Source organism: Capricornis sumatraensis, chromosome 16 (assembly GCF_032405125.1).
Source record: "Capricornis sumatraensis isolate serow.1 chromosome 16, serow.2, whole genome shotgun sequence".
Classification (NCBI taxonomy): Eukaryota; Metazoa; Chordata; class Mammalia; order Artiodactyla; family Bovidae; genus Capricornis; species Capricornis sumatraensis.
In genome coordinates this window covers 17,108,777-17,252,955 of record NC_091084.1, presented here as the reverse complement: position 1 = coordinate 17,252,955, position 144,179 = coordinate 17,108,777, and the positions used below count along the sequence as shown (strand labels likewise).

At 41.0% G+C, this 144,179-nt stretch overlaps 1 protein-coding gene across 4 annotated transcripts; it reads right to left on the bottom strand.

The window, feature by feature from the left end:
- Window positions 1-33,324: 33,324 nt before the first annotated feature.
- Window positions 33,325-108,142, bottom strand: SESN3 (sestrin 3). Of its 4 annotated transcripts, XM_068988809.1 has the most exons (10): window positions 108,065-108,142; window positions 54,644-54,709; window positions 51,070-51,267; window positions 49,452-49,634; window positions 46,590-46,826; window positions 45,817-45,991; window positions 39,657-39,775; window positions 38,641-38,831; window positions 35,697-35,841; window positions 33,325-33,411 (listed from the first exon to the last, which is right to left on the bottom strand). In XM_068988809.1, the coding sequence occupies exons 1-10, from the start codon at window positions 108,140-108,142 to the stop codon at window positions 33,325-33,327; spliced, it is 1,479 nt and encodes a 492-aa protein (XP_068844910.1). The 4 variants fall into 4 exon arrangements, with proteins under 4 accessions (XP_068844910.1, XP_068844913.1, XP_068844912.1 ...); XM_068988812.1 differs by lacking the exons at window positions 54,644-54,709; window positions 108,065-108,142 and adding an exon at window positions 42,146-42,158 and having other exon boundaries at window positions 39,657-39,732; window positions 46,653-46,826; window positions 51,070-51,204; XM_068988811.1 differs by lacking the exons at window positions 54,644-54,709; window positions 108,065-108,142 and adding an exon at window positions 41,566-41,574 and having other exon boundaries at window positions 39,657-39,767; window positions 45,854-45,991; window positions 51,070-51,192.
- Between the last annotated feature and the right edge of the window lie 36,037 nt (window positions 108,143-144,179).

Genomic DNA, 144,179 nt, shown 5'->3' with positions numbered 1-144,179 from the left:
GGTCAGAGGTCAAGGGGGAAGAGGAGAAATGAGACAACTTGAGGGAAATAGGACTGGTTTATCGAATATATGTTATCTCATTTAATCCTTATTGTTGCTATTTAGTCGCTAAATTGCGTCTGGCTCTTTTGCAACCCAATGACCTATGGCCAGCCGGCTCTTCTGTCCGTGGGATTTCCCAGGCATGAATACTGGAGTGGGTTGCTATTTCCTTCTCCAGGGCATCTTCCTGATCCAGGGATTGAACCCAGGGAACTGCATTGGCAGGTAGCTTCTTTACCACTGAGCCACCAGGGAAGCTCTTAATCCTTATTACAACCATGAGATCTACTCTTTTTTAAAACATTGTTGGTGGAGTATAGTTGCTTTACAAACTCTGGGAGATAGCGGAGGACAGAGGAGACTGGGTGCTACAGTCCATGGGCCGCAAAGAGTCAGACACAACTTAGCAACTGAACAGCAAACAGCTCTTTCCTCTGAACAGCAAAGTGACTCAGTTGCACACATACATATATCACTCTTTTTAAGATGATTTTCCCATAGAGGCCATTACAGAACGTGGCCTGTGCTATACAGTAGGTCTTTATTAGTTGTCTACTTTATACTAACATATAATAGCGTGAGTACCTGTCAGTCACAATTTCCCAATTTACCCCTCTCCTCACTTTCCCCCTGGGTAACCATAAGTCTGTTTTCTACATTTGTGACTATTTCTGTTTTGTAAATAAGTTCACTTGTACCATTTTTTTTTTAGATTCCACATATAAAGTGATATCATATGGTATTTGTTTTTCTCTGTCTTACTTCACTTAATATGATAATCTCTAGGCCCATCCATGTCACTGTAAATGGCATCATTTCATTCTTGTTTATGGCTGAGTAATTTTCCATTGTATATATGTACCATATCTTCTTTATCCATTCCATTGTAGATGGACATTTAGGTTGCTTCCATGTCCTGGCTGTTGTAAATAATGCTGCAGTGAATACTGGCGTGCATGAACCTTTTTGAATTATTATTTTCTCTGGATGTATGCTCAAGAGTGTGATTGCTGGATCATGTGTGTGTGTGTGTGTGTGTGTGTGTGTGTGTGTGTTAGTTGCTCAGTCGTGCCTGACTCTTTGCAACCCCATGAGCTGTAGCCCGCAAGGCTCCTCTGTCCATGGGATTCTCCAGGCAAGAAGAGTGGAGTGGGTTGCCATTTCCTTCTCCTTCTGGATCATATGGTAGTTCTATTCTTAGTTTTTAAAGGAACCTCCATACTGTTCTCCACAGTAGCTGCACAATTTTACGTCCCCACCAACAGTGTAGAAAGGTTCCCTTTTCTCCACATTCTCTCTGGCATTTAATAGTTATAGAATTTTTGAAGATGGTCATTCCAACATGTGTGAGGTGATGCTTCATTGTAGTTTTGATTTGCATTTTTCTGATAAGAAGTAACATTGAGCATCTTTTCATGTGTTTTTGGCCATCTGTCTTCTTTAGAGAAATGTCTCCTTAGATCTGCCTGGTTTTGGATTGCGCTGTTTGTTTCATTGACATGGAGCTGCATGAGCTATTTGTATATTTTTGAGATTAATCACTTGTGAGTCACTTTGCTTGCAAATATTTTCTCCTATTCTATGGGTTGTCTTCATTTTGTTTATGATTTCCTTTGCTGTCCAGAAACTTTTAAGTTTAATTAGGTCCTATTTATTTATTTTTGTTTTTATCTTCATTAGTCTAGGAGGTGGATCAAAAATGATATTGCTGTGATTTATGTCCGAGTGTTCTGCCTATGTTTTCTTCTAAGAGTTTTGTGGTGTCTGGCCTTAATTTAGATCTTTGAACTACTAATTACAAACTTTTCAAAGGAGGAAATTGGGATTCAAAAGGACTAATTGAGATCTCATACATGTGGGAAGAAACAGAGAGAGGAGAAAAGAGTGAAAGGAGGAAGCAAGGGAAGAGACTGGAGTTGGGCACGTTGATCAGAAAAAGGGACAATTTTCAAAATGTTGCCAAAACATACTCATGCTGCCAAAACACCACGCTTCCTGCCTGTGCATCCAAACTGGGAAGCCGAGAAGGAAGTAAATCCTTGAAGCCCAGACTTCATTCTGCCTTCTTTCTCTGCAAGTAAGCCAATCCTGCTCGTGGTGCCCGGAGACCTCTGATGGCCTGTCTTTCCAGAGATTCTAAACATGTCATCACAGAAATCAGTTTTGGCTTCAGTTCTAATTGAATTTTCAACAATGAAATGAACACTTTCTGTAGGATAGGAACGTTCAAAAGATTTCATTTCATGTTTATTTCATTTACCCTGCACAGTAATGCGTGCGTGCTCAGTCGTGTCTGACTCTTTGTGACCCCATGGAGTGACTGTATCCCACCAGCCAGGCTCCTCCGTCCAGGGGGTTTTCCAGGCTAGAGCACTGGAGTGAGTTGCCGTTTCCTCCTCTAGGGGATCTTCCCGTTTCAGGAATCAAACTTGCATCTCTTGCATTGGCAGGCAGATTCTTCACCACTGTACCATCTGGGAAGCCCAATAACCCTGCCAAAATAAAGAATTATTTCCATTTTTGTAGAAGATGAATCCGAAACTCTGAGAGGTTGAGTAACTGATCCAAGATCACACAGCTTGTGTCAGAATCAGAATTCTAAGCCAGGTGTTTGCCTACACACTCTTTTTACTTCCTCATCCTGCTTCAAAGTTACTGAGGTCTATGAATCCCACATATATCACTCTGGCCTTACTTTTGGTTGATCCACACATTCAGGGTCCATCAGGTGGGTGCACATATTGCATGAATCAGTGACCCAATATTGAGCATTTTATTCTTACTTGGCAGATTTAATTTTTCTTTTTTGGGTGGGAGGGGGTGACTGTTGGTGCCCAGATAGCATACTGGCTTCCCTCAAATAAATTAAGCTTCCCATCTGTACTGAATCATTTGGCAAGAAGTGCTCCATAGCCAGTGCAAATATAAGAAGAGTGCAGGAAAGGGTGTGGCGGGGGGGAGACCTGGGAGAAGAAGTTTTAAATGTGTGGAGCCATGAAAGCTTCCCAGGTGGCGCAAGCGGTAAAGAATCTGCCTGCCATTGCAAGGAGGCTCAAGAGACTCTGGTTCGATCCCAGGGTGGGGAAGATCCCGTGGAGGAGGAAATGGCAACCCACTCCAGTACTTTTGCCTGGTGAATCCCATGAACAGTGGAGCTTGACAGGCTACAGTCCATAGGGTTGCAGAGAGTCAAACATGACTGACCCAACTTCGCATGCACGCGTGAGTGAAAACATCTCATCTTCACCTCCCACTAAAAACCAGCACTCCCACATCACTGTTTGCCCAAGGAACCATTCTTTCTCTACTTTGAGTCTGTAGTTCCTTAGCAGCCCCACAGCCAGCATCCCTGCCCCATGCCTTTGGCAGTCATCTGGGGCCTGGGAACAACTCTATCCTGTGTGGACACCTGTGGGTGCCGCCCAGAGTTCCTGAAAGGAGGATGGATGGTTAACCATGGCCCCCAGCTCTTGGGGGGCTCTGCCCTTCTGCAAGCCGGCTGGGAGGAACCGGGGGCTCCTGGGTCCCGGCAGTGCACTGAGAGATGGGAGTAAGCATTGGGAGAGGGCGGACAAGTCAGAGCTGGAGGGGAAAGGACCATTCTGGAAGCACACCTGAGAAAAAGGAAGTGTCCTCTCAGAACCCAAGGAGAAGACAGAGGGCCCCCAAACAGTCATACTGTGACCAGTGCTGCCAGGCAATCAAGGAGGTGGGCAAAGGAGGGGGTGGAGAGATATTATTTCTAGGGCAGATGGAAGAGCTCTGACAATCAAATGCCACGGTCAGTGTCAAAATGGCATTCATCTTCAACCCTTGGTGGTGAAAAAAAAAAAAGTATATATAGTTTCTCTGAAACAGCACTGAGTTTGAGATCCCCTGTGGTTCAAGTGGTAAAGAATCTGCCTGCCAAACAGGAGATGAGGGAGACCCGGGCCGGGTCCGTGGATCCGGAAGATCCCCTGGAGAAGGGAATTGTTACCCACTTCGCTGTTCTTAAGCCCAAAGGGTTAGGAAAGATGCTTGGCTTTCTTCCCAGGTCCAGACCTCGAGGAGGAGCCAGGCTTGCGAAGGTTTTTGGAATTCTCTAAGGGGAGGGCCCTGGGTGTGGAGGGCAGTTTCTGCTAGAGGCGCTACAAAGAGGCTTTGTTCCAGGAGGACGCGCTGGGGTGGGCCTGGGAGAGGGCAGGTTTGGTCCCGCCCAGGAGCAAACACTGTGGCCAGCCTCCAACAATAGTTTTGTTAAAAATCAGGAATGCAGGAACGTGCCAGAGACCGTTTATTTTCCTCTGGGGTGGAACAGAGGGAAAGCCGCTCCCTTTCTTGAGCGGGACCAAGTGTTGTCCCTGCTTGCTGGCACAGTGCCAGTTCCCAGGTCTCCAGGGAGGAGGCCAGGTGACCACCCACCCCTTCCCTTCGGAGATGGCCTATCTTTCCCAGCCGTGATCATTTTCTCTGGCGCTAGAAAGAGACGCTCAGACTCCCAGGCCCGAAACCCGGATAAACAGCCCACATGGCTGCGTGGGTGTTCAGGCTTGGCTGACTCTTTGCGACCCCATGGACTGTAGGTCGCCAGGCTCTTCTGTCCATAGAATGTTCCGGGCAAGAATATTGGAGTGGGTTGCCATTCTCTTTTCCAGGGGATCTTCCTGACTCAGGGATGGAACCCCCGTCTCCTGCATTGGCTGGCGGATGCTTTACCACTGGGCCACCTGGGAAGCCACTCTAACCCAACTCTAGTATTGAAAGATGGAGCGGTGGTTGGTCCCCAGACCAGGCAATCCTGCAGATGCTCCCAGAGACACAGACGCACACGCACACACAGACACACACACACATAGACACACACACACACACACACACACACACACAGAGACACAAACAGACACAGACACACAGACACACACAGACACACACAGACACAGACACACAGACGCAGACACACAGACACACACACAGACACACACAGACACACACAGGCACACACACAGATACACACACACAGACACACACACACAAACACACTCTTTCTCTCTCTCTGTGGGAAACCCCGCGCCCCCTTGTGGTGCAAAGAGCTTCTCCGCTCGAAGGAGGACTCCTGGATTCACGCCCAGGTCTCCGTCTGGGGGTCCTCCGCTGTCTCCAGGCGCCTCTTCCATGGTCGGGGCTCGAAGTAGAAGGGGACTGAGGTTTGAGAGACTCTTCCCTGGGATCGCTGTCCCCCGCGCCCGCCTCCAGGTGGCTCTCTCAGCCAGGGCAGGGGACCGAGTTGTAAGGCGACAGCCCCAGTTTGGAATCCCATCCCAGGCGGCCTCCCTGGTGGCTCAGACCGTAAAGTATCTTCCCTGCAAAGAGGGAGAAGCGCGTTTGATGCCTGGGTCGGGAAGATCCTTTGGACAAGGGAATGGCGAGCCACGGCAGTATTCTCGTCTGGAGCATCCCAAGGGCAGAGGTGCCTGGTGGGCTACAGTCCATGGAATTAAGGAACGATCAACACTTTCAGCGTTAACACGAGCTTTCAGCGTTAACACGAGTCAGGAACCCTTTCGGTTTCCCTGTGACACGCTGGGTGTCCTAGCGCCGCCGGCTGCTCCCGCCACCTCCGCCACCCACCCGCTGCTTGCGTCTCGTTAGGAGGATGAGCTCAAAGAAGTAGATCGAGTGAAGCTGGGATAGCCAGGTTCCCTCCCGGTGGCTGGATAGGGTCTTTCCTCCCTTCCCAAGGCTGGGAGCCTTTGGGCCTCAGAGAGCAGCTTCAGACTCTCCTCGGAAAGTTGCGCTCGCATCCGTCCAGTTCTGCGTGAACCTCGGGGCCTCCCTGGACCCGCTGACGACCAGGGTGGGGAGAAAGAGCAGACCTGGAGGGCACTCCCGTTGCCAGAGCGCGCTGCCAGAGCGCGCTGCCCGACCCCGGGCGCCACTGTGGCTCCGACGGTAAAATGTATGCCTACAATGTGGGAGACCTGGGTTCGATCCCTGGGTCGGGAAGATTCCCTGGACGAAGGCATGGCAACCCACCCCAGTATTCTTGCCTGGAGAATCCCCATGGACGGAGGAGCCTGGCGGGCTATAGTCCATGGGGTCGCAAAGAATCAGACACGACTGAGCGACTTGACATTCACATTCATTCATTCGCTCTCATTGGCTCCTATGGGGGCGGCCTCGGCCCGGGACCCGCCTGGAAAGGCCGCGCGGCGCTCCGCGAGCGGAGCATCCTTTATTCCCCGACGCCGGGAAAGGGAGGCAGCGCCCACACCGGTGAGTCCGCTTGTAGGTGCGGCTCCTAGGGAAACCCGCGGGGAGGCGGGAGCCGACGAAATTGCTGGAAGACGGTGAGCCCAGAGCGGTGAAGCCGGATGAATCCCAAGTATGGGGACAGACGGCTCAGATCCTCCGCTAACCCATCTGTCCCCACGTGACCAGATCTCCTGTGAGCCCCGTGAGGCGTGTCCTTAGCGAGACCCGTGTCCCCTTCACCCCTCTTCTCTGTGCTGCACCCAAGCTGAAAGACCTGCACTCTGGTTACCGTGTAGTCTGTCCCTCCTGCACGCGATCTGGTGGACTGATTTCACAGGGTCACCGGCAGAGGGCAACCTCATTCCAAGTTCTTGAGGACACCCAGCCCTGTCTCTATTCTCCACCGACCCACGAGGTGGGACTTCCATCTTGCCTGTTTACAGCCGTCCTCATCCGGGTCTCTCAGAAATTGCCCCGAGCCGGCCTTCCTCACCTGCAGTAAGGCCGAGAGGAGAGGGTCCCAGCGCGTCTGTGTCTCTAGCACAGAATGTGCCATCTGTCCAGATAACTGTGCTTGTATTCTTCCCCTTGCCACTTGTTTTTCGGTTTCCTTGGTGGCTCAGAGGGTTTAAAAAAATCTGCCTGCAATGCCGGAGACCCAGGTTGTATCCCTGAGTGGAGAAGAACCCCTGGAGAGCGGAAATGGCTACCCACTCTAGTATTCTGGAGAATACCAGGGACAGAGGAGCCTGGCGGGCTGCAGTCCATGGGGTCACAAAGAGTTGGAAACAACTGAGCGACTGACACTGAGACCTGTTTCTGTTTGAAGGAGCCACAGAATCGCCAGCCAAAGGAAAGCAGGCCTGGGAAGGCAGGGAGTGTGGCGGGGTGTGCTTGGGTGTGGGCAGAGAGACAGAGGACGACGGCTGGTTAGCCGCTGACAGAAGGTGAGCCAAGGCTGTTCCTGCTTTCTGACGTCCCCTGAGTTTCCAGTTTTGTTGGTGTGTAGTAGCCACTGCTCTGCCCCAGGCACTCACATGCACACTGTCTTCCTTAGTGGAACAAGCTCTGGGCTTGGAGCTGTGAGATCTTAACTGGATTCTGGATCTTTCTCTCCCTATGAATTTCCTTCTAGAGGAGCACCTCTTATTTATTGCACTCCCCACTATGCAGTTAAGCACATCAGTTTATCCATTCAAGACATATTTCTGTGTGCCAACGTATGTCCCCTTGGCGAGCTTGTAGTCAGACAATAAGCAATAAATACAATAACTATACTGTGTGTGTTAGAAGGGGGCCGGTTGTACAGAGTTTTGCAGACATTTTATGAGCTTTAATGTGAAAGAAGTGGGGAGCCATTCGATCATTTTGCTCAGCAGGTAGGTACTTATTTGTCACAAGGATTGCCCTTGGCTGTGAATAGGGAGGAACAACAAAATGGGGACCATGGTGATGGTCTGGGGAGCTTCTTTAGGGCCAGGGGTGAAGAGAAGTGCTCAGATTCTGCATGTGGTTTTCACGGTAGGAGAAAAAAGATTCCTGCCCTCCTGTGTTTGATCCCTGGGTGAAGAAGATCCCCTGGAGGAGGGCATGGCAACGCATTGCAGTATTCTTGCCTGGAGAATCCCATGGACAGAGGAGCCTGGTGGGCTACAGTCCCTAAGGTCACTAAGAGTCAGAAATGACTGAAGCAACTTAGCATGCCCTCCTGTGAGATGTGAGGGAAATTGGAGATGACTCCGTGCAGCTGGAAGGATAGAGCTGCTGCTGGGACTTGAAGAATGTGGAGAAAAGGGAGAGTAGAGCTCAATTTTGGACATATTCAGGGTGCGGTGTCAATTAGAAAAGCGAGCAGAAAGGTTGGCTAGGTAGACACGCATGTCTCAGGAAGGCTGGGCTGGGGATAGAAATGGGGGGAGTGTCAGGATGCATGCACGCCGTGCTGAAAGCCCTAAGGCTGGAGAGATGAGTGTGAGGATGAGTGGGGTGCAGGAGTCCACACCCAGAGCCTGGGCCACCATTGCATACATCACAGGGGAACCTGTTAGTGCTTGGCCCCAAGTCCCATGAACCCCCCTGAATAGTGGCTCAGGCATAAATCTGCTCAGAGAGCATCCGTTAAATGGACAAGCCTAGCCTCTCTGACCAGAGAAGGCAATGGCAACCCACTCCAGTACTCTTGCCTGGAAAATCCCATGGATGGAGGAGCCTGGTGGGCTGCAGTCCATGGGGTCTCGAAGAGTCAGACATGACTGAGTGACTTTACTTTCACTTTTCACTTTCATGCCTTGGAGGAGGACATGGCAACCCACTTCAGTATTCTTGCCTGGAGAATCCCAGGGACAGTGGAGCCTGGTGGGCTGCCGTCTACGGGGTCGCACAGAGTCAGACACGACTGAAGTGACTTAGCAGCAGCAGCAGCAGCCTCTCTGACTCTTGCCATCACCCCTCAAATGAACATAAACCTGGGACCTACTTCGTAGGGTTGTCCTTGAAAAGTTAAATGAGGTAATGAAAGGGAAAATGCCTTACAGGTAGTAGGCACTCCATTGTATTTTAAAGATACAGGTTTGAGGACCTCATCATCTCTCTTTTGTAACTCAGGTTTGTATGAACTTTACAGTTTATATCTCTTGATGGTGCCTTCACAATTATTAATAATTCCTGATGCGTGCATGGTAAACACTGTTACTGTCATTTTATGGATGAGGAATGTAGGTTTGGGAAGGTAGTGATTTCCTGAAGGCTCACCTCTGATAGTGACTCCAGCGGCTAGTGTATCTGGGCATGTCTGCAGGCACTGGGTTGACGATCTTGCTTGCATCTTGCAACAACACTCTGAGGTGGGTATTTTGCCCTCTTTTGCAAATAAGAACACTGAAGCCTGAAGAGGATGGTGTACTTAGTCAAGGCCACGAGGTGAGTGGGTGGCAGAGCCAGGTCATGAAGCAGACCTCCCGGTCCCTGCCTTGAATGATCTGTTCGCATCCTCCGAGGTCCTTTTCGTGGTTGGCATCCTAGACTCTGTCCAGAGCAGGGCCTCGCCGTGGGCAGCAAGAGTGGCCATCTCCTGGCTTTGGCGTTGGCCAGATCCTCTTTCCTCACACTCTCCTACCAAGCCTGCTGCAGGATGTGAAAGTTCATTCACTTCTTGGGAATGTTCTAGAGCAAGCTAGGGCAAAGCATTTTGCGTCATTGCTCCCTCTCTGAAAAGTTCTTTCCCTTCTTGATGTGTGGTCTTTGGAATTCTGGGGAGCTCCTGGGTGTTTTTCCAAATCCAGCTGTACTGTGACGCCTCTCTGCTTGTACCGGACAGAGGTAGTCACTGCTTGGTTCCCATGACACTTTGTTCACACCTGTGTCCCAACAGTGAGGAGTCTTCTGTGCATTTGACTGATACCACCATAAGATTGTGATCTTATTTTTTTTTTTTAGGAGAACTTATTTTTTCATGACTTTGTATCTGATGTGGTCTTTGCTTCTAAAACACATAAATGAATGAGTGACTTTCAATAGTCACCATCGAAATGATTTTCTGAATATCAAATACTGTTTCAGAGATGAGGAAATAGACTCACAGAAGTGACTGCCCAAAGCTATTCAGCTAATTAAATATTGGAGCTTGAGCGCCAGAGAGGTGATGAGGTTGTGTCTTGTGAAATCTCTTGACAACTGGTGAAGCCCCAAGGTTCCACACCACCCTTGCTTTCTCTTTGTGATGCCATCCAGGGTCCTTGAACTCTTTCCCAAATGATCCTGCAGGTGGCAATAGAAGCTAAGGAAAGGTGCAGTGTCCTGGCCCGAGCTGGTTTGGAGGTGTATGTAAGGAAGGCAGAGTTTTCTACAGGTGGAGCAAAGTGACCTGAAGAAATCCAAGCAAGAAAGAACATCCTATGGCCCATTGTGTGGAACTCAGCAGCTGTTTAGACACTTTCAGGGATAGCACTGGTCCTAACGTGGAGAAACGTGCAACATGAAGAAACGGAAAAGGCAACAGAAATAAAAAAGACATCAAATAACAAAGTGAAACCTTATGTTTAGATGGAAAAGCCTCAGAATCCACCCCCAAGTCACAGAAAGTGGGACAGTGAGGGCCAGTTTCCGGACCACTATGCCTTGTTATCTGCAGAGCAGGTTTCTGTCTGCTGGGTGAACTCAGAGGAACCAGGTGTAGGTTCGGGGACATTTGACGTGACCCAGAGGCTGTTTGGTCATGGGCTGATAGCCACCTGGACCATCAGAGGTTCTGGCTTGTGAGTCTGTGTCCCCATCTCTGGTCTTGTACACATTTACCTAAGGCTCACTAAACAGCAAAGGAAAGGTCATCGGTTTTGCCAGGACAGGGAACTCTGAGTCCTACAGTACCCAGACAGAAGAGTGGTTGGAGGGAGATGGAACAAAGGGACATTTGCCCTATATTCAGAATAGCTGGGAGCTTCCCAGGTAGCTCAGTGGTAAAGAATCTGCCTGCCAATGCAGGAGCTGCAGGAGACACAGGTTCAATCCCTGGGTTGAGAAGGTCCCCTGGAGGATGAAATGGCAACCCACTCCAGTATTCTTGCCTGGAGAATTCCATGGACAGTGGAGCCTAGCAGGCTACAGTTCATGGGGTTGTGAAGAGGCAACCACAACTGAGCAACTGAGCGACTGAGCACGCATGCATGCAAAGTAACTGGAGAAGGGGACTGCACGGAAGTGGCGTGGCTGGAGCAGTGGTATATGTGGGGAAGAACGGGGCTGAGGCTTTTGTGATAACAACTCCTGTTTGGGCAGCACTTGCAAGGCACTTCCATGATCTCTTTACTTCTCTCCACACACCAGGAGGTGGTAATGGGGAAACTGAGGCTGGGAGCATCTCGTCTACCTGTCTGCTCACCATGGAGCTATAGTATCAGTTGTGTTTCTGTGATGGATTATTCTCTGCTTTGGCTCCACATCTTTAACCAGGCTACATGATCTGCTCCTTCTTTTTTCAGAACATCTCTCATCTCCAATCTCGCCATCTGCTCTCGTATAGGAGCTATTATTATCTGACTCTTTCTGGGACTGTTCAGCCTCTGCATTTGGTCTCATCCTTTCTTTCTCCCTGTTAGTTTGATATATGCCATAGGAGTAGGGTTGCCAGATTAAGCAAAAAACAAAAAACAAACAAGAAAAAAGGGGATGCTCAGTTCAGTTTGAAATTAAGAAAATTAATTTTTATTGTAGGGACATATTAAAATGTTTCTATTTATCTGAAGCTCAAATTGAACTGGGTGTCTACATTTTATCTGGCAACTCTGCATGCAGGTGACTGTCCTGAACACCATTTCTATCATTCTGAAAATGTCCAGTTTCCCAGGAATCCATAGGGCGGGGGCCACAAGTGTCTATGGGGCCTGGGCAGGGAATGTCAGTGTCTGCACTGGGCGATGAGTAGGAAGAATGGTTGTGGTGCTGAGCTGAAAACTGAAGAGCGGATGTTCTCCTACTCCAGACTTTCAAATTCAGAGTTTTGTAATATCATTAAATATTTTAAATAAAACATTAAAGGGAAAAGCAAGCCAGCATGCACACAGCACATGACGGTCGGAATCTGGCTTCTTCTCGAAGCCCAGGCTGGGCTGAACCACCGAGTTGGCCTTGGTGGCCCCCGATCACATGTTCCACCCTCCCCTTCCTCCTTCCTCTCCATCCCCCCACCTCCCCATCAGCTCCTTCTCACTCATCACATACCCCTGGCCGTCAACCTGCCAGCCCCACTGGTCACTCAGATCCCCAGTGATCTTTCTCTTTCCAAGGTCCAAGTGCTCTTCTCCTCCCAGGAACACTGCTTGCGATTGTATCCAGAGCCCAAAGGAGGCCAGGGAGTGACTTTGAGAGGCCCCCTACCATATATCAAGACCTTTGCATACAGATCTTTGCTTCTGTTTGGTCTCCTGTCCTTTGTAGGATGGTGAATCGCTTGAGAACCGCAACCCCGTGACATCCAACTCTGATTTCCGTATTGCATTTTGATGTAAATATGTGCTCAGAGTACACTGAGCAATGGGGTCAGGAAGGTACAAACTCGTGACCTCAGTAACTGCAGGCTGGAGGCAAGGTCCCAGTGCCTCGCCACCCCCGCATTTCCTCACCACATCCCCCTCTCAATTCTAGTTTCAAGCATTTTTCTAATTTGAGGCTTGCCCAAGTTGAAGCCTTGGCTCACACATCTATCTTTTACAGAGATGATAAGGACCTGAGTTGGAAAGATATTGATTCTCTTTTTGCCCTCTGTCCAAAAAAGGTTAGTTTTATTAGGAAATTAACCAGAGCATCTTAAAGACCTTCTCTTGTGCACAGTGAACTGAGTCAGACTTGGGGCTTTGAGAGGAATGTCGTTTCATCTTGACAAAGCCCCAGCTTTTTATTTCTAAGAAGGAAAAGGTCCTGAGGAACATGGGTGACTTGGGGCAAAGGGCCAGTTGGCCCCAGGCATGATCTGCTTCCAATGGGAAAAGAACAAGAATCTTGGAAACACCTGATTTAGGCTTGGAAAAAGAAAAAAGGCACAAGCACTGGCTGGGCAACCTTCCAGCCTTCCTAGCTCCAAAGATTTCTCAAATGTTTTTTCCTTGGGACTCCTGGCCTCCCCCCCCGCCCGTGCTGGCTGAGAGGTGCGGAGCTGGGCTGGGGACCCAGGCTGCCGCTTGGGCATGCCTTTGTAGCCAGTGGCGCCTTCTTCATGAGCTCCCTCTTAAGACTTGCTCTGGGACCTGCCCTGACAGGGAACTTTCTGGAAGCCTGGTTGCCTTTGAATTCTATTATTACTCTTTTTTAATATATGCTTTTTAAAATTAGAATATAATTTATTTACAATGTTGTTGTGTTTTTTCTGTACAACAATGTGAATTCTCTTCCTTTCAACAGGAAAATATCTCATGACAAAGACTATGTCTCTGTTTTACCATTAGGCTTCAGACCTCTCCATGGGGGAAAAATAGCTGTTTTTTTTTAAGTTCAATAAACTTGAAGAAGCTCATTATTATTCATCAACTTCAAAGAGACTGTCCTGGGCCCCTTGGACAGGACTCAGAGCTGTTTCCTAATCACGGGCAGAAAGAAAAGGAGACCAGGACACATGGGTGAGTTTTCCTGGATTAGTGGTTTTTCCTAAAAGAGTCTCTGGTTTGCTGTCTGGGGGTGGGGGGAGGTGGGAAGGGGGCATTTGCATGTGCCTTTGTGCCAGCTGCTGCTGGGACCCGGGGTCGCTGAAATGCACGAGGCGCAATCCCTGGCTCTCCTTGCCCACTGGAGGAGATGGGCTTGTGGGGAGAGGCGGGATAGTGCAGTGGTTACTGGTGCTGGCTCTGTGTCGGAAGGCCTGTGCCCTGGCTTGGCTGTTGCTGGGCTGTGTGGCATTGGGCAAGTTAGCTTTTCTGGGCCTTAAGTTTTGCATCCTAAAATGGGGTTCATTGCAATACCTACATCCGTTGAATGAGCTCAAATAAAGTGCTTCCACCCAGTGCGTGGTCCTCCTGTTTATTATGATCATTCAGAGGGTGGGGAGGAAGTGTGTGGGAGCATGGAGGAGCGTGCAGCTGACTGGAGGTGGCAGGGGTGGCTTCAAAGAGCAGGTGACATTTGAACTGCACCCGGAAAGGTGAGGAGGCGTTCGGTAGACCAAGGTGGTACTGGCTGAACCTAGGGAGAGGGGAGCGTGGTCAGAGCGTGAACTGGCTGGAAGGAGGGCCAGGGGGGCCAGGGGGGCTGTAGCTGAGGACTTGTATCTGGCCTGGGGAGGGAGTGAAAATCACAAAAGGAGTCTGGAAATGCGAGGTCAGGCTGAATTGGGAAAGGCCTCCAGGTCCATTCGTTTGGTCATTAAGTCCCTGTGACCACATGTGATGTATTTGAAGTGCTCAATAAATATTAGCATTGTCGTTATTATGATGTTTTTCAAGTCTTCTACAGATATCATCTCACTGAATTCTCACAGTTCGGTTCAGTTCAGTTCAGTTCAGTTGCTCAGTCATGTCTAACTCTTTGCGACTCCATGAATTGCAGCACGCCAGGCCTCCCTGTCCATCACCATCTCCCGGAGTTCCCTCAAACTCACGTCCATTGAGTCGGTGATGTCCTCCAGGCATCTTCTCCTCTGTCATCCCCTTCTCCTCCTGCCCCCAATCCCTCCCAGCATCAGAGTCTTTTCCAATGAGTCAACTCTTCGCATGAGGTGGCCAAAGTACTGGAGTTTCAGCTTTAGCATCATCCCTTCCAAAGAACACCCAGGCTGATCTCCTTCAGAATGGACTGGTTGGATCTCCTTGCAGTCCAAGGGACTCTCAAGAGTCTTCTCCAACACCACAGTTCAAAAGCATCAATTCTTCGGCGCTCAGCCTTCTTCACAGTCCAACTCTCACATCCATACATGATCACAGGAAAAACCATAGCCTTAACTAGACGGACCTTAGTCGGCAAAGTTATGTCTCTGCTTTTCAATGTGCTATCTAGGTTGGTCATAACTTTCCTTCCAAGGAGTAAGCGTCTCTTAATTTCATGGTTGCAGTCACCATCTGCAGTGATTTTGGAGCCCAAAAAGATAAAGTCTGACACTGTTTCCACTGTTTCCCCATCTATTTGCCATAAAGTGATGGGACCAGATGCCATGATCTTCATTTTCTGAATGTTGAGCTTTAAGCCAACTTTTTCACTCTCCACTTTCACTTTCATCAAGAGGCTGTTTAGCTCCTCTTCACTTTCTGCCATAAGGGTGGTGTCATCTGCATATCTGAGGTTATTGATATTTCTCCCAGCAATCTTGATTCCAGCTTGTGCTTCTTCCAGCCCAGCGTTTCTCATGATGTACTCTGCATATAAGTTAAATAAGCAGGGTGACAATATATAGCCTTGACGTACTCCTTTTCCTATTTGGAACCAGTCTGTTGTTCCATGTCCAGTTCTAACTGTTACTTCCTGACCTGCAAAGTAGGTTCTATCATCCCCATTCTATAAAACCAAGAAGGAAGGCAGAAGAAAGTTTCAGAACCTGCCCAGCATCTCTGAACCTGCAGAGTGGAGCCAGTGGGTGGTGGAGCTGGATTTTGAACTTGAGTTTGTCTGACCCCAGAGTCTAAGCTCTTTCCCATGACTTTGTGCTTTCTCATAGTGCTTAAGGAGGATGCCTTCAAACAGGGCTTCCCATGTGTGTAGTTAATGGGACTGTTTATGAATGACTGGGGCTTCCCAGGTAGTGCAGTGGTAAAGAATCTGCCTGCCAATGCAGGAGGCGCAAGAGACATGGGTTGGATCCCTGGGTTGGGAAGATCCCTTGGAGTAGGAAATGGCAACCCACTCCAATATTCTTGCCTGGAGAATCCCATGGACAGAGAAACCTGGCGGGCTGCAGTCCATGGGGTGGCAAAGAATAGGGCATGATTGAGCGCACACACATACACACACGAATAATACTACACGGTTTACTTTGTAAGAAATTTAATTAAAAAGATCCAATAGAGGAGTCTGACGGGGCCTTGAGAGAATAAATGCACCCTTCAGTTGGGGTGTCTTTCAAACAGTCTTCTCAGGCAGGGAACTCTTGGGCTGTATCCTCAAGGCCAGGCCCCAAGGCCCTGCCATCTAACCTCTAATGCCTGCAGCACAAAAGTCACCATGGCAACCCTAGTTAGCATTTCTTTGCAGACTGCTTGGCAGGGCTGCGTGGTACCTGACACCCTCTGGGGCACTCAGCTTTGAGCAAGGGCTTGGCTCCCTTAGGGGCCAGTGCAGGCCAGGTAATCAGGTCTCCAGGCTCAGACAAGAGCCCAAACATCTTCTGATTGGCCCAGGGCCTGTGACAGCTTCTCTCCCACCCATTCATGGCTGGCCAGGCCTTTGTGTCTCCCGTTCTTTGGGGAGACTCACTGGGTGAGGACACTTAGTCCCTGGGCCCCCAGCAACCTCAGGGAAGATGCTGGGGAGGAAAGAACATTCTCTAGTGGGGAAGCACGTGGCAGGCACCCAGGAATTCCCCTTCCTCTAACACCTCCCTCGTCATTGTTCCCTGGTGCCACCAATGCCAAGGCTTTAGGATATCACAGAGAAACCGGTGACCTTGGCCGTGGGACAGCTGCCCCAAATCAACATCCTGTGCAAATGAGCTAACCTGCATAAATGTCACCTCCTCTGAGAACCCTGCCAGACCACAATTCACTCTTGTTCCTTGTCTTTCCCTTGACAACGTTTATTGCGATTTCTAGGCTACGATACTAAGATTTTCTTGCTTACTATTCCCTGACCCTGCTCCTGACTGTAAACATCTTGAGGGCAGGGAGCTCCTGTTTTATCATCTGTTGCCCGCTGGTGGCATTGAGAGAGAACAGGCTTTGCAGGCGTGTGGGTCCAGTCTCTGGCAGCTCCTGCCCCACCTCCTTCCCTGGCCTTCTCCTCATGTTGGCATCGACTGTTGTGTTTCTCAAGATGGGCTCTTCTTCTGCATAGCCTTTCTGGAAAGCAATTCGGCAATGAAGAGCATTAGAGTGGTTTTGCCTTCTGGTCGAGAAGTTCCATTTCAGGAATTTCCACTTCAGGAGATATTTGTATCTGGAGTTTATGGTAGGGGATTCATTTTCACTGTGGGGAAACTGTCTCTGACACAGATTCTTCTGGAGGCCTTTGGATTAGCTGCTTTGTTAACATGCAGTCTTCTTTGGTTTCTCTGTCATATACTGAACATCCGGGGGGGTGAAGACAAGGTGGATTTAACACTGTGTAGCTCTGTGTACTCTTGCCTGCAAAATCCCATGGACAGAGGAGCCTGGTGGGCTGCCGTCTATGGGGTCGCAGAGTCGGACACGACTGAAGCAACTTAGCAGCAGCAGCAGCAGCAGCAACTCTTTGTATAAAGTTGTCCAAGGGAGGGGGTGTCCCCAAAGATAGATGGTTCTTGAAAGGAGCCTCTTGTGGTGCAGAGTGCATAAAAGTTGTGTGGGGAGCTTGTAAAAAGAGACATTGTATTGGCCCCTTACCTCCCATTCTGATTCAGTAAGTTTGGGTGGTTTCCAGGAACATCTGTTTTTAAGAAGCTTCCCTGTAAATTTCAGCGCACAGGGATGTGATTTGAACACCATTCTTCACACTTGTATTCCTCCAGAGTCCATTTCATTTTTAAAATTCCCCTAGGCCTTATTTTCATGGGACTGTTTTATGTCATACAGGATCTGTGCATTCAATAAATACTGAAATACCAGACAAGCATTCTTACCACAAAGTTAGAGAGAGAAGAGTTAATTATGAAAGACACCACATAACTTGTATACCACACTTTCAAGGGTACACACTGCATACAGAGACAGAGACATCTAGAATGACTTCAGTCTGCAAAACTTGCTCTGCTCACAAGCAAGCGTGGGCACGGGCCTTCTTTTCCTGGGGTCATGTGAACTGATTGTATGTTTCCATGTTCACCACCCATCTCAGCACTTCTAAGACTCTGCTATAAAAAGTGATTTTAGAAGGAGCTGGAAATTCTTTTTTCTCTCTCTCTATTCTGGCTCCCTTCTCTCTATTCTGTCTGGAGGTCAGAAATCAGGCTGCAGTTCTTTCCACTGTTAGGAAGAGGTCTACTTGGTGGGAGGGGTTATTAATTTCACTGGTTCTCAAAATGTGCTGGACGTTGGAATGACCAGGAGAACTTTTCAAAACCAAATGTCTTGCATGCACCTCAGACTAACTCCACTAGAATCTTGGGGTAGGATTGGGGTTCTCAGAGATCAGTGTCTTTAAAGTCCTCATGTGATTCTAAGTGCAATGTGGTTGAGAACTACTAATTTGGCCTAAACTTCACTTGAGGTAGAAATCGAAGTAGTGCAGGAAACTTTATTGAAAAGCCTGGAGAAAAACATTTCTTTTCCTTGTACCTTATTTATGATTATTTTCTGTGTCCACGTGTCTTCCTGTCGATTGGTTTGCTTTTTTTTCTTTTCACAGACTTCAGTTATTACCCTGTTGTATCACCCTGTGGAATTCTCAGGTGGTGCTAGTGGTAAAGAACCCGCCTGCCAATGCAGGAGACCTAAGGGGCATGGGTTTGATACCTGGGTTGGGAAGATCCCCTAGAGGAGGGCACGGTAAGTCGCTCCAATATTCCTGCCTGGAGAATCCTATGACGGAGGAGCCTGGCGGGCTATGGTCCATGGGGCCGCACAAAGTTGGACACCACTGAAGTGATTTAGCATGCACGAATGCATGACTCTGTATTGTAGCTTCATTCCATTCAGAACTGGAACGCTCATTTTGTAACCAAACCATTTTCCCCTCAAAGTCTGAGCATGTGGCTTTCCTGTTACCACGGATGCTTTTTAAAAATGGAGATTCCTGGTCTCTGCCCCATATTCATTAAATCAGAATTTCTGGGGATGGTTCCATGAACCTGAATTTTTAGCAAGTTCTTCAGTGATTCTTGCTTCCCTGGTGGCTCAGATGTTAAAGCGTCTGTCTGCAATGCAGGAGACCCGGGTTCAATTCCTGGGTTGGGAAGATCCCCTGGAGAAGGCAATGGCAGCCCACTCCAGTATTCTTGCCTGGAAAATCCTGTGGACAGCGGAGCCTCATAGGCTACTGTCCATGGGGTCGCAGTAGGATACGACTGCATGACTTCACTTTCACTTTCAGTGATTCTTATAGTCTAGAGTTTGGGTATTTTGGCCCTAACCTCACCAGCCCAGTTATGAGTACAGTCATACTTTGGATCCAAAATATTGAGGATGAAGTCTTAAGAACAAGCTTAACAGGAATGCTATACATTTCACCCTGTGAAAATGGACATTCTGAGGACAAGGATGAACAAAGTGCTGATTATTAAGTTACCAATGACATTGATTTTAGAGATTTGTAAGTGGAAACCCCTATGACTGTTTTCAAGGCTGCCCTTCATCGACTGTGATATAAGAAGAAATTTCCCGATCTAGTTTCTCTGAGGATGAAGAGCTAGCTGCCTCCAGCACTGGCGTTCTATCAGTTATCTATTGCCACAGACAAGCTGTGCGACATACAATCGCAAAACCTCAATGGCTCACAATACATACTGGGCTCTCCTCATGAGCCTGTGGGTTGGTGGGGTGATTTTGCTGACCTTAACTGGGCTGGGTGAGGCGTCACCCCCAAGTCAGGAGTCAGCTGTCAGGCTACCATCCAGGCTAAAACACTTAACTGATCATGGGTGAAAAGATCCTGATGCTGGCAAAGATTGAGGGCAGGAGGAGAAGGGGATGACAGAGAATGAGATGGTTGGATGGCATCACCGACTCAGTGGACGTGAGTTTGAGTAAATTCCAGGAGCTGGTGATGGATAGGGAAGCCTGGCGTGCTGCAGTCCACAGGGTCTCAAAGAGTCGGACACAATTTAGCGACTGAACTGAACTGACTGAATCTTGGGTGAGCTTTTTCACATCTTAGCTAGAACCACTGCGGCAATTCAGCTTGCTCCAAGTGGCTCAACCTCTGAGAGAGTAGAAACGTGCAAGGCCTCTTAGAACCTGTGTCTGTGACTTGTACATTGCACCTCTGCCACACTGTTGGTCAGCTCAGCCATCGAAGGAGCCCATGTTCAAGAAGGAGGAGAAACAGACCCTCCCTTTGGACAAGTGAAGTTGTCAACTCACGTTCCAAAGCATGTGGCTATAGGGAGGACATCTGTTGGTGCCATTTATGTAAACACGTCGATTACTGAATCTTTTTCTCCTTAGGTATCACATGGTTAGAAAGCACCAAGCTCTGAAGGGTCTTACATTGGTTCTAGACATCAGGAGTGTCTGTGTGCACACAGGTGGGAGGGTACGCCAACCTGCATGCCAACAGTTTGCTTCGACTGTCTTAGGCTTTACCAGTCATGGCCTGGAGTACATCACTGAGGGGGACGTGCAAAAGCATTCAAGAAATTACTCAAGGCATTCAGAAAACATCCCAAAGAAGGCATCACAGTCACCTGGCAGATGCTCTTTCTATGCGTGTGTGCATGCTCAGTCACTTTAGTCATGTCTGAGTCTGTGTGCCCCTGTGCACTGTAGCCTGCCAGGCTCCTCTGTCCCTGGGACTCTCCAGGCAAGAATACTGGGGTGGGTCACCATGCCCTCCTCCAGGGGATCTTCCCGACCCAGGGATTGAACCTGCATCTCCTGCTCTGCAGGTGGATTTTTCACCACTAAGCCACAAGGGAGGCCCTTCTGTTTCTACACTGCCCTGAAATTCTAGTCGGGCTCTGGTTGCCAAGGAGATGCTATTATTTCAAAATAAGGGACAACTCCATGCCAGTGCTAAAGACCCATGGAAAATGGTTTCCATCTCCTTTTCCAAATGAATAAATACAAGTTCTTTAGCCTGACCGTTCAGACCCTGCACAGTGTGACCAAATTACAGCTTCCAAATCCATCTTCTAATGTGGATCCTGCACATGCACACTCCACACTGCAGTGGACTCTTGGCCCTCTGTCCTCCCTTCTAAAGGTGTAGCTCCTCCATCACTGCAAATCCAAATCTTGGCAATTCTACCAGCACCTGTTTCAACACTGGCTGCTTGAAAAACCATCACTATTAACAGCTAACAAAAATGCATGATTCTCCCAAGTAAATGGCAACCCACTGGGGTATTCTTGCCTGGAGAATCCCAGGGACAGGGGAGCCTGGTGGGTCAGTCCATGGGGTTGCAAGTTGGACATGACTTAGTGACTCACTCACACACACATCTCTTTATTTGGCATAGAGGGAAAAGACGAATGGTTAAAGCCAGACAAATCTGAGGATAGTTGTACCGTCCATTTGTTTGGCCTCAGACAAGTTGCTTCATTTTGCTCCACGTCTATTTTCATCTCTCTAAAATGGGGAAGATACCCACTTTCAAGGGGATTAGGATAAAATAATGTATTTAAAGTTCTTAATGTTTAGATAGGATACATGATAACTTGATAAATGATGGCTCTTTTTATACCACATTACAAGTTATTATCTTCTTCTTTCCTATGTTGTCTCATGTTGCCTCTCTTACCCACACTTCCCCCCCTTTTAACGACAAGGGCCATATCTTCCTTCTTATTCCTGTTATCCACATGTATAGATGAACCATAAGATCTGGTGATTTGTTCATGGCTAAATAGTTTGCTGTGGTGGAGCTGAGATTTGAATTTATTCTAGGACCTGCCACCTAAACCCCTGCACTGCATTGCCTTATCTTGGTATGGACGTCTGGGAAGCAAACCCTGAGATTAAAGTTGATTTGAGCTTGAGGGGCAGGAGTGGAGGACAGGGGGAGTAAAGTAGGAAAAGGAGGAAAGAGTGGACTGGTACTCAGTTCCACCAGGTTCTCTGAGTCTCTGAACTGAGATCCAGCAGATGGAAAGAAGCAAACAGTCACCCCTGGTCTTCAGTTAATCACTGCGCAGGGGTTGACTGCTAACTCCTTACCCTTGTGGTTGAATGCGATCAGCATGGAGGTGCCGGAGAAGACTCTTGAGAGTCCCTTGGCTCTTGAGAGTCCCTTGGAAACCAAGGAGATCAAACCAGTCACTCCCAAAGGAAATCAACCCTGAATATTCACTGGAAGGACTGATGCCAAAGCTGAAGCTCCAGCACTTTGGCCACCTGATGGTAAGATTCGGCTCCTTGGAAAAGACTGTGATGCTGGGAAAGATTGAGGGCAGGAAGAGAAGGGGATGACAGAGGATGAGATGGTTGGATGGCATCACCGACTCAATGGACATGGGTTTGACAAGCTCCAGGAGATAGTGAAGGACAGGGAAGCCTGGAGTGCTGTAGTCCACGGGGTCACAAGAGTCGAACATGACTGAGAATCTGAATGACAACAACAAGGTCCTTCTGGTACCCTGGCACAAGAACTCAGAGCAGCCCCAGGGCAGGAAGCCAGACCTAAGAGGTGCTTTCCCACTGTCTCTGGGAAAACCTGGCCCCAGCCTGTGTGAAGCTGGTGGCCACAGCATGGGGCAGGAGGGGGTTAGCAATGGGCCACAGCCATGGTGAAATGGTTGGTGTGTGAAGTGGCTGGTGTGTCTGAAGCAGTTGGCACTAATGCCTCAGCAAATAAAGGAAATAGTCAATGGGTGGTAAAAGTGTAAGTAGGAGTCTTCCTGAGTTTTATGTTGATATGAGGATGAAGGGTTCGTTTATGTTTATTTTAGAAGGAGGCTAGTGCAAGAGGGATTATTAAGCATTCTTGTCTCAGATCCCTTTAAAGAATTCTATCAGTTCAGTTCAGTTCAGTCGCTCAGTTGTGTCCGACTCTTTGCGACCCCATGAATCGCAGCACGCCAGGCCTCCCTGTCCATCACCAACTCCCGGAGTTCACTCAGATTCACGTCCATCGAGTCAGTGATGCCATCCAGCCATCTCCTCCTCTGTCGTCCCCTTCTTGTCCTGCCGCCAACCCCTCCCAGCATCAAAGTCTTTTCCAATGAGTCAACTCTTCGCATGAGGTGGCCAAAGTACTGGAGCTTCAGCTTTAGCATCATTCCTTCCAAAGAAATCCCAGGGCTAGTCTCCTTCAGAATGGACTGGTTGGATCTCCTTGCAGTCCAAGGGACTCTCAAGAGTCTTCTCCAACACTACACTTCAAAAGCATCAATTCTTCGGCGCTCTGCCTTCTTCACAGTCCAACTCTCACATCCATACATGACCACAGGAAAAACCATAGTCTTGACTAGACGGACCTTAGTCGGCAAAGTAATGTCTCTGCTTTTGAATATGCTATCTAGGTTGGTCATAACTTTTCTTTCAAGGAGTAAGTGTCTTTTAATTTCATGGCTGCAGTCACCACCTGCAGTGATTTTGGAGCCCCCCAAAGTAAAGTCTGACACTGTTTCCACTGTTTCCCCATCTATTTGCCATAAAGTGATGGGACCAGATGCCATGATCTTCGTTTTCTGAATGTTGAGCTTTAAGCCAACTTTTTCACTCTCCTCTATAGGTGAAATGAAATAAAAGTGTTCTATGGAAGGGTGTGGACTCACCTGTGTTTTGAAACATGTCAAGTATGTGAGATTATGGGAGAAGAGACATTTTTCTGAGACCGACCTCCTTTTCAATTCACAGAAAATTACCTGAGTTAGAAACTATGGCTTTGGATTGGTAACTTCCACCACATAGAAAGGTCCTAAAAAAAAAAAAAAAAGGCAATACAGTTTTAAACTTTTCTGGGTCTTTAAGAAAAGAGTCAGTTGTTCTTTGCAACTGCATGAACTGTAGCTCACAAGTCTTCTCTGTCCATGGAATTCTCCAGGCAAGAATCCTGGAGTGGTAGTCATTCCCTTCTCCAGGGGATCGTCTTGACCCAGGGATCGCAGCTGGGTCTCCTACACTGCAGGTAGATTCTTTACCATCTGAGCCCCCAGGGAAGCCCAAGTCTTCTTCAGGATCAGGCTTATTGTCTCTTGGGAAAAACTTCCAAACTTTAAACTGACAGGTGAACCTCCCCCCTAAGATATCATGTTTTAAATCAAAAGGCTTATTCACGACTGGAGGGAGGGGGGGGGGAATAAAATCTATTTTTTTAAATTAAAAAAAAGTTGCAAGTTAGCCAGAAAAGTAAATTATCTAAACTTTTGTTTGGGAGCTTGAACTATTCTTTAATTTTTCAAGAAGGATGTCATGTTGCAAGCATAGTCATTTATATCATTAACCAAGAAACTTAGGCTGGATTAAGGTAGTGAAGTTCAGTGTAAAAGTGGTGTCAGAAAGACGGAATTCAGATCCTCACTGTGCTGATTCTAAGGCACCAACTCTTGGGCAAAGCTCTCAAGACTGTTTCTTCTTGTGTAAAATATTGTCAGTTCTTTACAAAGTTATTATGAGGATTTAATGAGACCGTATATGTGAGACCAAGTACACACATAAGGGGTTTCATTTCACTTTTAAAAATGGCCAAAGTTATTAATCAGTTCCTAGGGAACTAGGGTCAAAAAGCTGGATCTTGAATTGAGGAAGAAGTGGAAGTTTAGCTGTTGACTGAGTGTGGTCTGACGTGCCCTGTCCTTTATCTCCCTTGCTACTACTGCTGCTCTTTGCTCGCCAAGTCATGTCTGACTCTTTGTGACCCCATGGACGGTAGCCCACCAGTCTCCTCTGTCCATGGGATTTCCCAGGCAAGAATACTGGAGTGGGTTGCCATTTCCTTCTCTGTTATCTCCCCTAGAGGTCACATGTTATTGAAAACCACAGACTCTAATCAGCAAGAAGCTGGTTTCTGCTGATCTCCCAGTACAGCTGAGGGCTTCCCAGGTGACACTAGTGGTAAAGAATCCACTTGCCAATGCAGGAGCAGCAGAAGATGCGGGTTCCATCCTGGGTCAGGAAAATCCCCTAGAGGAGGGCACAGCCACCCACCTCAGTCTTCTTGCCCAGAGAATCCTGTGGATGGAGAAGCCTGGTGGGCTACAGCCTATGGGGTCACAAAGAGCTGGACACGGCTGAAACAACTTAGCACGCATGTGTGCAGTATAGCTGGACATATGGCACAAAGGGAGAGTTCTTGCCTTTGCTATGAGTTTTTGTGTAATTAGTGAGCTAAGAGAAATAGAAAGTTAAGGCTCTCCTTGGAATACCTTGCACAAAATACTTTGCACATCCCCTCTAGCTTTCCCAAAGACTACCTTACATTTCTACTTGACAGTCTCACTATCACCTCATTACACATGTATACTCACCCCTGCCTCCCAAAGTCTCCTTCCTAACTCTTTATTTCAATTAGCAACAGCAATATTCTCTGGGTTTTCTCAGGCATTCAATCAGACTCATCACTGTACTGCTTATTTCAAATCCCTTCTTACACATCACCCAATCTCAAGCAACTATCTCAAGAAGGCAGTTATCTCCCTCAGATTGTGGTACAAAAATCATGGATCCTAGAAATCAAGTTACTTAAGACCACAAAGCTTAAGTGAAAAAGAATAAGCTTTGAATTCAAGCTCTAACCCCAGGTTCAATGCCCCTTTCCCCATTTTACCTTACTATTTTTGGTTAATAAGAGATAATAGTGAAATTAATTTTCCTATTGCTGAGATCACAATGGACAGTTTCAAAGGTAATAATAACTCTATTTTGCACAATTTACACTATTCCATTAATGCAATATTAAGTGGTTATAATAAATGTCATAAGAAAACTGTGGGTCAGGAAGAAATAAGAGGGAAAATGACTCTTACAACAATGCTGATGAATGCATATCCAATAATTAACAAAACCTACACAAGAATGCTTCTTGAATATTCAATTAAATATATATATAAAAGTAAACAGTCAGTGTTCAGTTTTGCCAATTTTATTGAACCAATAAAATTCCTACTAATAACAATGAAATAAATTTCTGCAAGTATAAATGTGATACAGTTTAACAAAACCCATTGTTCTGTACCTATAAATAGATTTTCAAAATGTCATAAAAAGTGCAGTTATGAATTGTTAACATGTTAATACACAGTTGCTTTATTTCAAATGTGTTTGCCTTGACTCACCAACGGTTCCTTCTGTAGCTGTTCAAATAATATTACCCATCCCTCCAAAAAAAAAAAAAAAAGAGGCATTAAAGCACTAGAATATTACACATAAACTGATCCATTGAGGTCAGCTTTAGTCAGAATTGTAAAATCAGCAACATTAAGAAAAATAAAACCTAGTTATACATACAAAAAGCTTTCATGGGTTCTATACTCTTCTTAACTGCTGACTCATGTGGAGGGCATAATATTTGAAAAGGCTTATATGGTTAACTAACTTAGACTACATCTACAGCAGGGTCTGATTTGCCAGAACAAGTTTAAAGTGGCTGTTTATCAAGTTTGCTGTCTTCAGAATTGAAGCTATAAATGTAAGATCGCCATTTGACACTGAAAATTGTGTGAATCCTAAATTGCATCAATGATCTATTTGATAAAAGCTTATTCTAATTGAAAACCTTATATAGTAAGAGACTGATAGATATATAGCAGTCTTAAAGATCACGTCATCCGCCTCACATTAGTCCAAAGTCACGTGCTTCGTAAAAAAGAAAAAAATTACAGTAACAAAGCACAGGACTACAAAGGCAAAACATCACAGCTTCTGATTACATGGAATAAAAAGTACCAAGGAACGCAAAAAGATAATTCTGTATTAATACTGATGAATTAAAGAACTATAACAGACATTTCACAGCATGCTACATATATCACTCACAACTTAAGGATAAAATGATGTCTAAAATTGAAAGATAAGAAGTTGGCAATCTGATTTCATGTGCAATTCAGCTACAAAGTCTTAATATATACATTCATGATGTAGCTGCCCTGCAAAATCAGGTTCTTTTTTAAAAAGAGAGATTTCAAGTTCAAATCCTATTTCATAAGCTAAAGGATACATCCAGTTCTTCCATGACCAGGAAAGTTATTTTCAGGGTTGAAGGAGCTAATCCAAGCAGCAAGGCCATGTTCCACGCTGACCTGACAGGGTTCTGTGTAACCTTGCTCCAACTGTGCATGTGGCTGTGAGTATTCTATCAGCATGGAGAAGACGCCAAACTGGCTTGCGGTTTGCTTTCTGTGTCTATCTTATCTGATTGAAAAGAGTAGATGTGAAAGAGAAAAGAGGAAGGGGAAAAAAATGGCATTTTCTTTCCAGGGAAGATATATGGATGTAAAGGGAATATCTGCACTAGGCATAGAGTTAGGATGACTTCCCTTGGTGAACAAGGGTAGCATTTAACGCTTTCCCTTTATTTTAGAGAATCAGTGAAATTCAGGAAGGAGAAAACAAGTCTTAACGTTACAAAGGAAATTTCTTGGGTACCCAACTGATGAATTTCCTTGATCCTACTTTTTGATCCTTCCTTATCAGATTTGGGAATCAGTCGACAACTTGTAAAGATTGATTAACTTAAGAAGGAGATGGATAATCAGTTTCACTCAGTAGGTGTCATAATGCATAAACTTAAGCTAATCAGGATTGATAAACAATACTTTAGCATTAAAGACTAGAGAATCTCTCTCCTTTTGATTTTTTTATGAAGTTAAACTGAGGAATGCAAGAAAATAGACTGCTTTAGCAAATTTATATACCCAAAATTACATTTATCATAGTTAGACTTACTAACATTTGATGTTGTACTATGAGCTGTAAAATAGGGTGTTTGTTTTAATGGCCATTCTGTAGTATGAATTTCATTACTTCAAAGATTTCCACAAGCATTGAAAAGAATCAGGTATTCATCTCCTCACCCCACCCCCCACCCTCATATTCCTTCTTTTTCAATTCTAGACCTCACGGTGGTGCACTCATAATTAATTTAAAGCTAGAAGGAACATTTTATAACATAGGATTTAAGAAAAACTATTCCTTCAGGCTCTATTTATTCAAGTCTCATTTCTTAACTAGGCATATATTCATTCCTGGGCCCTTAAAGGTATTTACTGGACTCTTTTCGAGTTGGGGTGTTCACAAATGGGTGTGGAAGGCAGCCGGATACCACCACAGATCATAATATTTTAATGTGTTCTTTCCAACAGGGTGGGGTTTGTCTTCAGGTCAGACAACTGTCTACAGATGAACACGCCCCGTTAGAAATCCGACAGCGTTCATCTATGGACTGCGCTAAGCAGGCACCAGCCAGACCGGAAGCGCTGTGGCTTCTTCCCCTTCCGTGCGCTCCCTGTTCCTGGATGATACTGCCTGGATATCCTGGAAGTATGCCAGGGGAATAAGGACTATGAAGGAAGTGCATTCCCTTTTCATCTCACAGCTCATTTTCCCCAGCGAGAAACAGGGTAGGAACAGGGGCTACAAGCTTAGTCTAATGAGGGAAGCTTGATCAAACCCTTAGGTAGCCAATTTTGTGGTATTTTATCTATATTATAAATCCAGTGGGCTTCTGTGATCCAATGGGACCACCTAAACGCCGTTTATCATATGTCCTTCTATTGGAAATATGTTTCAAGGCCTAAATGACACCCATAAAACAGATGTCAGAAACACCACCCATGTCTATGCCAGAAATTCCCTGTTCCACTGATTGGTTACAGATTAGTCTGGACTGCTGGAGTTCTTCACTTTACATTCAAATAACGTGGACTAATGCAGGTATTTACTACCTAATATAGATCCAGGTTAGGATGGCATGTCAATCACTTTAAAATCCTGCTAAATGCTAAATTCTGCATGGTAGAAATAGTTTGATTTCTTATCATGTATAAATATAAAGATTCATACTTTGATAGAAGGCAAAACTCTTCTATGATTTATTTAAAATATGGAAGTAGTACTTCTGAACAACAGAGAGTGAATCCATGAAAATGGTTGGATACTCTGAGTTTATAGGCTCTTTGGGGATGAGGTAGAGGAGAGCAAGATATTCTGGCAGCCGGGAGAGGGCAGAACAGTATGGGATGGATGCGATCACACGTGGTGCTACATAATTTCCGGTAGGGGATCAAGGGCAAAGGTGAGCCAAAATATACCTAGATGATTGAAGGATTTCAAGGGAGTTGGGACAAGTTGTATTCCTCATGAATGGAGAAAAAGTAACTGGGAAAAGTAAATGCTGGTGATGATCAGCAGGTGGCTGGTGATGTCTGGTTTGTGAACAGGCGTTCACACCAAGATGGGCCGAGGGGAGGGGAGGAGAGTGAGCATGGTTGAGGCTGAGGCACTTGCGAGGAAGAGCAAGCAGGCAGGAAAGGGTGGGCTGAATGCAGGCAGGAGCTCCCGCAACAGGAAGGGTTCCTTTAGACCGGGTGTGTGATGCTGAGGGCAGCCATGCTAGTAGAGTCATGGTTCATGCGTTCTTTGAAAACTCTCCCTTCCTCACAGGGCTCTGTCTCCACAGGTGGCTCTACCTCTGCGGTCCATTTCACTCCAGCTGTTTCTGTTCTAGGTCTCACCCGAGCAGACACTACTGATGAAGCCAAATTAGCAGGGAAGTAAGTTCCACATGGAGGGGGCACAGAAGTTCTGTTGACTGAGATGGATACATTCATGTTACAGTACTGTTTTAAGGAAAGACTAATTTGATTCTCAGTCTTCAGATGGATATAATCGGGAAACAGAGTTTATGATGATGGCCACCTAGAATAGGTTCTGACTATGAAATTAGGTAACTTAAAACTCAGTCTGAATAGAGGAGCCACATATCTTTCAGCTTCCTGTTAAATTATACTATTAGCAAATTTCATATACTATTTATATAACATTATAGTTGCATAAATTTTCACTCCATGCAAGACCGTCTATTTGCATAAAATAAGAAAAAGTCCCCCTATATAAAGAGTTTAAGGTCTTGCTTTCCAGAGGAATGATTTAGAATTGTCTTTAAAATGCAACATTAAACAAAAATGAAAACCTCATTTTACTAGCACAGTGCAAAAAATTTTCATAACATGCACTGAAATTTATTTTTTTCCCTGATGAACTGCCCTTAGAGTTTAAAAGAATCTTACCACCATATAGGCATGTACTCTGCACAAAAATGGTGAACTATATTTAAAGTACACATTTTTAACTGCTGGTTGATAATTTCATTTTGCTCTAGCATAAAAATTTAAGATTTTGGATTTAAAAACTCTGTAAGGTGGGAAAAAAGTTGCTCAGGAATAATGTTAACTAGGTTTTAGAAGCATTTGAAATCTTTAAGGGACTTTATAGCACAATTAAAATAGGGGCTCTGGTTCAAATATGATTTTGATATAGAGCTGACATTGAGAGTGCTATTCTAAGACAGTCTTGTGTTGTTATTATTTGGGTTTAAAGCTATAATTACAAGCCAAGACCATGCCCCAGATTTCACATTAGCCATCTTTTACTTAAAAGGTACCCCAAATGGGACAAAGGTTCTTCCTGAGACTGAGACAATATCCTTAGCTCAAAAAGGTGAAGAAAGTTACAAGTTGTCCCATCTCAAAAGCCTGCTTTCCTCTAATTATCACGAGTCCATCTGAGGAAGCTGAATCCGAAGGATTTAAGGAGGCACCTGTCTGGCCACTCCCACAGTCAAGGGACTGGGCTCACCATTTAGTTTCAGAGAGAGGAGTATTTGGATTTTCTTAAGGTGATCTGAGAAAACTGAGCATTCTAACTCTAGCGGGAAAACTCGAAATTCCTAAGTAAACAGAGAACCATTTCAAGCATATACATCAATGGATTATTAGACTAATTGGAAAATAATAAGCAACGGAGTTAGAGACTTCACATTCACATGTGCTTTTTGTTTTTTTCACGTACATGTGCACATCTCAGTTTGGCACAATGTGAGCCCAAGGGGTAGGTTAGCAGATCGTATAGTCACATCATGACACCAATTGAACCAGAGAGCTCTTTTAAAAAATATCACATTTTAATATAAAAAGCTATACTATAAATTACTACACAGTAAATTCAATACTCTGAAAAAATACCACCCTGGAAAACCGCATCAGAATTTCAAGTTTGCAGTAGCTGAAGTTCACAGCAAACTCACTGTACAAACGGTATTCACAACCTAGAAGGCTGTGCAGGCTGCATCTTGGCAGGTGCTTTGGCACCTCCAAAGTCAATTTTTCTAGGCTGATTCAGTGAGGTTCATAAATATCTTGTTTTATTTTTATTTATAGTTCCAAGTCAACTGATTTTCCTGATTAGTGATAAGATACATCTATGCTAAGCTAAAAAGAAACTTTGCTAGGAAAGAGATCTAGTAAAGGCACTAATAATATTCCCATAACCCAAACTTCAACTACTTACATTTCTGGGGCAGGGAATGCAAAAACAAAAACTAAGTGGCCATTTTAGTTACTTAAACCTTGTTTCCCCTTTTGGTTTAAAGCTCTTATGATGTTCTATGAGAATTTTTCCTCCTTTTCAATATATAAATTATTTTTCAACCTCTAATACAGGTCACCTGCACAAAAACAAAGGGAAATTAGCTGAAAGAATTCTAGTTAAAACAACCAAATGTCAAGAGTAAAGGGTATCCTCAACTTGAAAGTTCTAAAATTAGGGAAGTCAAATGGACATGCACTTGTCATTCGTATTTTGCCATTCCCCTAAATACTTTCTTTGTAGTTAGTACCTATCTATATAATGTGATATGGAATAACATCAACATATGGTGTATGCAATAAATGAAACAGACTCGATCTGGCATGAGTTCTTTGAATAATCTTTTTAAATAAACCACCCTGTCTTTAGAAGTATTAGCAGTTTTTTTCCTCACATGGAAGATTTCAAACAAGATCCTGGAATCTAAAAATGCAGAACTACCTTATATTCATAGGTGTACAGTCATCTTTCTGTTTTCTTACCTAGAACAAAGCCTAACAGAAAGCAACCTAATGGATTGTACCAGAAAAGAATGATAAATGGAAGGGGAAAATGATTGACGAGAACACTAGCCCACAATTCTTTCATGAGAGGAAAGAAAAAGTTAAGTCCTAGATTACAAGTCTAAAATGCAATCTTTGTGGGAATGCTAACGGAAAAATTTAACTATCCTCTTTACTGTGAAAAAATGGATTTTTTAAAAAAAATTAGCATGTTTGTGTAAAATTCAAGTCACCCTTAGTTAACTAAAAAGTGTTTAAGCAGTGCAGTTGTGTCCTACCAGATAGCTGTGAGCATCTCTTTAGGCACTTTACTGGTTCATTAACATAATACAAATTAAAGCTATAAATGTACAGCGTTGTGCTCTGTGAAGATAGTCTAATCAAGCAACATGAACCAATGCAAAAATGTGACTTTGGGGATGCTTTTTCCTCCCGTAAGACTTGAGATCTTTTTTAAACCAGTTGTCCAAAGAGATTGTTCTGGGAATGGGGATGCTTTGGCATTGTGAAAGGAACATTGTTCAACCCCAGGAAGGCAAAAGCCTTGTGCAATAAAGAACTCTGAACTAAATTTCTTTATAGCTCTGTGGTAAAAGGGCACTTCTGCAGTGACATACATAATAGGGCGAAAGTTTGTTGAGTCTCTCTCTCTCTCTCTCTCTTTTTTTTTTACATATTGCACTCTTGTGTTGTTGTTCAATCACATTAATGCATAGAAACACAATTTTTACCTTTGAATAATCAACTGTTTAACCTATCGTAAGAAAAACCATGGAAAGTAAGTTCTAGAAGCCTAACAGGAAAAAAAATATAGGCATATTAACCTTCCTCTGCTTACTGTAACATAGAAAACACTATGAGAAAAGAAAAATGTGCAAAGAAAATTTTTGGTCAGTTTTGTGTGGGTACATGTTTATATGTGCCAACTAAATGAACTGTAAGCAGTCCTGTGAGCACTGATTACTCTGATGACTGAGAATTACTGTCAGTGATAGAAAGGAGTATGCATAATTCCACCTTGAATATATACATCTGATATGGAAAACAGAAGCTTCTGTTTCAGAAGAGAAAGAAACTAGCTGAATTTGGCATTTCAGTAGCATGCTATAGAATTCATCATGATCAATTTCACATTAAATTATGGACAATGGCTGTATCACATTTCATGTTATCGCCAATAGCAGTAAAAAAAAAAAAAAAAACAAATAAAAAAAATAAACAGTGCCTGACAAATAAACTCCTGGAGACACAGATGCGTGTCCTGTGAGCAGCTTAGTTCAACAGCACATGCTTCTCCTCCACCAGGTGTAGGACACAACCTTAAAATTCTAGAATAGCCAGAGGAGGTCATTCATTGCTGAATTCTGATATCTGGAAAATAATTGCTCGAGTAGATTGTAAGCGCTTTTCCTTATTAAAAAAAAAAAAAAAAAGGAAAGAACAAAAATACACATACAAACCCCAAAGCACTGAAGTTAAGCATTAACAAACCAGGTTCATGATTTATGATCAGTATCCAAAAACCCAACTACAAACAATGCCAAGTAGTGCTCCTCGGTATTATTTTTGCAATTGTTAGTCATGTTAAGCATCAAGGAAAAGAAAACACATCATTGCACATTACAGCCGCCCCCAAAAAACGGCTAAAATTTTGACACTAGAGAATTGAATAATGTTTGATGCTACATCACAAACAGCTTCTGATGTATATCCTATGTGAAAAGGTCTTTACACATATATGATATCTTCCCTGGGTGATGCTTCAGGTCAAATGCCGAGTTATGGCACGAAGAGCATAGAGAAGCTCAGCTTGCATCCGTGCTTCCATTAGAAGTAAGTTGACATGAACCTAGAAATCAAAGTGTTACCAATTTAGTGACCATTATAAACAACTGAAAAAACTTTAATTTATTTCATATATCAGACATTCACAAATGTATTATCACATTAGGTATTATAATTTTACCAGTTTTATAGACACACATACAAACACACATGCCTGTGTATGTTTATGCGTGCACATGATGTAATACTCATAAGAAAACTGTTTATTAAAAACATGTGAGCAGTAAAAATGACCCCCTAGAATCTTAAAAAGCCCAGTAATTTTCTTAGGATAGCTGTAAAGCCAGACAATCCTTTGGGGTATAAAACAAAAATAATTTTTGCAAATTACGGTTCTCCTACAAAAAAATACTTTCTTCCAGATATAAAATTTTATATGGCTGAAAATCAGCCTGTACTTATTCCTTGGAAAGTTCTTAAAAACATGTTTTACTATTTACAGGCATACCTCATTTTATTGAACTTCTGCTTTAACGCAACACGTAGACACTGCTTTTCTTTCTTTTTTCACAAACTGAAGGTTTGCGGCAACCCTGCATTGAGCAAGTCTATTGGCGTCATTTTTCCAACAGCATTTGCTCACTTCTTTGTCACATCTGGTAATTCTCACAACATTTCAAACCCTCCACCACAAAAAAGATTATGACACTGAAGGCTCAAATGATGGTTAGCATTTTTTTTAATCAATAAACTATTTTTTTTATTAAGGTACACATACTGGTTTGTTTTTAAAGACAGGATGCTATTATACACTTAACAGGCTACAATGTATTATAAAGGCAACTTTTACATGCACTGGGAAACCAAAAATTCATGTGGCTTGTTTTATTGTGATATTGACTTTGCTGCAGTGGTCTAGAACCAAACCCAGAATATCTTTGAAGTATGCCTGTACATGGGAGAAACCAAGGTAAAAATCTGAAGCTTAAAGCAATCTGAAATTAGTATCTGGTAGTTTACTGAGTGGTGGCTAAATTTTGGTTATGTGTTTTGTCCAATGTGGTGTGTAAAGTAAAAGTTTAGCACTGGGCTTTGAAGTATTGGATCTGACCCTGATGCTGGGAGATTGAGGGCAAGAGGAGAAGGGGGTGACAGAAGATGAGATGGTCAGATGGCATCACTGACTCAAAGGACATGAATGTGAGCAAACTCTGGGAGATAGTGAAGGACAGGGAAGCCTGGAGTGCCGCAGTCCATGGGGTCGAAAAGAGTCAGACATGACTGAGGGACTGAACAACAACAACTCAGACATGTTTAGCTTGCCTAGAGTCTCTCATATACAGCTGTGAACAAGCACCTGGGGGAATTTTTGAGGGAGATTCATCTCATCTGACAGGTTAAAATAAGCACCCACATATCTTCAAAAGCTTTTACAAGGAAGTATGATATATTTAAATTATTTTGATATCTTTCTACAGGTTAGATATGTCATTGGATCTATTCTCTTGATGAGTAAGGAGAATTTCTAGATACCACTGAGCAAAGGGAGAAACTGTAATGCAAACTGATAAGCAGAGCATACAGCTTTGTCAAGGAGAGATGCTGGAGGTAACTGGGTGTTTATCTGATGTGTGATTGGCTCTAAGACTTCAAGAAAGACTGCTAGGGATCACGGTCATAACACTCTCTATCAAAGTCATATAGTTAATTAGTTAATATTAGGACTCTAAAAAGGTTTTCTTACTCTCAAGCTTAGGAACTGTGGTATAAATGGAAGATTCTTGTATTTAAAGGTCAATAGACTCATGATTTAAGGTCATACTTATACTATACCATTATATTGGTCATTTATTAGGTCTTAAATAATGTTTCCTATGTATTGATATTTCAATCCAAAAAATTCTTCATATAATAATATACTTGGCTCAAAGGTCTGAATTATATTGTCAAATCACTAAATTACCAAATTGGAATGAGAACTATTGTTCTGATAGGTTAACTGTAAAATGGCTAGAGTGAAAAAAATCTCTAAATGGATATGCCTTCTGGGCCAAGATCCAATTTTCAGATCCAATCTTTCAAAGGCCAATGCTAAGCTTTTACTTTATACACCACACTGGGCAAAACACATAACCAAAATTTAGTTACCATTCAATAAATTTTGGTTATATGTTTTGTCCAATGTGGTGTTTTAAAACATTGTAAAAAAACCCCCCAAAAACTGATGGCCAAATGATGCCACGTCCAACTTCTGTGATGGTGCTGATTTATTACTATTTTCACATTTAATTTTTCATAATCATTACTCCTTACATGGAATATATGTCTATGTTAAGTCATGAAACACACCTTTTCTGAGTGTTTGAACTGACGCCAGTAACTATCATACATGCGCTTGGTAGTCCTCTCAGGATAGCAGGTCACTGTCTTAATGTAAACCTTCAGGCTTCGTTCAAGTAATTGATTAACTTCTCCATAATCATAGTCATCATACCTAGAAGCAATATGATAACAAGCTTTAGAATGGCAGAATCAAAATTTCTGATTTCTAAAGTTATACCAAGACACAATAATTATCTAGTAATTAAATGCCAAAAGCTCATTCATTAACTCCTTTAAATAATAAATAGTTGAGTGCCTACTATAAGCCATGTAGTTTCCATGTACTCCTTTAGGCACTGATGAAGCACAAATGAACAAAACAGACAAAAAGCCCTAGTCTCATGGAATTTGAATTCTATTGGAGAAAAAAGAAAAATGAAAAAGAACACCATATAATACATCGACAGTGACAACTGCTGTGGTGATAAAATACAGCTGGGGGCTGGGAGGAGAGTTGTGATTTTAGATAGAATGGGCAGGAAGGCTTCTCTAAGAGACTGACATCTAAGCTAATACTGGGAGGAGGAGAAGGAGCCAGTGTAAAACCCTAAGGGTCTTAGTGAACGTGAAAGTCGCTCAGTCATGTCCGCCTCTTTGTGGCCCCATAAAACCATAGCCTGCCAGGCTCCTCTGTCCCTGGAATTCTCAAGGCAAGAATACTGGAGTGTGTAGTCATTCCCTTTCTCCAGGGGATCTTCCCAACCCAGGGATCAAACCCGGGTCTCCTGCTTGGCAGGCAGTCTTTACTGTCTGAGACACCAGGGAAGCCCCTAGTGTCTCAAGGAAGAGGGAATAATCAATTATGTCTGACGCTACTGAGTAGGCAAAGAAGATATCACGGAGAACTGGTCGAGGCAAGGAGCTATGGAGAGGTGAAGGGCAACCTCAGAAGGAATAGTTTTGTAGTTTTGCTGCTATGCAGGAGTAAAAGCCTGACACTGCAGTCGGTTCACAAGAGAATAGGGGATAAGAAAATGGTGACAGTAGGTATACAAAATGTTTTCAAAGGGATCTGCTGTGCATGAGAGCAGAAGTGTGAGGCAACAGTCAGAGGGAAATTAAGGATGAAGAAAGGATTTTTTTTGCGATGAGAGAAATAAAGGCATGTTTACATATTGATGGGAAAGATCCAATTAAGACAGTAAAGCTAATTATGCCAGAGAGAGAAGGGAGAATTGCTAGAAGAGGGATCTTTAGATGAGAGGAGATGGGATTCTGTGTCCTAGTGCATAGGAGTTTAATAGTTCATTCATAAGATGAGAGAATAACAGCGTAAACGGGCACAGAAATAGCTATGAGAGTAAACATAGCGGTGGGAGCTTGTGGGCTTTTTCTGTATTTTCAGTTTATTTTTAACCCAAACATAATACTTAGTTAAAAGCAAAAAACAACTCAGGGATTTTACATAAGCTTTATTTAGTAGCACCCAGCAGAGAAATATCACCAATTTATTGCCTTAAATATAATATTATTTTGAATATTAATTTATAACATGTATTGAATTAAAACCTATTTGAATTAAAATCTATTAGTGTTTATTTTCTTAATTAGCTTGGTATATTAAGTTTTAAAATGTGATGATTCTTTCTAGAATAGTAAATGGGTAAATAGTGGAGCTACTATTTACCATCATAATGGTATCTTTTAGGTAGAATATTTCACATTAGCTGACTTTTCCAGGAAATTTGGGATTTTTTTTAAGTCAAAGTTTTAGAAACCACTTTGCTTAACAAATAGAATTCTAATTCCATTCCATAAGGGCTTTGTGATACTATATCAGAAAGGATACAGTACAGAGTCAATTGAATATATTCATAACTGGAGATTTTCTCTTTTGGCAGAACTATCTCCATAGATGTCTTCAAAACCCAGCTCAAAAAGGATGTTCTCCAAGAAGAGCTTTCCTGATTAGACCATTCAGTCTTATTCACTCCTTCACTTTCAGTCCTTTCAATTCTAACTTTCTAAATTTAGGTGCCACTAATTTATTCTGACTTATAATTTCATTTCAGTATTCTTACATGAGCTTATGTAAGTTTTATGAAGGCAGACTCTTAGTTTCATTTATGCCCAAATTATACCATACCTTCAAAAACCAACCAACCAACCAACCAGCACTTGCTATAGTTATCTAGCAGGATATCATGGGCTTCTCCTGTGGCTCAGCAGTAAAGAATCTGTCTGCAATGCAGGAGATACAGGAGAAATGGGTTTGATCCCTGGGTCAGGAAGATTCCTTGGATGAGGGCATGGCATCCCACTCCAATATTCTTGCCTGGAGAATCCCATGGACAGAGGAGCCTGGAAACCTGTAGTCCATGGGGTCGCACGCAGGCAGACATTACTGGAGCAACTGAGTACGTCTGCACAATGGCATATCATATATACTTCTGAAAGGTTCAGTTCTTCCAGGAGGGATTCTCAAATGGAGAGTTTTTCTACTGTCCCCAATGATTACTTATGTTTTTTTCCCTCCTTAGTAAAATTTTACTACTGTATTTATATGTGCATATTAAGACTTTTAAATGAAGAAAAATGCTCTTCTATAAAATAGAATTAATTTTTTATAGTCAGGAGTCCACATGTAATTTTCTCCCCAGAAGTATATACTCTTAAACAGGAAAAAGGTAAGACTCCTGTCAGAATTTTCATTTAGAAACATGTACAACTGTCTCTATATGGCTTTCCAGGTGGCGCTAGTAGTAAAGAACCTGCCTGCCAATGCAGGAGACATTAGACACACGGGTTTAATCCCTGGGTTGGGAAGATCCCCAGGAAAAGGGAATGGCAACCCACTCCAGTATTCTTGCCAGGAGAATCCCATGGACAGAGGAGCCTTGGGGTCTCAAAGAGTTGGACACGATTGAAACAACTTAGCATACACATACAACTGTCTCTATGACAACCATACCTGATTCCAAACATACAGTGAACGTAGTTAAATAAAGCTCTGCGCAGCATGGTTGTGTCAACATCCTCATGGGTGGCCATAGTGTTATAGGTGAGATTGTAGACCATGCGGAACTTCTCGTCAAGAAGATGTCCAATATCAGAATAAAGTCTGTTCACCAGGGAGAACCCGTGATTTTCCCAGGTATAGTCCTAAAAGAATAAAATGTATCACAAAATGGTCACTCTCCATTTAAAGTCTATGTTTTTGCGAAGTATAACCACCGAAGCAAGTGGAGATATTTCAGTCTGTAATCCTTTCATGGATTCTAAGTCTGTCACTTTACCAAGATTGCTATACCAACACTTCAGTTTATAGACAGGAGGACCGTGCTGTTTCCTCACTGGGTCCAGGATGAGGCACACTGGTGATAAACTCTGGCTACTTCCTGTGGTCATGTACTATGCAAACTATGCCCTCATCTGGAAGAACCCCAGAAGGCCCTGGAATAGTCCTACATGACTAAACCTACTCAGTGACACGGATGGCTAGCAGATCATGAAACAAGCACAGAGGAGTCTGTCTTTGATCTTGCCTGCACTGTCTTTATGAACCACATCACTACTGTGGTTCTTATCTAGGGATGGGGAACAGGTGGCCCTTCAGCCCATAATTATAGACATATGGCCTTTCTATAAAAATGCCTTCTTATTATAAATGTGAACATGTCACTCAGTTTCTTGCCTGCTTCTCTCCAAAACATGAACATGATACTACTACCATGCAATAATGCAAGTAACCACATAAAGCAGTTTCCTTTTGCCTTCTTGAGGTTGGAGGTAGAGGGGATGATGAAATAATAATCCCATCAACTGGGACATCGAATTAGACAAGGCTAAAAAGTAGGTTAAAAAAGATATTTATAGATTCTATCAAAATGATCAATTAGTTTCTTTGGGAGTCAACTTATTAAACATTTCACAGTTAAAATGACAGTATCCCTTCTCCAATTTCTCTGAATTAAAGGCGTCTCATACCTGAGCTCGGAATGTTGGCAAATGTTCCTCCCCTCGTCTGGCAAAGTCTTCATATCCAAAACCAGGGTCTTCAATATATCGGGAGACATCAGATGTTATAATCATGTCATCCTCAAAATCTAAGGACAATAAGAACAATCTGGTATTAAGGAAACTGTACAGAGTTAGAACAATGAATTAACTGCATTTTCTTCCAATTTTTCACTATAGCTTTTCCAAGGATTTCCACAGTGATAATATTGACTATATGCCTTCCATTCACATAAAATACCTTTTGCTCAAGTTTTGAATATAATTTCATTACTAAATACTGGCAACTGTAACATTTAGCTGTAGCAAAAAAGATCTTCATGACCCAGAAAATCATGATGGTGTGATCACTCATCTAGAGCCAGACATCCTGAAATGTGCAGTCAAGTGGACCTTAGAAAGCATCACTACGAACAAAGCTAGTGGACGTGATGGAATTCCAATTGAGCTGTTTCAAATCCTGAAAATGATGCTGTGAAACTGCTGCACTCAATATGCCAGCAAATTTGGAAAACTCAGCAGTGGCCACAGGACTGGAAAAGGTCAGTTTTCATTCCAATTCCAAAGAAACGCAATGCCAAAGAATGCTCAAATGCACTCATCTCACAATTGCACAATTGCACTCATCTCACATGCTAGTAAAGTAATGCTCAAAATTTTCCAAGCCAGGCTTCAGCAATTCATGAACTGTGAACTTCCAGATGTTCAAGCTGGTTTTAGAAAAAGCAGAGGAACCAGAGATCAAATTGCCAACATCCGCTGGATCATGGAAAAAGCAAGAGAGTTCCAGTAAAACATCTATTTCTGCTTTATTGACTATGCCAAAGCCTTTGACTCTGTGGATCACAATAAACTGTGGAAAATTCTGAGAGATGGGAATACCAGACCATCTGACCTGCCTCTTGAGAAACCTGTATGCAGGTCAGGAAGCAACAGTTAGAACTGGACATGGAACAACAGACTGGTTCCAAATAGGAAAAGGAGTACGTCTACGCTGTATATTGTCACCCTGCTTATTTAACTTATATGCAGAGTACATCATGAGAAACACTGGGCTGGAAGAAGCACAAGCTGGAATCAAGATTGCTGGGAGAAATATCAATAACCTCAGATATGCAGATGACACGACCCTTATGGCAGAAAGTGAAGAAGAACTAAAAAGCCTCTTGATGAAAGTGAAAGAGGAGAGTGAAAAAGTTGGCTTAAAGCTCAACATTCAGAAAACGAAGATCATGGCATCTGGTCTCATCACTTCATGGCAAATAGAGGGGAAACAGTGGAAACAGTGTCAGACTTTATTTTTGGGGGCTCCAAAATCACTGCAGGTGGTGACTGCAGCCATGAAATTAAAAGATGCTTACTCCTTGGAAGAAAAGTTACGATCAACTTAGATAGCATTTTGAAAAGCGGAGACATTACTTTACCAACAAAGGTCTGTCTAGTCAAGGCTATGGCTTTTCCAGTGGTCATGTATGGATGCGAGAGTTGGCCTGTGAAGAAAGCTGAGTGCCGAAAAATTGATGCTTTTGAACTGTGGTGTTGGAGAAGACTCTTGAGAGTCCCTTGGACTGCAAGGAGATCCAATCAGTCCATTCTGAAGGAGATCAGCCCTGGAATTTTTTGGGAAGGAATGATGCTAAAGCTGAAGCTCCAGTACTTTGGCCACCTCATGCGAAGAGTTGACTCATTGGAAAATCTCACTGGGTGGGATTGGGGGCAGGAGGAGAAGGGGACGACAGAGGATGAGATGGCTGGATGGCATTACTGACTCAATGGACGTGAGTCTGAGTGAACTGCGGGAGTTGGTGATGGACAGGGAGGCCTGGCGTGCTCCAATTCATGGGGTTGCAAAGAGTCAGACATGTCTGAGTGACTGAACTGAACTGAACTGATTCAGGAAAAAATTGACTAAATTAAAATATCTAAATATTAGTTTAGCCAAAAAGTTCACTTGGAATTTTCTGTAAGATGTTACAGAAAAATGTAAATAACTTTTTGAACTTTTTGGCTGACCCTATACAAACATTTTTTTTCCTAAATTGACCTTAAGAAGTTAATTTTTTTAAAAAAAGGAGTTAAATTAATATTCTGACAAATCTAAAACTCTAATTTTAATTCTATTTAAACAAATATTTCAAACTCTGGACCGAAAGGAAATAGTACTTTGCATATTATCCACATTGTTCTGCTCCTAGGAGATGGATACAAATAAAATACAGAAAATACTATGTTACAGTAACGGAACATCATTCTAATTTGAAAAGCAAAAAACTAATAAATGCTAGTCAACTCTGTTACCAAGCTATAGAATAGTACCCTTGTAGAAAACTTCAAACGTTTTCTTCAAAAGACTTGAAAAACTATTCTTAGAACCTCTAAATGGAATCTGAAATGCTTTATCATACTGATCAAACCAAGAAACTTGTTATAGGGAAAAATAAGTTTCTATTTCCATTTTAAAACACAGTAAGTCTACGAAAATAACTCAGCCACACAGTGAGTCATTTTTCTTTTATCTTCGTGTGACCAGCAAATTTCGTACTGGGAATGGTGAAGAGTAAAGAATGAAACAATTTATTTCCTAATTTATAAATGATGTAGCCTCTTGTTAAAATCAGAATATAACTTTCCACCAAGGTCTAAGACTTGCTGGTCAAAATTCACTTTAGAAGGCAAAAGTCCTTGCTCAAGCATCCAAGAAGGGAAAGACTGACATTCTAAAATATACTTTCAACAATAAGAAAAGGGCTTCCCCAGCAGCTCAGTGGTGAAGAATCTGCCTGCCAATGAAGGAGGTACAGGTTCGATCCCCAGTCTAAGAGGATCACACACGACATGGAGCAACTGAGCCTGTGTCTCAACTACTGAGCCTGTGCTCGAAAGACTGAGTGCTGTAGTTACTAACGCCCGTGCGCCCAGAGCCCCTGTTCTACCACAAGAAAAGCCACAGAAATGAAGTCTGAGCACTGCAACTAGAGAGTAGCACCACTACAATAGCCAGGACATGGAAGCAACCTAGATGTCCATCAACAGACGCTTAGGCAAAGAAGCTGTAGTATGTACATACAATGGAATATTACTCAGCCATAAAGGAACGAATTTGAGTCAGTGATAGTGAGATAGATGAATCTTTAAAAAATTTTAAAAAGAGAGTAGCCCCCACTCACCACAGCTAGAGAAAAAGCCTGTGCAGCAATGAAGACCCAGTACAGTCAAAAATAAATAAACAAAAATTAAAAGAAATAAAACATTTATGTCCTTCAAGCTCTAGTTGTCTTAGAGAAGCTTTAACAAATCAATGTCTAGGGAATTTCCTGGTGGTCCATTGGTTAGGACTCTGAGCTTCCACTGCAGGGCACCTGAGTTCAATCCCTGGTTAGGGAACTAAGATCTTGCAAGCTGCCCAGCATGGCCAAAAAAAAGATAAATAAATAAATAAATACTGTCTGTGCCATCTTTCACTGCCATTCAGCTCCTAACATTTCAATTTCCACTGCAACTTTTTATTTCTCTGTGAACTATTTGGAAGTATACTGTTTCATTTCTAAACATTTGAGAAACTTTTAGTTATTCCGTACTGATTTCTAGCTTACTTCTGTTATACTCAAAAGTTATACCTTGTAAAGTTTAAATCTCTTAAAATTTGCTGATATTTGCTTTATTAACAGTATATGGTTGATATTAGTAAATTTTCTATGTGCACTTGAAAATAATGGTATAGGTCGCAGTTTGGGATATAGTGTTTTATTTATGTCAGGTAAAGTATGCTAAATAAGTTTACTCTCTTTTTCTGGATTTTGTGTCTACTTACTTTTAGTTATAAAGAGATGTATATTAGAATTTTTCACCCCATGTAACCCCATGGACTGTAGCTGCCAGGCTCCTCTGTCCATGGGATTTCCCAGGCAAGAATATTGGAGTGGGTGGCCATTTCCTTCTCCAGGGGATCTTCCTAATCCAGGAAAAGAACTTCCATCTCTTGCATTGCAGGTGGGTTCTTTACCACTGAGCCACCAAGCAAACCCAAGTTTTTCACACTTACAAAAATTCATGTCTAAAAGTAAATGCATACTACTTTAATACAATGTTTGCATTTTAAAATATTGGCTTCCCTAGAAGGTTTACCCTGTGCTCATTACTTTCCTTTGTCCCACTTGTTTTCTCTGGATGATTTTTTAAAAACAACTCTTGATTTTAACTCCCAAACATATACTGATAACTTCCAAAACTTTATTTTGGGCTTAAAACCCTCTCCTGTTCAACCCTCGCTTTCCAAATGTGCAGATCAGGAGCATGGGCATTACGTGAAGCCATGACTGAAACGTAGCTTCTCAGGTCCTGGCACAGACAGACTGAACACAAAAATATGCATTTCAACAAGATTCCTCAGTGATTCACATGCATATTAAAGTCTGAGGGGCACTTGTAGCTGTTTCCAGACTGGAGGTTTTATAGACATTACAACTCAACATGTCGCAAATATGGCTGGCTACATGATCTTTAAGGCTGGAAAGGTCATCATGATAAGGCCTCTATCTACCTAGTCAGCTTCCTGTTCACAATACCTACCTTATGTGTCACATCCTAACGACGCAGAACCAATTGCTCCTGCACCCACCATCCTGTTTCCTCACCACTGTGTGCTGGCTCAGGCAGGTGTGCTATTTACCAACTCCCCACCCTCTAGCCACTGCCTGACTCTAAGGTTTAGCTCAGAGCCAAGCGGCTAGGGGAGGTCTCTCCCTAGGACCACTTCTGTCCACATCCCTCCCTCTCCATCACTTCACATTCTGCTTCATATTTCATTTCTTTCTCTCCCACTAGCAATGAGAGCCTGCAGAGGGCAGCAATCATGTCTCATTTAGCCTGGAAACATTAGTGCCTACCACTCTGCTGAGACTATGTGGAGTACAATAAATGTCTATAGTATGAACAGCAAAGCAATAACCAAAATGCTTCTTTATATTTGGGATTTCCTGCTGGTCAGAAGTTCTGAGAAATCATTATTAAATATACTCAATTTGGTAGATAAAATCTTTCATAAAAGAAATCACTGGGGAAATGATAAAAGAGGGATCTTGCTCTTCCTGGTAAAATTTCTGAAAGCTATTGGTCAGTGTCATATTTAATATTAACAAACCAGTCATGGCCAAATCAATTACCCTCAGGATTTATGAGTCTGACTAACCTTACGACTAGTCATTTTGAAGCCCTCTTTTAAACCTACGGAGCTCTACTTTAAAAATAAATGTTATGTCGATTGATGACTTGGAAGGGTTTAAGCTTTCAAAGTCTGCTGACTCCATGCTATTTTAATAACATGTACTATGTGGTGTTTAATATCTTTTTAAGTTGTAATTGAAAAGTTCCCCTCCTATTTCAAAGTCTCTCAGAGTATTAGGAAAAGAAATGTACTTTAAAGCAAAGAAGCCTTTTGATACAGAAAAGCCTAACTTTTAATACAGGATGAATTCCTCCAAATTCAACCTAAGAAAATGACCTAAATAATACATTTTTATATAATTCCAAAGGTTTCTGCAAAGAAATCCAAATGCAAGTGCAATGTAACTTTAGTGTAACTTTAGAAATAATCTGGAAAAAAGCAGCATTGTGAGAACAATTCTCCCACATACTCCACACCCACGAAAAAGGAAGAGATATTTCTTACAAATTACATCTATTGAAACAGGATTTTACTTATCATTTAAAAAATCACACAAGTAGGATGGATTAAATACTCTTATCTAACTTTATAAGCAGCTGGTCTGCTCTGAATAATACTTTATCCAGGATAAGAGCATGAACTACATACACAGCTGAAGTACCTCTCAGTTGGATCTGAAATATATTCAAAGATGCAGCAACACAAGAGGGGAAGCAATAGCATCAGCATCAGGTAGAGGAGAACTAAATAAAAGGAACACGATAGAGGAATCATTCCATCACCCATATGGAAAATACTGAAGGTGGTCTGAGGCGGTCAGTCTGGGTTCTAAGAACAACAGGGATCTTCCCGACCCAGGGATGGAACCCGGGTCTTCTGCATTGCAGGCAGATTCTTTATCATCTGAGCTACCAGGGAAGTCAAAGGCAAAGAGAAAAGGCAAAGATAGTGAAATAGAAAAAGCACCTGAATGAGGAAATGAATGAAAAGTATCTCCAGAGACCACAAAAAGACTTTCTTTCTTCTCCTTCTCAAAGCGAGTGGTCATTTCTTCCTGAGATGCCTCTTCATCTTCCCTTTCTTCTTGAAGCCTTTTCATTCTTTCCATTAAGGCCTCTAGCTCACTTAGAGAATCGACAATCTGGAGCCAGAGAAGATAATATTGGGTGTTATTAATATTAAAAGTTGTTCCAGTAAATGTCTCCATCTCCTAATATCATCTTATATGTACAGTGGCACTAGCATAGTCATTAATTTCCTAAGTGGGCTTCCATTAACTCCAAAGAAAATCATATGGCAAAATCAAACATTTTCAGAGGTATGGTGTTTCTGCTTCAGCTATAAACACAGAAAGTTTATAAGAATGGATTTATTTAATCCAGAATTCTACTGGGTTGGCCAAAAAGTTCATTCAGGTTTTCCCATAACAGCTTTCAGAAAAATGCAAACAAACTTTTTGGCCAACCCAATACAACAGAATTTGATATATATTAGATTATATTATCACTTGTTTCTAAAACTGGGGCAGTCTTACAAGCCTTATGATTTGTAATTGCTTTAAGAGCCTCCTTAAGACAATTCAGAACTTCAGCAACAGGTTAAATTTTTAGCGTAATAAAAGATTATACAAAATATTTTAAGCATATAATATCCTATTTAATCAGATAATTTCTCTAGATGTTTTTAATGTAGCAAGTTTAAAGGCAAAGTAGTAGACAAAAACAGTTAAGAAAACAAACCCCGAAGTTGCTGCCTGTAAGGGATGCATTCTCTATGTTGTTGTCATTAGCGAGATCACACACACAGAAGTTGTTGACTGGTATTAGCCTGAATCCATTGGAGATTTCTGGATCTCTTTCTGGATTGATGCCACTACCAAAAACAAAGCTTGCCAAAGCATGATAATGAGCCAGTAGGACCACAGCATGTACCAGTTCAGGCAGAGACCAATTATTTTCTCCAGTTTTGACAAGTTTCTGAAATGAGAAAGCGAATCAAGAATAAAAGTGAAAGTCATAGAACGTTACAAAGCAATTTTATAAAGTATGGAAAAATGTATAAAATTTCATATGTCCATTTATAGTAATAATACTAAAAATTCCATTTAAACTGTTTCATTTATTAAAGATACAGCTTTGGTCAAACAATATTACATTAAACTTATCAAAACTAACAATAGAATTACATTGTAGCTTCTCTGAAATTCCTTGTACATATAATGGAGTTTCTGTTTCCAAAGTACTTTTCTGTATTATGCTATTTTAATAAGGTATTTTAGAGAATCCAAGAACATTGATGCTAGAAGGGACTTTAAAGTTTCTCTAGCAAGACCATTCATTTGAAGGTTTTAAAGGTAGAGACTGTACCTTAAAATAACAAATATTTAATTCAGTAGGTCAACTTTTAATTGTCTTTTAGACATTATTTCTGACAGAAGAAGAACCTACAGCAGATGATAGACACTGTAGAAAACTACCTCACACTTGAAGGGACATTAAAAAAAAATCTGCTCTATTTAAAATGGATGACCAACAAGGTCCTACTGTACAGTACAGGTAACTCTGCTCAATGTTATGCAACAGCCTGGATGGGAGGGAAGTTTAAAGGAGAATGCATATGTGTATATGTATGGCTGAGTCCCTTTGCTATCCACCTGAAACTATCACAACAATGCTAACTGGCTATAATCCAATACAAAATAAAAAGTTGAAAAAAAAAACGAACAAAAACAAAACAAAAATATCAGCGCACTTTTTTAATATGCTATTTTACTGGACCCTCCAGATGAATGGGCTTCCCTGATAGCTCAGTTGGTAAAGAATCCATCTGCAATGCAGGAGACCTGGGTTTGATCCCTGGGTTGGGAAGATCCCCTGGAGAAGGGAACGACTACCCATTCCAGTATTCTGGCCTGGAGAATTCCACAGACTGTATAGTCCATGGGGTCACAAAGTGTTGGACATGACTGAGCAACTTTCACTTTCACTTTTTCCAGATGAATGTTGGAATCATAAGTGAAGCTATTAAACACAATAATCATTACAATTCCAGCTATTAATCCATTCAAGGTTTTCCCCATCAATCTTTATCTAATTAATTTATCTCTCAGTGTGTGTATGGGGATCTGTTCTCAAATCTAAAACTTTCACTTGGCTCACTTCACATCTAAAAACTAAAACCAAAAAACTGCTTTTGCTTTACTCTCCATTATTTAACTACATACAAATTTAATACATTACCAAAAGCTCAGGGGGAAAAAAAGGAAAAATCAATCATATTCAACCACTTTAATGTAACTTTTACATATCTTCTTTTATTTTTCAAAGTATAATTAAATAATCAGAGTATACATCCATTTTTCTCTGCTTTTCAAACTTTTTGAAAAATTTGATTTTCATGAGGCTCTACTGTCTTCAGTTAATTATATTAGGCATGGGCATATTGTAGCCCAGAACTACAGTTCCATTTCCTTACACATTTAAATTGCTTCTAAATTTCTTACTTGCTACTATAAATAGCACCTTTCTGCTATAGCTTTGTTCATGCTTGTTCATATTTTATAAACAAGCCCTAATAGATAATACAAATCTGAGAGTATACAGACTGACAAAAGCTAAGTTTGGTTTAACTGGGCAAACGACTAACAAAATGAGGGAAAAAACAAAACCAAGGACATTTCTAATGCATTAGAAGAAGGGATTTTAAGTACCTAAGGCTTCTACTGATAATGATTTAGCTGATGACTCCTACTAACTGAATAGTGCCAAGCATGGTGCTAAGCATTAATTCAACAACCTGATCCTGGAGGCTTTTCACAGATGCTGCTTTTGAACGGCAAGTGCTCCAGTCAATCACAGTTCTCTTTCTTACCTAAGTTCTAGTCTCTAGAGGCATGTAAGTATATACACATCAGTTGGCAAATCACTTTTATTTGCAAAATCATTTTTAAAAAAATCTTAAAATTATGAAATGTTAGAACTGCAAAAGAGTTTAGAACATTTAATCTAGGCGTCTCATTTATAGAAGGATGAACTACCAAGGCCCACAAAAGTTAACTTACTAAAGGTCACATACTTTGTAGTTAAGAGTTAAAGACTAGAACCTACGTATGTTATTCTCCTAATGCATTTTCTTTGTTCTGCCTACTGCTTGAAAATAGAAATCAACTTTTCTTATAGCTATTTGCTAATTACTGATTACTTAAAAGAGAAGTGGGCTTTCCTGGTAGCTCAGCTGGTTAAGAATCCACCTGCAGTACAGGAGACCCCTGTTCAATTCCTGGGTGGGGAAGATACACTGGAGAAGGGATAGGCTACCCACTCCAGGATTCTGGCCCAGAGAATTCCATGGACTGTATAGTCCATGGGTTCACAAAGAGTTGAACATGACTGAGTGACTTTCACTTACAGAGAAGTATTCATTTATATTTAACTTAAACCCACTGACTTACGTTTTCTACACATTTTAATACACTATTTTTTTATTTCTCAAATTCCTAAATGCAAGTATTTCAAATTAAGTCTTAAGCAAAATACTTAACTGAAAATAACTCTAAGAATCATTAGTAAAATTTCTTTCTCCCCTAAAGAAATACCCGGTACCTGAATGTGCTCTTTTGTGATCAGCCAGGGTCGGTGTGCTAACAGCTTGTTTATTTCATTAAGATTTTTCAGTCTTTGTGGTACATATTGCAAACCATTCAACCATTCAGCAATACCTCCTGTCTTTAAAAATTCATCCACATGCATGTTTATTAAGTAAGAACACTGATGTCTAGCTGCAGCCTACAACACAAAGAAAAGAGTTGGTGGATAAAACAGTCATGGTATGGTCTTATTCTACAATTACTAAGACAGTCATTTACAGTTCATTTTTATAGCTAATAATTCTTTTCTTAGTGAATGCTCTTCCTAAAATTTTCATCACAATGTTGTCATAGATTCTTGAATACGTAAAGCTGATATATAAGTAAATGTCACATGGAGCCAATTACTTCCTCATCCAGAAGTGGTAGGGGTCAATCTAGAACCCATTTTCTATTTATGTGAAGGAAGTATGTCCATTATGGTAAGTGAGATCAACTGTATTCTATTTAAAACACAATAAAATCTCATTAACTTGTACCAATTCAGAATGTATACTATTTTGAGTATTTTTCTTATTCCCTTTGAGATAACTGTGAATCAGCCTTATCTGTGCCCATACTCCTATTGAAATGAAACTGAAGCTCACTGACCCTTTCTTTCCTAGGCAAGCCAGAATCAGCCTTGATAAATTGGTAAATCCATGCAAAACAGACTTTTCACCACTTGTTTCCTCAGGGCTGCTTCTCAGTGAAATAGTACTGTTTTACTCTGTTTGCCACATCTTATTTCTCTCTTCGTCAGTGACCATTCTAAGTTGGCTTTCAGCCTTAGTGTGGCAAAACCTTAAGCTGAGTAATCTTAGTCAAGTTCATCATTTAATAGAACGCAGGATGCAGCCCTTTTTTTTGTTGTTTAAAACTTCAGTGAGAGCATAAACAACTTAAACTCGATAAAAAGTAACTCCTGGCTGGCTTTGATCGCTCTGCCAGCCCAGATGTTCCCCTAACTCCTCCAAATACACTGCACTTGCATCTTCTTGTTTTCTCCAGCAACAGTCCAACTGTAGCACTGTTTCTGCCTTCTTATTCCTGCTGCCCATCGTCCTAATTTATAATTTTCTCCCTCTCAAACATTAACTAGTTAACTAGCTTCGTACCAAGTACTACACTTAGAAGTAGTATACTTTATTTAAGAATTCTTCTCTGACAGAGTCGCCTTTGGTGCTAATACTTTGCTCTTATTTAGCCAAATTAGTGATATTCTTCACGTACAGAATGACTAAATAAAAAGTCATAACCAACCTGTTTTATTTTAATACTGAAAGAAAACTATCAGGAGTAAAGGGAAAATTTGAGGGACACTAGGAAGATTACTTTCGACCCTATAAACATCTTTAATCATGAGATTAAACATGGAAAACTTTACTAATAATTTAATCAGAAACATTCAGTATATTAAGTGGGTTACAACATTCAAAATGTAACGAGTGGACTTGGAATCCAAAAGGTCACGAGCTTCTTGAATTGTTGTTTCCGTGTGATTATCCTTAGCTCTGCACCACAAGTAATACCATCAGGGAGAGGGACTAACTGTGGACAAAGTCACGTGAACACAGGACCGGAAGTGAGCGCACCATGATGGCGATGTAGTGCCGGTGCGGTAGAGGAAGGGGGCCGTCCATGCGCAGCATGTAGAACTGGCTCCTCAGGAAGGACTCCAGGTACTGCGTGTGCAGGCTCATGACCTGGGTGATGTTGTCCAAGCGACCGGATGTAGAGTATTCTTCCACAAGAAAGTTAGTACGTTCATCCACTGTGTTTGCCTGGACAACCTTTCAACCAAGAAACACAAAACAAAATCATGGCTGAGAAGTAAACACACCAGTGGTTTAACACGAATTATTCCACGACTGAAGCCGATGACGGTACTTTTGACATTAACAGATACCGAAATAATGCAGTTGTTCGTACTAGAAACAGAAATGAAAATGAAAGCACTGTTCATTTTTGGCTCTGGGACCACAATTTATTAAACAACAAATGTCAAATTATCAAACATTATACACACAGCTATGAAATTGGAGAAAAGAAGCTTCCATCTGGTTTGCCAGGCACATAAGGGAAAAATTTTCAGGGCCTGCTTGCCTGCTATTGTCACACTGATTCGTGGGGAGGGAAAGCATTTAGAATTTTCTCTCAATAGCCTATGAACACACTTAATGACTGTATCTTAGGACAGACATTTTTCAGTCTGATCCCTTGCTTGTTTTCATTATTCAACACTGAAAAAGCTTTCTGCAGTGTTTTTGAGGGACAAAGAAAAATAGGATAATTTGTAGGAAAGTGTTAATTGAAAAATTAATAGGACACTAGATTCCCATTTTGAACCTATTATATTAATTACTAGAAACAAGATAAGTTATTAAAATGGACGTGCAGCATCTGAGAAAATCAAAAGGACTTTCTCAAAAATAGATTATTTACATACAGGTTTATAAACAATGACAGCTTGGGCGTCATACCAACAATTAGCTTCTGAAGGTGTTAAGAGCTTATTAGCACCCGGTGGAAGGACTTGTTTCACTGAGAATCAATGGACATCAGATGTGTGTTTCTCGGCTTGGTTCCTTATTTATTGGCATTTTAGAATGAGAGTTCTAGCCTTAAGAAGAATTTGTCCCTTATTTTAGATAAGGTAATGGACTCAAGATTAAATGTCAGCTCATACAGCTATTTAATAGCAGAGCCTGGTCTAGAATCTGCTGTTGCTGCTGCTGCTAAGTCACTTCAGTCGTGTCCGACTTTGTGCGACCCCATAGACGGCAGCCCACCAGGCTCCCCCGTCCCTGGGATTCCAGGCAAGAACACTGGAGTGGGTTGCCATTTCCTTCTCCAGTGCATGAAAGTGAAAAGTGAAAGTGAAGTCACTCAGTCATGTCCGACTCTTGGCGACCCCATGGACTGCAGCCCACCAGGCTCCTCCGTCCATGGGATTTTCCAGGCAAGAGTATTGGAGTGGGGTGCCATTGCCTTCTCTGGGTCTAGAATCTAGATCTCCTCAAATCTAGACTCGTGGTCTTTCTAAAGATCCACACTGCTCTTAAGAAGCTCTGTTTACTTTTCAGGGCTGGCCTCACAATCTCTTCTGAAGATAAGTACAAATTATACAAAGGCACTACTGATTGAGGAAAATTTAATCCCAAAGGAAATGTAATGTTTGAAAAGTGTTAATTGTGAGGAAATGTTAATTACAACGGTGTAAAAAAAAGGCAGTTCCACTTTGGCTCACTATAAAACCAAATGTATTTCCATTTGTTCATGTCCTCCCATTTTGTCAACTACAGGGAACCAAGATGACAGTAAAAAATGGAATAGGATCATGATAAACTTTATATAATTAGGGACAGAATATTTGTTGTTTTTGTTTTGTTTTCCAGCAGAAGATTCTTCTGCTTAACTGATGCCTAAAAGACATTCATAGATTCGTATGATGCAACAGAGCCTGAAAACAGCCGTTGCTTCTGCAAACCAGATTGTCTCCAAATACATTCTGTGTAAATGGCAGCATTTCAGGAAGTCTTTATATATGTATTAGGCACTCACTCTGCTAAGAGCAGCCGTGTACTCTATGAGGGAAACAGGACAAGCCCAGCAGTTTCTCTAATGCATGGTCATCACCTAGATCAGCTACAGTCTCTGAGCTACTAAAACATTACAGGTAACTTTGGAGTTTCATGTAAATGGCAAGGTCACTAAAAAGTCAAAATGAACATGATGGAACTGCTGACTCTAGTGCCACCTGACATGTATTATTATTCAAATTCTACTCATTCTTTAAGGGATACCTGAAATATCATAGGTATTCTAAATACATGTTGACTAATTTCTGAACAATATAGGAATAATGCTAGTGCTTTAAGATAAATGATATCTTTTTGCAATCAATAGTAAATCTATATATAACCACGGTTAATATGAGTTAATAACTCCTTGAAGCAGAGAAAAACTCAATTTCAATTAGTGGGCCTTAAATTTTTCTTAGCCCAAGTATAAGTTAAAGGCAGCTAGGAATCTCCAGGTCCTAAACAGTGCCGTGATCTTTCATAGAGATATATACCCACCAAACAGGCATGCAAATTTTCTTATAATATCTTTTGTGTTATTTCACAAACATTCTTTCTGCATTTACCATCTTGACTCCCCCAGCTTCATCAAAAGTGCAGCTTGTAGTGGAGATTCTCTGACATTATGTCTCATCAGAGACTTAGAACCAAATGAAAAGATTAATTACTAGTGATTATTACTTTGCCAACAAAGGTCCATCTAGTCAAGGCTATGGTTTTTCCAGTGGTCATGTATGGATGTGACAGTTGGACTGTGAAGAAAGCTGAGTGCCAAAAGAATTGATGCTTTTGAACTGTGGTGTTGGAGAAGACTCTTGAGAGTCCTTTGGACTGCAAGGAGATCCAACCAGTCCATTCTGAAGGAGATCAGTCTTGGGTGTTCATTGGAAGGACTGATGCTAAAGCTTAAACTCCAATATTTGGGCCACCTCATGCGAAGAGCTGACTCATTGGAAAAGACCCTGATGCTGGGAGGGATTGGGGGCAGGAGGAAAAGGGGATGACAGAGGATGAGATGGCTGGATGGCATCACAGACTCGATGGACATGAGACTGAGTAAACACCGGGAGTTGGTGATGGACAGGGAGGCCTGGTGTACTGTGGTTCATGGGGCTGCAAAGAGTCAGACATGACTGAGCGACTGAATTGAACTGAACTGAATATCATGTTTTCTTCAATAGATTTAGTTGGGAAACTCACTTTTTCATTTTAAAATGTATTTTCTTAACATTTATGTAACCTATAATCACCATGAAACACTGGCCATTTTAAAACCTTAAACCTACATGATAATATCAAGTTTTATTACTTTTAGCAGCTTTGTTCAGAAATATTGCATTTGAAATCAAATATGGTAAAATTTATATTTTTCTAAACTTGCAGTACTGTCTAACTCCAAATAAGATGATTATTACACATACAATCTTTCAAGTGAAGTTGAAAAGAAAATACTTCTGTAGTTTTCTGACAAATAAGAATACGAGCAAAACACATGTTTACTTCCATATTAAAAATGCAAATATTCTTTGACACAATTGAGTTATTTTTAAAATCACTTTATATATATTAAGACAGATTGACTTACTTCCTTCTCTGGAATAAAGGCACTTGGTCCTCTTGTCAAGGGTTGAGATACTCTGATTCTTTTATCCTGTTTTTAAAAGAAAAGTTTTATGTATTAATGATGACTTTCTATGAAAAGTTAAATTGGTATAAATTGCTAAAGTATAAAATAAATGGAATAAGTAAATAGAATTATGTAAAATCAAAGCGCTAGGTCTTGGATTCCACCCCCTCCAGCCCCATAACAAACAACAACAACAACAACAGCAGACAACCTATGATGTCACTGCGTGAACAAGATAACGAGACAGATAAGCTCCTACCGCGGTGCTGGGTGCACAGGCAGGCTCCTCAAATATTATTTCCCTCAGTCATATTCTATAGCACCAGAGATTTTTTAGCCCGTATTTGACATGACTGGAAACCATCAGCCTCCATAATAAAATCATATCTAACAGCATACTAGGACACTGTTGAACCTCAATTTGAAACCTAAAGGAAAAGTTAGATTCTAAGAGTATTACATGCAACCTCCTAAAGCAATGGTCTGATTTCTGTTTTTCTTTCTGAATAAAATAGGAATAAGCATATCTAATATAAACTTCAGAAGCTTTAGGTAAGAAAGGTGTAAAACATGGAGAAGTAGAGGTTAATTTCACCTGAGAAATGGAGACTGTAACAATTTTATTGTTCTATTGCTATTCTACTTAGTATTAATAACTGCCCGATTACCAGTTCATCCTGTGTTCATTTTAACTTTTAAAAATATTGTTTTTGTGTCCCCATTTAAGTACATTCATCTATAAGTCAGAAAAATTCCCATCAGGAACGAAATTCCTCCTCTGTAGGCGTAAGGAAGAACAGGAAGAGTCAGAGGCAGGCTCTCAGGTTTTGAGACCCTTCTTACCAGGAGAAGAGATAGGAGGAACAGCCACTTGATTTTCTATAATAAAAGTAATGTTTGTGAAATAGAAGCCCTCCAAAGTCGTAACATAAAAACAGGGACTCTGCTATGGTTTATGAATATTATAAAGACTGAGTGAGAAACTGAAGAACAGGGGAACAGATGTCTCCTGTTAACATTAAGCTTGCCCTTCTCCCTGCTCCCTTCTTCCCTATCTCTTTCTCCACAAGGTACCTGAATCTTTTTTGTTCCTTACAATCCAAGAGCCTACCAAACACAAAAAGGTATTTGAATTCCTTACTTCATTAGGAAGCAGTCAAGTATTCAACAATCTTTTGAGAACCGAACCAGATACTGTGGTAGCCTCAAGATACAGGGTGAGCAAGATGGACGTGGGCCCTGCCCCTCAGAAGTTTGGCACACAATCTCCAACAATTTTCAGGGTGCTACTGAGATAAATGCATTAAATAATGATCATCTTGAACTGCTTCTGCTTTAGGAAGAACTAATCATCTAGGTTATATTTGTGAAGGGATAGAGATCTCAATCTGCTGGTGAAGTACATTAGAAGATTCCATGTCAAAAGAAACAATTTAGAATTTCTAATATTAGTATTTCTTGCCTGCATCAACCATGATCTGGGTTTACCTAGAAAAATAATTTAGAAGAAAATGACAGACTTCTTCCCCTTGCTAGTCTTAGTAAATTATAGGAAATGAAAATTTGAATACTCTCTATATAACACAGCCTAATGCACCAGTATGGGAAAAGCAATTTCCTTGACAACTGATCACTTCAAATAAACAAAGCAGTTAGAGGAACTGATTATAAGGACAGATCACAGGTTTGAGGGGGAAAATACCAATAGGGAGATAAGTGGAGTCTTTTATATATATTTATTTTAAAAAAATACATGAAATTCAGAGAAAATATGGGGAGAGAAAAGTAAACTAAAAGTGTACAAAGGGACTTTGGAGATAGAGAATGATATGATTTATTTTTAAAAATCATTACTTGATATATTTATCAACTGATTTATCTTTAAAGCTCTGAAATAGTTATTTTGCCTACAAAAATATTTTCTGGATTGGCCAAGGTTTAAATCTGAAATACATTTTCATCACAAGTGGAACTGCATACTACTATACTTAAAGGAATACAACATCTGTTAATTTTAACCTGTTGATAAGCAACTGATAATGATTTCATTTGTGTCAACACTCATTTGTTCATTTATTCAGCAGATATTCACCAAGCATTCACAATGTGCTAAGTACAGCCAAAGAACTGATGCTGGTGAACTGTGGTGTTGGATAAGACTCTTGAGATTCCCTTGGACTCAAGGAGATCCAACCTAAAGGAAATCAGTCCTGAATATTCCTTGGAAGGACTGATGCTGAAGCTGAAACTCCAATACTTTGGCCACCTGATGCAAAGAACTGACTCTTTGGAAAAGATCCTGATGCTGGGAAAGATTGAAGGTGGGAGGAGAAGGGGACGACAGAGGATGAAGCGGTTGGATGGCATCACCGACTTGATGGACATGAGTTTGAGTAAGCTCTGGGAGTTGGCAATGGACAGGGAAACCTGGAGTGCTGCAGTCCATGGGGTTGCAAAGAGTTGGACACAACTGAGTAACTGATCTAAAGTACGATGGGGACACGAAAAAGTAGTAGGCTGGCAGAAATGCCTTAACTATACCATAGTTTGTATATGCATATACAAAGCGGTATGGGAGCACATCATTTTATGAATTATCATTTACTTAGTCATTTGCTTCCCCAATGGCTCAGCAAATAAAGAATCTGCCTGTGATGCTGGAGACACAGGAAATGTGGGTTCCATACCTGGGTCAGGAAGATCCCCTGGAGAAGGCAATGGCAACCCATTCTAGTATTCTTGCCTGGAAAATCCTATGAACAGAGGAGCCTGGTGGGTTCCAGTCCATGGGGTCACAAGAGTTAGACACAACTTAGCCACTAAACCACCATGGTTTATGTTGGTGTATAGTTTATATTGGTGTATGTACAGTTTCATTATTGTAAATAGTGCTATGATGAATATCTTTGTATGAACAGACTTGGGGGCATATTTTGTGGTATTTAAGATGGTTTCTTTAGAAAGATTCCCGGATGTGGATTTACTGGAGTTTAGGTTATAAATCTTTATAAAGTTCTTGTTGCATACTAGCAATATGCTCATGAAAAATGTTTTACCAATTTTATTTTCATCAGTTGAGAAAATGTTCACTTAACTCACTAACTTCAAAAGTGAAAAACAGCCTTCAAAAAATGTTTCTGAAACCTTTAATTGTATACACGGTAGTGGTGGTGACTTAGTCACTAAGCTATGTCTGACTCTTGCAACCCATGGACTGTGGCCTGCCAGGCCCCTCTCCCTATGGGATTTCCCAGGCAAGAATACTGGCATGAGTTGCCATGCCCTCCTCTAGGGGATCTTCCCAATCCAGGGATGAACCCTCATCTCCTGCACTGGCAGGTGGATTCTTTACCACTGAGCCACCAGGGAAGCAATTGTATACATAGTTCAGATAAAAATTTCCTAAGCACAGTTGTGGGTCAGATCTGTGTTTTTAAAAATACAATTCTTCGTGTGATACAGTCACTCCAGAGGGGGGAAATAAAAACAAACCCACACAAACAAAAATACCCCAAAGCAAACAAACCAACCAACCCCCAGCTAGGAAGCTACTGCAATAGCCAAGGGGAGAGATGATGCGGCCTCACCTAAGACAGCTATTTATACACTGAAAAGTGAGAGTTGCTCAGTTGTGTCTGACTCTTTGTGACCCTATGGACTACAGTCCGTGGAATTCTCCAGGCCAGAATACTGGAGTGGGTAGCTGTTCCCTTCTCCAGGGGATCGTCCCAACTCAGGGATCAAATCCAGGTCACCCACATTGCAGGGAGATCCTTAACTGTCTGAGTCACCAGGGAAGCCCACTGAAGAGAAGGGAAAACTAACATCTTAAAATTATACCAACATGTAGACTTCTCCAGTTATAGTTTTAAAATGGTGTCACTATTGAAAGAATCAGCCTACTTCCTGCTTCTGTAAAAGAAGCATCTTTTCTGGTGAGGATACTACTATCCTCTCAGTTAACTGCTTTGTTTATTTATATGAAGGTGGAAAAGTTCTTTCAATGATTAAGGCAGTTTATAAATTCTCATTAAAATTCATTTTACTGAACGTTTATTCCCCACCTACTTTCTATCTCTGTATGTTTTTAAAGTTGATAAAATAAAACACAAAAGAAGTAGGATAGTACTGTTGACTTAAAAAACAGTCACGAACTAAAAGTTGAGTGAGTGAGTGAAGTCTCTCAGTCGTGTCCAACTCTTTGTGACCCCATGGACTGTAGGAGCCTACCATGCTCCTCTGTCCATGGGATTTTCCAGGCCAGAGTACTGGAGTGGGTTGCCATTTCCTTCTCCAGAGGATCTTCCTGACCCGGGTTTGATCCCTGGGTGGGGAAGATCCCTTGGAGGAGGGTATGGCAATCCACTCCAGTATTGCTGCCTGGAAAATCCCATGGATGGAGGAGCCTGGCAGCCTACAGTCCATGGGATCCAAAGAGTCAGACGTGACTGAGTGATTTTACTTTGTAGCTCAGTTGGTAAAAAGTTGAGAGTTATGTTTTATTTGATGGAAATTTTTAGGACTTAAGCCCAGGAGGCAGCATCTCAAGTAACCCTGAGAGAACTGCTCCAAGAGGGGAGAGGAAGGAGTCAGGTTATATAGAAGTTTGCAACAAAGGGCAGGTCTGAACATCAAAGGTATTTTTGTGAATTAAAGAAAACCAGATACCTCAAGTCAAGGAATTTAGCGTTTTTCTACACATGGGAAGATGCAAGAGCCTGGGCTCAATGACATCATTCCTTTCATAGGCATCTCAGCTCTCTGGGCCAGTATCCTGCATTTTTTTATATCCTGAGCTTCTGTGCTCACCACAGGGAGTGGCTGCAGCCATGGCTGCCAGATCACTTCAGCTTCCTGGGTGCCCTCAGGGCTCAGAAATTCACATTTGGAGAGATGAAATCACTGATGACCCTGACATCCTTTTTTACTGATATGGCAGGAAATACTCCATTTTCTCAATACCATATCCAAAAGATTCCATTTACAACCATAAGCTGGAGTTCTGCTCTCTGGTAATACTTTGTAAAACCTTTCCTCATCTTTCATTTCAAATCCAAAATGCCCAAGAACTGGGTTCCTACTTCACTTATGCTCTGATTAACTTTCCTGAAGTCTCTAGACCTGGGTTGCCTTATATAGTAGCCATCAGCCACATGTGACTACATTTAAATTTATTAAAATTAAATATAATTCAAAGTCCAGTTGCTCAATCACACTGGTCACATTTCAAGTGCCCAACAAACACCTGTAGCTCTGACTCTGACTGCACAGCCTGCAGAGATATCACCATTGGACAAGGCTCCACCATCACAGACATGCTACTCAAGACTACATCTGATTTTTGTGAAATCACATCTTCAGGCATCTTAATGCCTTTTGATATGTTAAATGACTCCTCTACAGAGTTACTGGTTTGATGGTCACACCTACTCAATCCCATAGCATTTTAATCTAATTGCAGAAATGCTCTCAACCATATTCAGAGTGAATTCAGACAGAAGCAATTCGGGAAAAGAAAAAAAAAAATCAGCCAGTTCTAAGAATCTTTTGTCTCAATGTCTTCACATAGTACAGTTTGCAAAAAAGTTATCAAGGACTTTGTCTTTTCCCCTTTTAAAACTTACGGTAAAAAATATATAACATGAGCTCTACCCACCTAACAAGTTATAGTAATTACTGTACAGTACATTACTGTTAACTATAAGCACAACGTTGTATAACAGATGTCTAGGACTTTGTCATCTAGCATAACTGAAACTTCACACCCACTGAAGGGCAGCTCTTCACACTCTTCAGATCCCAGCTGAGATGCTTACCTCTGTGATCTCCAGCCTTCTTGCCTCTGTGCAAAACTCAGATCTGTCTTTTGCTAGGCAACTCTCCCCTAGTTTGGCTTTTCTGGCTCTGAAGCCAGGAAACCTCCAATTTCTTTCACCACTTGTACCCTCTTCCTAGACATTCCCTGCATCTCCTTCATCAGCATTCATTCTCTCAAGTGAGTGTTCTGACCCAGGGCTTCCATCTTCCTGATACAAACAAAACTCTGCTGGACTATGTGAGCCTCACCATACTGGTGGGAGGAGGGTGGAGTGGGTAAAGGAGAGAGAAGGGTATGTGCATGAAAACCAAGCAGGCCCTGTAACAGACTCCTGCACCTTTGCTAAAGACCTCGAGTTAGCACTGCTCTGCCCTTCCATCGGACCTGGGCCATTTTGTACTGCCTGTGACATGCTGGAACCTTAAAACTAACATGTTTAAAACCAGTCTCCTACCGTAAACCAGCTGGTCCTTACTTTCCTCTTGAAGTTATTAAATCACCACATAATACCAGTAACCCTGGCTCTGATTTACAGAGTTATCCTGGAGCCTTTATCTTAGGAATCTGCATTTAGTTAGTGACTAAATCTGATAATTGCCTTTTCCCAACAGTATCTTTAAGTTCTCCTTTCCCCAGGTCCGTCTCAACTGTAAGAGTGTTTCTCATGCTAAGAAATATTTCGCCCTCACAACTGAGCGTCATGTCAATTCTGCTGCTAAGTCACTTCAGTAGTGTCCGACTCTGTGCAACCCCATAGACGGCAGCCCACCAGGCTCCCCGTCCCTGGGATTCTCTGGGCAAGAACACTGGAGTGGGTAGCCATTTCCTTCTCCAATGCATGAAAGTTGTTTTTTTTTTTTTTTTTGCATGAAAGTTTAAAAGTGAAAATGAAGTCACTCAGTCATGTCCAACTCTTAGCGACCCCATGGACTGCAGCCTACCAGGCTCCTCCATCCATGGGATTTTGCAGGCAAGAGTACTAGAGTGGGGTGCCACTGTCTTTTCCAGTTATAAAATAATAACTCATACTTTTTATATATCAGTGTCATGTGTCCTAAGAGATTACTTTACAAAGGTTATGATCTCAAGAGACAAACAAAAGGTTATGATCTCAAGAGTGCTACAAAAATGTATCTTTTTTCAGATGTTATTATAGCTGAAAGAAGTTATGCTTGAAATTCATCAGCTGAAATTATGCCTATTAAGTAATTATCTACTAGAAAACAAAACACCAAAAGCATTAAGATGAATTATATTTTAAAAATTGCTTATTCTGATACTTTTCACTTTATTCTGACACTAGATCACTTTATATAAATTAATCCCACTAGAAAATTAAGATATGCGAAAGTTACAAATTCTTAAAATTATGAGTCTTTAGAGGTAATTAGCCAGAGAAGGCAATGGCACCCCACTCCAGTATTCTTGCCTGGAAAATCCCATGGATGGAGGAGCCTGGTAGGCTGCAGTCCATGGGGTCACTAAGAGTTGGACATGACTGAGCGACTTCACTTTCACGTTTCACTTTCATGCACTGGAGAAGGAAATGGCTACCCACTCCAGTGTTCTTGCCTGGAGAATCCCAGGGACAGGGGAGCCTGGTGGGCCGCCATCTATGGGGTCACACAGAGTTGAACACAACTGAAGCGACTTAGCAGCAGCAGCAGCAGCAGCAGAGGTAATCAGCAAATTACTTGCCCCTAAGAGGCTAAATGTTAAAGAGAACTAATTGCTGCATTTTAAGCTACTAAGTATCTTTAAAATAAATTATTCAATTTAATTTTTACATTTTTCTTCTTGAGTTTATTTCATTAAAAAATGGAAAAGCAAAAAAAAAACAAAAAAAACCCACAAATTCTATCCATTAAAATGTAAAAGAAAAACATACAAATTCTATCCATTAAAATATAAAAGAAAAACATACAAATTCTATCCATTCTTGAATTTATATCTATAGGAGAGATATAATCTCTATAGGAGATAATATTACTGAGAGTAATGTGTGTAATTAACTTTACATACAGACACTTGAAGAGGTTAAAAAATGTGTTTAACATATAAACAATTCTGGCAAAGCAGAAATTTTTGATTCCACTGAACATACTAATCCCTCAATTTCTGAAGATTTTTAAGGGCATCCTTAGAAGATAATTTAATAGCTTCAAAAAAAATTTAACACACTGCAATGACAAAATATCTTAAATATAAAAAGCACGCTCAAACAAACATTTTAAGTGTGACTGTAAGAAAAGTAACTGAAATTATCAATACAAACAGTAAATTACAGTTGCTGACTCTCCTCTCCTTTCTAGATGTTCCATTTTGGCAGAAACCACTGCAAAAAGGACAGAGATGGGCAGGTGGCTCAATGCTTTGAAATAATACTGATGTCATCTTATTTCTTGGCAGACAATTACAGGCAATTACATCAAATATAGAAATTGATGACATTACACATTTCAGAAGGAATGGACAAATGGAAAGGAACACAGAGATGTTCTAAAAACTCTCTATCCCTAAATAAGAAAAGCATGGGTTTTAAATTAGATTGTCATAGGTGTGTAATTTTATAGTAAACTCATATTTAAATGTCTGCCATTACCTGAATATACATTATTTTCCACTATTCCAAAATGGCCTAAAAGATTATAAAATTATTAGTTCTCTTACTCTAGATTACAATATGAATCGACCATCAAAACAATTAAAATATGTATTATAATAAGTAACTGAGACCTAAGGTCATTTAGTGATAAACTGGGAAGTAGAAAATTGTAATACCATCAGAGGCAAGAATCTTGCAAATTACACATCTCCTCTAGTCCTTGGAGCCTGAGTGGTATAGGGACCCCAGGAGCATCAGGAGCCCAGCCCTGAACACAGGGTGTGGCAAATATTCGCTGAGGATCCAAAGAGCACTGAAAATTACCCTTCATAAGTGGGGAATCCTGTCGCCTTCTAAAGGTCTGAGACTTTGGTTCCCCTTTTTAACTGAGCTCTTAAAACCAAAGCAACCAAGCCCTTTCTGCAAGAGCTCTACTGCTGGGTACGATCATTTGAGGAACACTGCAAAAAAGATCTTGTAACTAAAGGCATGAATTTCAGCTTTCTTCAACAACACATACTAATTGACTTTTAACTTCCAATCTCAAAACATTTCCACTAGAAGGAGTGCATTTGTCAGCTTCTCTACCTCCTTCTTACCCCTAGTAAACTGTCAGGAGCGAGTGGACTGGGACAGTACCTTGTTCATTTTGGAGTACATCAACTTTAGTATGGAGTATGGTGTCAGGTAAACTTGAGATTTACATTAAGGCCACATTAGCTACTCCTTTAAACACTACATCTAAAATCAAGTTCAAGTCCAGTGCCATCCAGAGGTAAGCAGCCAAGAGCGCACCTACTTTCCCACTTTCCATGTAATACACCTCTAAGTAGCATAAATCAAGTTAGATTCACTTGTTAACGAAAACTTGGGAATTCTAACATGGCAGATCTTTTCTGTGTTGTGCAGAATTTAGACATTTGAACCAGTATTTCCTGAGGCGCTGTCCTCCCTTTTTGATGTCTATTGAAATACTACCTATTCTTCCTTTAAGACCCAGCTCAAACACCAGCTCCTTTGGTCTTCCTCCACTCACACCAACTCCCAAGTTCTTCTTGGAAATTAAAATGATTCTCCTTAAGGTGCACAATTCTATTTAGTTTTTCTCTCTCTTAGAGCTATTGAAGTGTACATTATCTTATCACTTTCTTCAGACCATAAATACCTTAAACAGCAGATCAATTTCTAACACAGTATCTGTACAGCAACATGAAAATCATAGACTCATGCATATGATGAGTTGAACTGAGGAGACAGAAGTCTGGTACATGCTCTTCCATCCCTTTTCCTTCCTTCAATGGGGAAGAGTATCCTGTGGACTTGAGGCAGTTCTCTGAACTCTTATTGAGTCATACCAACAAATTAATAACCACAGTCCTAGACATCAATCTACGACCTTCCTTGTATCATCTGGGTTCCCTATGTGACAAATATTCCCTTTTCTCTATTTATCATCTAGTGTTATTAAAACAAGCAGTATGTGTAATTTCCTGTACTTTGTGCTACCTTCTTAAAAATCAGTAATGATACTTCATGCCTTGACACTGATCTTGAGCAACAAAGGCTCCTATATCATCTTTTAAGTGTTAAAACACTTTCTTTAGAAATGCAGAATGACAAAATATACTTGTTGAATATATTAAAACTTTGGGCTAAGTACCCCGAAAATGAGATTTCTCTCAGGTACAGAAACCTCTGCACTTGAGACAAAGTCCATAATAACTACTTAACTCAATGCTTCCCTAATAACATATAGATAATATACTTTTCTACCACTAATTATAAAATTGCTCCCCAGCTCCCCATGAAGTATTAAGAACTGCTTTACATTTATACAATTTTTAATGTTGTCTATTGTGTAGTAGTAAAAACTTGGCTTTAATTTTAGAAAGTTTTACCGATTAAAATTATGTCCCAATTAGAAAAAAGAAATTAAAAAATGGGAACTTTGAAATTAAGACTCCTATTAGAAACAATCACAGTTAAAGAGTCCCTTGGACAGTAAAGAGATCAAACCAGTCCATCCTAAAGGAAATCAACCCTGAATATTCATTGGAAGGACTGATGCTGAAGCTCCAATACTTTGACTACCTGATGCAAAGAGCCAACTCATTGGAAAAGACCCTGATGCTGGGAAAGATTGAGGGCAACAGATTGAGAAGGGGACAACAGAAAATGAGATGGTTGGATGGCATCACTGACTCAGTTCAGTTCAGTTCAGTTGCTCATTCTTGTCTGACTCTTCATGACCCCATGAATTGCAGCACGCCAGGCCTCCCTGTCCATCACCATCTCCTGGAGTTCACTCAGACTCACGTCCATTGAGTCAGTGATGCCATCCAGCCATCTCATCCTCAGTCATCCCCTTCTCCTCCTGCCCTCAACCCCTCCCAGCATCAGAGTCTTTTCCAATGAGTCAACTCTTCGCATGAGGTGGCCAAAGTACTGGAGCTTCAGCTTTAGCATCATTCCTTCCAAAGAAATCCCAGGACTGATCTCCTTCAGAATGGACTGGTTGGATCTCCTTGCAGTCCAAGGGACTCTCAAGAGTCTTCTCCAACACCACAGTTCAAAAGCATCAATTCTTCAGCGCTCAGCCTTCTTCACAGTCCAACTCTCACACCTATACATGACCACAGGAAAAACCATAGCCTTGACTAGACGGACCTTAGTCAGCAAAGTAATGTCTCTGCTTTTGAATATACTATCTAGGTTGGTCATAACTTTTCTTCCAAGGAGTAAGCGTCTTTTAATTTCATGGCTGTAGTCACCATCTACAGTGATTCTGGAGCCCAAAAAATAAAGTCTGACACTGTTTCTACCGTTTCCCCATCTATTTCCCATGAAGTGATGGGACCAGATGCCATCCATGATCTTTGTTTTCTGAATGTTGAGCTTTAAGCCAACTTTTTCAGTCTCCTCTTTCACTTTCATCAAGAGGCTTTTTAGGTCCTCTTCACTTTCTGCCATAAGGGTGGTGTCATCTGCATATCTGAGGTTATTGATATTTCTCCCGGCAATCTTGATTCCAGCTTGTCTTTCATCCAGTCCAGCATTTCTCATGATGTACTCTGCATATAAGTTAAATAAGCAGGGTGACAATATACAGCCTTGATGTACTCCTTTTCCTATTTGGAACCAGTCTGTTGTTCCATGTCCAGTTCTAACTGTTGCTTCCTGACCTGCATACAGATTTCTCAAGAGGCAGGTCACGTGGTCTGGTATTCCCATCTCTTTCAGAATTTTCCACACTTTATTGTGATCCACACAGTCAAAGGCTTTGGCATAGTCAATAAAGCAGAAATAGATGTTTTTCTGAAACTCTCTTGCTTTTTCCATGATCCAGCGGATGTTGGCAATTTGATATCTGGTTCCTCTGCCTTTTCTAAAACCAGCTTGAACATCAGGGAGTGCATGGTTCATGTATTGCTGAAGCCTGGCTTGGAGAATTTTGAGCATTACTTTACCAGCATGTGAGATGAGTGCAATTGTTCGGTAGTTTGAGCATTCTTTTGCATTGTTCTTCTTTGGAACTGGAATGAAAACTGACCTTTTCCAGTCCTGTGGCCACTGCTCTGAGTTTTCCAAATTTGCTGGCATATTGAGTGTAGCACTTTCACAGCATCATTTGAGCAAACTCTGGGAGATGGTGAAGGACAGGGAAGCCTGGTGTGCTGCAGTCTCTGGGACCGTGGAAAGAGTTGGATACGACTGAACAATAGTACAGAACATTCTAATATTACTCAGTATATGGCTGATAGTCTCTAGAGAAATAAAAAGAAATATGCTGTGAATGTATGAAAGAAAAGTAAGGCTTTAAGTCAAACCTCTGTACTTAGCATCTACTGCCCAGGTTGTAACAAAATCAAAAAGTCTTCTAAGTTATTCTAATGAAACAGAATGATATGATAGTTTCCAGTTTTTTCAAAACACAATGATTAACAAAATAAAGGTCACTTGCTCAGCTTAGAGAAATTGTGAAAAAACATTAAAGCTGTGTTTTAATGTATACAGGTAAACTTAAAACCCATTGTAATCAAAATTAAAACATGACATTATGCTCATGTAAATAGATGGTTCACAAACTTTTTGATATTAGAAACTCTTTATATTCCTAAAAATTATTGATCCCAAAAGCTTTTATTAATGTGATTTTTTTTTTTCTTGTTTTGTTTTAGTTGCTAAGTTGTGTCTGACTTTTTTGCAACCCCATCAACTGTAGCCTGCCAGGCTGCTCTGTCCATGGGATTTCCTAGGCAAGAATACTGGAGGTGGGTTGCCATTTCTTTCTCCAGGGGATCTTCCTGACCCAGGGATCAAACCTGTGTTTCTTGCATTAGCAGGTATATTCTTTACCACTGAGCCATCAGGGAAGCCCAATGTGAGTGATATCTATCAATAATTATTATATTAGAAATTAAATCAAAGAAAAATGTAAATATTTAATTCATTTAAAAACAAAAATAGAATAAACCCATTACATATTAACAGAAATGAATTTTTTGAAACTGTAATTTCCAAATCAAAACAAAAATTTTACTGAGAAGAGTAACATAATTAAACATTTGTGCAAATATCTGGCCTAATTAGAGACAATTGGATTCTTACATCTAATTCTGCATTTAATCTGTTTCTATATGTTTTATAACATGAAGACTCAGCCTCACAAAAGTATTCTAATAAACCTTTTAAGATAATTTTGGATATTCTATGATACTACATTAAGACTTGACAAATGGTAGCTTTTAAATTTGTTGGAATGTGGAATCAGAAACCATATCAATAATAGCCTTACTTTGTTACATTTAAAATCCATTGGTTTATCTTATACTTTGATGAGATTGATTACTCATGAGTGATTTTGTATTATTAACTATTAGCCATTTAGAAAATATTGGATCAGGGAGGTGGGAGGGGGATTCAGGACGGAGAACACATGTACACCTGTGTTGGATTCATGTCAATGTATGGCAAAACAACTACAATATTGTAGTCATTAGCCTCCAATTAAAATAAATAAATTTATATTTAAAAAAAAGGAAAATATTGGATCACTGAGTTTTGCAGGCTTTCCAAATGTTCATACATTGAATATATCACTTACAATAAAATATGTTAATGTCACCACTGTTAATATCAGAAAAATCTTTCAGCTTTGGGAAATGGACAAGCTCACAGTAGAGGATACCAGTTTTCCAAAATTGTTTCCTCCTCAAAGTCCAGATTTTATTTTGGCAGTAAATCCTATTGGTTGTTTTCCTGGAAGTGATGGATTCACTTTGTTTATTTTTGTAGAAATGTCTGCCAAATACCCATCTGAATAACCATAACTATCAATCAGTCATTTTATCATATAAAGTAATGTTCAATAAAAAGAGACTAGTTTGGCTCACAACTCAGTCACACAGCTGCGTTTTCTCAAGACAACCACCATACTTTGGCATGAAGAAGAGCTTTATGTATATACTCCCCATTTTGAAAATGATTAAGCATTTCATGGTCAAGATTTAATAAAATGCCTAATTTTTACTGTTTTATCAAGGATATTCTTCAGTGAAACCATTTTTTTTTTTTTTACTGTGACTACAGAGCAGTGAAGAAAATAATGACTACTATGTCAATAGAATGCCACTGCTTTTTGTGCTAAACATTTAGCCAAAGTTACACAGCCACACTTTGGGAAGCATTGACTAAAATGAATGTTTCCAATATACTCTGCCTCTCTTCCTTCTAATTATGTATCCTTCTGAAACTGTTTCAGTTGCAAAAACATTGCTACAATTAACTTTCATATGAAGACAAGGTATGAAGGAATCATTATGAACAGTTATTACTTTTTTTACTTTTCTCAATACTGCCATGGCCCTGGAACTTCTATGGAAGTGTTCATTTCTTTATTTGTAAAATAAACTTAATTATAAAACAATTAAGCATGCATGATCAAGAAGACCCTGTAAAAGCAACATAGGAGGGGTGCTAGCCTTACCGTATAGTAAAATATAATAGTTCTATATTTAAAGGAGCTGTATTAGCAGAAAGTATAGAGGAACTAAAAAGCCTCTTGATGAAAGTGAAAGAGGAGAGTGAAAAAGTTGGCTTAAAGCTCCACATTCAGAAAACGAAGATGATGGCATCCGGTCCCATCACTTCATGGGAAATCGATGGGGAAACAGTGTCAGACTTTATTTTTGGGGGCTCCAAAATCACTGCAGATGGTGACTACAGCCATGAAATTAAAAGATGCTTACTCCTTGGAAGAAAAGTTATGACCAACCTAGATAGCATATTCAAAAGCAGAGACATTACTTTGCCGACTAAGGTCCGTCTAGTCAAGGCTATGGTTTTTCCTGTGGTCATGTATGGATGTGAGAGTTGGACTGTGAAGAAGGCTGAGCACTGAAGAATTGATGCTTTTGAACTGTGGTGTTGGAGGAGACTCTTGAGAGTCCCTTGGACTGCAAGGAGATCCAACCAGTCCATTCTGAAGGAGATCAGTCCTGGGATTTCTCTGGAAGGAAGGATGCTAAAGCTGAAGCTCCAGTACTTTGGCCACCTCATGCGAAGAGTTGACTCATTGGAAAAGACTCTGATGCTGGGAGGGATTGGGGGCAGGAGGAAAAGGGGACGGCAGAGGATGAGATGGCTGGATAGCATCACTGACTCAATGGATGTGAGTTTGAGTGAACTCCAGGAATTGGTGATGGACAGGGAGGCCTGGCGTGCTGCGATTCATGGGGTCGCAAAGAGTCGGACACGACTGAGTGACTGAACTGAACTGAACTGATTAGCACATAAATAGACAACAAATGGAACTTCCCTAATTATGACTCAAAATCCAGAAACAACAAACAATTGATAATTCAACTACACATATACATACACACACTTAAAATTTTTTTTCTGTATGGTACAAAAATATGATAAAAATCAGAAGGCAAATGTTTGCAATTTAACACACAATGGCTAATATATTACACTAGGAGCTCCTGAAAATTAAAAGGGAATAACCAACAACCAAATCAAAAAACGAACAAGGAATGGGCAGTTAACAGAAGAAACAACTCATAAAAAGAAAAGCAAATATTTCACACACCAGATTGGCAAAAATCCAAGGTAGGCAACATATTTTTGACAATAATACAGGGAAACAGGTATTCTCAAAAACTGTGGAAATGCAAAATTAAACAACCCTCCTGGATAGGGATTTGACAATGTCTAGAAAAATTACATACGCATCTGCCCTTTGACCCATAAGTCTCACTGCTACTGCTGCTGCTAAGTTTCTTCAGTCATGTCTGACTCTCCAATGCATGAAAGTGAAAAGTGAAAATGAAGTCACTCAGTCGCACTACTAGGGCTCTAATTCATCAATACAACCATAAAATAGGATGAAGAAAATGTCCATATACAAAAATGATTTGAACATGATCAGTCATGTCAGACTCTTTGCAACCCCATGGACTATACAGTCCAGGTCAGAATACTGGAGCGGGTAGTCTTTCCCTTCTCCAGGGGATCTTCTCAACCCAGGGATCAAACCCAGGTCTCCTGCACTGCAGGTGGATTCTTTACCAGCTGAGCTACAAGGGAAGCCCATTTAATCAAGCTTTTAGCCCCAACTTCAAATTCATAGGAAACAGAAGTTTAGAGGAACAAATTAAATGACAACATGAGGACAACAAGCATAGAAAATGATCCAGGTTATGAAATATTCTAGAGGACAGCTGATAACAACCAGTTAAGGGCCTGAAAAACAAAAAAGCAATTGGAGGAACAACTCCTAAGAGAGACTTAAAAGACCTACCTACCAAATCGAATGGTGAACCTAATTCAGAAAAAGTTATCTCTAAAAAGACACTAAACAATTGGGAGGAAATTGAATAAGATGAGGCATTTGATGATTTCAAGCAATAACTGCTAAGTTTGTTAGGTGTGACATTGGCATTGTAGCTAAACAAGAATGTGTCTGTGTATTTTAGAGATGCCTACTGACATATGTAGGGGTAGAAAGAAAACAATGTTAAATTACTTCAGCAACAATAACAACAACATGCGTGCTCGGTCACTTCAGCCATGTTCAATTCGCAAGATTGATAAAGAGTGGCAAAATCTTGTCAATACTGAATTTAATGATGGATTTTGGAGGCTCATTACACTGTTCTTTTTGATTTTGTGTAGTTGGACATTTTTCACTATAGTTTTTTTGTTAAAGCTGCATAGCAAAGTCCCTGATATGAAATAGCCATTTAATAAATGGCATCTATTACAATAAAATTTTAGTACTTTACGAGTTGGAAGAAAAAATGTGTCAAGTATATTTTAAACCTTACTAAAATTAAACATTGCAACTTTTATAAAGAAGAACTATTAATGCATCCAACAGATTTTTTTTCCTTTTTTAAAATTTGTTATCTGGAAGTTCTTGGGCTAAAAATTGAAGTGTAAAGATAAATAAAGCATAGGCACTGACCTCAAGAAAACATGAGGTAAATAAATTTGGATGCGCAGTTACAAAACCTGTGAGAGTTGAACAGAATAGGAAAGCCTAATTCTGCAAGGGGATGAAGCAAAATTGCCCTCCAGATAGTATAATTCTTTAGGAAGAAATAAAAATCTGCCAGGTTACCTAGAAAAGAATGGCCAGGTCTGGGAGAGTGCAACATCCCAGGCAAAAGGAATAGAAAATACAAAGACATGACACATTTGGGGAACTATATGCTGGTTCTACATAATTCCTGAAACTGTCTCAAGGACTAACATTGATACACAGGCAAGAGTCATATCATGAATGTCACACTAAAGAGTTTCGACTTCATAGAAATGACATACAACATCAAAAGGATATCTGTCTTTTGAGAAAGCATTTCTGACATCAGTTAGAAAATGGACTGGGATGCGGGAGGCTGAAGGAAATCAAGTCTCTTAGAAAAAGATTTGACGTAGCTAAGTAGTATAAATTAAAAAAGGAATTAGGTTGAGAGTTACTTAGGAGACAGAATAAATGGAATTGACTGGCCATGAGGGTAGTGAGAGACATCTAAGATGCATCACAGAATTTGGCACTGGATGAATGGATGATGCACAACGGTGACACCAGCTGGTACTAAAGAAATCAAGAGACTGAGGCAGCTTGGATTTAGGTTGATTCTAATCCAGGGATATATGTTTATGAGGTAGGTGTGTGGAAGGATATGAGGTTCAGGGAGATGAAATTGCTGCCAAGAGTCAAGAGTTTCATTCTTTTAATCTGCATCTAAGGTCCCAAATTTCCTATCATGAATAACATCCTAACATCTAACAACAACTTCATGTCAGGTTCTTTACTCCCTGTTCACAAAGTTTCTCTCCGCAACACTAATATGCTTTCCATTTCCTTCATCACTACTCCATTCTGGGCTATGATTTATCCCCGGCTACAGTGGCGGATGGGAGGGCATAAATACAGTAGAAGCAAGAAAGGAAGATTTTCAACATTCTGGCCCATATCGAGCTTTCCCACATTTGTTTTCCAAGCATTTCTGACATGAACACTTCACTTCACCTACACTGATCTGCTCACTCTCCAAGAGTCCCGGACTTCTGCTCCTTCATCCTTGGAACCCCCAAGTGGAATTACCACATCCCCTCTTCATATTTATTACAATGTTACAGCTCATTTGTCTCATAAGACCCAACTGAGTTCCTACATTCACTATACTGAGTCATTCAAATCCTGTAAATTGTCTCTTTTCAGGTTCTCACTTATACAGATACCTTGTCATATCCTTACATATCTTTATCTTCTCTGTCACTAATTTGATTATGAAAGAAGTGTTCCACCTTAATTAACTTGAATAATTAATTCAAATCAGGTGCTCAATAAATGTTGATCACAATTTTTTTATATTACTGAGTCTATTACACATTTAATGATACCAAGCAATAATTTTTAGACAACCACCACCTTAAAAATTGTTTCTTGGCATGCTGGACTCATTCTTGTCCCAAAAAACACGCCATACACACAGACATATTATAAACGAATAGGATTATTTTACAATATCCAAGGTTTTGAATTTGTTTTGGTAACAAAATTCTCATAGTGTAGTTTCTGATGGAAAAGAAAGTGAAGTCACTCAGTTGTGTCCGACTCTTTGCAACCTCATGGACTGACTGTAGCCTACCAGGCTCCTCCCTCCACGGGATTTTCCAGACAAGAATACTGGAGTGGGCTGCCATTTCAAAGAGCTGTAACTATGCTACAGTTGAGACCTGTGAAAATAATCATTTTCTAATAATCAAAAGACTTTCCTTAATTTGTCATTCTCCTGATAGCTCCTCCCATTTTACAAGCTGGCTTATATACAGACGTTATCCATGCAACTTTTTGTCCTTTCTTATTCTGTCTGAACTAACTTCAATTATTTTAACTAAGGATGGCCTGTACTTAAGGTGTCAATATTAGCAGACTGGGTTCAGTCTTCTAGTTACCTCGAAATAAATAACAATCATTCACATAACTTACGCATCATCAATTTTTAAGCACTGAAATGATATTCAATGGGAACTAGAACACTGCACTAAGCATTCTAAGTTAAAAACACATATTCAAATCAACCACCCACCCAATCAATGTGCACTAACTGAACTGTTTATTGTTAAACAGTTTATGCAATAGCTCTTTTAGGAATATACAAAGTATAAAAAGCTACCCAAGAGAAACTTACAAACTAGCTGGTGAAATTAGGCATGTATACTTCTAACAATAATAAACAGATATATAACTGAATGGTATAGGCAAGGTGATACAATGAAAACAGTACAAAAAACCTTGAGTTCGTTTCCCTTCTCAAGCACTGAGAGACCTTGACCAGCTTCTGGGGCATCAATTTTCTCATTTGAAAAACAAAAAATGATACAGATGATCTCTAAGGGCCTTTTTGCATTAACATTTTCTGGTTAATCACAATGTGGTGACAGGTTCTAAAAGCTGGTAGAAAGTTTTCAGAAGAAAACCAATTTGCTTTAAAATTGCTTTCTCATTGCTTTCACTAGTTTAAAACAAATATTGTTTTAAAAGTAACCATTTTTTAATAGTCTATCAATCAACTGAGAAAGAGTTTTTGGTAAAATGTTATAAAGCCAAGATAACCTATAAACATATACTATATAATGTATATATCTTTATAACAGAATGACTTTTAAGTATATCTAAGATTCTTTTCAATGATCCAGGTAAGACTGGATCATACTCTAAAGAAGCTAAAGAGAAAAAGATCCATTTCTTGTCAGGATCCATGTTGCTTAAAGGTTTTCTTCTCTTTTTTTTTTTTTTTTTCTGGCCAAATAAATCAAGGGATCATGTTAAACTCCTTTGTGTGAATGATGAAAGTAGTCTTGTAAGTAATCCTCATAAGATTTATACTCTTATAAATATCATAAATAATTTTTCAAATTCATCACAAAATAATACATGGATTTGTTGATTTGTTCTCATAGAACTCTACTTAACCACGTGTTAGAGAGTTTTGGCTTTGGCATTAAGAATTACTAGGCCTGTTTATAGGGCTTCCCTGGTAGCTCAGCTGGTAAAGAATCCACTTGCAATGCAGGAGACCCTGGTTTGGTTCCAGGGGTGGGGGCTTAAGGTCCCCTGCAAGAAGGGATAAAGGATAAGCTACCCACTCCAGTATTCTTGGGCTTCCCTAGTGGCTCAGATGGTAAAGAATCAGCCAGCAATGCAGGAGACCTGGGTTTGATCCCTGGGTTGGGAAGATCCTCTGGCGAAGCACATGGGAAGCCACTCCAGTCTTCTTGCCTGGAGCATACTACAGTTTATGGGGTCACAGAGAGTCAGACATGACTAAGCGATTCAGCACAGCACAGCACAGGCCTGTGTATATTCATGGGTTTTAATTTTCCCTAATGTATTTTTAGAGAATTTACACAATCTTAAGAGGTCTTCAGCTGTTTCTTCCCTTGAACACAGTCACCAAAAGATACAAGACTTTTCTCTTCTATGTTGTTGCTGCTGTTTATTTGCTAAGTCATGTCCAACTCTTCGAAACCCCTTGGACTGTAGCCCATCCGTTTCCTCTGTCCATGGGATTTCCCAGGCAAGAATACTAGAGTGGCTTGCCATTTCCTTCTCCAGGGGATCTTCCTGACCCAGGGATCAAACCCACATCTCCTGCTTAGCTGGCAGATTCTTTACCACTGAGCCACCTGGAAAGCCCCTTTCTCTTCAATAGGAAGAGTCATACAACCATTGCTGTGCCAAACATGTATACAACTATCAGCATGTTGGCTGACAGGTCAAGATGTCTCACTCAAATGCTGGCACCTGTGCTGGTTGTCTAATAGGTGTCTTGCTTCCTCTCCACTTGGGCGGCATTTGCTTCCTCCAAGTATGGCAGCTAGGTTCCAAAAAGAAGCCTATGAATGTAAAGGTTGAAGCTGCAGACCTTCCTCATGAGTTTTTAGTGTTAGCCCTTCGAAGTGTAATTTTACTTTGTAAAGCAAAGGATTTTAGTTTTCTTAGTCATGCTCCAAACTATCTTTTCTCTAAGAGGAGTGTACAAGAAGTGGGAACAACACTTAAGTTTCTTCACGACAATTATATAAGTGATTACAAGATCTAAGGATTAAGTTCACATGACAAAGTATATGTCTAAATCAATAAACTAGTCACAAAGATAGCTTTTAGAGGATTTAAACAAGAATCAAATGGTGATTTTATACTATGCTTGAGTGGAAGTGAACTTAATGAAGCTAAGACATTTGCCCACGAGGATACAATTATTTTCAATAACATTTGAATAGACAAATATGATTATCTAATGAGTAGAATTTAGTTGGCAAATATTTTTAAACAATTTCAAGGTATCAAAGGACAGCTAAATTTCCGATAGCCAACAATTTCTTTTATAATATGTTTTACAATATTTTAAGGCAATGAGTTTCAAACAAGTGTTTCAAAAATACACTTGTCCTCAGGGGGAAAAGTAATGCATTATAATGGTAATAGTGCAGCACCCAAGGCAGCAGGTAAATAATCTCTTCAAGCCTTGATTTATTCTTTGGTCAAGTGGGGATGGAATCTCAACTTTATAAGATATGTTCTGAGGATTAAATGAGATAAGGTACAAAGGAAAAAAGTCTAGTAATGTGTCAAGAATATAGTGGGCACAAAATGAAAAGTAGCCCTATATTTAAGTTTTGGATAGAATTCCTGGCAAGGGTTACTAATTTCCCCCATTATGGATCGTGTTCCCCTTTAGAGCCTCATGAAGAAACACATTACACTATTGTTAGTACAATACCCCCCATATTTGTGTGCTCTCCCCACCTCTGTAGTTTTTCTTTCTTTGATTTAACGTATTATCACTTTTACTCATGATGGAAAAAAATATACAGAGAGCAAACAAAAGTTCCTCATAATTTTATCATACTGAAATTACTACTACTGCTAACATAGTGATTTCTATCCTTCCAATATGGTTTTCTAGGCTTATTATATATGCAGATGGATAAAAACAAATGTACTAGAGATCATGATTTTTTATAATTTTTAAATTTCTTTTTACCCCAAACATATATTTTAATAATGTTATAATAATAAATTATGCTTTTAGCCTTTAATTTGGTTGATGGGTTCATGACAGTTCCCTCTTGGCCCCTCACAGGTGACATATTTTAAAGGCATCTGTGATCTCCAATGGTCCAATTATTTTAAAAAGTCTACTGAATGTCTATATGCAATTTATAACATCTATAATTAATAAATTTACTAAAGTAATCACAGTATTACAATGAATTAACTAAAAACCAAGGGTAATTTGGAAAGAAAAAAAAAGGGAGGGTAACCTTTTCAATTACAGTCATTCTGCTGCATCACAATATATGTGCCCCTAAAAATTTCACTGAACTGTGCAAAATCATGCAATAAAACTATCGGCTTACAGGGAAAATGAAGTTAAGGGCACAACACTTAAAAAACTGCATCAGTTTTACATTTTAAAAAAGGAACCTAATAAAAAATGATATCAAAAGTTTCATACATGTTAAATTGCTAAAAATGACATAAGGATTAAAATAAATATGGCACATTACCTTGAAAAAGATCTGACAGTTGTTTGTGGAAGTGGGTTGGGAGTTACAAAGCAGTAAGGAGGAGGATGATCTGAAATTGGATGGAAAGCTGTGACACCAGACCTGGAGGGTGAAGGTTTGAGCAACATATGTGTTTAGGGTATTCCTAGGCAGCTCAGGTCAGCTGAGTGTGGTTTTCTGAATTCACTGAACATTTCTCTCTGATGGAATTGCCCATAAGCAAATGCAAAATTCACCATCATGCTCAAATTATTCCCTGATATATCAATTGGAACAAATTGATGTGTTACAGTAGAACTAATAGCACTTTGCACTCTGACACTACATCAATGAGGCACAACTCTCATTAAGACAAAAAGACTAGAAAAGTTTACTATCCCTGTGGACCACATGACTCAATACCATTTAATAAGTAGATTTGAAATTGTTTTTATTTTTTAAAAAAGTTAATTTGACAATGTTCACAGACAAGGGGAAGGCAATGAACAAATTCAAATGTGCAAATTCTGTTTTTGATTGTCAGACAGTTCCTGATAAGTAATACTCTATAAATATATACTTATCTTACTTACTGGAGAAGTCAATGGCACCCCACTCCAGTACTCTTGCCTGGAAAATCCCATGGACGGAGGAGCCTGGTGGGCTGCAGTCTATGGGGTCACTAAGAGTCGGACACGACTGATGTGACTTAGCAGCAGCAGCAGAATCTCCCTTATATTAAAGATTTGGTCATACCAAAAAAGAGTAAAACAAAACTAGAGTCAATTCAGGTAGTTTATAATTTGATTTGCATTACTTGAAGACCAAATCTAGAAAAATATATCCAATTTTATCCAGAAAAATGAGATATTCTGATATTATTAGCGTGATAAAATAGGATATAAATCGCAGATAACCATCAACTACTTCCTGTTGTATAGTTAAAGTATGTTTGTTAAAAAATAATGACAAATCACGTTTGGGGGAGAATGGATACATGTACGTGTATGGCTGAGTCCCTCAGCTGCCATCTACCTGAAACTATCATAACATTGTTAATTGGCTATGCTGCTGCTGCTGCTAAGTCACTTCAGTCATGTCCGACTCTGTGCGACCCCATACACGGCAGCCCACCAGGCTCCCCCGTCCCTGGGATTCTCCAGGCAAGAACACTGGAGTGGGTAGCCATTTCCTTCTCCAATGCATGAAAGTGAAAAGTGAAAGTGAAAGTGAAGTCGAGTCCGACCCTCAGCGACCCCACGGACTGCAGCCTTCCCGTTCATGGGATTTTCCAGGCAAGAGTACTGGAGTGGGGTGGTTAATCGGCTATACTCCAATATAAAATAAAAAGTTTAAAAAAATAATGACAAATAGGATTTTCAAATTCCAAAGTTGTAACCCAGTAAAATTTCTATTGATCAAAAGTTATTTTTAAGAAGTATAGCTAAGTTACTCATACAAACACTAGATCAGTGACTGTTCCCTCTCATGTTAGACAGAATAAAATCCAAATAATCTCAATATTTCTTCTGCTTTTAAAGGCCCTGCTGCTGCTGCTAAGTCATTTCAGTCCTGTCCGAATCTGTGGGACCCCATAGATGGCAGCCCACCAGGCTCCACCGTCCCTGGGATTCTCCAGGCAAGAACACTGGAGTGGGTTGCCATTTCCTTCTCCAGGGCATAAAAGTGAAAAGTGAAAGTGAAGTCACTCAGTTGTGTCCAACTCTTAGCCACCCCATGGACTGCAGCCCACCAGGCTCCTCTGTCCATGGGATTTTCCAGGCAAGAGTACTGGAGTGGGGTGCCATTGCCTTCTCCTTTAAAGGCCCTAGAAATAGAAAATAAAATCTATTACCTCTCTTGATAATGACTGTGTCCAGCAACTCTCAATCAAGAAATTAAAACATATTTACTTAATTTCAGAGTTTATACATTTATAAAGAAAAACAAAAATCATGACACAGAGATGAAAACTCCTTGACAACTAGTAAACAAACGAACGTGAAAGCAGTTCATTTCTGTTTACAAGATAGACATGGGGGTGACCCACTGCATTTCTATATGCCTTCCTTTTATTTCTGGATATTGAGAATTTCTATCTACACTGAGGGAAAGTAAATATATAAGGAATAGTTGGAAGTGTGGTCATCATAGTGTTAAGCAGGTTAGCTTGTATACCTGGTCTTCTCATCTATGAAATGGGGTAAGTAATTCTACCTACCTCATAGGGTAGTATGGTGTAAAGCCTAAAATTAAGGCTCAATATTATGTGCTCCTTAGGCATATGATGAAATCAGTTCAGTTCTGTCACTTAGTCATGTCCAACTCTTTGAGACCTCATGGACTGCAGCATGCTAGGCTTCCCTGTCCATCACCAACTTCCAGAGCTTACTCAAACTCTTGTCCATCAAGTTGGTGATGCCATCCAACCATCTCATCCTCTGTCATCCCCTTCTCCTCCTGCCTTCAATCTTTCCCAGCACAAGGGTCTTTTCCAATGAGTCAGTTCTTCGCATCAGGTGGCCAAAGTACTGGAGTTTCAGCTTCAGCATCAGTGCTTCCAATGAATATTCAGAACTGATTTCCTTTAGGATGGACTGGTTGGATCTCCTTGTAGTCCAAGGGACACTCAAAAGTCTTCAGGAAGACCTCAAATGGCCCAATTTGCAAGTTCTTCTCACTCTGCTCATGAAGATAAGGTCTCTTAGCCAAATAATCCTTCTTATCAAATGGACCAGGTGCAATTCCTGCTGATCCCTGAGTAGCAGGTTTCAGTTCCCTACCAACCCATGGAATTACTCAAGCAAGACATGCACAGATTCCCACAGGAACCAGGAGGTACCTTACTCTCTTGATACTACAAACTCTCCCTCCCACGGTCCCTGATTGCTCACTCCTGAATACAACCTCCATGTGGCCTGTAAGGCATGCAATGTTTTCCTCCCCTGGGCTGTGGTTTATGTAACTAATAAGCTGTTGATCTCATCTATCTAGTTTTGAGTGTTGTTTCTTTGGTGATCCCCATGACCTAAAGCTAGGAATCCCTTCCTCACTAACTGGATGAATAGGAGGCTATTGAAACAGGTAGTAAAAATACTATGTGAGCTAATACCTGTCAAGCTCTTAAAACAGTGTCATATCATCTATTATATATGTGCTTGCTATTATAATTATGCAACACTGAGTTCACAAAGTTCAGTGTAACTAGTCAAAGAGTTTAAACATTAAGTTAAAGAAAAGATTTATAGAATAGATTGGATTTAGAAAGCTACTGACTCACAGCAGTCCCTTAGTTCAGTATTTTGCTCAACAAATAACCAAATTAAAAATGGAAAATAAAATTAGAAAATAAAGCTACTTAAGTGAGAAATACTCATTTACAAAATAATTGATTATACTCTATAATGAGATGATCACTTTCAAGAATTAAAATAATTAAAAATGTAGAAAGTCATCAAGATCACATCACTCTACCTTAAAAGTAATACACTAGCATATCTGGGTAACTGAAGCTTTATTCATGCCTTCATAAATAATAAGATAAATAATAATCTATGAAAATCTATAAAAAATCAAATGCATACCTATTTTCTATTTTTACCTGCTTTCATAATAATTTAGTAAAGGTCTTCCTTTCCAACCACACAGTAAGTTCTCCAAAATCTAGTTCATATTCTGTATATTTTTGTATTCTTCAAATGCCCTAAAACATAAATACTAATTAAATACTATCAAATTAATACATAAGTACTAATTAAGCTGTAAATTACTTCACAAATTAATTAACTTTTCTTATCTTCAGGTCCTAACTGAAAACACCTCTAGATGAATATATAATATTCAAATTACAGATTTCACACATTTCTGAAAATTATACAAGTCTCATCTATCATACAGTATACAAAAGCAGAATACAGTTGTAGCTATCTTTTGAATTCTAAATTAAAGAGAAAAAGTAATTTTCTGATTAAATATTAGTAACAACATAAAGAAAAGTCTGAAATGACTGCCATAACATAAAGGAATACTGTATAGAAATAGCTACAATACTGTCATTCATTTCCAGATTGTATATATCTGTGTCTACATATCTGAGCACTCGTTAGTGTCAACTACAAATTGGCACTTACCAAGAGCATTGTCAGTGACTGAACTGTAAAGGCATTTGCCATCTGCCATGGAGATTGGACCCCATGCTGCTATAGCTGTTGACCTTCAACAACCCCTGAGGGAGATGAGGGTGGAGTGAGGCATTCTGTGTTCCAGGGAATCTGGTGGGACGGGTCTTTACATAGTTGGATGTTTTTAGGAACACATTTTATGATCTCAATCCTTGCATCTCCTCAGATCTAGAGAAGCACTAAAACTCTTCATGGTGACATCAGATCCTCATGACTAACAAAAAACCTTTTGTAAAATAAGTGCTTCATGGTATCGAACTACCCTTTCACCAAAACCTTATATACAGACTTTCCCCCACTGCCACTTTGGAGCAGTCTCTCAGTTATCTGAGATGCTGCCTCCCAGGCTGCAGTCCTCATTTTGTGGCAAAAACACTTAACTCACAACTCTCAAGTGGTACATCTCATTTAGTCAACACGAGCCACTTACACACATTATTATTCCCTGAGCAATCTATTAGTTCAGTAGCTCATTTGTATCTGACTCTGGGATGCCATGGACTGCAGCACAACAGGCTTCCCTGTCCATCAGGAACTCCCAGAGTGTACACAAATTCATGTTCATCGAGTCAGTGATGCCATCAAACCATCTCATCCTCTGTTGTCCACTTCTCCTCCCACCTTCAATATTTCCCTGCATCAGGGTCTTTTCAAATGAGTCAGTTCTTTGCATCAGGTGGCCAAAGTATTGGAGTTTCAACTTCAGTGAAGAACCTTCCAATGAACATTCAGGACTTATTTCCTTTAGGATTGACTCATTGGATCTCCCTGTAGTCCAAGGGACTCTCAAGAGTCTCCTCCAACACCACAGTTCAAAAGCATCAATTCTTCAGTGCTCAGCTTTCTTTATAGTCCAACTTGCACATCCACACATGACCACTGGAAAAACCACAGCCTTGGCTAGATAGACTTTTGTTGGAAAGTAATGTCTCTGCTTTTTAATATGTTGTTTAGGTTGGTCACAGCTTTTCTTCCAAGGAGCAAGTGTCTTTTAATTTCAGTCACCATCTGCAGTGATTTTGGAGCCTAAGAAAATAAAGTCTCTCACGGTTTCCATTGTTTCCCCATCTGTTTGCCATGAAGTAATGGGACTGGATGTCATGATCTTAGTTTTCTGAATCTTGAGTTTTAAGCCAGCTTATTCATTCTCCTCTTTCACTTTCATCAAGAGGCTCTTTAGTTCTTTTTCGCTTTCTGCCATAAGGGTGGTGTCATCTGCATATCTGAGGTTATTGATATTTCTCCTGGCAATCTAGATTCCAGCTTTTGCTTCATCCAGCCTGGCATTTCACATGATGTACTCTGCACATAAGTTAAATAAGCAAGATGACAATATACAGCTTTGACGTACTCCTTTCCTGATTTGGAACCAGTCTGTTATTCCATGTCCAGTTCTAACTGTTGCTTCTTGATCTACATACAGATTTCTCAGAAGGCAGGTCAGGTGGTCTGGTATTCCCATCTCTTTAAGAATATTTCACAGTTTGTTGGATCCAAACAGTCAAAGTCTTTGGGGTAGTCAATAAAGCATAAGATGTTTTTCTGGAACTCTCTTGCTTTTTCGATGATTCAGTGGATGTTGGCAATTTGAACTCTGGTTCCTCTGCCTCTTCTAAAATCACAACCTAGATGTCCATCAGCAGATGAATGGATAAGAAAGCTTTGGTACATGTACACAATGGAGTATTACTCAGCTGTTAAAAAGAATTCATTTGAATCAGTTCTGATGAGATGGATGAAACTGGAGCCGATTATACAGAGTGAAGCAAGCCAGAAAGAAAAACACCAATACAGTATACTAACACATATATATGGAATTTAGAAAGATGGCAATGACGACCCTGTATGCAAGACAGGAAAAAAGACACAGCTGTGTATAACGGACTTTTGGACTCAGAGAGAGAGGGAGAGGGCGGGATGATTTGGGAGAATGGCATTCTATCATGTATACTATCATGTAAGAATTGAATCGCCAGTCTATGTCTGACGCAGGATACAGCATGCTTGGGGCTGGTGCATGGGGATCACCCACAGAGATGTTATGGGGAGGGAGGTGGGAGGGGGTTTCATGTTTGGGAACACATGTAAAAATTAAAGATTTTAAAATTTAATAAAAAAAAAAAAAAAGGAAAAAAAAATAATAAAGTGAAAAAAAAAATAAAATAAAATCACATTGAACATCTGGAAATTCATGGTTCACATACTGTTGAAGCCTGGCTTGGAGAATTTTGAGCACTGTGCTAGTGTGTGAGATGAGTGCAATTGTGCAGTAGTTTGCACACTCTTTGGCATTGCCTTTCTTTGGGATTGAGATGAAAACTGACCTTTTCCAGTCCTGTGGCCACTGCTGAGTTTTCCAAATTTGCTGGCATATTGAGTGCAACACTTTCACAGTATCATCTTCTAGGATTTGAAATAGCTCAGCTGGAATTTGATCACCACAACTAGCTTTGTTCACAGTGATGCTTCCTAAAGCCCACTTGAATTTGCATTCCAGGATGTCTGACTCTAGGTGAGTGACCACACCATCATGGTTATCTGGGTCATGGAGATCTTTTTTTGTATAGTTCTTCTGTGTATTCTTGCCACCTCTTCTTAATATCTTCTGCTTCTGTGAGGTCCATACCATTTCTGTCCTTTATTGTGCCCATCTTCGCACAAAAAGTTCCCTTGGTATCTCTAATTTTCTTGAAGAGATCTCTAGTCTTTCCCATTCTATTATATTCCTCTATATCTTTGCACTGATCACTGAGGAAGGCTGTCTTACCTCTTCTTGCTATTCTTTGGGACTCTGCATTCAAATGGGTATATCTTTCCTTTTCCTTGCCTTCAGCTTCTCTTCTTTTTTCAGCTATTTGTAAGGCCTCCTCAGACAACCATTTTGCCTTTTGGCATTTTCTTCTTGGGGATGGTCTTGGTCACTGCCTCTTGTACAATGCCATGAACCTCCGTCCATAATTTTTCAGGCACTGTCTATCAGATCTAATCCCTTGACTCTATTTGTCACTTTCACTGTATAATTGTAAGGTATTTGCTGCTGCTGCTGCTGTTAAGTCTTTTCAGTCGTGTCCGACTCTGTGCGACTCCATAGACGGCAGCCCACCAGGCGCCCCCATCCCTGGGATTCTCCAGGCAAGAACACTGGAGTGGATTGCCATGTCCTTCTCCAGTGCATGAAAGTGAAAAGTGAAAGTGAAGTTGCTCAGTCGTGTCCGACTCTTAGCGACCCCATGGACTGCAGTCAACCAGACTCCTCCATCCATGGGATTTTCCAGGCAAGAGTACTGGAGTGCGTTGCCATCGCCTTCTCCAAGGTATTTTATTTAGGTCATACCTGAATGGTCTAGTGGTTTTCCCTACTTTCTATGATTTAAGTCTGAATTTGACAATAAGGAGTTCATGATCTGAGCCACAGTCAGCTCCCAGCCTTGTTTTTGCTGACTATATAGAGCTTCTCCATCTTTGGCTGCAAAGAATATTATCAATCTGATTTCAGTATTGACCATCTGGTGATGTCCACGTGCAGACTCTTCACTTAGGTTGTTCGAAAAGGGTGTTTGTTATGAAGAGTGCAATCTCTGGGCAAAACTCTGTTAGCCTTCAACCTGTTTAGTTTTGTACTCCAAGGCCTAATTTGTCTGTTACCCCAGGTATCTCTTGACTTTCTACTTTTGCATTCCAGTCCCCTATAATGAAAAGGACATCTTTTTGGGGGTGTTAGTTCTAGAAGGTCTTGTAGGTCTTCATAGAACCGTTCAATTTCAGCTTCTTCAGCATTACTGGTCAGGGCATAGACTTGGATTACTGTTGATACTGAATGGTTTGTCTTAGAAATGAACAGAGATAATTCTGTCATTTTTGAGATTGCATCCAAGTACTGCATTTTGGACTCTTGTTTACTATGACGGCTACTCCATTTCTTCTAAGGGATTCTTGCCCACAGTAGTAGATACAATGGTCATCTGAGTTAAATTCACCTATTCCAGTCTATTTTAGTTCACTCTTGCCATCTCCTGCTTGATCACTTCCAACTTGCCTTGATTCATGGACCTAACATTTCAGGTTCCTATGCAATATTGCTCTTTATAGCACTGGACTTTACTTCCATCACCAGTCACATCCACAACTGGGTGTTGTTTTTGCTTTGGCTCCATCTCTTTATTCTTTCTGGAGTTATTTCTCCACTGATCTCCAGTAGCATATTGGGCACCTACCCACCTGGGGAGTTCATCTTTCAGTGTCCTATCTTTTTGCCTTTTCATACTGTTTATGGAGTTCTCAAGGCAAGAATACTGAAGTGGTTTGCCATTCCCTTCTCCTGTGGACCACATTTTGTCAGAACTCTCCACCATGACCTGTCCATTTTGGGTGGCCCTACACGGCATGGCTCATAGTTTTCTTGAGTTAGACAAGGTTGTGGTCCATGTGATCAGTTTCGTTAGCTTCTATGGATATCTATTAAATCCATGAACTTCTGTTTTCACCTGAAAGCATCTTCAATTTTCCATCTCTCTTGGACTTGCTCTCTGCACTATCCTTCCCTTAATTTGTTCTAGTCTATTATTTAAAAATGCTACAAGCTCTTAATATTTTTATGAAATACATATTGTTAAAGGGAACAAAAAGTAATGAAGAGAAAGATATGGTAAAATAAGCTTCAGTAACCCCACTACCCAGAAATACTATGAATGAATACTTGGAGTCAATCCTTCTGTATTATCTTTTTACATTTTTAAAAAATTAAAAAAAAAAAAAACAGTATCATTTAAAAAGGTCTTTTCCACCCAGTAACCTACTATGGACATCAGTTCATGTCAACCCATCCTAAGAGTTGTCCAGTATTTCATGGTACTTATGCCACAGATTTTAATCAACTCCCTTCTTAATAATAACACCAGAGTATTAAGTATTTACTGATGATATTTTACAAAAAAGAAACCTGTATGCAAAAAAAGATCTTATGACCAGATAACCACAATGGTGTGATCACTCATCTAAAGCCAGACATCTGGGAGTGCAAAGTCAAGTGGGCCTTAGGATGCATCACTACAAACAAAGCTAGTGGAGGTAATGGAATTCCAGCTAAGCTATTTCAAATCCTAAATCATGATTCTGTGAAAGTGCTGCACTCAATATGCCAGCAAATTTAAACACACCCATGACCACAGGACTGGAAAAGGTCAGTTTTCATTTCAATCCCAAAGGCAAAGCCAAAGAATGTTCCAACTACCGCACAACTGCACTCATCTCATATGCTAGCAAAGCAATGCTCAAAATTCTCCAAGCCAGGTTTCAACAGTAAGTGAATGGTGAACTTCCAGATATTCAAGCTGAATTTAGAAAAGGCAGAGGAATCAGAGAGCAATTCCCAACAAATGTTGGATCACTGAAAAAGCAAGAGAGTTCCAGAAAAATAACTACTTCTGCTTCATTGAAATGGGAATACCAGACCACCTGACCTGCCTCCTGAGAAATCTGTATGCAGGTCAAGTAGCAACAGTTAGAACTGGACATGTAACAACAGACTGATTCCAAATCGGGAAAGGAGTATGTCAAGGCTGTATATTGTTACCCTGCTTGTTTAACTTATGTGCGGAGGACATCATGTCAAATGCCAGACTGGATGAAGCACAAGGTAGAATCAAGATTGCTGGGAGAAATGTCAACAAGCTCAGATATGCAGATGACACCACCCTTGTGGCAGAAAGTGAAGAGGAAATAAAGAGCTTCTTGATGAAAGTCAAAGAGGAGAGTGAAAAAGCTGACTTAAAACTCAACATTCAAAAAACAAAGGTCATGGCTTCCAGTCCCATCACTTCATGACAAAGAGATGGGGAAACCATGGAAATGTGACAGACTTTATTTTCTTGGGCTCCAAAATCACTGCAGATGGTGACTGAAATTAAAAGATGCTTGCTCCTTGGAAGAAAAGCTATAACCAACCTAAACAGCATGTTAAAAAGTGGAAACATTACTTTGCTGACAAAGATCCATACAGTCAAAGGTATGGTTTTTCCAGCAGTTATGTATGGATGTGAGAGTTGGACCATAAAGAAGAGTGAGTGCCAAAGAATTGATACTTTTTAACTTTGGTGTTGGAGGAGACTCTTGAGAGTCCCTTGGACTGCAAGGAGATCAAAGCAGGCAATCCTAAAGAAAATCAGTCCTGAATATTCTTTGGAAGGACTGATGCTGAAATTCGAATACTCTGAAGATGCGAAGAACCAACTCAATGGAAGATAGTCTGATGCTTGCAAAGACTGAAGGCAGGAGGAGAAGGGGACAACAGAGGATGAGATGGTTGGATGGCATCAACGACTCAATGGACACGAGTTTGAGCAAATTCTGGGAGTTGGTGATGGATCAGGAAGCCTGGCATGCTGCAGTCCATGGGGTCGCAAAGAGTCTGACATGACTGAGCGACTGAACTGAACTTGTAAGAGATGATTCAACTGGAAATTAATCCCACAGTTAGATAAAGCTTAGTCAAGGAGGAAATGAATATAGTAAAGGACAAAAGATTACAAAGGATAATTTGGTCTTTTTCCTTAGCCTCTAATACACAGCACACTGACCAACATTTCCTGAAGGCTAGGTGGCCTAGCAGTGAGAACTATAGGGCTTTTCCTCTTCAGTGGTGTGGACACAAGAGGTAAAGAGGGCGGCAAGTTGCCAAGGGTGTCTTTAACAAGAGAAGTAACCCATAAATCCCAAATTGTAGGAACTGGTTAGAAAAAAAAATTGCATAATTTGTTAAACTTTTGTTTTTAATCTTGTCATTGCTTCCAGTGTTCCAGAGATAATTTGGTTTAAATATAATCAAGAACGGCTCATAATTTAGTCATTATTTTTATTCTTTATGAGAATAAAATTACAGCCAGTCCTAGGCAAGTATTTTTTCTCAGGGTCCCAATTCTAATCTTGGATCTGAGCTCCTCAAATTTTCTATTAATCTGAAGATAATGATTATCACTCATTAACTAGGTGAAGGAAATGTTCTATAGCATTTTGAAATATTCAGACAAAAAGTGCTATGTGAAAAAAAGATATGTTAGCTTAATCAGTCATGCAAGAACTGACAGGAAATATTCTCATACCTTACTTTTGCTGTACTGCTATTTTAGACCATGAAAATGCCTTTTAAAATTTCCTTTTTTATAAGTCTCAGAGTCAAAAGCTGACTGGCCATTGCCATGGAGACAATTCTATTTAAGGTACTATATTAGTCCTTTCCTCACAGAGGGAGGATAAAAAAGTGGTCAATAAAAAAGCATTGCTCTCCATGGTTGAGAATTAAGTCAGTAAAAATGCTTCTTGGGCAGGCAACATAGAGAAATTTGGGAGTGGGGTGGGAGGGGACAATTTAATATGGTCCATTACTTTTCCTGAGTAAGATCAACACAGGTTAAATTTTAGTACTAAAAGCAGAGAAAGTATGAGGAAAATTCCATTACCTCAAAATTAGATGCAACCAAATAGCAAAATAAGATTTCTTATATTCATTACCTAGATAGAACTGTAACTAACTGAAATGATCTTTCCTTTTCAAAGGGTAATCTTTTTTATTCTTTTCATCTAGCTAGGGCCCATGTATAATTCCTTAAGTTTAATTTTCAGGCTTCCAGACATCCCATTTGTAATTGAAGAGTAAGCTACCAGTTTACAAGTAAAAAAAAAATAGTCATAATTCATATACATATTTAATCTTGTCTAAGAGACTCAAAATTATTTTTAACAATGTGCCTATTCTAAATCTGTCTTGGAGACAAATATAGTCATTTCTCCTTCTCTTTAAGAAAAGGCATTCAAAATAATTTTATTTTCCATGAAAATAAAACATCAATCTTCCTTGAAATAAAAGTAACCTAAGATGGTAAAACCCATCAGAATCTACCAATGTTAGCACTAAAACACTTATTTTTATGTAGAGGATGGATTTCAAGAGATATTTTCACTTGATTTCATTCATAAACAAGTTTAAAAAATCCATCTTTTTTCTCTTAGAGTTCAGTATCTAGCAACAATATAATGATATATTTTTTTCTCAAGGTGAGAGCATACTGTACCTAAAAGTCTGAAATCTATATTTTTTAAAAAGGCAAAAGAAATCTTCCTGATTCTAGAGCTGGTACTTGTCATTATTATCTCTAAAGAGTAGAGATTTAGTATTGACTTAATTGGAAACAATATCTTCCTTTTATGATATTTCTCAAATAACTGATAACACAGACTGAACATAAAATGGATGTATAAATTTTAATTTGCAGAAGTATTTAGTTATTAATCCTAGACTAGCAATTTTCAGTCCAAGAGTGCTTCATGATCACCCGAGGGTCTTATTCAAATCCAGAGTGATGGGTCCCACCTCCAGAATTTCTAATTCAGCAGGTCTGGGATGGGGTCCAAGAATCTGCATTTCTAACAAAAGTCCCAGGTGATGCTGATACTGCTGGTTCCAAGATCACCCTTTAAGAACCTTTGTTGTAGACCTTAAACAAACTTCTCAGACTAAAGAACTGTTATTTCTTATTAATAAAATACTTCAATCTTTCCCCAAATGAACTATTTTAAATAGAACATCTTCAGTCCCTGGGGAAAAACAGTTAATCACAGCAATTTGGAAAGGCTATTCATTCAATCAAGACTATATTAATTCCTAAAAATTGCTATCTAGTGGCTGGATAACTGCTGTGAGGTTACAGTGACATTCAGGAAAATAAACCTCTGACCAGCAATAAATAGCTTGTGTTCCCTGTGAATCCTTGAAAAACAAGTATCTACTATTAAATCATGCAGAGGAACTTAGTACTTGAATGTAAATTTTTCTTAGATATAACTGCAAGCCAATTATGCCAATTACATAGGTTCCAGAAAAATGTATGTGTATTGACTTTCTGTGAGTCCAGTGTAGCTTTTCCACTGATTTCCATCTTCATTTTAGAAATCTTTGATCTTGGACTGATTGATCCATAACTGACAACACATTATATATACATATTTTTTCTTTGTGTCTCATTTTAATGTAATGAAAGACATTATGGATATAGACAGAGACACTGAGGCAGGCACAATTAATATGAAAATGGACTTGTTCCTCTGTGACACTGTTACTGCTGGCATCTGGGTTTATATAGTTGGCAACCCACTCCAGGGATCTTGCCTGGAGAATCCCAGGGATGGGGGAGCCTGGTGGGTTGCCATCCATGGGGTCAGACATAGACGACAGACACAGACACAGTCTATGTCGGACAGAGAGTTGGACACAACTGCAGCAACTTAGCAGCAGCAGCAGCACTTAGGAGATAATCTAGGTTTGGGTTTGTTGTTACTTTGGTTATCCTTCAATGTACCACATGCTTCACCCATCTCTGATAATGCCTTGGACAGCACTTTATATTTTAGTTTTCATGTGCTCAACAGCTCTGTCAGTTAATTACCCATAAACACTAAAATGCATTAAAATGACTATAAAGATAGAATTTAAAAAAAAGACCTTTTTATAGTAACAATGTACTCCTCTCCTTTTTTTATGGTCATGAAAAGCATACCTGTCACTGAACAAAAAAAGTAATGAAGAAGTCAGGAGTTCTAGAGGACAAATTACTTCCTTTTTATGACATCAGAGTACCTTTCAGGAAAGGCAACAGAGTGGTTTGTTAAAAGCTAAAGTTACTAAATGCACACTGCCACATAAGATTCAAATTTTACTGGCACTCTAAAAGACGCAACACCCTACTAGCACACTGGTGGTAGGATCCTCAGTTTCTCAGTAAGAAACGGCTTCTATAAATATCTGAAATTAAATGAAGCTATCATCCAGGTAGTCATTAATTTTCAGTTCTTTCCATTCGCCATTGTGGCAAATACATTTCCTGCAGAATCTTTAATACAGACCATTAATAAAGGAAGAAACAGAAAAACACATGTACTTACCATCAGAAGTTTAACATCAATTAAAAGTAAAATATTTTCCATTAATGGCTGCTTAGACATTATGGAAATTTGTTGTTTTTTTTTAATCAAGTGCATAAGATTCAGGATTACTTCATAAGATAAAAAAGAATAAGAATGATCATTTCATATCAATACATGGGTTATGTAATTTAATTCTCCCATATATAATCATAACCAAGCAATCATAACAAGGGTTGGTCAAGAGAACTCTCTATCAGATCTAGTTTGAAGGACACATTATTAAAATGCATAGCTACCAATCATCATTTCAATGAAAGCTCTGATTGACTGACCAGGGTTTGAATCTTGCCCAGGACACTGGCTGGGTCATTGCTGTGGGTATCAGTAGATCTCAACCACAGAAAACATCATATATTGATGCTTCTAAAATGTGTGACTTGGATAAATGGTGTCATATTATATTCACTGATTAAATGCTCAGTGTGAAAATTTTTTTAAGTTCATCTCCATAATAAGTATTCTGAATAGCTAATGATTTTCCATGCTTAAATTATTGACAGTCATCACTTCTCCTCACTACAGAAGGAATCTGTTTTGATGGAATTGTCCTCCCTTCACACAGCCTCCAACACCAACATTCAGGTATCACTGCATTCAGATGCCAACCCTTGTCAGCTATGGACCATGCGTTTATTTCACTTATATGACACATTTCTCGAGTGTCACTATGTGCATGTTTGTGGAAGGTAGGTAAAGAATTAGGACTTTAATGGAATAAAACAAAGAGTTCAACACTTTAAAATTATTTACTATAAAAACTACAGTGCTAGTTGTACTGCCAGTTTGTAGTCATAAGGAACATCTATGGAATTACCATATATGCTTTTCATGTGACACCTCAAAGACAGTAAGAGTAACAGAGCTCTGAGATCCTAACATGGGTTTTCTGACCAGCACAAAAAGAGATTCTTAATTAGTTATGCATTCAGTTCAGTTCAGTTAAGTCGCTCAGTCGTGTCCGACTCTTTACAACCCCATGAATTGCAGCACGCCAGGCCTCCCTGTCCATCACCATCTCCTGGAGTTCACTCAGACTCATGTCCATCGAGTCAGTGATGCCATCCAGCCATCTCATCCTTGGTCGTCCCCTTCTCCTCCTGCCCCCAATCCCTCCCAGCATCAGAGTCTTTTCCAATGAGTCAACTCTTCGCATGAGGTGGCCAAAGTACTGGAGCTTTAGCTTTAGCATCATTCCTTCCAAAGAAATCCCAGGGCTGATCTCCTTCAGAATGGACTGGTTGGATCTCCTTGCAGTCCAAGGGACTCTCAAGAGTCTTCTCCAACACCACAGTTCAAAAGCATCAATTCTTCGGCGCTCTGCCTTCTTCACAGTCCAACTCTCACATCCATACATGACCACAGGAAAAACCATAAACTTGACTAGATGGACCTTAGTTGGCAAAGTAATGTCTGTGCTTTTGAATATGCTATCTAGGTTGGTCATCACTTTTCTTCCAAGGAGTAAGCGTCTTTTAATTTCATGGCTGCAGTCACCATCTACAGTGATTTTGGAGCCCCAAAAAATAAAGTCTGACACTGTTTCCACTGTTTCCCCATCTATTTCCCATGAAGCGATGGGACCAGATGCCATGATCTTCGTTTTCTGAATGTTGAGCTTTAAGCCAACTTTTTCACTCTCCTCTTTCACTTTCATCAAGAGTCTTTTTAGTTCTTCTTCACTTTCTGCCATAAGGGTGGTATCATCTGCATATCTGAGGTTATTGATATTTCTCCCGGCAATCTTGATTCCAGCTTGTGTTTCTTCCAACCCAGCGTTTTTCATGATGTACTCTGCATATAAGTTAAATAAGCAGGGTGACAATATACAGCCTTGATGTACTCCTTTTCCTATTTGGAACCAGTCTGTTGTTCCATGTCCAGTTCTAACTGTTGCTTCCTGACCTGCATACAGATTTCTCAAGAGGCAGGTGAGGTGGTCTGGTATTCCCATCTCTTTCAGAATTTTCCACAGTTTATTGTGATCCACACAGTCAAAGGCTTTGGCATAGTCAATAAAGCAGAAATAGATGTTTTTCTGGAACTCTCTTGCGCTTTCCATGATCCAGCAGATGTTGGTAATTTGATATCTGGTTCCTCTGCCTTTTCTAAAACCAGCTTGAACATCAGGGAGTTCACGGTTCACGTATTGCTTAAGTCTGGCTTGGAGAATTTTAAGCATTACTTTACTAGCATGTGAGATGAGTGCAATTGTGCGGTAGTTTGAGTATTCTTTGGCATTGCCTTTCTTTGGAATTGGAATGAAAACTGACCTTTTCCAGTCCTGTGGCCACTGCTGAGTTTTCCAAATTAGCTGGCATATTGAGTGCAGCACTTTGACAGAATCATCTTTCAGAATTTAAAACAGCTCAACTGGAATTCCATCACGTCCACTAGCTTTGTTCGTAGTGAGGCTTTCTAAGGCCCACTTGACTTCACATTCCAAGACGTCTGGCTCTAGATTAGTGATCACAACATCATGATTATACATATCAATCCAAACAACTCATATTAGATTTTGGAAAAATCTTGAAATGTACCTTCAATTAAGATGTTAGCCTTTGTAATATATAATGGCACTTGCACTGAATTCAAACAAAGCATGAGAACTTTAAAAGAGGTACACAGCACTGTTGACAGATGCCAACTGACCTGACAAATATGCTTTCAAGTATATTCAGTATCTACAGATGTGGATCCATCCAAATTACATGCTATCTTTCCAGGTACTAAATAGGCAGGTCATCCCAGTTACATGTTTTTACAAATGGTAGTGCTGATTACATAGTTGGCTTCTGACTAATTTTGTATACCAGTGAAAGTAGATAGAATTACATAAAAATATATTTTAATAGGTCCTATTACTATCGATATTTTAATAATAAGCAATGCACAATTCAGAAAGGTCACCTAACTGAGGTGATGCAAAAATTCCGTGTACTGATTCTATACCAAGAGGTCAGCAAACTCCTAACTGCTGCCTAAATCTGGTCTGCCATCTGTTTTGCTACTATGTGTGAAGTGAAAGTCACTCAGTCATGTCCGACTCTTTCTGACCCCATGGATTGTACAGTCCATGAAATTCTCCAGGTCAGAATACTGGAGCAGGTAGCCTTTCCCTTCTCCAGGGGTTCTTCCAAACCCAGAGATTGAACCCAGGTCTCCTGCATTGCAGGTGGATTCTTTATCAGCTGAGCCAAAAGGGAAGCCCAAGAATACTGGACTGGGTAGCCTTATCCCTTCTCCAGTGGATCTTCAGACCCAGGAATCAAACTGGAGTCTCCTGCATTGCAGGGGGATTCTTTACCAACTGAGCTATCAGAGAAGCCCCCTTTCCCTTGCTACTGCTTGAGTGCTAAGCATGGGGTTTATATTTGTAAATAATTGGAAAAAAAAATCAAAAGAATGTTTATGATGTCAAAATTATATAAAATTAAAATTTCAAGACCCCTAAATAAAGCTGTATTGGAATAAAGTCACATCCATTCATTCTCAGTCACGTCTATGGCTGGTTTCACAGTACCGAGGCAGATCTGAGTAGGTGTCAAAAAGAGAGCTATGTAGGCCTTACTCTAGACCAGCAAGCCTCCAATGCTTACTACCCACCTCTTTGTAAAAAGTTGCCAAACCCTGATCTATACTATCTGCCAAGTAAGGGGCATAATCTTGAGGATCTCTTTGTGAGATCCAGAGGTATGACGCAAATGATCACACTGCTTAGGCAAGAACCCTCATGTCCTCCTTTTGTGCTTTTTCTGTGTCTAACAGGCAAGGACACTTAGTGTCTTTTGAACGAACAAATACATGAAAGATATTCACATAGTATGTGAATGGTTTCTAAATGTTTACAGCTTTTATATATCTTGCCTGCTTAAGAATATGGAAGCCATTAAAGAGTAATATCAGTGAGACCTAGAATAAGTGTAAAATGGCAATCCATACATTTTTACCAAAAAAGGACAACCGTTTCTACATTCTTATTTGCCAAAATAAATATTTTCCCTCATTTTAAGGGCAATGAATACAAATAGTTCTCTTGCATAGTCAAAAAAATGTTTATAAGTTCATGTTAACTTTGAGTACTCAATAATCAATGTATTTTGCATAAAGAATATTAGAACCAGGACCCTGTAGTCATTTTAATAGCTGTACAATATACAATAACTAATATCTCACAAGATTATTAATATATTGTCATATTTTTTAAAAAAACTATAACACAATCCTATAATAGGATTCCACCCTTCAGCTGAGAATTCATTAATTTCAAGTAATATATTAAACAAAAAAGCTTTGATAAAAGAATTTGAACACTACTTGGAGTTTAGTGCTAAGATACCTATAGCTTACATGATTTTTTGTTTTAATTCTTTCTGAGCGGAGTAAATTTGCTGGCATAATTTGTTTTATTTGTTTACACCAAAAGAATTAGGACATACATATTAAATTCCTAATTGCAAATAAAAAGGAAACTTTCTTGGGAGTTAAAATTATTTGTTTCATTTATATTACTTTAAAGACATCAGCAGGTAGTGATAGAAGGCAATGGCACCCCACTCCAGTACTCTTGCCTGGAAAATCCCATGAACGGAGGAGCCTGGAAGGCTGCACTCCATGGGGTCGCTGAGGGTCGGACAACTTCACTTTCACTTTTCACTTTCATGCACTGGAGGAGGAAATGGCAACCCACTCCAGTGTTCTTGCCTGGAGAATCCCAGGGACGGGGGAGTCTGGTGGGCTGTCGTCTATGGGACCGCACAGAGTTGGACACGACTGAAGCGACTTAGCAGCAGCAGCAGGTAGTGATATGCCTTACCATATGCCAGCATATGCCACACAGCTTGTAAGGAACCATTCTGGGCCAGTCTGACTGAGTACAAAGTGAGCAAAGATGAGCAAGCTTGATGGTGGCCCTTGGTTATCTCAACACTCTGATGATCATCACCCAATTTTTATCCCTCCCATCAACTCTTACTTGAATGCTGGATAAAACTGCATTAACACAGCTTTCTTATGAGACACAACAACCAACAGCCAAAAATATCCTCAGAGTCAACATACTAAATCATTAACCTTCTTGGTGTTAAGCACACAAATTAGGAAAGATAGCTCCTGTGAAGCAGTTACTTAGATTTCACAATGTATGTTTTTCCCTGGAAATGATGTTACCTCTAGTGGTTAGGTTTCTTGTCTAAATAGTAAAAGCCTATTGAATACACTAGTTATATTAACAGTCCTCTGGAACTAAATTAGATAACTTACTGTGTTTCTATGGAAAATTCTGAGAGTTTCAACTAAGAAATAGCAAAACCACATCTTCCCACATACCCCCCTCCCTAACATAAACGCTTTGTAAGACTAAAAAATTCTTCTGGAGACACAGTATTGTAGGGATACTGGCAGGGGAAGAATAAAGTCCCAGGGTTTCTTTGCTTTTTTATAATCATCATTTCTTCCTTAACACAGAAAGCTGAAATGAATAGCAGGAATAAACGTTCATGCTACTTCTTATGTCTGTAAATTAACTCTTTACTGCAAAAAGTTTACCAAAAAGTGAGACTGTTTCTTAGAGGTCCTCTTTAAGAGATACAATACTTAAGCTCAAAATGTTCCTAGACAGCATCTTTTGTCACAGACATCATAGCAGTATTGAATGAATCAGTATTAGTGAACTAATGAATGGCTGGTTGGCAAAAGGAGTGGGTCAAAGTTTGCTAGGAAATTAGGAAAAATATATCCTGGGATTAGGAAAGAATGGTCACATGATTAACAACAGATTTACATAGACAAAATAGCAAACTAGATAGGTCAAAACTGTTTGACCTCAATTTAACCTTATAGAGAGAAAAATTTACATTTTTCATGTAAAATTAAAATAGTAGAAAATATCCAAACTTGAAATCACTCCTAGTAATCTCTTAGTAACCAAGTCCTATTAAGTTTTGTTAATTTTTACATTTTCTGAGTCTTGTAGATAAGGAAAACATGTGGAGGATAAAGGAATGCAGGGTTTATAGGTGTATAAAAGCCAGGCTTTGGAGTCAGACTGGTTTCAAATCCTGAGCCTGCCTCTTATTGGTACTATCACCTTAAGCAAGTAACCGAGGTTTTTTGAGTTCCAGTTTCTTCATCCATAAAGTATGAATAATAATTCTTTATGGGTTTGTTGTGACAATTAATTGTAATACACATGTAGGGCTTAAATACTTAGCACGTCCATTGCACATATGTGATAATTCAATAGAAGCTATTATTGTTGTTGATATTATAAAATACATTTCAAAACTAAGAGTTACACTCTTAGATAATTATCATAATCTTCCACAAAATCCCGTTTTAGTTCCCAGTGAGGTAAATTTGACCTTTTAAATTCTGCATATAAAGAAACAGATTTCATTTAAGTGCCAAGTTCCATCTTTGCAACATAGGAAGATGCGAAAATAAAACATAAATCTAGAAATGAGAACATATACCTCTAGTACCAGTAGCTCAAAGCTATACTTTAAGAAATCCCTGTTACAAGAAATAATATGGCCCTAGTCGGCCAGTTTTATGGCCATACTTGTTATACACAGGATATGTTCGATACATTTTTTGTGAAACATAGGCAAAATGCCTGTCATTCCTTACTAACTTTAGGCAGCAAAATTCAAGGTGTTTCAACCCACTGTTGAATAACCTGTAATATTCATGTGCTCCTTAAGTGGCAGTCAATATTCTGGTCCATAGACCAACAAATGACTTCTGGGAGGATCTAAACAGCAAAGGCTAGCTAAAGGGTAGTCCAGGCCAACAACAAGTCTCTGGTTCACAGTTGCCAAGGGAATGCCTGCTGGCTGAAGAGATCACAGCCAACTCTGGAATATCCCAAAGTAAAAGATTCGTGGTGGGGAGGGTGGTAGGAGAGGAAAAGGCTTAGCCAGAATTATCTGGTGAAACAAACCCCCGGAGGAGACTTGCTGTGAAGCTTGAGGTTTTAAGATCATACCTCTAAAATAGCCTTCTCTGAGAGAGCTCTAGCTGACTCCAGGAGGTGCAGGATGTATCCCCATTAAAGCAATCACCATTTCACATTTCTGAGAAGGACCAGTCCCTAAGGGCTGTGTCCTGATCCTCTTAGTGAATTAACATTCTGACTCCCTCCAAAAAGGGATATGATATTCAATAGAAACATTCTCATGGTCAGAAAAATGACCATGGTCACACCTTCTCAAAGTGGAGATGTCACAAGAGTTTTGAGGAAAACTTTTGAGCAACAAATAGAAAATTTGAGCAACAAATAGAAAATTTCAACTTTTGTTATTAAAATTCTAAAAGTGTTCAGATAAACCTTATTAATAAAGAGGGCAAAGTATGGCTATAAAGAATAGACATATCCTGGAAAATGAGAAAAATAATTGTCATTTTCTTGGATTACACTGTATCCAATATAAATGTACTGCCAATATTTGCTAAAAACAAGCTTTCCAATAACTAGATCACAAATAAGAGGCAACCCAGTAGAGGAAAGATGTATATATATGTAATATATATATACACATGCAAAATACAACAAATGCAGTATACTTCAGTAGCATGGCAGTCCAGACCATAGGAGAAAAAAAAAGAGTTTGAAAATTAGGAAAGCCTTTTTGGAGATGTTACAAGAGTTTTGAAGAAAACTTTTGAGCAACAAATAGAAATTCTACATGTTAATTGTAGGTTTAGATGGTGTGTGTGTGTGTGTGTGCCCAGCTGCTCAGCTGTGTTCCATTCTTTGTAACCTATGGACTGTAGCCCGCCAGGCTCCTCTGTCCATGGAATTCTCCAGGCAAGAAGAGTGGAGTGGGTTGCCATTTCCTACTCCTGGGCATCTTCCCAACCCAGGGATTGAACTCACGTCTCCTGTACTGGCAGGCAGATTCTTTACCACTGTGCCACCAGGGAAACCCTTAGATGGGACAGGACAGATATTTTCAAATAGTTTATAGTGCAGCTGCTTATAGATTTAAGGTGACTGCTATGCAACACAGGACTAACTGTCTTGGTTTGGCAATGTATGTATTGTGTGTTATGAATTCCACCTCCTCCTTCTATCCCTACTCCCACCACAGTGATGTCTAGAACGGACAGGTCAGCTACTGGTAATCATTTGTAGGTCTTACCAGATCTAATCAGGTAGATCCTTATGCCCATGTCTTCAAGACCACGCTGAATTACAGCCGCCATAGCTTTGTGTACAGTGTAAACCAACTCCCCAACCACACACCCACACCCACCTAAACAGAAAATGCACTATACCTTAGCGGGCTGCAATATTTAGGGACTTTCACATTTAGAGCTGTCCTATCTCCTATTTACCATAGTGGTTTTCTTTTTCTTTATTGAAGCAATCTAGTTATCAGTTGTCTACACTGATACACATCTTTCTTCTGATTCTTTTCCCTTCTTCTGTATTGCTTCTCCCACACTTCTCGGCTTTCAAGAAAAGTAGGCTAACCTTGTTACTTAGGGCCTTTATTTCCTCTCCAGCCAAAAACTGACCAATTAGAGCACAATGGCCATAATCTTTGGATCTGACCATTCTTTGGTCGTTGCATAGTAAGTACTAAGGAGAACATTCCTTTAGAGCCAAAGAACTTTGTTTTTGTCCATCTTTGATTTCTACCAGGTAAAAGGATGCTCACAAAACTTAGAGAAAGATCATCTCTAGCTAGTCTAAGCTTTTACTCCACTTATTGGGATACACCCCAATAAACTCACTGCAAGTTGAAAAATATCGTAAGTCAAAAATGCATTTAATATACCTAGCCTACCTTCAAGCTGCTTAGAACAATCATCTGAGTCTACAGTTGGGCAAAATCAGCTAACACAAAGCCTGTTTTATAATAAAGTATTCAATGGCACCCCACTCCAGTACTCTTGCCTGGAAAATCCCATGGACGGAGGAGCCTGGAAGGCTGCACTCCACGGGGTCGCTGAGGGTCGGACAAGACTGAGCGACTTCACTTTCCCTTTTCACTTTCATGCATTGGAGAAGGAAATGGCAACCCACTCCAGTGTTCTTGCCTGGAGAATCCCAGGGATGGAGGAGCCTGGGGGGCTGTCGTCTATGGGGTCGCATAGAGTTGGACACGACTGAAGTGACTTAGCAGCAGCATTAAATATCTTATGTAATTTATCGGACACTGTACTGCAGGTGAAAAACAGAATGGCTGTATGGGTCTGAAAAGGTTGCACAGTAAGTGAGTTCGTTAATTTATGATCGCATGGCAGACCTGGAACTCCACTCAGTGCATCATAGCACATATGGCTATCTCCAGAAAAGATCAAAGCTCAAAATTCAAAGATACAGTTTCTACTGAAAGTCTATCACATTTTGTTGCTGTTCAGTTGCTAAGTCCTATCCAACTCTTTGTGACTCCAGACTCCTCTGTCCTCCACTATCTCAAGGAGTTTGCTCAGATTCATGCCCATTGAGTCAGTATGTTATCTAACCTTCTCATCCTCTGCCACTCCCTTCTCCATCTGCATTCAATCTTTCCCAGTTTTTTCCAATCACCTTTGCACCACAAAAACTGTACTGAACCATCCTCAATCAAGGACCATCTGTACTGTGGTACTAGAGAAGCTTCTAGTGTGTCACTGACAGGTGCTAGGCAGCATCTGGAAGTGAGTCCCACATAGAACAGAGACGGCGGGGCTGGGTTTATCTATGCTTTCTGACAGTGGTATTAGCCTTTTATTTCCCCCATAGTCACTCCAGAGAATTACATGCATACACATCATATGTTGCTGCCAGCAACTGACTCAGCAGTTCTCAAATGTTTTGGTCTTGCAACTACTCCACACTTTTAAAAACACCTTAGAAAACAATTTTGCAAATCTCTTCAATGTCTATTTAATGTAAGACAGCTAGATTTCATCTCTCTTCTAGATTCAATCTGTTGATAGGTTTTGATTGAAGGTATGTAAGGAAAATCTTGTCTCACACAGATATGTAGTTGGATGATGCAAAAGATAATTGTGAATGTTCTGCTTTGATACTACACCAAAACTCGACAAGCAGAACTTCTGAAAGGTTAGCTGCAATGTGGATTCCTCACCCCAATCAGTAAACTTAACTTCCTATATTAAAATTCATTTGTCTATCTTATACTTTGAATGGATCTTTTACCCATGCATGATTTTGAAAAACTAAACTCAGCCTGACAGGTGTTAAGTAAAAATGGGGTTCATTTTAAAAGTGGCTAGTTTAGCCTGCAACTGAAACAACTACACAAATCCTTTCCCTAGAGACAACCAGACTGCTGTGCAGTAGAAACACAAAGTATACTTCTCCTCACTCAAGGATCAGGATTTAACAAAATTTAACAGTGATTACTGTTTGGTGCCACTACCTTTACTTATTCTAAGGGGCCAGTACAGTTTTACATCCATTGCTTTTGCATAGTGAAAAAAGCTATAAAGTCTTGTATGATCATAAAAGGGTCTCCCAGGTGGTTCTAGTGGCAAATAATCCACCTGCCAACGCAGAAGATGCAACAGACATGTTCAGTCCCTGGGTTGGGAAGATCTGCTGGAGTAGGAAATGGCAACCTGCTCCAGTATTCTTGCCTGGAAAATCCCATGGACAGAAGAGTCTGATGGGTTACAGTCCATGGGGCCACAGAGTCAGAAATGACCCATCAACTGAGCATACACATGCACGCACATGGGCACGCACACACACACACGATCATAAAAATCATTTTGACTTCCCAGATCCTCTGAAATGGTTTTGGACACTCCCAAGGTCTGAAGATTGTATCTGAGATTTGCTGCTTTATATCATTCAAGAACAGTCAAAGAGATAATAAAAATAGCCAACTAACTTTTCTCCTTCCCCTCCAGTTGACCTGCTGTCACGCATCAAAGAGTGACTAAAAGTCAAATTTCTGACTATTATTACCTGGAGAATTTTAGGACCTATAAGCATTCCACAGATGCTAAAGCTGGCAGAGTGGGGATGGATGTTCCCTGATAGCATCAATACTGCAGGAGACAATTCGAACGTAGTTTCATTACAGAGGTATATTAAAAATTAAGTGGACTTCATATTAGTTGCATGACAGAGTCCATTCCTCTTAAATTTTCTCAGTTTGTGAAAACCAACTGATAATGTGAAAGCATTGTAAAAATTGTGAAAAGTGAAAGTCTCTCAGTTGTGACCAACTCTTTGCCACCCCATGGACTATATAGTCCATGGAATTATCCAGGCCAGAATACTGGATACTTTCCCAGAATACTTTCCCTTCTCCAGGGGATCTTTCCAGCCCAGGGATCGAACCCAGGTCTCCTGCATTGCAGGCAGATTCTTTAGCAGCTGAGCCACAAAGGAAGTGCAAGAATTCTGGAGTGGGTAGCTTATCCCTTCTCCAGGGGATCTTCCTGACCTAGGAATTGAACCAGGGTCTCCTGCATTGCAGGTGGATTCTTTAACAACTGAGCTACTAGGGAAGCCAAGGTCTAAACAAACATAAGTTATAATCCAACCCGTTCAAAGGGGAAAAAGAGGATGAAGACATGGGGAGAAAAGGGTTAAAGCATTTTATTTCCCTAGCTCTTCTCCTAAATTAAAAGTTAAACTTTCTTTGCTTTACCCTAGATTTGCCCCAAATTCTAGTAAGCACAATCTTCCTTAACTCTTAAGTCTTTTCAAATCAAATACCAATTTCCCTCATCTGCCGAAGTGTCCAAAAGGCAATTTTTTTATTTGAAATGCCAGAAACACATTAGATTATTATTTAAGGAAAGGGAGGGGTAGAATACAAATATAAATATGCAAGTAAAAATTAGTTGCTCACCCTAATTAAAAGCATAATGTTGTTACCTCTCATTTGTAGGCAATAATTAGATAAGACAGAAAAGTGAAGACTAACCAAAATTACTCAGTATGTATTGATATATATTCCCACAACATACAAAGGTCCTACTCTAGGAATAGGGAAAACACATAGGCTTGTCCTTCTTACATTTGTAGTTGTACTTTATGGTTTACGAAGTACTTTAACACACATTACCTCTCTCCAGCTATGCAGCAACCAGCAAGGCAAGTAGAAAGGATCAACATTTTCCAGAGAAAACTAGACTCCAAGAAGTTAACTAAGTTGCCTGATACAGACCTGTCAGAGACCTAAGGATGAGCATATCTTGTGACTTTCAGTGTTACTATATTTGCAGTTACATTTTAGCAATTTATTTATTTGGTGGGGGCTTCCCTGGTGGTTCAGTAGTAAAGAGTCCACCTGCCAAGCAGAAGACCTGGGTTCGATCCCTGAGTCGAGAAGATCCCCTGGCGAAGAAAATGGCAATCAACACACTCCAGTATTCTTGCCTGGGAAATCCCATAGACAGAGGAGCCTGGCGGGCTACAAAGAGTTGCAAAGAGCAGGACACGACTTAATGACTACACAATTTATCTGGCGGTGGAGAGGTTGTGGAAGCAGTACCATCCCTTTTATAAATGAAATCTTATATTGAACCTGAACTGTGAGACACATAAATATACTAAAGGGCTTTTATAAGTGTTTAATTATAAACGTAACAACTATTGATAATAAGTTTGTGTTCTCACAAATGAAAATTGATCACGAGCAGATATGTAGAGGAAGGTTTTTCTAAAGGCCTGTGCCTTCATAATCAATGAGAGTCTTTCTCATCAATGTCTTATTAGCAAAAGTGTTCAAATACATGTACAAAGTGAACAGAACAAATTTTTCAAGGCCTGCACAAGAACAGTCTTATAATGAATGATTTTGGGGGTAGTTGTAATTTTGTACTTAAAATTTAATCCAACTCAAACATTTTTGAATACTGAAGCATCATAGGGCTCCATAAAAAGCAGTCTGAAAACCACTGCATAATGACTTGCTGTCATAAATTCACTTGCTTGCTCTCCACTTGGCTCATTTTGAGATAAAACTAAAACCTACTTTGACAATCCAAAAAATGTATATAAGAAACCTGATTAATAAAAACAAAGTATGATTACTATTTCACAGTCAAAGCAATACCACTCTTTTGGTTGAACCATATAAAACTGCCATTAACTGACAAATTTGACTATAAAAATAAGGTTCATATGGTTTAAACTAATATTTCTCATTTTATTTTCCCAGTCTCCTCACTCATAAAACTATCAAAAAATTGTCAAAAATAAATGGATATATAAGCAAAGTGGAAAAAGTACAATATTCAACAACAACAAAATTCACTGGAACTACCTAAACATATTAAGTATTTTAAAATGTTAAACCCTCTAATATAATGTGCAGAGTTTTATTCACCTCAGTAGCACTAACTGCTCAACACTCAAAATACATTGTCATATGCCCCCTTTTATTTACTGGAGGATGTGTGGGTTGACAGTTACCTACCTTTCTTAAGGGCTTCCCTGGTGGCTCAGATGGTAAAGTGTCTGCCCGCAAAGCGGGAGACCCAGGTTCAATCCCTGGGTTGGGAAGATCCCCTGGAGAAGGAAATGGCAACCCACTCCAATACTCTTGCCTGGAGAATCCCATGGACAGAGGACCCTGGTAGGCTACAGTCCATGGGCTTGCAAAGAATTGGACATGACTGAGTGACTTTTCTTTCTTTTCTTTTTCTACCTTTCTTAATGTAGATTGGCACTCCATTTTGAAATGTATCTAGTTGTCAGTGGAATTTCTTCAAGCGAAACATATAACACTTTGGAACTCATCAACTTTTCCAAAGTAAATAGAAGCATTTCCTTTTTTATTAAAAACTTTATTGAATTATTTCATTGATAACAGAGCAAGTAAGAATAAGTAGGAGTTATAGATTTGAAGAGAGTTTCATTTCCTCATTTCTTTCCCTCTCTGGTTTACCTCTCCATTCTTCCCACTGACCTAAGATTACCAAATTAGGTATATTCAATACTTGAAGAAGTTTCTCTTTTTTTGGAAGATACTGAATCAAAATTATAAAGGTACTTCTAAGAATAAATGGGATTCTCATAAAACATAAAATTCAATTTTCAAATATTGGGTTGAACCAAATCATTTACTTTGATGGAGAATCCGGTGCTTTTTTAAGTTCCCCCTCAAATTCAATACCCTGCAACAAATTAAGCCACTTAGACAAAAAGGCCCTCATGCCACATAAATAAAGGTGACTCTTTCCCCATCATTAGTGAGGATTATACAGCAAAGAGTAATTCACACTGGGTATGCAGGAGTTTCATTCTTCCATCATGAACTACACTGAACTAAAATTCAAAATGCTGTGACTCACATAGTTATTACTGAACACTTAATATTAAGTGGAAAACACAAGATAAATCCAAAGAATCCCATTTTGAGAGTTACAGATGAATTCTGCTTAGAGTTATATACTTTCTATCAAAAAAAAAAGCCCATTTCTTTATTAGAAAAGTCTTACGTGCTATTTTTAAAATGATAAAGAATTTAAAATGCTAAACACTTGATATCTTTTAAGAGCACTTAAGGCACTCTTTAAAAGCTACAAATGTTGCCAAGTCATGTCATAACTGGCTCAAACAATCCCATTCCCATCTAAAGTTATTTCATGCTACTACATGAATCAATATTAAATACCTTGGAGTTACCAAAAACTGGAAATTGGCATAGATGTGGCACAGCAATTATAAGATATGAAAATGGTGAATATTCATTTTCCATATATTCTTTCTTTTAATAATAGGAGGATGTTTTTCTTCTAGGTAAAAAGAAATTTCTTAAAAGCTAAAGAATCCCTCTGCAATACAAGAGACCCCAGTTCGATCCCCTGGAGAAGGGAAAAGGCTACCCACTCTAGTATTCTGGCCTAGAGAATTCCATGGACTGTATAGTTCACAAAGAGTTGCAAAGAGTCAGACAGGACTGAAGAATGTTCACAAGAGATAAAAGATGTCTTGAAAGGTAGCAAAATGTCATGGATCATAGCCTCGGTTCTCTCAAAAGAAAAACAGATTTTGAAACTTAATACTACCTCCAAACATTTTATTAGTCTACCAAATTGCCAGAATCATTAAAAAAAAAAAAAGTTCCAAGTTAATACAGGTCTTCCTCCTTATTCAGTTAAAAAAGAAAAAGCTGGTTTTTTAAAACCAGGCTTGAGTTTAATCAAATGTGTCTCAAGAAACACTTTTTTTTCATATTAAAGACATAACATCACTTTTAAAGCTAGAAAATCATCATCATCATCATTTTTTAAAAAGCTAAGTTCAGATGACATCTGGCCCAGAAATGAAAGAGTTAACATTCAACTAAGCTGCTCTGCACTTCTGATCCTTTACATTTCTCACAAGTTGCTCTACAATGAGCTGAGCAAGTATCAACTGTAATTTGATCCCGGAGTTTATGGAAAAAAATAACTGCACATACTCAACATGCACATTTAATAAAAATCTGTTTCAAGAAAAACATACCCGATAAACACAATTTAAGGCAGATTTAACTGTTTGATTAACTTTAAATATGCAATCCCTTTGCTTTCTTCATGCTCTCAAATGAAACTGGGGGAAAAAAAGCAGCGGCTCTACTGGCAGGGAAAAGAGGCTTGAAAAACAACTTTGATTGGCACTTGGCCTGACCCACAGAGGAAGAAAAACAGTTTTTGGACAAAGAGCGCAAATATTTGAGCTTGCTTACTTACATGTTTCTTTCTTTTTTTTTAATATAGAAAGAACAATCTCAATTGAACTGTAGTTAAAGAAATTGACTAAAAACGGTGCCGTATTCATCTTAGCCTTTCAGTCCAGAAGCATTTGCAAAGCTCAGCAATTTTAATTCATTTGTACTGAACAAACTGAAGCACCTCAACTACTGGTTCCACTTAATGAAATGTAAAAATAGTCTCGAGAAGAATAAGCTAATTATAATATAACCCAATGGCGGCTGTTAAAGTCTGATTAAAAGCTTTTCTAGGTCTAAAGCGACATCTTTTCATACTGCATCCCCCTCCCCCGCCCCCGCCCCAACCCTTAACGGAGCGATTAAGCCAAGTGAGCTAAACAAAACTGGAGTAAACTTTCTATCAATCACTCTGGGAAGCAATAAACTGATTGCGCGTCTGATTTTTCTGGAGCAACACCAGGGTGCGGGGGTTGGGGGGGAACGGGGGATGGGGGGTAAGTGCTCAAAAGGGACAACTCACGTCCACCCTCGTCTCCACCTCCCCCAGTCCCAGCTTGAGGAACCGTAACGTCGAACAGCGTTTCCCATGGGCATAAAGTTCAAGCTGCTTTACCAGTTCTCGGGATAGACCCGGAGCCACAAGATGACCATCAACAAGAAGGTTTAAAAAAAAAAGAGTATTCGGGTAGAGCGTGCAGAAGCAAAACCGAAATAAGCAAAAACAACACCCGCAGGAGTTAGGCGCAGCCGAGAGGGAACCAGGTTCCTCTGGACCAGACCAGTTCTGATTTCACACCGACTTGCACCCAGAACACCGGGAGGAGGACCGAACAGGTCCGTCACCCCTCTGCCCGAGGAGAGGGAATGAGGGGGGGCAAGATAGCTAGGTGGACGGAGGGACGGACAGCAAGCACCCCCAAACCCCCAGCCCCGGGGGCCAAGCGCTGCCCCGGCAGGAATCAAAAGCCCAGCAGGCTAGCGCCTCCGTTCGCGGCTCAGGCCCCCTTCTGGGGGTCCGCCGGAGAGGCCCCGGGGTCCCTCGGCCGCCGCGGGCAGGAAGCGCCCCTCGGGGCCGGCCCCGAGCCGAGCCCGTACCTTCCGCAGCACTTTCCGGCAGTTGGTACAGAGCAGGTAGCTGGCGGCGGCCGACGGGCTGCTGCCGCCGCGGTTCATCGCGGCTGCGGGCGCGCGGGCACCGTGGGGCGGGCGGCGGGCGGGGGCCGGGCTGTCACTGCGGCCGCCCGCGCCGCTGCGGGGCCCAGACTGTCCCCCTCACACGCCCCGCAGGCCGCGCCTCTAGCCTCAGCCTCCTCGGGGCAGGAGGACTGGACGGGGCGGCGACGGCCGGAGAGCGGGCGGCTGCCCGCAGCGACCCCCGCGGCGGCTGCCTGAGCGACGGCGGAGACGGCGGCGGCGGCTCCTCAGCGGCGCGTCGTCCAGCCCGCCCCCATCCCGCAGACCCCCGCCCCCGCCCCCGCCCGGCCAGGACCAGCAGCCGCCGCCGCCGCCGCCGCCGCCGCCGCCGCCGCCGCAGCCGCAGCGCCTCAGCGCCTCAGCGCCTCCGCGCGGCCCCGCCCCCGCCGCCTCAGCGCCTTCACCACCTCCGCGCCCCGGCACCGCCCCCTCCCGCCAATCGGGCCGCCCCGGCCACGCCCCCCGGCGCCAGCCCGCAGCCAATGAGCGGCTGTAGTCGGCTGGGCGCGGCGCCCGCCAATCACAGGCGCCGAGGACGCCTCGAATCTCCGGGCAAGTTAAGTTTGTCTCCGAGGCTCCGAACTGCAGGGAGACGGCGGGTTAGTTCGGTAGCCGGGTGGGAGGGAACCGAGTTTGTGCGGCTCCGCCAATAGGGGGAAGGGGGTGTGTCACATGCAAATAACCCCGTGGAACCCAGCCCCTCCCCTAAGGCCAGCCACGGCCCCTGCGCTAGGTCCCTGCAGAAATGGGGAGGGAATGAGATAAATAGCTGGGAGCTAGAGTTCGCTAGAGGGTCTAAGACTCGACTAAATGTTTCCTATTTCTTGAGAAAGACGGTGGGGGTGGGGGGAGCTAAAACGGTGGTTAGGCTTTCTCTTTCTTACCCAGAATCTTAGCTGGAAAGAAGACTGCAGTCCTGTAGCAGTTGGCAGCCAAGGATCTCAAAGAACTTTATGCATCGCTTATCCTTGTTTTGCAAAAGACCAGTTACCTAAAGCTTCGGCACCAGGTGGGGGATAGATGTTTACGTATATTTACACCATTAGTCGGTTACAGGGAAACAAAAGCCTCAAAACCTGTGGGTTAGCGGTTTCCTCCTCCATCTAAAGCCCCTTCTCGTCGTAGTCTCTCAGCAACGAAAATTCTTTTATTTGTCCAGCTCTACAAGGCCAAAGAGACAGGTTTGTCTTCCACCCCAAAGTCCTTCTGGGGCAGCTGGTTAGATAAACGCAGAGCTCGGAGTCCTGCCTGGGAACGAAGCTTCAGAGAACAAATTGCCATTTAAAGCTGTTGGGCTAGACCTGCCTCTTGCAAAGCTACAAATGAATTCAGGATTTTGGTGTTCACGTTCTGGGGAGAGTAAGCAGATGTAACTGGGGGAAACTCAGGCTTTCAGGGTGTGGAGGGGGACAGACAAGTGGGAGAGTAAGGTCTCCAGAGGGGCTAGCAGCGCTCATGCTGGTCGAAGGCGGGTTCCGACGCGAGACACCCCGAAACCTGCTCCCCTGTGAGACAAAGGCAGGTGCCGAGCGAGAGCCTGGTTGGTGCCGGACGCTCCCCGGCGTCCTCCGGGCCCCGAAGATTTCTTGCTCTGCCCACTGGGGCCGAATTCCGTGCACACTGGAACCCCAGCTCCCCACCCGGCCCTGGCTGAAACCACACAGGACTGTGCGTTATGACATCACCTGTTTTCGCGCTGGAGAACGCGATCAGTATTCTCGGCTTCTGCTTTTCTTAAAGGTCGCTAGCGTACGAGGATCTATGAAGGCCTGCAGTTGGCAGAATGAATCTGTGCAGATGATTTACACGAATGATTTCACTGGTTTGCACTTCTTTCTTTTCTTTCCTTTCTTTTTTAATTTAAAAAAACTACTCTGGTTGCCTTAGGGATTCAGCGTGGTTGTTGTGATGCAAAATCAGAAAGGTACACTTGGAGGAGCTAGCAAGTTTAGCATATCAAAGCTTTTAGACCAAATTATGTGGTTGAAACTGCCAATCTCCTCATTTTTCGACAGCTGCCCCCTCTCTGTCCCTTTTAGAGACCAACGGGCATAAACCAAGTCTACACAAGGAACAAAGGAAATGGAAATCCGCCAGTGTCAGGTTTAAACAGATTAAAATAGACTGGAAAACCCCCAGAGGGTCTAAGTGATGTGGTGGGGTAAATGTGTTGATCCATTTAACTAAAGTTAAATGATAGCTAAAGTTTAGTGATAGCTAAAGTTCTCTTGGGGTTGTGTGGATTTATACAGCCTAGGAGAGCAATGGCTTGGGGAAGGTGTATAACATTCTGTTAGAAGAAACTAAAAAAGAAGATTCAGCAGAGGGAGAAATGACTTACACTTCAATGCAGAGAACCAAGAAATCCAGGGAGAAAGTTAGAAAGGCACAGTTGTCCTAAGAACTGAAACACATATGTGTCCCCATTTAGTGGTACATTTCTTGAGTTATATTCCTGGCTTGGAAAGCAGATTTTATGTGAATACATTTTAAAGGCAAGTTGAAATTAAAGGATGAAATGAATTTTTGTGCAGAGATTGAATTTTCCCAAACAATATTTTATCTTCAAATTATTTTCTATCATATACTTTTTATATCCTTTCCTTTTATTTAATAGCTAAAATTCTTTCACAGTGAAGTCCGTTAAGTTCTTCAATAACCCAGAGAGGAAGGCCAAGAGAGGCCAGCCTCGTACAATTGTACCTTCTAAAAAAGATTGCCAAAAGGAGACTTTAGAAGAACCTCTTCGTTGATCCATGGTCATGTACATGTATGTGACCAAATGATGCCCCTCTCCTCCAAAATTTTATAAAATTAATTGTCTACACTGTCCTTTATTTGGCAGTCAACCATGTAACATTTCTCTTATTGAATCACCATATATGTGTAATATTTCTTCTATTGAGCCACAATATGTGTTAATGTCCCATCTCTGAACTTTCCAATCCAGTAACTCATTCTCAATACACAATGACCATCCTTTCCTCCGGTTTCTCACACCCTCAATTCCATCATCCTTCTTCTCCCCTCTCCTGGTAATGTTCAGCTTCTAGCTCTTCCTTTCTTTCCGTCCCTCACCTGGCCTCTTTTTCTTTCCCAGCCAGCCTGGATACTAGGAGACTGTGACTTAGAAAATAAGTGACTTGCAAATCCTGGACCTCATTGTTAGTTAGAGAGAAGGAAACAAAAGCCCATTCTTTGAACTTCATTCTGAGTAAGGAAAAACTCCACCCCTTTCGTTGTCTGGTTGCCTAAAACAAAAAAGAACTTTAGGAAAGTAAGACAGTGGTGAAAATTAACAACCAATATTGAGCACTCTTTTTTAAGTTTTTAATTACAAATTGAGAATGATACTTCATTAAACATTTTACACCGTTTAAAAATAATTTTTGCTTGTTTTGAACTATTTTTTCAAGTGTGACCTTTCTCCCCCTAGTCGTACATAAAATCACACGGCTTGGATGTACCATAAAGTATTTAACCATTATGCCATCATGGAACATGGAGATTATTTCCATTTTCTCCTGATTATAAATAATACTCTGATAAGCTTCCTTATATGTAAGTTTCTGGCAGCATCTTTGATTCCTAGATATGAAATTTCTAACCAGAAGAATGTGAATATGTTTTAAGACTCTTGATATAATTTACTAAAAGGTTTTGTGGAAAGATTTAACCGATTTGCACTCAACTCACCATAAGAGGGCTTCTCAGGTGGCTCAGTGGTAAAGAACCTGCCTGCCAATGGGGGAGACCCAGGTTCAATCTCTGGGTCAGGAAGATCCCTTGAAGCAGCAAATGGCAACCCGCTCCAGTATTCTTGCCTGGGAAATCTCATAGATAGAGGAGCCTGGTGGTCTACAGTCCATGGGTCCTGAAGAGTTGGACACAACTGAGCGCGCGCGTGCACACACACACACTCAACAAATAAGCACAGAGGGGAGAGATCTCTTGGTAGATTAAGCATTTGTCAAAGCATCCTTTCCTATACTTCTTCCTTAGCATCAAACTGAATACTGATATGACTGGTTCAGATTCTATTTTCTCATTAGACTGTGAACCCCTGTAGGGCACGGAATGGACTGCATTCACTTATTCATTCCCAGCTCCTTGCTCAACCCATTTTAAGAGAAATGCTTTAAAAATCTTGGAGAAAATAAAGAGTTTTCACTCTGACTTTCCTCAATATACTGTAAGTCTAGGGCATCTCTTTTTAATCTCTAATAATAGCTACAGGATCTTACAAAAGGATCCCAACACGTATCTGTGAATTGAATGGTTCAAAACGACTATTGCTGCAAAGCAGAGATTGGATAATGTCCTTACCTGTCACCAAGTCCTTCTTGACACTGAACATCATGATCATAACTGAGGCTTGCTATCTCTCTTATAAAATGAAAGTTCTTACCACAAACCAAGGGTATAGGGAAAGAGGGTTGGGCACATTTTTATGTTCAGCACTTTTGAAAGAAGATACTGTGTTAATAACATGCTGTGACTTTTGGACTTGAAATTGTTTACTTCTCCAGATATTCTCATTCTACTGACCTAAGAACTGGGCCCCTTTATAGTTCCTAAATAAGGATTCAATTGAAAAAATAAATTACTGAAGATATTTTTAAAATTCCCGTTCTGGAGACAATAGGTCATTTTCTAATATTTTGCCTTCTCAGACTTCTTCATCTTTCCCCTGGGGGCACCCAAAGCCTTGGATTGAGGGCAAGTGCTGCATTATTTACAAATTTGCAAATACTGTAATTTGTTTTGTGCACAAAGGAATTTGCACTTCACACAATTGTAAATTGATTGCTCCCTTTGAGCTGTTAATTAGATTCCTGCTAATTTTTCCAAGGGCCCAATACCAGTACTACTCCGAAGGAGGAATTGAGACAATGTGATCCAAAAGTGGCACTGCTTGAGTGCCCCGTCCCCTTCCACCCTCTCCATCGCCCACCTCCACCAGGAAAATTATTCTTGCTGAAGCTCATTTTCCAAAGAACAAATATTCCATCAAGATCCAGATTTCTGCCAGCTTTCTCTTCTAACTTCCCCTTCCAGAGTTTCCTGCATTAAACCCTGTAGAAAGCAGACTGCAAAGAAGGGGCCTACAGATGTGGGTTTGTCATTGTTTGGCCTGCAAATGTTAGCCAGCACAGTTCTTTTTAACACTGAATTACTTAAAAATACTTGTAGTAGGAGATTTTGCCGCCACCTGCACCCCCACCCACCAACAAGTCTAGATTTCTGGTGTCTCTTGAAAAATGGTTAGATCTGGTTACACTGGATGTATACTGGTATATGGCCACCATCTGCTGGAACCCAGTACCTCTTATGTGCGTTTGGACATGCATTTTCAGGTTTACCAACTTCTCTGTCACTCTTCTGGCGTTCCATTTTGCCACTTTATGTACATTATCTTCTTGACCTTTGTAAGGATTTGCCATCTCAAAACTTTCTCTGGCACTCAAATTACTGATCTGCTGACTGATCCTCTTAACTTTATCATAGAATATGAGTTAAAAAGAAACATGTCATCTCTTGGCTATAGCAAAAGTTGAGGAAAAGAATCCAGTGTAAAGAATATCATGATACGCAGTTGCCTGGGTGATAGTAAATAAGGGATGGATTGCAAAGTGGCCTGAGGAATCTTTTGTTGGTGGTGGAAATGCTATGTATCTTGATTGTGCTAATACTTTCACGGGTGTACATAACTGTCAAAATGCAATAAACTGTACAGTTTTATTATGCAGTTAACTGTGTGTAAGTTATGTCTCAATATAGTGGATTTTAAACAGAAACAATAATGGTTGTATGATATTTTAACATTTGTATGTATAACAATCTGTTCAGTCAAAAATCTATAATTGGATATTTGTGGGAATACTTTTAGTGAAAGTAAATATTATCAAATATGCAAATTCACAAAAAGAATATCATGATATGTATATCAATTATACATCAATTAAAAATAAATTAAAAAAGAATACTCTGGTGCTGTGACACACACGTGTGTATGTGTGTGTATACACTTCTGGTACTCTGATACATATGTGTGTGTGTGTGTGTGTGTGTGTGTGTATGCACACAAGGGGAAGGAGAGTTGTCTAAGAAGGGACTATTATGTCCTTTATACTGGTAACCTCACTCCTTATTCTAACTCTGTCTAAATTCCCATTCAAATTGTAGCTTTAGGAGAAAGGGACCAAGGGGAACATGGCAATAGTAGGAGGACCACGAGGGTGTTTTTCTTTGATAAGCATTATTGTGTGGGGACTAAGAGCCTGGGCTCTGGAGTCAGACATGGATTTGAGCACTGATTTGGCCCCTTACTAGACATACGACCTTGGGCAAGTCACTTACTGTCTCTAGGCTTCAGTTTCTTCATCTGTGAGATTGAGTAATAATGGTACTTTCTCAAAGGATGATTGTGAAGATTGAATGAGACCATGCCCTGTAGTGTTCAGGAAGCGACTAGAACCTTGCAAACCCTCAAAAAATGTTTGCTGCTAGCTGCCACAGTACCAAGGATGTTATGCTCTGACATTGGTCTAGTTACCTAACTTTTCTATGTCTCAATTTATGTCATCTAAAAAGAAGATATTAATGTTGGCTTAATTATAGACAGTTGTTTTGAGGATTAAATGAGTTATACGTAAAGCGCTGTAAGAATGTCTTACATATAAGAAATGCTATATGAATATTTACTTTTATTGTATACTGTGGTCAGGAGATCTTTTTTTATTTTCCTCTTTGTTTTCCTGTGAAGATCTTTGATTTTCAAGGTACTTCTCAAAAGTAAGGTAACGTGTTGTAGAAGTAGCAATGGACAGAAAGTCAGAAGACCTAAAGTTTAGTTCAGTAGTGCTGTAAACTAAATGACTTTGGGCCTCAGCTGCCTTATATGTTAAATGCGGAAAGGTCATTAGGTGGGGTCAGGGCCAATCCAGATTATAGGAAAATTGAAACTAATGTAATACGGAGACTTTTCTTAAGAAAAAAATATGAAACTATGGATGCAAAATTATTTATGAAAGTGAATACTTATTTAAAATAAATAAATGGAATCAATAAACTTTAAAAAGCTGAAAATACTATAAACATCGCAAAATCCAAATAAATAACAAAATTTTATCAATCAATGACGAGACACAACCCTATATTACTTTTTTCCTCTACATATTTTTGGCTGTATATTTTTATTTCCTTTTCATATGAGAATGATTTTTGCAATATTATCTTCTATGGAGAAAATAGAAGGATGATTCATTTTTTTCTCTAGTCTAGTGCCCTAGGACACTTATGTATCATAAACATTTTTCAACCTACATCTTTGTGACATGGTGCATGTGAATTGGCCTGGTGGCAGTAGAAATATTCCTAGAATCCATTCTTACATTGCTGCTACTGCTGCTGCTGCTAAGTCGCTTCAGTCGTGTCCGACTCTGTGTGACCCCATAGACGGCAGCCCACCAGGCTCCCCTATCCCTGGGATTCGCCAGGCAAGAACACTGGAGTGGGTTGCCATTTCCTTCTCCAATGCATGAAAGTGAAAAGTGAAAGTGAAGCTGCTCAGTCGTGTCTGACTCTTAGCGACCCCATGGACTGCAGCTTCCCAGGCTCCTCTGTCCATGGGATTTTCCAGGCAAGAGTACTGGAGTGGGGTGCCATTGCCTTCTCTGATTCTTACATTGGAACAAACTCCCAATTCTTACATTGGAACAACTCAAAACCAACAACCACACATGAAATGACTATTATCTCTCTCTATATATATAACCCACTAAACACAAGCTAAAGGTATCTCCGTCTCAACTTCCCCTTACCTAGAATAACAAAAATACCCATGGCTTCCCAATTTCTCTAGCATGAGGGAGAGTTTGAAAGAGGTAACTTGAGTGCAAAGAGTTTGTGGTCCTTACCAATAATACCTTGTTTTTAAAATTTAATTAAGAATATGACTATGTGGACACATTTCTCTGGCCTCTCCAAAGGGCCTGGGAAGGGGCCAGTGCTAGTGATGGACACTAAGGTTTAAATGTCATTAAATTTGTGGTTAATTCGTATCTGAGAATCACAAAGACCTATTCAAGGTCTAAAATTCTGTGAATTTGTTTGGTCTTATAATTTGCATGAGAATCTAGTGCAAGCAAGACTAGAAGAGGAGAAGCAGGAGAATATCTGCAAGTAGGGAGGGAGAAAGTAAAAGCAGCTCTAGTCTCAAAAAATCCCCAAAGTTGCCCAGGTTTTCCTTTGTTCCCTTATTTCTTCTGTGAGTCTATTCCTTTTTTTTTTATTATTAATCTATTTGTACTCACCCTTGTTCTTAATATCTTTCTTATAGATGTGAGGAAACTAAGACAGAGAAATAATTTTATGTATTTTAAAGAAAGATCATTGTGGAATATGCTAGTTGTCTGGGTGTTAAAAAGGAAAGTGGGTGAATAAAACAAAAACCCACATTTGAGTAAGGGAGTTTGGAAATAGGATCCTGTGAATCAGAGTATAGAGGAGTTATAATTTTTAGACTCAAGTGTCTTAGATAGCATATAACAGTATTTATTCTGTTGTGAAGAATTTTCAGGAAATCAACACATAGTTGAAGGGACCCTTAGAAGGGAACAGCCTACACTTCAATTTTCATCCCTACTGAAAGTGACAGTTACGTACAGATTTTGAGCGTCTTCAAGGATCAGCCTTTATTCATCTGAGTATGTCAAGTACTTGGAACCTAACAGGAAGTGCTTGAAGAAGCTTGTTGGATGAAATAATTGGATGTATTAGAGTTTGTTGAGTAGAAAGTAGATATATTTTTACCAACAAAAGTTCCCAAGTTGTCTTAAAATTGTAAAATGATTTTCATGCAAAGGTAAAATTTGCCTTGGTAGCAAGAAGCAACTTTCAATAATTATATAAACGGTAACAACAAACAGCAATTTCAAAGATAAAATGTTGGCATTCCTACATGAGCTGCCAGCTTGGAATCACAACAGCGTCTTGTAGGAGTTTGGAAAGCTAGAAGCATTTTGGAAGACTATGCTTTGAAATACGTGCTGTCCAGATATTCTTTTATGCACTCATTTATTTATTGGATATTCAGCAAGTAGTAAGTCCTGGTGATTAAAAAGATAACAAAAGATAAGTTTACAATTTAATAGAGAGACTAAGGTATAATCTCTGCACTGGTGTAGAAGATAAATAGAAAATGGAGAACAGAGGGTAAGAGAATTATGAGCAAAGAATTCAGAAAGCTCCTTTGAGTAACTACATGCCTCTTAGTGGTAGCGATGGAAATTCATTCCTGTGTTCATGTGTTCATTTGCTCAATATGTGTCTGTGGAGTACAAGTACCAGGCTCTCGGCTAGTTAGGGAACACAAGAGTCGGGGTCTTACAGAACAGATAATCTTCTAAAGAAGAGGGACTTCAAACAAGTAACGCCAATATGTAATAAGTATTTTTATTTTTGGCCACACTGTGTGGCACGTTGGACCTTAATTCCCCAACCAGGGATCAATCAGGGGCCCTCTGAAGTGGAAGCTTGAGTTCTTAACCACTGGACCACCTGGGAAGTCCCTGTAATGGTTATTATAGTAGGGGAAACGCAGGAAGGAAATATATAGCATGAGAATCTAACATAATCCAGGCTTCCCTGAGGAAGCAAAATGCAAACCCAAGTAGTGGACTGTCCACAGTTTATGACAGTGACTACCTTGTATGCCAGCCAGTAGGTCCTTTCCATCTGCAACTCACATCTTGATGTTTCCGTTCCTCTTTTAATATAGTTCCTGTTACAATTATAAAACTCCTATTAATCCTGAGCTTTTACATTACAGTAAACAAACTTTGGGCTTCCCTGGTGGCTCAGATGGTAAAGAATCTGCCTGCATGCCGGAGACCTGGTGGAAGACCCAGGTTTGATCTTCCTGGGTCAGGAAAATCCCCTGGAGAAGGGAATGGCAACCCACTGTAGTATTCTTGCCTAGAGAATCCCCTGGACAGAGGAGCCTAGTGGGCTACAGTCCATGGGGTCGCAAAGAGTTGGACATGCCTGAGCGACTAACACTGACTTTCAAACAAACTTTAATACTGGGAGCAAGCCTCCTTTCTCTTTTATGAGGCACTATCCTTATTTAACTTCTTTTTCCTAATTAAAGAATATCATTTAACATCATTTCACACTTGATATTTCTCCCTTAGCCCACCACCATGCTGAGTTCCATCCGTGTATGTGCAAGTTAAATGTAGGCACCATTTCTAAGAGGTACATCTATTTTATCTCTCTTAAGACTCTCAGGTATTTGAAAGTAATCCTCCTATCTCTAATCTATATTTTCTAATCCCCACAACACCTATTGTAATGATACTATAATCATAATAGATATAGTAATAATAGATATAGCAACCACTGCCATTTACTGAGTGCTTACTATGTACCAGTCATTTCACAATATCCTTTATATATTATCTTACCTAATATTTACAAAATGCCTATGAATGGCTATTATTATCTTCATTTTTACAAACAATTTATAGGAATTAAAAGTTTGGTTAGAGTTATTATTAGACATTTGAGATTTGAACCCAGATTTGCACTTAATGCCAGTATTTATAGATAATATTATGCAATCCTGTCTTTGCATTGTACAATCAGAATATTGTAATTATTCTTTGAAATAATTCTCTGTGATAGGTTATCAAACTATGAGGTCTGCTGACTTAGGTCTCCCAATGTCCACCAAATAGAGTGCGGGCATTTCTGGTAGCTGGATTACTATTGAAATCCATGCTATGGGAGTAGAAAAAGCAATATGCATTATTCTCTCTTCTACTATTTTATTGCTCATTGGCATGTTACTCTAAAATAAAACAATTGAATGATCCCAGGATTCGAAATATCCTTTTGTTGACACTCCAAATGCTGAAATTCCAAATGTTTTTGATATTTAAGTCTGACGATCCCTAAGCAAGTGGTTAGTCATGGAGATAAAATGGTGTACATACTGAAGTTGAAGGAGAAGGGAGACGAAAGAAGTTACCCTTGTTCGTCTTATGTGCTGTGTCAAGGATGGTCCAGGCCCACTGTGATTGGTTGAAACTAGCTCGTCTAACAAAGAAGCTGAATGAGCTGGTTTCCATGTATCTGCTGGTGAACTAGAGGTATTTCTCTCAAGCTGGCCCATCCAGATGCTCCTCTAAGGAAATCTTCCTTTCTGTGGGCTCATTCTAAACAGTGATGCTCTGTACCATGTGTTTGCTCCCTGTCTCACATGAGTAGACCAAGGAGTAGGCAGTTGGTGGAAAATAGCCATTCTGTGACCTGGCCAACCGTCTGGATGGACTAGCTTAAAATGATGATCTGGGCCAATCATCCCTTTCTGGGAAATTCGGCAATTGGAAACTAAAACACCAAGCCAGCTGGCAGCAAAGTCAGATTGTGAGAGGGTGCCATGAACCAAAAGGAACCTAAAACTATGACGGGCAGAACAGATAGTGAAGGTTGAGGAAGCAGGTTGGACAAGCAGGATGGAGGCAACGCACAGAAAGAAAGTGAAGACGCTAAGACACTTGGAGGTGCCTTCAGTCTTGGCTGTTTCCAGTTCTGGCCCTGCCATGGATCCTTGTGACAATCTACCCCCACTCCACTCTACCCCCTCCCCCATCTAAATCTCCTTCCACCACTAATTTTGTGAAGTAACTTGAGTGTGCCTGTTTCTTTCAATCAAAAGAGATTGATTAAAACCATCTTCCTTCCCTTGCATGTCAAGCACTTACAAATATGAAGTATTACTCTTCGTTCTCATTAGCAAATGGATGTGAAAGTCGGACATTCGAAAGAAAGAACTAGAATGCAGTGAGCCAGAAAACCCCATTTTGCTTTTTTCACACAGAAAAAAATCTTCCAGTGTACATTTCATTAAGAAAGTCTGCTCTCGAAGTTTTAGGACATTTTGTGCCTGCAGTTGGAGAATGAAGATCAGTAATCTATTACCTAAACTGCTTCTCTCCAAGTTTAACATCAGCGTGATTCCAAAGTGTCTACCTGAGCAACCGCCCATGAAGAAAACTTTGAGAGATAAAGGCTTTCTCTCTTTCTGCTCTTATCCTTCATTCAGACCTCATGTCTGCTGGCCCAGTTTAATGATTTTCTAGAGTTCTTGAACCAAAAAAAAATTTTTTTTAAAGTAAAAACAAACAGAAATGGAAGTTAAATGTTTCTGAACATTTCCAAGAGTTAAGTGGTGAAGAAAAAGATAAAGTAAATGAGGGCAGGTTTTGGGTCAATTTGCAAAGTTAAAGATCACTATGGTGGTCTTTATGAAATAATGAAGAGGACCAGCTATATAACTAGGAACAGGTATAAATATTTTCATTTGACTCAACTTGCCAGATGAGAAATACGTCTGAGCAAGCTATCTGTTTCTGTACGGCCAATCAATAGCTTCGGAGGAGCTCAAGCTTAAGTAGCCGCGAGAAATCTGAAATAGTCTTGGTTTCCACACGCTTTGTCTCCGCGGAAGCCACTACTTTTTCTTCCTTTTCTAAGTGTCTCTCTCTCCCTCTCTTCCTCCTCCCTCCACTTCCTTCTCCCTCCTCTCCCTTCCCTCCCCCTCCCTCCTCCTCCTCCCCCCTTCTCCCTCCTCTTTTCTTGCCTCCCCTCTTCCACTTCCTCCCCTCCTTACCCTCCTCCTTCCTCTTCTTCCCTTCCTCTGTTCTCTCTTTCCTCTTCTCCCTCTCTCTTTGTTTCCCACTTATATTGGGTTTATTCTAAACTCAGCCACCCTTGAACCCATTCTCTCTCCTGCAGGTACAATAGTTCTTAGGATTTGCTAAGATCTTGGAAAAGAAAGGAGATGCTTCACCCGACCAGTGAGGATCCTCTCTGCCACACCTTTGAAAACGTTATGGATGGGGAATTAAAGGAAGTGGTGTTCCCTCACCCGGGGCCATCCCAGAAGGATTGTAGTTGTGCTGGACATGCTGTTGGTATAACAACTCTACTGTTCTTTCTGTCTATTCGAGACCTGTCACTTTGCATTTTCTTTCTCCAAGAAGACCCAAACATCGAGAGATTCACATGTCTGGGGGGAACTGGAATGCCGAGGAATGGAAACAAATGGAAATACATTATACCAGTGGAACTTCAGCTATGACCTGAAATGTGTTACCTAAGAGCTCTGTAAGGGAGAAATTGAAAACTTTTTTTCTATCTTAATATTATATAATCTAGTCACTGTTGAAAAACCCTTCAAATTTCATTTTTTTTAGTAATTACTTTGTAGAGTTTTTTGAGGATTAAATGAAAAAAATTATGTAAAGTGCAGAGAATAGTGTCCCTCCTGTTATGAGCACTCAATAAATGTTAGCTATTATTATTAATTTTAAAAGTTTTCATGCAGCAATAATATATTTGTTCAATTGCAATTGCAATTTATTTGAATTTTAATGTTTGGGGTTCCCTGGTGTCATTTACCACTGTATTTGATTTAAAAGGGCTCAAGTACTTGGTAACATGCAAGGTGGATCATCAAGCATCTTTACTGCAATTGTGTTTGCAAAGTACATTTTGGTCTTGTATTAGTTAATCTGTTTGGTCACATTAAAGATAGAGAATTCTATGTCAGAGATCCTGTTGAAAAATGAAGAATCTAAGTGTCAGGAGAAATTAAATGACAATATTCTAACCTCTCTCTAGATGAAGAAAGACCATCTTCTCTGGGACTTGGGCTCATATGTGAGGTATATGCATCCACACTGGAGTTGGAAGTGGCAACCCACTCCAGTGTTCTTGCCTGGGAAATCCCATGGACAGAGGAGCCTGGCAGGCTACAGTCCATGGTGGTTGCAAAGAATCAGACGGGACTGAGTGATTAGACAACAAAAGCAGTGCATCCACACACATGAATATATGCCTTTATGTGGCCTACTCTCAACAAATTCTCTTTTTTTTTTTTCTTTTTTGGCCATGCTGTGCAGCTTGTGGGATCTTATTTCCCCAGTCAGGGACTGGACCCAAGCCCTCTGTAGTGGAATTGAGGAGTTCTAACTCCTGACCCACCAGGGAATTCCCAACAAATTCTTTTTCCTAGAGTATGGAAAGGCAAAAAGCTAGAGCTAGTGAGTCATAATCATTCATTAAGCTTTTGACTGAAGAGCTTCAGCTTGTCAGCTAATTAAAAGGAAGTAGTATTCCCATTTAAGAGCTGGAATCCTGAGATAGAGTGCCCTGGCTATTGCCATCAAGCTCTTTGCCTGCTAGCCAATAGCTGATGATCTCAGTTTTGCTCTACAAGAGGCAACTAACTGCCTTTAGGAACATGGACAATATCACAAAAGATAACATGCCTGATGTATTTTGTATGACTCTAGTAAGAAGCTAACCATACTATAAATAGGTCCGGGTTTTTTTTTAAATATAGGTCTGGGCTGAGAGGGTCTTCAGGGAAGTGTAAACGGGGAGGATATATAAAGCACGGACCAAGCCATGGATTCTTTCATCTTTGCTTTTTACAATTGCTCTCTGTTTATAGAAGTCTATTTATGAGTCTGCCTTGGTCATCAGGCAAAATGCCTTATTTATTTCCTGGCTGTTTACAAAACCAAGGACCCAGACTACAGGATATTTATACTGTTGTCTATCAAAGCATTCACTGGGAGAAGAGATAAGCGATTCATCTGCCAAAAATATTGCGGCCTGCAAAATAGGAGCACCCATGAAAGAAGGCACCACAGTACCATGTCATGACAAAATGAGTGTGTTTTCTTGGATGATGTAGCTTATTTAGGTTGATTTCACCTTCCTCGGATATCATGAACATAATTTTTGCTTTTTTCACTATAGCTCTTTGTTGCTTGGACAGGGACATCTCAGGTGGAAAGGGCCTGAAGCCAAGTCTGAGTTGGATCCTCCTGAGAACATCAAGAGGAGTTTAATTCCCCCCCACCATTTTTTTTTTTTTCAAAGAACTGAGGAGTATATTTAGCCAGGCAAACAGAAGTTTCCAAATGTGGAGGATTACAAGGAATGGTAAGATTTTTCTAGGTGGAAAAAAAAGGGAAGGCAGATGCTTGGGTGTGTGCTAGGGCTTATAGCCCTGGGGCTGCCCTAAAGAGCTTCAGGGTGAAGTCCAGCCATGTGTCCCCCGCGGCAGGACAAGGACCTGGGGTGAAGAGCGGCTCCAGCCCCACCTGTGGGTTCCTGAGCCAGCTCAGCACCATCTCAGCTTTGTTCTATTTGCTGTTTGTCTTCAGGGCTTCACTGACATCATTCGACCCTATTTCTGAGTGAGATCAGGTTGATTTCTCAGAGCACAAGGATCCCAATGACATGTCAGCTTTACCACCTCTGCTTCTCCAGAAACACATGCAACAAGATCATTATGATTTCTCAGAGCCTTTTAACAACAACGCCTTTGGCGTGTCACTTATCTGACTGACTTCTGATTTTTCATGTGCTAGTGTCCCATCCCTTTAATTTCATCTGGCTCTTTTCTCCATCATCAGCCCTGCTTCCTGGCCCCTTTTCGCTAGAGCAAACTGCCAACCCCAGAGCTTTTGTTCTCCTTTTCACATTCCCCTCAAAAGTCACCCAAAGTATCCTGGAAGCAAAGTAGAAGAGCTTATACTATTTTTGTAGTGGGGAGCCTCGCGATGACTTGTCTAAGCATGGCCTGTTTGCCAACTGTAGTGGTTAATGCTCTGGCCAGGGGGAAAGTACAGTGGGATTTTGCCCAGGCACGTTTTGGCCATCCTGTGTTTTATGCTGCCTGTGCTGAGTCGGCTATTGTTTTTCCTTGAGGAACAGTGTTGGAGGCACAGTTGGAATTCACATAACTGTAACTTTTCAGGTTGTCTCTGGTCCTATCCAAGAACAGAATCTCAACTCCAGCCAAATACTCCAAAAGCAAAGGTCATTTGTCATAGACTGTAAGCACCCTGAGAGCACACGTTTCTGTCTGGGTTCTCTTCATTCCAGGTACACAGAATGGAGCCTGTCCCTAAGCCTGGCCCAATAAGTCTTTGTTAATTTGAATTCCAGCTTGATGAAATTATTACTGTAGTACTCTAGTACTGCATTGCAGCAAGGCTCTGCTGCATTAAATAGTGCAATATCAAATGAGTATGGCAGGGCAGATTTTAATATGGTATCTAATATACATAAAGGAGAAAAAGATCTTTGTATGTATCATGGATTTTGAATGAACATGAAGTTCTGAGGTCTGTAAATATATTTCAGACAACAGGACTGAAAATGGGGGAGAAACATAATAAATTTTAAGGAGCGTCTTGAACATGAAAGACAGTTGATAAAAAAAGTTAAGCTTTTTAATTATCAAAGTATGAAATTGATAGAGTTCCCTGCTTATTTGAAACACCAAATTTTCCTAGGACCTTAGTATTGCTATTTCCTAAAAAAGGAGGGGGTGTGTGTTTATACTAGGTAAAATTCCTTCCAGTTCTAAAAAGTTGAGAGACTATAATTATAAATGATCAAAAATCATAAAAAAAAATAAAACTGATATCTTTATTCTCTCTCAGGGGAATAAGTCTAGCCGTAGAAGAAAAAACCTGAAATAACCTGAAGTCTATGGTTGTAGTCTTTTGTGTATTTGAATTCTTTAAACTGTGTACAAAAATTTTATATATTTTTTCCCTTGAGGAACAAGGATCCATAGTTTTCATCCAGTTGCCAAGGCAGTTTGAGACCCTCCCAAAACCTTGTAAGCTACTGGGTTATAACATTTTAGACTGTTTCCTTGTAAGGCTTGAAGTAACCCTTTCTGCATGTCAGGCATTATGCTATACATTTTATATGTATTTCCTCATTTAACCCTAACTTTGCAAGACTGCTGCTTTTCTGAGAAGTTAACTTTCTCAAAGACTTACAGCTGATGACTGGTGAAGCTGGGACACCTACCCAGGCTGAACCAGGGTGCCACGCTCTTATTCATTACATAGAACTATTTTCTTTTTGGGAGACAGAACATCTTCCGGAAACCAGAGCCTTTTCATTCTTAGCCATTATTTTCCCTGTTATTCATCTTTTATATTTGTATAACTGGTTTCTGAACACCCTAAAGCCTTTCTACACCCAGGAAGCATTTCTCTGTGGAACCAGCCTTCTAAAGCACTGAAGCAATCCTCTCCAGACCTCTCACCTTGGTTTTCTTCCACTGGACAACCAGGGCAGCAAGCATAATTTTGCCTTAACTATCTATTCTAGACTCAAGTCTGGCCACGTGGCACTAATGGACAACCCATACATTTGGAGAGACTCCAAGAAATCCATCCCAAGCCCTGAATGGTCCTGGCCCTGTTCCAGAATTTTACTAACTTTCCACAAATTGTGATTCCAGACACGTTCATACCTTGCCCCCCAGGATAATGGAAGCCACAAAAGAGACAGAAATTAAAACATCAGCCCAGCTGGGCCCACATTGTGGGCCAGTAATTACAGTGGAACCCTTTGCCTCTTCGATCATCTGAGTGGAGCACATCTGTGCCTCCTGCAAAAAAGGATAACAGAGTAATTCAGAGCAGTTTTTTTAAAAAAGATATCCCTTAACTCAGTGTAAGTAGAGTGAGCTACTTAACAGTGGCAACTAAGGTTTTAATAAACCACAGGAAAAATTTAAAAAGCGAGGTAAGAAGCAGAGATAAGTCTTCTGATGAGCTTTGTAATTCAGTGACCACTGTCATCACTCAAGACCTAAATTACCTGAAATGTGTCATCAAGGCCTCAGCAGCAAGTAAAAGAAAGCATTGTTATTCTCTGCCTGAGAAAAGAGTTACCACCTAAACCTTTCAGCTACAGCAGATTCTGTAGGACAAGTTGTATGCCATGTCACTATGGACAGGGAAAAGGATGTCCACAGCCAAGGTGACACCTGAGAGGTCATATACTTTGTGGGATCATGATAGAAGTTCAAAACATCAGCCTGAGAAAGGTAAGGGAAACTGACAACCAAGTGTGAAGTATGGGTGGCACAAGGGATTAAATGGTGTGGGAATCAGGACATTGGCTATCTCCTTACTTTCTCCTTTAAAAAAAAAATTTTTATAGACCCAGCCACTGATAGGAGTGGCTCATTACACATGAAGTGATCTGTTGTTTTCTGTGCCCTGAAGGTGCTGATTTCCAGCACCTGTGATGTTACATCCCTGAGTTTTTCCAGCTTTGAAACTGAGCGCTCCAATCACTTGGATCCCTTTTCTTCGGCTGCCAAGCCAGGGAAACACTGAGATGACTCCAGCCAAAATAACCTTTCTGCCAATTTATATCCTAATCCAGAGAGGCAACCGGTTGTGTTACCAAAGGAAACTGATGTTTGGTCATGAAGCAGTGTGATGAAACTTTCCCTGTATCTTTTTCTCTCTCAATATAACAAGATGGTGATGGGTTGTTTTCTTAAAGTGCTTGTCACCTGCTTTTTGATTGTTGTTTTACTTGGCTGCTTTCTCTGTGAGATTACAGGTTTTATGAGGACGGTTTTCCCCTTCAACCTATCTTCAATACAATAACAACTTATTTTTTGGGAGAAACAAATAAAGAAAGTCTTCTAGTCTATGTCATGTGAATAGTGACATCTTTTCAGGTTAGTAAAATATGGGTTGAAACGCTCAACCCGTGGTTGTCAGTTGAGTTTACATTAGGGGTGAATGTAATAGTGAATGCAGTTACAAGTTCTAGAATGCACAATAAGCTCAGGCTGTGGTGGCTAAGTGCTTTTTTTGTCCTCCGGCTTTTATTTTGCCTTCAGGTAACTCTTAGCCAGTGTTAGCCTTGGGAATCGCCCCTCCTTCATTCTCACTCCTGTCCTGTTCTCTGCCTCAGGTACGCGGGCTCCTACACTGGTGCAGCAGAGAGCCGCCTTCCCCGGGGCCGCTGGGCTTTGTTCAGTCATGGTCCCAGCTGGTCCCATCGGCGGAGCGTGTCCTGTCTTCGCTCTGGTGAGAAGTGAATGGAGTTCTGATGTCCTCTACACTGAAGCCAACACAGGAGAAACCGGGGGGTGCAAGGCAAAGGGAGATTGCAGGGGAGAGAGAGTCCTGATGACATTATTGGAGACAATAAACTACCCACAATTTAGCTTCCCTGGTGGCTCAGATGGTAAATAATCTGCCCCCAATGTGGGAGACCTGGGTTCAATCCCTGGGTGGGGAAGATTCCCTGGAAACAGGAATGGCAACCCACTCCACTGTTTTTGTCTGCACAATCCCATGGACAGAGGAGCCTGCCAGGCCACAGTCCATGGAGTCACAGAGTCGTTAGATTGAGAGACCAACACACACATCCACAGCTTAACTTTTTTTTCCTGTCATTTGCCACAAAAATAACTCTAACTTGGACCAGAGACTCTGTTGTGTTATTTTGTTTGTATCTTTGTAAAAGAAAGATAATCATTTAGATGGCTCACAAAGGAAGTACAACTTGGTACATCTTGGTCTTCTTGCTGCTGCTGCTGCTAAGTCGCTTCAGTCGTGTCCAACTCTGTGCGATCCCATAGACAGCAGCCCACCAGTCTCCCCCGTCCCTGGGATTCTCCAGGCAAGAACACTGGAGTGGGTTGCCATTTCCTTCTCCAATGCATGAAAGTGAAAAGTGAAAGTGAAATCGCTCAGTCGTGTCCGACTCTTAGCGACCCCATGGACTGCAGCCTCCCAGGCTCCTCCGTCCATGAGATTTTCCAGGCAAGAGTACTGGTCTTAGGAAATTCATTATTTTCTTGGACAGAAACTTCTGCCTTAGATATAATGTTCGAGCCTCTGGAACTACAGGTGACTCAAGATGCATGTACACGCTCTTCTACCTGAAAGCTCCATATGAAGACAGCTATTATGACTCATTTGTTCACTCATTCAGTAAATAGTTGTTGAGCACCTACTATGTGTGGCCGCATCTTTTCTTTAGGGTTTATGTTTAGATATTCCTTTGAATTGTTTCTCACATCACAGGGACTTTGGACCAATGCTGGAGTTCCTTCCTTAGAAGGACTCCAGTGTGTCAAAGACTCCCTCTTAAAATATAGCATCTGGAGCAAAGCAAGACACCACCCATTCATATATTTCACACCTAGCTTAAGTGTCAATTGTGTGCCTGGTGTGAGGGTAACAGTGAATGAGGGACACTTGTGTGCTCAAAGGACTCACTATCTAGAAAGAGGAGTACCTGCATGCCTGCTAAGTCGCTTCAATATTGTCCAACTCTTTGCAACCCTGTGGACTGTAGCCCACCAGGTTCCTCTGTCTGTGGGATTCTTTTGACCCAGGGATCAAATCCAAGTATCTTATGTCTCCTTCATTGGCCGGCAGATCCTTTACCACTAACTTCACCTGGGAAGCCCCTAGAAAGAAGAGGCTGCCCTCTAGGGAGCTGCAGTGAAACCCAAATTGTTATAGGGAAGAGCAAATTATTTTAATCTTTGTATTCTATTGCTTTTGCTACAAGTCACTCACTAAAGAAGGGCTTCCCAGGTGGTGCTAGTGGTAAAGAACCTGCCTGCCAATACAGGAGACGTAAGAGACTTGGGTTCGATCCCTGGATCAGGAAGATCTCCTAGAGGAGGGCATGGCAACCCACTCCAGTATTCTTGACTGGAGAATCCTAGAGATAGAGGAGCCTGGTGGGCTACAGTGCACAGGGCCGCACAGAGTCAGACACAACTGAAACAACTTAGCATGCGTGCACACAATCAGTAAAGGGATGTTGCCTATAGCTTAAAGCATACATAATGACCCACATGTAGGACACCCCTGCCTCCTGTGTAATGAGCACTAAGCTAAATTTCCTTTGTTTGGCCCACAGGAAGCTTCCTGACCAGGCCCACTTGCAAATGGCTACAGGAAGGAAGAAATGAACACATCCAGATGCAGGACTTTACCCCATCCATTCAAGTAGTAAGGAAGCCTGAATTTAACTTTTGAAATATGGTTCTTTGGGACGCTAGTCCACCATCTCCTTGGCCTGCCAACTTTCTGAATGACGTCCTGATTTCTTGTCCCAACAACTCTCTCAATTTGTTGGCCTGTTGTGCAGTGACCAGTATGAGCTTGGACTTGGTAACAAAATGAGGGAGCTGCCAGTCCTCCTTGGAGAGGGGAATCCTTGGAAATGCTTCCCACCTGGGGGAAGTAAGTCAGAGTTTGCCTGTGGACATGTGATGGGCAGATGGAGTTGGGGGATGGTCCTGTAGGGAGAGTCAGCAGCCTGAGCAAAGGTAGGGAAGAATGAAACAGCCTAGTGAGTTCCAGGAACTGCAAAGGCTTTAATAGGGCAGGAGTGTGGGGTGTGAGAGCACGCTTCAAAAGAGTTAGGGCCAGAAAACTAGCAGGGTAGAGCCTTGAAAGCCATACTTAGGAGCTTGGATTTTTTTTCCTACAAGATGACAAGGAATCTGAAGAGAGACAACATGATTGAGTTTATATATCATCCATAGAAAGACGCTTTGAAGCTGTATGACCCAGGTGTTGGACCTCCAGGAAGCTGAGGCAGGAAGCGCAGCTGGGAGATCAGATCATCTGGATAAGAGATGCGAAAGGATTCCAATAAGGCAACAGCTGTGAGGATGGAAAGAAGGGGGTGTACTGCAAGCAGAGAGGACACACGGGCAAGCAGTGTGGCAGGACTTGGCTACTCAAAGTGGGTCAGAGGACCCATAGCATCAGCATCCCTTGGAAGAAAAGCAGGTTCTCAGGCCCCACCCTACACCTACTGGATAATGATCTGCAGCTTAGCAAGATCCCTCAGGACATTCACTCACAGACACACTCAAGCTTGAAACACACTGGTCTGGGTACTGGGGATTCAGTGGTGAAGACACAAGGCAGCTGAGATCCTTGCCCTCATTAACACTGCATGGTGATGGTAAGTACCAGCAAGGAGACATATCAGGAACTGAGACACACCCTGGGCTCAGGGCTCAGGGGAGGTTTCCCCGTGTAGGTTTCAGTGACAAGTCATGGAGAACCAGGAGGAGCAAGTGGAGCATGGGTTCCTGTGAGGGATTAGGGAGAAGACTCTCATCAGAGGCCAGCACATGTTCAGGCTGGAAGGGATGCCAGGGCCTTGGGGGAAACAGCTGGGGCAGCACATGAGGAAGAAGGAGGGCCCTGGGAGGTGGGGCTGGAAGTCAGCGGGGATCAGGTCAGCTGCTCAATCATGCAGATGAGTCTGATTTTCACTGCCAGAAGAAATCTGGAGGAGAAAGCCCAGAGCAGTATCAGGAAGGTGGTATGTACGAGGAGAGTTGATAGCCTACCCTAATGGTCTGACCAAAGCCCCTTGGTTAACGGAGCCTATTGCTTTGGGCTTCTTCAGTTTTGACCCCACTTAAGAAAGCTTTATGGAGCACACACTCTGTGTTAGCCCTATGTGAGGCAAGGGAGGGCTATTCGATATTTGAGATATGATTTCCGCCCTCAAGGATACCACAGCTTAGTCATGATATTTTGCTTTATTAAAGAAGCTTAAAGTCAAACCAAGAAGAACTTCTGGTTAATCATTCCCCAGGTCTTCCCACATAGGCTGCTTCTGAGACAGCTTTCCCTCTCTCTATTCTTATGTATTTTTTATACAAAATTTTACATTTTTCTTGATTTCAGGCCATCCTCCCAAACTGTGATATCCTTTTAAATATTGCTTCAGTCATCAGTTTTTCACCTCTCTCTCCCATCTTCATGCCACATGCAGATCTGATGAACATATCCTTTAAAAAAAAAAAACAAAAACAAAAACAAACTTAAGATCCTATGTTAAAAACTGGTGACAGATGTCAGAAGGCCCTTAAGCTTCTTAGCATGGTCATAATAGAGTTTCCTTTCTGAGTGATTATTGATTAGTTGATCAATACATCTTGGGCTCCATATAGTATTTTTTTTCCCCCTGGGAGGAGTCTTTCCATCTTGTAGCTAGAGATAAATGCACTCTTTATGGGAACCCACAGCATTGGTGAATACCAGTGTTACAGTATTTGTAACATTGCATTTTAATTTTGTTACCTCTTTGACCATCATTATGGGGCTATTTTACTCATCACCCTATTCCCAACACTGAGCACAGTGTATTGCATATGGTGGGCACTCAATATACACTTTATTCAGTGACTTAGCCTGCATAAAATATTTTATGAGTTTGCAGAAACAGCTATTTGGTACATTTCAAGGATTGAAATACAGAGTTTAGCCCTCCAGACCTTTCCCAGGTCTGTGGCCAGCTTAGCTCTACATGGGTCAGTAACAAGGCCTCACATTGATTCCCCAGAGTTAGCACCACAGTATCATACCCTTTGCTTTCTGGAACATTTTGTGATATTTCATAAAAGTTTTTAGTGTCTTCAGCTTAGCCTAGAGATTCTGCAAGTGATGCAGTGAAATCTGGAGAGAAGATGTGTAGCCACTTCTACACATAATTCGTCCCCCAGTTTCATGGCCAGGGTAAGTCAGCCCCATACTGAGACTCAGATAGGAAACAAAATGAAAATGCAATGTCACACATATCGTGATATGAGTATTCACAAGTACTAGGCATTCTTATAAAGAGTACACTTACCTCTAGCCACAAGACAGGAAGACTCTAGGAAAAATATACCATATGGTGCCCAATATATTGGCTGGATTTTGCCAATAGAACTCTGCTTAATGGATATACCAAATATAATAACTGCTACTGCTAAGTCGCTTCAGTCGTGTCCGACTCTGTGAGACCCCATAGATGGCAGCCCACCAGGCTCCCCCGTCCCTGGGATTCTCCAGGCAAGAACACTGGAGTGGGTTGCCATGTCCTTCTCCAGTGCATGAAAGTGAAAAGTGAAAGTGAAGTTGCTCAGTGTCTGACTCTTCGTGACCCCATGGACTGCAGCCTACCAGGCTCTTCCATCCATGGGATTTTCCAGGCAAGAGTACTGGAGTGGGGTGCCATTGCCTTCAGAGCCCTATCTACTCCTTATTTTTCCCCACCTTCCTATTAAGTTGTTCTTGTTATTCAGTCACTATTGTCTTTCAGTCACTAAGTCGTGTGCGACTCTTTGCGACCCCATGGACTGTAGCCCACCAGGCTCCTCTGTCCATGGGGTTTTCCAGGCAAGAATACTGGAGTGGGTTTCCATTTCCTTCTCCAGTACAGCCATGGTTTAATTTGGCAAAAGTCATTAATAACAACAATCAAAAAACCCTTCTTTTTGATCTTAATCATATAGACATATTTCTATATTATCCCTACATGGCCATGCTGCGCAACTTGAGAGATCTTAGTTTCCCAACTACAGATCAAACCCAGGGCCTGGCAGTAAGAACACTGAATCCTAACCACTGGACCACTAGGGAATTTCCATTGGTGTTTTTAAACCAGATACAGATAATCACAATAGTGTGATCACTCACCTAGAGCCAGACATCCTGGACTGTGAAGTCAAGTGGGCCTTAGGAGGCATCACTACAAACAAAGCTAGTGGAGGTGATGGAATTCCAGTGGAGCTGTTTCAAATCCTGAAAGATGATGCTGTCAAAGTGCTGCACTCAATATGTTAGCAAATTTGGAAAACTCAGCAGTGGTCACAGGATTGGAACAGGTCAGTTTTCATTCCAATCCAAAAGAAGGCAATGCCAAAGAATGCTCAAACTACTGCACAACTGCACACATCTCACACGCTAGTAAAGTAATGCTCAAAATTCTCCAAGCAAGGCTTCAGCAATACATGAACCGTGAACTTCCAGATGTTCAAGCTGGTTTTAGAAAAGGCAGAGGAACCAGAGATCAAATTGCCAACATCTGCTGGATCATCAAAAAAGCAAGAGAGTTCCAGAAAAACATCTATTTCTGCTTTATTGACTATCCCAAAGCCTTTGACTGTGTGGATCACAGCAAACGGTGGAAAATTCTGAAAGAGATGGGAATACCAGACCACCTGACCTGCCTCTTGAAAAATCTGTATGCAGGTCAGGAAGCAACAGTTAGAACTGGACATGGAACAACAGACTGGTTCCAAATAGGAAAAGGACTACATCAAGGCTGTATATTGTCACCCTGCTTATTTAACTTATATATAGAGTACATCATGAGAAATCTTGGGCTAGAGGAAGCACAAGCTGGAATCAAGATTGCTGGGAGAAATATCAATAAGCTCAGATATGCAGATAACACCACCCTTATGGCAGAAAGTGAAGAGGAGCTAAAAAGCCTCTTGATGAAAGTGAAAGCGGAGAGTGAAAAAGTTGGCTTAAAGCTCAACATTCAGAAAACAAAGATCATGGCATCTGGTCCCATCACTTCATGGGAAATAGATGGGGAAAGAGTGGAAATTGTGGCTGACTTTATTTTCTGGGGCTCCAAAATCACTGCAGATGGTGACTGGAGCCATGAAATTAAAAGATGCTTACTCCTTGGAAGGAAAGTTATGACCAACCTAGACAGCATATTAAAAAGCAGAGACATTACTTTGCCAACAAATGTCTGTATAGTCAAGACTATGATCTTCCCAGCGGTCAGGTACGGTTATGAGAGCTGGACTGTAAACAGGGCAGAATGCCAAAGAATTGATGCCTTAAACTGTGGTGCTGGAGAAGACTTCTGAAAGTCCCTTGGAGAGCAAGGAGATCAAAGCAATCATTCTTGAGGGAGATCAACCCTGAATATTCACTGGAAGGACTGATGCTGAAGCTGAAGCTCCAGTATTTTGGTCACCTGATGTGCACAGCTGACTCATTGGAAAAGTCCCTGATGCTGGGAAAGATTGAGCGCAGAAGGAGAAGAGGGTGTCAGAGGATGAGATGGCTGGATGGCATCACCGATGCAATGAACATGAACTTGGGAAAACTTCAGGACATGGTGAAGAAACAGGGAAGCCTAGCATGCTGCAGTCCTTGGTGTTGCAGAGTCGGACACAACTGGGCGACTGAACAACAACAATGAGTTATTTCATCAAGAAAATTTTTGTTGAATAATTAAGTGAGGTTGGAATCACATTTTAGCTTTACCATATAACTAGCCTTGTAGCCATAGCATTCCCCACCCCTGCTGCCCCAACATTTGCTGAGTCTTAACTGTGCATTTTTAAAGACATACATTTCAGGCAAAAGGACAGCAGAAGTGAAGATGTGATGTGTTCATGGAGCAGAGAGGGGAGATCCGGATGTAAGAACTGTCTTGGTTAACTCTGGAGAGTCCGTAAGAGGGAAATGCTATTTTTTCAATATGAAAAATTATTCATTACCTTAAAATAACACACCAAGGCAAAAATTAATAATTTTGTACCTCCACAGGCAGTGAAAGCGTGAACATGTGAGCAGTGTGAAATGAATAGTTTCTGAGAGCATTTTGCTGAAATCAAGAGTGATGTGTGTATCAGTCACACACAGCAAGCGAGAGACAGGAAGATGGAGGATGACACACAGCCCCACAGTGTTCCCAAAAGGAAAGAGGGCAACTCTTGGGAAAATGATGGAAGCACGCAAAGTCCATGAAATCAGCTGTGTCAACTGTGAAACATAAACCCTCGTTGCATGTGTTTGGAGGCTGCAGCCACAAAGATCAAGAGAGAAGATTAAAAACCTACACTTTCACGTCTGAGTCATCTGTGCCCCTCACCCCTACAATTCCCTCCTCCAGCATTTTCATCTGTCTTTTGTTGAAGGATTCACTCTCACTGACAAATAAGGATGGGTGAGGCAGAATTTTCACCTGAGCAGATCAGATGTGGGTTGGCTCCATGGCAGGACTCCATGTTTTACTCGTCTGCTTATGTAAAAGTAACTGGGGGAAGGTGAACTATTTCAAACGTGTATGAAAAGTTGAAGAGAGAAGGTTTTGGAGCAATGAATGAGATGAAAGAGAAATCTGTGCCAGGCAAACTGAAAGCCAAGCAAAGGGCAATTAATCATCCCAGCTGGAGATGGACAAGAGAAATCCAGTGTCTCTTTAGAGATGAGGAAGAACCCCACTTGTCAGGGCAAAAGCGTCTCTGACATCTAAGTGCCTGAGCTGGGTACTAAGCCTGCTATTTCTGCTCTGTCAAAGTCATTCTATTAAAAGTTAAAATAAGCCTGCAACTAGAGACTCTTACCCCTTATAGAAGCCTTATGTAATGTATGCAAATGTGCATCTAAATTATTAGTCTTCTATTTTTTTCCCCTTCAAAGCTGCACTTAATAAATAAAAGCCTGTGAAAGCTTAGAGATTTCTAAAATAAAATGTATCTAAGAACACCTTTAAGGAAAACTCTTGAGAGCTAGCAAGAGGTCGAGGAGAAAAGGCCCTGTATGAAGAGAGGGGATTGCTGGGTCCTGGCACTGGTTTTAGCCCCTTACTCTGCACTGGCTTTTGCAAACCGCATAAATTCCCAGGACCAAAAGAGGCTATGTCTGAGTGGGAAGAAAACTAGAAACAGGATCCGAAAGTCTGGGTTTGAGTCTCCACCTTGTCATGGATGGGCCATGTAGCTGACAAAGAATTTAATACTTGGAGGCTTGTTTCCTAATCTTTCAAATAGAGGAAGTAATAAACCCAATGGCTGAGTGGGTAAATAAGCCACCTGCAATGCAGGAGGTACAGGAAACGCTGGTTCCATCCCTACGTGGGGAAGATCCCCTGGAGGAGGACATGGCAATCCACTCCAGTATTCTTGCCTAAAAAATTACTTGGACAGAGGAGCCTGATGGGCTACAGTCCAAAGGGTCGCAAAGAATCAGACACAATTGAGCACGCACACAGGCACAACAGTACCTCATTCATGTTGCCGTGATGAACAAATAGACGATGTACATAAAAGGGGCTTTGCAAACTGTAAAGGGCAACAGACAAGTGAGCCTTCATTTCCCTTGGTTTCTGTGCTTCACAGAATACTAGGAGAAAAAATGAAAACTAGAAAGGGTTTATTATAGAAAGTCCAAAGCACTACTTCACAATCATTATAGCGAGGAAGGACATACTTCAAATCTGTTGACAAAGGGAAACGTAAACCAGTCAGAAAGCCAGTCTCAACTGGGAGATGTTTAAAACACCTTCCACCTACACTCAAAGGAAAACGGTGTTCTAGAGGGTGCTAGGGGGTGGGTGGCCTGGAGGAGAAAGCGCCACACAAAAGAGATGGCGAGGTGGCGGGGCATGGGGAAGCACGCTATAGTCTAAGAGGCCTAAGGGAGCTGGAACGATCGCACAAAAAGGAGGTCTTCTAATTCCGTTTGAGCTGTAATCTGATTTCACGCTGGGTACACCGTCCCCTCCAAGCCAGCGCTGAGGGCGGTGCGGCAGAAGTTTTCCACCCAGCAACAGGATGACGTCAGCGGCCGGAGGCCCGCCAATCAGGAGGCGGCATGAATCAGAGCGCGAGGGGGTTCTGCTCAACGGTCTCCTAGCAAAGCAACCCCAGGTCTGAAGCGCAGAGGCTGTTTGCACTTCCTGTGCACTTGAAGCTGAGACGGAACGGCCCCTCAGCTGAAAGGGTACCAATGGGGGTGCGGCCGTTAAGATTATTCGCATCCAAACGGCCAGTCCTCTGGGTCATATAAGAGTCACAGCTATGCTTTCCTGCGAGTATTTTCGGCAATTAAAAATTCAGAATTAATAAATATTTTAAAGGCTTGATTTCTATGGCATGCCTTATAATTGTTTGAAAACCTGCTTCATTTCATGCATTATGTGCTGCGAGGCGGCTTACAGGTAAACACTGTCCCTTACAGAGCTTGAGCTTGCTTCTTAGGTTTCAAGTCTCCTCTCCAATGACAAGCAGTCTGGAAGTCAACAGCTGTTTCATTTCTGGGTCAAAAGCTCCAGTTCTCTAATTGCACTAAAATGTGTTTTGTGTATGCTTTAAAAATAAGCATAAGTGGGAAGGTGATGAGGTGACTTGCAGAAATGCACTCACCCTGGGGAGGGTCGAGCTTTGTGGTACTGCTGAGAACATGTGGTTATCTCCTGGCATTTTGTTAGTTTTTCTGACCTTAGTAGAGAGTGACAGAAGCCCTGGAAAAGGGCTCAGAAGGTTAAACCTCCCCACCCAGCATCGCAGTCTCTTTCTTACACTTCCCAAGCAGGCTCCTCACCTACCCAGCATGCCCTATGCGAGGAGGTCTACACTAACTCTGCCCTAAGGCCAGAGGACTCTCTCCTGTGAGTGAAGGAAACATCTTCCCTAAAGCAAAATATATTTAACCAAGAAGGAGTGATTTTCCACCTTGTCTCCTTTCAGAGTCATCGGTCTCAGGAAGGAGCATGGACTAGGATTTATAAGCCCAGACCTGCTGCAACCTCTTTCCTTCCACAGCTTGCTTCTTGGATGAATGCCTCTTCTTTTTCCTCTCATTACTGAAATGAAGACAGAGTTTACAAAAGCTAGCTAATTAGGGCTAATTAGGGGCAAGCCATTCTGAAATATTGAGAAGACCGACTTGGGAAATATATTTTAGAGGAAGGCAGACCTAACATGTCCAAAGAGGGGTGCTGCTGGAGGAAGGCACATGGGTTCTGGGGATCAGGCTCATGCAAGGTTGAATCCCAGTTCCAGGACTTAGCAGCTCTGCCCTCGAGGGCCAAAGCTCCCTTCCACAGGTGCAGACTGGGGCAAGGCGTAGCTCCAAGGATGGCAGTGAAGAGAAACAGTCTCTCACTGAGCACAGGCAAGCATGTTGTAGCTACTCAATAATTCATAGACCCACCGCCCCCTTTACACTGGAAATAAACAACTTGTTGGCAAATAGAAATCCCAGAAGGACTGGCTTTCACAAATACCCGAGGGTTTGTAATTAGCATGAAAAAGGATTGTTTCCAAGCCTTGAAAGCGGGTCGTTCTTTACAGGCTCAGGCTTACTTGGGAAGCCTTGTTTACACTCTAGCATTAATTTGCTCAGCAAATCCTTATGGCTAGGGTGAAGTTAAATTTCAGTCCAGACTCTGTTTGCATGACCCCAAACTCCAAATGAAGGTGGCTTTAGTGTGATCTAAGTTTCACTTTTCAGAAGCCTTGAGATGAACTCAGTGGGCTTTCTAATACTTCTAGAAAGGCCTAACACTCTTGGCAAAAAAGATAAAACTGTCAAGTATCTGACCCCATCCTGTTCATTCCCTTCTTCATCTGGTATCCCTGAAGGGTACCTGCTCCTGGTGCCCAAAGGAGTTTAGAAAAGATTTCTGCTGCCTGGGACAGACTGGGAGTTTCAGGGGGTGTGAAAACCCCAGGGCAGGTTAGAGGTCAGAGCAGCTGTGATGCCTGGAGGAGAATGCAGGAGGAAGTCCGGGTGGGGGATGTATTTCCTGGGCGAGACTAAATCAGCTATTTTAGACTCTTCGGTTCCTCTTTAGTCAGCAGTCAAGAAGACTACAGAAATGGTAACATTCTATTATTTCCACAGGGCCTTTCCCTTGAAAAATTCATTTGCTGTCTAAGATAAAATGCTGTAGATTTTCTGTTCCCTTGAGATTTATTGCACCAGAGAGAAAGTAATGAGAAGACACCTTCTTCCCACTTTACAGAGAGGGAAACTGATAGCTGGTGGGTGAAGCTCAGAGATTTGGGAAAGGTCAGTCCATCTCTGAAAAGTAGAGTGGAGATACTGAATCGGGAAACAGTGAAACAGAAATGTGAGCTCTCCTGACCTTTCTCTGCTATTACAGTCATTTGAAATCCAAGCAGAGAAGTTAGAAATGGGTAAAATTGCAGCTATGCTTTAACCAAGAGTCCAGACTTGCCTGTTTTTGATTGACTGAACCTCTGTACACATGCCCACAGGGAAAGCAAATCTATCCCTGTATTAAGATGCGGGGAAGCCAGTTTATTCCGAGTGCCAGTTTGTGTCAGAATAGTTTGATATGGGGTTATAGGTTGAATCCTGTCTTCTCCCTCCAAATATGTTGAAAATATGTTGAAATCCTAACCCCCAGTACTTCAGAATGCAATCTTATTTGGGAATAGGTTAATTAACAGATGTAACTTGATTCCCAGGTGACTCGGTGGTAAAGAATCCTCCTGCCAATGCAGGAGACACAAGAGACATGGGTTCTATCCCTGGGCTGGGAAGAGCCCCTGGAGAAGGAAATGGAAACCCACTCCAGTATTCTTGCTTGGAGAATCCCATGGACAGAGGAGCCTAGCAGGCTGTAATCAGTAGGGTCAAAAAAGAGTCAGACGCAACTTAGTGACTAAACAGCAACAGACATAATTAGTTAAATTAAGTGAAGTCATCCTGGAGCAAAGCTAGTCCCTTATCAAATGTACGTGGTGTCCTTATAAGACAACAACAGTGCAAAGACAGACATGTACAGGGAAAATGCAATTTGAAGACAGAGAATTGGAGAGCTTCATCCACACACCAAGAAACACTAAAGATTGCCAGGAAATTGCATCCTTCTACAAGGTTTGGAGGGAGTACAGCTCTGCTGACACCTTGATTTCAGTCACACTCTAGCTTCCAGAAAAGTGAGGTGATAAATTTGTTGTTTTAAGGCACCTAGCTTGAGGTACTTTGTTGCAGCAGCCCTAAGAAACTAAGGTGTACGGCATTAACCAAAATTACTGATGTCACTTTAGACTGGATAAAACTGGCAGCTGCGTGCTTGGGCAAGTTATCGACCTTTCTGGAAGAAGGTTTTCTAATTCATGAAATAGAGATGGAGTAGATGATTCAAAGGGCTTCCCTGCTGCCTCAGTAGAAAAGAATCTACCTGCCAACACAAGAGTCATGGGTTCAATCTCTGGTTCAGGAAGATTTCCCGAAGGAAATGGCAACCTACTCCAGTATTTTTGCCTGGGAAATCCCATGGACAGAGGAGCCTATAGCCCATGAACAGTGGGCTATCGCCCATGGGGTTACAAAGAGTATGATATGATGTAGTGGCTAAACACGCATGCACGTGGTTTAAAAGAACTCTAACTTCCTTTGAGACTAGGTAGTTTCCCCCAACAGGTGCTAGCTTTTCTTCTCCTGATCTAGTTCTTGAGTCCTTCCCCATCTCTCTCTACACGTGCCCATGTCTGAGGTCAGGCCATCACTGCTTGCTTGGAAAATTGGAAAACTATTGTCCCCTGCAACCTATACATTAATACAAGTGGCTGGGGGTTCTTTGTAGACACAGATCCAACATTCCTCTATACATGCTTCCTACAGCCTGACTTTGCCTAGAGAATACTGTTAAAAGTCCTTAGGTTGGCATGAGGCTGTTCACGACCAGACCAAACCTCTCGCATCAACTCCCACTAAGTTCCACACACCCCACATTTCATATATTCTAACCAGCCTACAGTACTGAACAAGCCATGGACTTCCCTTTCCTAAAATCCTGCACCCATCTGCTCTGCAGAAACTTTCCACCTACCCTTTGATTCTCCACAAGACCATGAGCAATTTGAAGGCAGGAACTGTGTCTTATTCACCGTTTCTCTCCATTACCTTGTACTTCCCTTAGCATAGAGTAAGAGCTTAATAAGTATGAATTGAAGAAAGGAATCTGTTATTCCCCAAGACCCATTTCAATGTTTCTCCCTACTCTGTATAACTATCTAAATTAGGAGTTCCCTTCCAGCTCCCGCGGTGCTCTGTCAAGATTTTATAATATCCTTTCTCCCATCTATGAATCTGCTTTGCACATGGTACCAAACAAATGGTTGTGGGGTAAATGGACAGATACATAATGGATACCTGATTACCATATATGTGTGGGTGAATTTCCCTTGCTTAGTGTAAAACTCTGAATCATTTGCAGTAGGTGAAAAAGGTAAACCCTAATTTGATTGATTTTCTTTGTTTCATCAGATGGTGATCATGGCAGTTTAGTTCAGTTGGCCAAGACATGTGTTTGTGCCCTTGCTTGGGGTCAGGCACAGCTAACTCCCACACCCCCGGGCAACACTGGGGAGCTGCAGGGCAGGGCCTCTCCTTGGTCACTAGAGTCCCAGAGTGAAGGAGGGCAGAGGGGTTGGGACAAATTCATGATGAGGGTCAGTAGCCTAGCCTGAGGGTGATGGCCAGGAACTGAGGTGAAACTAGAAATGAGCTTCACGCAGTGTGGGTCTCTCCTTTGGGAGGCTCCCCTTTCTCCTTCTCTATGGCTAAGTTTGGCCAAACAAGACCCTGAGTGAGTGAGGGGAAGGACAAAACACCCTCCCCTCCAGGCAGGTCTTCAGAGCAAAGAGGCCCAGGGCAGAGCATCAGATGCTGGGCTGAGTTTCCCAGAGGTCAGGAGATTCATCTATTGAATTGTAATACCTGTAGCGATAATGACCATGTACTGGACATTTACTGTGTACCAAGAACTCTCTCTCTGTCTATATATATAGATACAACATACAAAATAAACATAAAAAATATATATAAATATACAGTATAAAATATATGTGCTATTAAATATATATGCCATATATATATACACAATACAATAAAATACATACAATGTGATATAAAGTGGGTATATAGGATCTTGCATATCTCTATATATGATTAAAGTAAGTTGTGATAACTCTGTCAGTTCAGTTCAGTTCAGTAGCTCAGTCATGTCGACTCTTTGCGACCCCATGAATTGCAGCATGCCAGGCCTCCCTGTCCATCACCATCTCCCCAAGTTCACTCAAACTCGTGTCCATTGAGTCAGTGGTGCCATCCAGCCATCTCATCCTCTGTCGTCCCCTTTTCCTCCTGCCCCCAATCCCTCCCAGCATCAGAGTCTTTTCCAATGAGTCAACTCTTCTCATGAGGTGGCCAAAGTATTGGAGTTTCAGCTTTAGCCTCATTCATTCCAAAGAACACCCAGGGCTGATCTCCTTTAGAATCCACTGATTGGATCTCCTTGCAGTCCAAGGGACTCTCAAGAGTCTTCTCCAACACCACACTTCAAAAGCAACAATTCTTCGGCACTCAGCCTCTTCACAGTCCAACTCTCACATCCATACATGACCACTGGAAAAACCATAGCCTTGACTAGATGGACCTTTGTTGGCAAAGTAATGTCTCTGCTTTTGAATATGCTGTCTAGGTCGGTCATAACTTTTCTTCCAAGGATAATTCTGTCAGGTAGATATTATTCCCATTTTCCAGATACGGACATTGAGGCAATGAACACGTTTACAGTTAGTGAGTGGCAAATACAGGAATTTAGGGGCTTCCCTAGTGGCTCAGTCGGTAAAGAATGTCTGAAATGCAGGAGATCCCAGTTCGATCCCTGGGTTGGGAAGATCCCCTGGAGAAGGAAATGGCAACCCACTCCAGTATTCTTGTCTGGGAAATCCCATGGATGGAGGAGCCACGCAGGCTATAGTGTATGGGGTCGCAAAAGAGTCAGACATGACTTAGCGACTAAATCACCACCACCATTTGATTTAACAGACTTTGCTTTTGACTGAACGACTGCCTTCTCAGTCGAGTGTAGTTTATCAGATTAATTAATTAATTAACCAAAAATGTTTATTTAAAACCTACTATATATCATTACAGTTGAGGTTCTGAAGATAATCTGGCAAACTCCCTGACCTTATGGAGCTTACGGTTTAGAGACAGGAGATAGACAATGAAAAACATAAGCAAATAATTCTAGCTGACTATAAGTGCATTGAAGAAAATAAAACTGTAAAGGATAGGGTTTCCCTGGTGGCTCAGTGGTAGAGAATCCATCTGCCAATGCAGGAGACACAGGTTTGATCCCTGATCTAGGAAGATCCCACAAGCCACGGAGCAGCTAAACCCACGCACCACAACTCCTGAGCCTGTGCTCCAGAACCCCTGGGCCCACGTGCCCTGGAGCCTCTGCTCAGCAAGGGAGGCCACTGCAATGAGAAGCCCATGCACCACCTCTCAATAGTAGCCCCTGCTCTCTGCAACTAGAGAAAAGGCCACATAGCAATGAAGACCCAGCATAGCCAAAAAATAAACAAATAAATAAAATTATTTTTTAAAAGCTGTAAAGAAAAGATAGAGTGTGATTGGCAGCCTCTGAGATAGTCCCCAACAGTCTCCACCTTTCAATAATCATGTTCTTGTGTGATCACTTGGGTGTGAGCTGGACCTACTTGCTTCTAACTAGTAGAATATGGCAAAGGAAAAGGGATGCCATTCATTTCTGAGAAGAGACTGTGAAAATCCTTTTAAAGTACTTTAAGATACTTTATGTACGTAAGATTCAGTGAAATGCATGTTTCATTAACTGATGTTACTATGCTAATTTTTATCCTAGTGTATTAACTAACCTTAGAGACAAAACCAAGATTTAAAAAATATTTTGTAGAAAGAAGAACATCAACTATTAAGACAGTTAACTTCCTTCAGCCAAGAGACCAACAGATTTTATGCTTCTGCCCAAATTTGTTTAATGTCCCTGGTCCAGGCAATCCTAAGTGTTCACTTCATACAAGGGGCCCATTTTTGATGTTTTCCAATAATCCAGATTTCTGAGAGCTAGTTGCATTAAAAGCCTGACCTTGACTATTATGAGTACTAAAAGGCAACATTAAGGCTTTCAGGGAGCATTTTAGTATTTTCTCATGCTATACAGAAATACGAAATGAGAAGTTTCTTCAATTAGGTTAGGCCTGAACAAGAATTTAAAAATTAAACATCTGTGAGATATGCCAGAAGGGATAACCTCATTCAACATCAAAGAAATACAGAGGCAACAATGAAATATAACTATCCTCTTTCAAACTGGAAGATATGATTCTTAATCCATATAGGATTCAGTGAAATGCAAGCTATTCAAACAGCTCACGTAGGATCAATGACTAGAACAAACTTTTGAGTGAAGCACTGGGCCCACGCATCAAGATTCTTAACCATAGTCCTCCCCAGTGACCCAGTAACACCATAGTATATTCAGCTCCTAAACTGCAGCTGGCACATTATAGATATTTTAGTATTTGTGCAATTAATTAATTAGTTAATCAAATCTGATATAATCTTAAGAAAGCTAAAGAAAGTAATATCAGCTATAAAACTTTATCTAGAGGTTTTGTGTTTTTCTTTAGTCTCTCAGTTGTGTCCAACTCTTTTGAGACTCTATGGACTGTAGGCCACCAGGCTCCTCTGTCCATGGGATTCTCCAGGCAAGAATA

Bases quoted from the DNA above. Each gene is read 5' to 3' on its own strand.
- SESN3 (XM_068988809.1), bottom strand. From the start codon at position 108,142: ATGAACCGCGGCGGCAGCAGCCCGTCGGCCGCCGCCAGCTACCTGCTC. The intron at 35,842-38,640 runs GTATGGTTGTCA...TATTGCTTCTAG, and splicing joins CACTGTATGTTTGGAATCAG to GTATGATGACTATGATTATG. The intron at 33,412-35,696 runs GTGTGTTTCATG...TTTGATTTCTAG, and splicing joins AGTTCAAACACTCAGAAAAG to GTTCATGTCAACTTACTTCT.